The sequence below is a fragment of the Maylandia zebra genome, linkage group LG13 (assembly GCF_041146795.1).
Source record: "Maylandia zebra isolate NMK-2024a linkage group LG13, Mzebra_GT3a, whole genome shotgun sequence".
NCBI lineage: Eukaryota > Metazoa > Chordata > Actinopteri > Cichliformes > Cichlidae > Maylandia > Maylandia zebra.
Window position 1 is genome coordinate 3,898,400 of NC_135179.1, and position 119,031 is coordinate 4,017,430.

The 119,031-nt window shown below is 45.3% G+C and overlaps 4 protein-coding genes across 6 annotated transcripts; all 4 read left to right on the forward strand.

Moving 5' to 3' along the window:
- The first annotated feature begins 17,942 nt into the window (after positions 1-17,942).
- LOC112432442 (echinoderm microtubule-associated protein-like 6) lies at positions 17,943-61,077 on the forward strand. The gene is made up of 45 exons (XM_076891973.1): positions 17,943-17,989; positions 19,651-19,810; positions 25,957-26,055; positions 26,300-26,368; positions 28,433-28,618; positions 28,734-28,869; positions 30,576-30,649; positions 30,886-31,013; positions 31,346-31,483; positions 32,225-32,366; positions 32,440-32,554; positions 35,020-35,229; positions 35,313-35,480; positions 36,008-36,114; positions 38,219-38,337; positions 38,663-38,849; positions 40,898-41,003; positions 41,580-41,673; positions 41,757-41,857; positions 42,091-42,293; positions 42,370-42,481; positions 43,260-43,387; positions 44,610-44,751; positions 44,848-45,000; positions 45,612-45,743; positions 46,244-46,332; positions 46,500-46,676; positions 46,988-47,131; positions 47,261-47,265; positions 47,307-47,359; positions 47,753-47,879; positions 52,738-52,816; positions 52,892-53,021; positions 54,342-54,440; positions 55,776-55,949; positions 56,032-56,240; positions 56,329-56,486; positions 56,835-56,949; positions 57,038-57,226; positions 57,386-57,558; positions 57,628-57,790; positions 58,049-58,152; positions 58,253-58,406; positions 58,678-58,778; positions 59,358-61,077. The coding sequence occupies exons 1-45, from the start codon at positions 17,943-17,945 to the stop codon at positions 59,380-59,382; spliced, it is 5,724 nt and encodes a 1,907-aa protein (XP_076748088.1). The 3' UTR covers positions 59,383-61,077.
- Positions 61,078-73,422: 12,345 nt separating this feature from the next.
- LOC106676873 (inverted formin-2) lies at positions 73,423-85,870 on the forward strand. Of its 3 annotated transcripts, XM_024801001.2 has the most exons (15): positions 73,428-73,576; positions 74,867-75,004; positions 75,144-75,233; positions 75,502-75,778; positions 75,898-75,968; positions 82,916-83,023; positions 83,106-83,176; positions 83,293-83,413; positions 83,548-83,712; positions 83,949-84,039; positions 84,414-84,536; positions 84,608-84,952; positions 85,053-85,121; positions 85,367-85,423; positions 85,583-85,870. In XM_024801001.2, exons 1-14 carry the CDS (start codon positions 73,505-73,507, stop codon positions 85,420-85,422), a joined length of 1,797 nt encoding a protein of 598 aa, XP_024656769.1. In that variant the 5' UTR covers positions 73,428-73,504; the 3' UTR covers position 85,423; positions 85,583-85,870. The 3 variants fall into 3 exon arrangements, with proteins under 3 accessions (XP_076747528.1, XP_024656769.1, XP_024656770.1); XM_024801002.2 differs by lacking the exon at positions 85,053-85,121 and having other exon boundaries at positions 73,429-73,576; XM_076891413.1 differs by lacking the exons at positions 85,053-85,121; positions 85,367-85,423; positions 85,583-85,870 and having other exon boundaries at positions 73,423-73,576; positions 84,628-84,791.
- A 6,594-nt stretch (positions 85,871-92,464) lies between these two features.
- LOC143421854 (inverted formin-2-like) lies at positions 92,465-95,565 on the forward strand. The gene is made up of 10 exons (XM_076891974.1): positions 92,465-92,584; positions 92,667-92,737; positions 92,854-92,974; positions 93,109-93,273; positions 93,510-93,600; positions 93,975-94,097; positions 94,169-94,513; positions 94,614-94,682; positions 94,928-94,984; positions 95,144-95,565. The coding sequence occupies exons 1-9, from the start codon at positions 92,465-92,467 to the stop codon at positions 94,981-94,983; spliced, it is 1,161 nt and encodes a 386-aa protein (XP_076748089.1). The 3' UTR covers position 94,984; positions 95,144-95,565.
- Positions 95,566-95,814: 249 nt separating this feature from the next.
- Positions 95,815-112,700, forward strand: LOC105940681 (inverted formin-2). The gene is made up of 15 exons (XM_024800999.2): positions 95,815-95,895; positions 107,846-107,983; positions 108,123-108,212; positions 108,481-108,751; positions 108,871-108,941; positions 109,746-109,853; positions 109,936-110,006; positions 110,123-110,243; positions 110,378-110,542; positions 110,779-110,869; positions 111,244-111,366; positions 111,438-111,782; positions 111,883-111,951; positions 112,197-112,253; positions 112,413-112,700. The coding sequence occupies exons 2-14, from the start codon at positions 107,879-107,881 to the stop codon at positions 112,250-112,252; spliced, it is 1,686 nt and encodes a 561-aa protein (XP_024656767.2). The 5' UTR covers positions 95,815-95,895; positions 107,846-107,878; the 3' UTR covers position 112,253; positions 112,413-112,700.
- Positions 112,701-119,031: the final 6,331 nt, after the last annotated feature.

Genomic DNA, 119,031 nt, shown 5'->3' on the forward strand with positions numbered 1-119,031 from the left:
ACATGAAGATTTAAATCTAACTGTAATCACTAACCGAAAGGGGAGGCAAGTCGCCCCCCTCGTCCCCAGATTCTGGATTTTCAGAACATTGCTTGAAGCAGGAACTATCTGGATCACACAGGAAACACAGAGGCACTAAACAGGACTCTGTTTTCAATAACAAATATGATGGCATTAAAGTCTATAGAAAGGTATTGACCTTTCAGGTATAATTCTTTATTTAACTCCACAAAAAAGGCAAACCATAGTATAATTGACTCATGCATCATTCATATTCACACTTTCAAAATGAAAATAAATGTAAATAACGAGTTTTGAACTAGCAAAGGTGCTACAAGTGTAGTTAAACTTTTAGTTTAGATCACTACATCCTCCTACTTTTTCTCAGAAAAGGCTTACTCACTGGGGCTTTCGACTACTTCAACCACTAAAGACTAAATTTACTTGTGGTTTATTACTCACCACAAGTATTTCTATTTCTAACACACACAGCTGAGTGGAAATTTACTTCTCTCTAAAGGGTTGAGGGATAAAAGAAAAAACATCTCAATTGCTAAATATTCAAAAGCATAGACACCACTGCACAGAGGAACAGAGGGATAGATAAATATATCCTGCTGATGCTTAGTAATAGTCAGAGTTTAGTTGGGAATACGTCATGGCTTTGGTGTAAAACAAACAAACAAAAAAATACATTAATTCATCCAGCCTTGTCCTGTAGCCTTGTATGCTTTGGGTTTTCAGTACGGGAAAGTACCACAAATGTGCAAACATGTCTGCATGGGCTAGCAACTAACCCTGGAATGAACATAAATTCTCCATGTTCCCCAACAGTCCAGGACACAGCACCTTCTTCCTGTATTTACTTTTGTTGCTCCTGCTGCAGACGCATCTGACCAATAAGTAGACTGAACCATCTCACATGGTTTGTTGTTAGCTTTTTGGTTAGCTTGGTGTCACTTAGAATTTTATCTTTGTGAAAACAAATCAAACCACTGAAAAAAAGCTACAAGTTTACGGGTGTCAACTGACTTGGACCAGAGTAAAAAAAAAAATGTCTGTAAAAAGGCCAATAAATCATGTCATTGTTACTACATCAATATGTTGTATACAATTGATAATAGGGGTTGGGTCTATCCAGTAGACATACGATTTTACAAAAGGAAAGGTAAAATTTAAATCTTAAACTTTATAACAAAATGCATTTGTAATTCTAATGTTTAACTATGCAAAAAATTACCACACGCATAATTTGATTCTTGTATATTTTATATTCATGTTTCATGACACGTACAATACTCTTTTAATGACAAAGTTGTATTTTTACTCAGTTGTATATAGCATTTGTATTCTATTTTTATCCTATTGTGTATATATTCTTTTATTCTATTGTATATAGTCCATCCATCTTCATCCGCTTTATCCGGGGCCGGGTCGCAGGGGCAGCAGCCTAAGCAGAGAAACCCAGAACCTCCCTCTCCCCAGCCACCTCCTCCAGCTTATCCGGGAAGGCCAAGGCCAAGAGATATAATCTCTCCAGTGTGTCCTGGGTCTGCCCTGGGGCCTCCTCCCGGTGGGACACCTCGCCCAGGAGGCATCCTTGTCAGAACCACCTCAACTGGCTCATTTCCATGTGGAGGAGCAGCGGCTCTACTCTGAGCCCCTCCCGGGTGGCTAAACTTCTCACCCTATCTCTAAGGGAGAGGCCAGCCACCCTTTGGAGGTTGCTCATTTCCGCCGCTTGTATCCGCGATCTTGGTCTTTCGGTCACTACCCACAGCTCGTGGCCATAGGTGAGGGTAGAGACGTAGATCCACCGGTAAATTGAGAGCTTGTGTATAGTAATGACAATAATAGTAATAGAAAGTCACAGGATGGTTATTTGCCATTAAGGAGATGGGATGCAGTGGGGATAAAAGAAACCTGGAGTCTTTTGGTCTTCCTCAAAGGTTCTCTAAAACGGCGGCCAGAAGGCAACAACTCAAACTCACTGTGAGGTGGATGGTTCAAACAATTAAAAATAGAATGAGCCTTCCCAGGCCCATTTTTGTTGTAAATGGCCAAAAGTCCATCTTGCCAGCGCCCTGAAATTGTGCTACCAACCAATTCTTATTCTTCACCTCTAGGTTACCGACCCAGGCAGCTATACAAAAAGCCATCACAGATTCAATAAAACTTCTATAAAACAAAGACAACATCTCAGATGAGATATTAAAAGATCTAATTTTCCTTAAAAAGAACAGTCTTTGTTTAACTTTTTTAGTAGTGGCATCAGCATGAGATTCAAAACACAGTTTATGGTCAAGTACCACACCTAGATATTTGTAACTCTCCACAATTCCAATATCAGCATCTTTATTGATAGTAGGTGATGAGCAAGAGGACTTCTTAAAATCAATAACCATATCTTTAGTTTTTGACACATTTAGTGAAAGGAAGGACTCATCATACCAATCCACAAAATCATCTACAACCAGCCCATGGCCTGACTCGTCCCCCACATAAAGACTGACGATCAGTGTGTCATCAGCAAACTTCAGGATGTGTCTGTTAGAAAAATTACTGCATAACCGATAAACAATCGCACACAACAGAGAAGGTGAGTGGCCAAGTTTGCACAAACAGAGTTTTTTTTTTTTTTTTTTTTTTATTTAACCTTTATTTAACCAGGAATGTCCCGTTGAGATCAAAGACCTCTTTTTCAAGGGAGTCCTGGCCAAGAGGCAGCACATTTCAAGACAAATACATACGAACAAACAAAGTTAAAATTACACAAAACAATTACACATTATTGAGGCAGCCTGTAGGCCTTTGAGTTTAGTTTTAAAAACATTTAAAGACAACAATTCAGTTGTCTTTAAAGGGGAGGCAAGTCGCCCCCCTCGTCCCCAGATTCTGGACGTTCAAAACTGCTGTGGTGTATCGATGGGGATAGCTGCTTAAAGTCAAGATGTGCCTTAAAAATAACAACTAGCCCTCCACCGTGGCCAGAAACTCTCGGAACACTAAAAAAGGCACAGCCAGTAATTCAGAAAAGAATCCAAGAAGAAGAATCCAAGTTTCACTCAAACAAAGAAAATCCAACACATGGGAAGAGAAAAATTCCTTCTACATGAATGTCTTATTTTCACCGATCTGGCATTAATTAAACCCAACCTGAGAGGAACTGGGTCAGGAACTTCCAAGGCAGTGACAACTAGATCCACCGGTCGGAGGTTTGTTCGCTCCACTCCACGCCAACACAGACGTTGAAGAGGAGGGGATTCTCTTCTCAAGAGATCCCACAACAGGAACCAACCAGGAGTCCACCGGGTCCAAAGCACCCAGTGGCACCAGGAGTTGCAGACAGGATCAATGAATGGAGTGAAGCTCATGGGGAAAACAAGAAATCCGGATTCTCAGCTTGACGAGGTGACCTCCACGGTTACCCCGCCTCCTGCGTCGCTGTTAATCCAGTGGCAGTAGTAAGGAACGCCAGTGCTGTGGTGTTACTTCCAAATAGGGAGGCAGAGAACCTTGATTGTCATTTTCAAACCGAGCTAAAAGTTGGGTGAATAAACATATTTCCAATAATGTCTGGCGATCATAAGACAATGTTGGGCTGACATGTTGCACAAAATCAACTAAAAACAATAAAATAAAACAAATAAAAGAGTGATAGACGGCGTGTCAAATATACAGGCGCCATTTTGGATTATTAAGAAGTCATAAGCTTCCTGAGCTGGAAGAGTGACGTCTGCTCAAGGATACCTGTAAGAAAGAGATGAAGTTGAATTATTTACCTTTAAATTTGTACATAGTATTGTACAGCCTGAAACTACTGAAAATCACTAAACCACTCTACATTTTGAGTGTGACTGCATGAGTGTGTGTATGTCGGTCTACAACATACAATGATAAACAGAATGCAGATATTACTGACTTGACTGTGAATGCTTGTAAGTCGGGGGTTGGGGTGCGGAGCGAGTTACCACAACTTCCTTTCAAGACGAGCTCTGAAAACATCCTCCTGCGGATTTCAGTGACTAGTTCAGTAGATCAGCACTGAGCCCAGTAAGGTAAATGCATACAATTATTAATATAAAGTCTTAACAGTATGTCCTTAAACTTGTAAATGTGTATATTAGGGATGGGTACCGGTGTTCTGACATAAACGGTAGTAACCAGACCGAAAAGCAGCGCACATTTCGGTGCTTTATTTCGGTGCTTTTTTTCCCTGAGCTGTGATACACTTCTAGCCAATCATTTTACGTTTCCGAGGATAGTAGGCGGGTCCAGGTACGTGCGTTCTTTTAGAGCAGAGCTACAGATTAAAATGCCCAAGGCGAAGTGGTCAAAAGTCTGGCTGTACTTCACAGCAAAATATGCAAACTCAGCAGCCTGCAACAAGTGCTTTAAGCTGATACTGTGATACTGTCAAAGGAGGTAACACCTCGAATCCGATGAAACACCTGGCGACGCATAGCGTTTTTTTTAAAAGCCGAGAAATGCGCCGTATTTGATAGCTTGCTGCGAGACCTCACACCGAGCGCATCTACTGCGGGTGTGGTGCCTGTACTTATGTGCGATCTCATTTCCAAAGGACAACGATTTAAAAAAAAAAAAAAAACGATGATTGTACCGCATTTTCATCCAGGACATAATCTGCATGAAAACAAGCGCTCGCTCTTCCTGCTCAACAAATGACAAGGGCGGAGCCTTATACCACGTGATACAGAAGCCAGCTGGCAGGGAAAAAACAGAGAGCACGTGAGAGATGACGAAGCTGTAAAAGCCAAGAAAGTGACAGGAGAAAATCCGTCCTTGTCAACCACCCAAACATCAATGACGGGAACCTTATACAGCGCCTCCCCATACCTGTCGAACTCCCGCAGGCACAAAGAAATTACGGAGGCTATTACTTATCAATGGCTCCCATCAACACTGTGCAAAACGAGGGATTTAGGAAAATGATCAACACCCTAGACAAACGCTACACAGTGCCGTCCCTCAACTATTTTTTCCAGGTTCCACTACCTGCTCGCAATGTCGAGCAACGGTGGAGACAGAATTACAAGCAGTACAACATTTTGCGGCAACGACAAAATGTGAGACATTTATTGTTTTTATGTTTATTTATTGTTTATGTTCAGTCTCAACTGTTATGAAGTTGATGTGCAGTTAATAAGTGCAAGAAATATTTATATTGGAAAAGAAAATCGTGATCTCAATTCTAAGCCAAAGAATCGTGATCATTTTATGCAAAATCGTGCAGCCCTAAATACAGCTGTCTAAATTTTCTGTTAGGGACACTTTTATAGGGACACTTAGCTAATATAATCTTCTATTAATGAAGGCCAAAAAGGAATAAAAACTATAGAGAGGGTTTTCTGATATTCTGCTCCCTTAAGTCAAACTTTTAGAAGTTGCGAAATAAAATAATAGATTACCCACAAACTGAATATCGACAAGATTTACTGCAGTAGCTGAAAAATCCGCTGGAAAAGGCACAAATGAAATGATAGAATCAGAAGCAGAATACTTTGTTAATCCCAAAGGAAATTATAGGTTAGCTATGGAAGAAATATAGTATCATCAAAATTCAACTATTTTTAGACATTGAATTTATAACACTGAATTTTTATCCTCCAAATTTCCCTGCAAAAATTCACCTGCAAAAAACTCACCTGCAAAATTTCACCTGCAAAAGTAATGAACTTAAATGACACAAGCCAGAGCAATCAGCACTAGATCGAGTCGAGCGGCTCTCAGCCAATTAAATTACACTGTTTGATCACATGACACTGTTAGCCAGCAGTGTGTCTCCTAAAAGAGAGCTGGTTAAAGGTGAGTGATTAAGATTTTCTCCTAAATAGAGATCATTACATAACGCCTAGTCCTACTTAAAATCCCATTCATTTTTATTTTATTTTATTATCTACTCGAACTGAAGAGAACGTTTGACTAACTCAAAGACAATTTCCACGCCTCCCCTGCCTGACCTGTCTGCAGAGGCAGTTTTGAATTTAGGAGCGGAAAGATGGCAGCGGCAAACCCTGGCGGTTCTCCAGTAAGTATATTGGGTTTTTTTTATCTTCAAGTTTGTCTTTTGAAACATTAATTTTATTTAAATCCGTTGCTCACGTATAAAGTACACAGAAGGGGTCTTTGCGCAACTCGTCTGAGGCGTGTCTCACTAAGCGCTACATGCTAGCATCCTGCTAACCAAGCTAACCTAATGTTGAACAGGCACTATGCAAGGATCTAGAGATTTCAGACCTACCATTTATTAGCTCAAACATCAAAAGACATGAATGCTTTAAAAGTATCAACATCAGCTTTTCTCTAACAGCATGGTGGGAGTTTCTAAAAATAACGGAGTCTTCATTAATCCCATGCAAACGTACACCTATCTGGAATAATCCTGACATATTACAAAACAATAATATGATTAATTTCCCAGAATGGAGTTGTAAAGGAATTAAATACTTAGAACATATATTAGAGGGAACAGAATTTATTCCATTTGACAGACTAGTTGAACAATATGGGATCAACAAGACAAGGTTTTTAGAATATCAACAAATTAAATCCATAGTAAAAAAGAAATTTAACCTCAGTCAAGTTGAATTACAAACACCACTAAGTGCGGCACATTTTCTTACTCTTAAATCCCCCAAATTATTATCTAAAATATACAGAACATTTTCTAAATTAGATGAATCAATATCCCTTCCTACTGCAAAGTGGGAAGCAGATTTATCAGTCAACCTAGACCAAAACTTCTGGTCTCAGATTTGCTTAAAAACTTTTAAATTAATTAAAAATCCCAGTCTGCAATTAATACAATACAAAATTCTTCATAGAGTGCACTATACAGGTCATCGGATGTTCAAGATGGGCTTTACATCTTCCAACAACTGCTCACACTGTCAAGGCAATACACCAGACAATTACATCCACGCTCTTTGGTTCTGTCCACCAGTGCAAAAGTTTTGGCGCGAGATATGTGAAGACTTATCAAAATGTCTGAAATGTAACATTCCAACCTCCCCCTTAGTGTGTTTGTTGGGCAGCTTAGATAATGTCACTTCAGAAAAGAATATAGCCCATATGATCTTCACTGCCCTATGCATAGCCAAGAAAACAGTCCTCATGAACTGGAAAAATAAAAATAATCTTAATTCTAACCAATATAGAAATTATCTATTAGATTACATTAGTCTTGACACAGCCTCTGCCACCACATTAGATCAATTGCTCTGGGCCCCTTTTATCAGCTCCATCACCTAGTGGGGGTGGGGGGTCATAGTTTGGTCCCGCCTTCACTGTTGTGATTGGTGAGGGGGTAGGGACAGGCTTAGGGCGTCGGGGGGTTCCCCGGAGGCATCTTCCTTGGGGGGCTCAACCCGGGGTAGCGGTCACGTCCGGTTGAGGGCTCTGTTGGCTCTCAGGTGACTGTTTCCTCGCGGCTGCGTGCAGCGGGGCTAGGGGAGGGTCTGTGCTGACGGACGTGGGTTACTGACCTGGCAACCTGGCTGCCCCTGGGTGGGTCCGGGATGGGCGTGAGGTTCTGGGGGCGCTCCGTCTCTGGGCTGGGGCCCGGGCCGGGCCTCGGGGGCTCGGGTCCTGGTTGGTGTGTTGCCGGGGTTGTGGGCGGGTGGGTGCATGGGGGCCCGGCCCTGGAGCAGGGTGCCGCCGGTGCATCGAGCCGCCTGGGGGGCTCTTCAACTGGTGGGGGGGATGGTCACATCTTGCAGGAGCTTTCTTCTCTCAGGAACTCTCTGCAGGAGGGGGAGATACAGGAGAGGTGGAGGAAGATCTCAGCCTGGGCGTTTACCGTCTTATGTAGTCTGGAAGATGTGTGGTTGGTGGGGTGGGTGCAGTTTTCTCTGTGGTGGGGTTGGGTGGACTGTCCAGGGCTCTGTGGAGCCGGGGGGCGCTACTGCACTGGGCCCCGGTCTGATGGGCCTGGGCCCCCCTTCCCTGGCGGGTCGCGGAGGGTGGGAGTGCCTACTGGGGTCAGCGGGGGAGCTGGCCCCAGGGAGGGGTTACCTGCCCCTCCCTTCCGTCCCTCCCCATCTCCAGCTGCCTCCCTCTTCCCGCTCCTCCACAACCACCCACACATGCAGGGCCTTGGAGTGGGGGTATGTCACCAGGGTGCATCTGTCCCCTTCTGGCTGCCTCTGCCTCAATTTTATCCCACAACTTAGACATTCACATTATTCACACTCTCATTACACATACATATAGGATCTTGGGGGTGGGCACAATCACGGAGTCCAAATCACCATCAGGGTGTATACCTCACCCCTGACGTCGTTGCCCACCTCTCAATTTTAAATACACTTAGTCATTGAGGGTTAGCAGGAGGGACTATGCGCTTACCTGCTGCTCCTTGGCAGGTAGCTCCATGCCCTCCTGGGTTTTAATTGCACCTTAGAACACATATGCATCAACACTACAATGAGCGGGTGGAGGGAGGTTTGGAGTCTTCTCCCACCCCCATTCTCTGCGGCCTGCTGGAGCGGGAGGGCTAGTAGGAGGAGTTGGCCGTCCGACTGCGGTCTGGGGTGTGGGGCCTCCCTGCTGCTGCGGAGTCGGGGTGGTCTGCCTCTCCCCACCGCAGGGAAAAGGGTAACACCACCTGGGTCTGGGTGCAATTCCCCCCTCCAGGGGCAAGGGTACCTAGACCCGGTTACCGGATGGTGCACCATCCAGTAACTTCAAAGAAGAAGCCTCCAACACCCCTACCGGAACAGGATCCCGTGGAAGTTCCCGTCGAGCTAGAGGATGAAGAACCTGACACTGTGATTACAAGAGCTGTGTTCATGCCAGCCAATGTCAGTAGGCAGTGGTCAGAAGAGGAGCTGTCGTTTGTGAAGACGGACCCTTCAGTCAGGGTCAAAGATATATACCGTCAGTATGTGCAAGGCTGCAGGCATGGGCGCCCGGTCATACCAGGCATTTGTCCATAAAAGAAGGGAGTTGGTGTCCAAAAAGAAGAAGTAAATGAACGGTGTTACTTAATCCACCAATCAAGTGCATGTTGAAGTCATGTTCTGATGAAAATGTGTAAAAGATGTGTGATTTGTAGTATGTTCTTTTTTTTCATTTTACACAAAAGTGATGTTTTGTTACTGTTGTAAACATGTTTGAAAATTGTTATTTTACATCATGTTCTGTGAAGAATCCATTATTAGGGTTAGGGGTTATGGGGCAAAAGCCAGGAGAGGATGGGAAAAAAAGTGGAATAACTGGAAAACTAATTGGTGTAGAGGGCTGGTGTTGGTGTCTAGGCGGGGGTTTTGGTGGCTGGCGGACGCTGTGGTGAAGTGCGCGCGGCGATGGCCTTTTCGGTTCTGGAGATATGGCGAATCGGACCAAAAAGGATGGGACAGATAAGGGAAAAACAACAGAAATGAGGAGAGATTTCAGTGTCGGGAGAGAGCCTGTGATGCTGGGAGATTTTGTGACAGTGCATGGTTTACCTGCGTGTACTGAGTGTAAAGATTAAAGTTTGTAAAGATTAAATGCTGCTGTACCTGTGAGGCTGTCAGGTGATGCAGTGACAGCTTTCACCTGTTGTTTGTGACACGTGCGCTAAGCTCACAGGGGAACGTGTGTCTGTGCTGCAGTTAGGACAGACATGGCCAATTGGGACGAAGGATGCACCGTCGACAACCTGCTGGCCGAGATCAGGAAGGGCTGCAGGCTGAGGAAGACAAGCCCACGGGCAGAGCCGGACGGTGGGGTCGAAGGTGAGAGCCCGGCAGGACTTCTGCAGACTTTCTTGTCACTACTGCTCGTTTGATCAAGTTCTCCTTTTCAGGTCACCCCGGGGTCACGCAGATGTCACCGGCCCAAGATAAGCCAGATTTTCCCGAGAAGCCTCGGGAGGAGGTCCGGACTCCCACACATCCACCTGCTGGAACCAGACCAGAACCGGAGCCAGCAGAGCCAGACAGAGCTGCCTCAGAGCTCCAGGCCCTCTGTGAACGCCCCGCAGCTGAGGTCCAGGGTCCGGAGTCTGAAGTGGACACCAGACCGGCGCAGCAGGAAGTCCAGCACACAGCTAGTCAGCAGGATGTGACCCAGGTCAACAGGAGCAAAGATCCTAACCCGGAAGATTCTGCTCCCCGGAACGCATCAAACACCTTAGACACCAGCCCAGCAGGTAGAGTGAGGCGCTGTGCTCTCTGCTTCAGGCTTTGAGCACGCTCAGTGCTGCTGTTTGTTTCTGAAACATGGAAATTTTAATGCTTCCTGTCCCACAGCCCACCCACACAGATCAAGTTGTGTTCAGTGTTTGCAGCAGAGTGACGGAGACTCGGCCGCAGATTACAGTTGAGTGGAGTCGAGATTGCCATACCATGGTGATGTAGCCGGGTCAGTCTGGCTGTTGTGATGTAGCTCTGAGTCTATGAGGTCACTTCCTGTTCCTGAACATTAGTGTTTCCTGTGACATGGTGAGCTGAGGCTCAGGCTGTAAGGTCTCATCAAGACGATGATAGAACATCCTTTAGTGTTGATGATGAAATAAGCTTTATATCTAGAAACCGACCAATCGTATCCTCTCTTTGATCTCCAGAAGGCCACACAGGAAGAAAGCGTTTGAAGAAAAAGAAAAAATGCATCCTTCAGTGAGGTGAGCTCACCTGCAGCTGTGCATAAATCCACGTCAGCGGCGATTCACTGCTGTCCTTCACTCGAACAAACGGAGGAAGACGGCGGTTTGAAGTCTGAAAAGACTGATGGTCAGTAACTTTCAGAAGGACTGGTTTGTTCGGCGCTGCCAGCGACTCCCAGGTTTACAGACTTGCTCTGGACTGCTGGGTGTGGATCTCAGTCATGTGATCACAGCTTTGAGAGAAAAATACTGCATAAAAGCTGCCGACCTGTCAGGTGCTTCAAAACTAGTAAAGCACACCGCTCTGCTCGTTCCAGCTCAGCGTTTTTATTGTTGGACTCTCCCGGAGTAGCTTTGCATGAATCAAGTTCAGAGTAAGCCTTCTGTGTCTGAAACGAGCTGTTTTAGCTCCTCTCCCTGAAATCTAGATTTCCTGTGACTGGCTCCACCCACCTGGTAAAAAGACGTTTTGAAGATGACCTGTAACATCTTCCTCCTCCTTCTTCTGGGAGCTCACGTTGGGGTTCTCTAAAGCGAATCATCATTTAAAGTCCTGAATCCCGCCTCCACACGCTCTGCGCTTTAGCCTGACGAGAAGATTTGAATCTGTTCCTGTGATTCTTCCATAGTAGATGGATCTTTAGCTGATAACGAGCTGTGCCTTACTCCTGAGTTGAACTGAAAGGACTTGAAGTCATGAAATGTTTTATTTTCTCGGTGCATGACGTGAGCTCCAGCGTGTCGGTTCATCCGTGACAGCCGCCCGTCGCTGTCTGTGTCCACTCAAGTAAAACTTACAGGAAACCGACTCACTGTGCAACCAACGTGTAATTAACAATGATGAGATATTAAAAAACCGACTCGACTGCGTTTGTGCCTCTGAGACCTGCTTTTATGTTGGATGCTTTGAGGTCAGGTGGGATCCTTTCAGATGTTATTGGCTGTCATTTCCACCTGATTCGGTCTCGGCTGGTTTCCAGCACAGAAACATTTGTCTGTAAAATCCTTTCAGTTTGTTGTAAATATGCTGAATTTTGTGAATGTAAGAGTCTGTTGGTAGCAGCAGGAGAAGAGTCCAGATGGTTTATGGAAATATTTTTCCAGCAGACTCCCCAGTGTTCTCAATTATCTCTGCAAGGTCGAGCGGGGAAAACAAGCTTTTATTGTTTGATGCAGGACCGCGAGCACGCTCAGGAGGAGGAGTTCCTCTGGGCTATTTATAGAAGCTGCCCTGATTTCACCACCTGCTATAAATAAACTCACCTACATGCTTTTCATTCAGAGCTGTGCGTCAGGCTGTTTACGAGAATGGAAAGGAGCCTGTAGTAGCGACGAGGTCAAAGGTGACTGCTCCTCTGAGGGATGAACCAGGAGATCGTTGCAGCTTTGGACAGATTTGCATGAATATCAGCTTTGATAAAGCACATGTCTCAGTCTAACAGGACTGTCTTTCCCAAAATGTACTCTGTGTTTTCTTCAGTCAGACCTGAAACAAGTGCCTGAGAACATCACTTCATCAGGACAGTGTTGATGAAGTGAGCAGACGGCAGGTTTACGAGTGGCTCATGCAGGCATCTGAGCCTCGCCGGACGACATCAATGGCAAAGACGGCGCTGTACCAAAAATCACCCAGTGACTGCTTTGGTTACGAGCCTATTTCCATGGTAACCTGTAGTTTTTCTGTTGGTCTGCAAATGCTCACTAACCACTCACACAGTGGTGGTAAAACTCGAAAAAGGTTCGCCTTCAAAGTAAAACATGTTTTACATGGCACAACATTTATTTTGAAGGTGAACCATTTCCATTTCCTGTTTGCATGGAGACGCTGGGGTTTGAATGCCCGAGACTCTCAGAGCTGAAGAAGCTTCTTCAATGAGACGTGAAATGTGGCGTGAAGCATGACTGAGAGCCTGCACAGACGTGAAGCAGATCAGCTGACTGCAGCACCTGCTGTACTCTTAATGCACACACACGCTCTGTGGTTATTATTGAAAAATGTGAAAATCCGCTGATCAAAGCTGTGAACCAGAGCGATCTTATGACTTCATGCTGTTTGGCATGTTCAGATGATACTTGTGTCGACTGCTGACAGACTCCATCATTCGCTGCTGAATGCAAACGAGGTTAAAATCGTTCGGTCGTCTCCAGCTCATTACAGTCTCATCATGCTGGGAGTAGGAAATAAATAAACTTCCTGTTTCTCTCAGACTCGCTCCTCTCTCTGCAGAGCTGCCCCCCCCCCCCCCCCCCCTCCAATCATAAATCTGTGAGCCCTCCTCATCATGCACAAATGTCCTTTGATGGATGAACATTTGTCCACACAGAAAGAAGCTGTAATGGTGCCAGTTAAACTGGAATGAGCACACATCCTCCAATGAATACTGTAAATGCCATATGAATAATAAATTATCTGGCTGTGTGTGTGTGTGTGTGTGTGTGTGTGTGTGTGTGTGTGTGTGTGTGTGTGTGTGTTCAGTTTAAATTAATTCCTATGTGAACGTTTCCCAGATTGCCTCTCTTCAGTCAGATCTCCCCGCTGGCAGCAGCGGCCGCTCGGCGCTTCGTTGCTCTCAGATGAGGCTTTGATCAGCAGGAAGCAGACGCTGATGCTTTTATACTCTTTACACTAAAATCATCGTCGTCACTTATCCCTGTAAACGAAGGCCCAGCCTTCCTCCAACACCTCAGGCTGCATATTTAGAAAAATAAGAGCATTTTAGGGAAATATGCAGCTCTGCTCTCAGGTGGAAAACATGTCGTGTGATTAATTATAAACCCCTCGAATAGCCATAACAGTGACGTCATCATTCGTCAGAGTGATGCGTTATTACAACATATTTACAGTCAACACACGTATGAAACATGTGCCTCAAATTTAGAGTAACGATTTTGGTTTCTTTGGTCGACGTTGTCTGAAGAGATCGTAATGAAAATGTAACAACTTTCACAATCAGACCAAGGACGCCCCGTATGCTCCGAGCCTGTCGGACAGTTTGTTACTGCGTTTATAGAATAATTATGAAGCTGAGCATATGACCACAGCGCTCACGTGAAAATTATAAGGACTCCCGCTCTCATCGTGTCCTCGTCACACACAGGTGAGCCAATCAAACATCACAATACACACTAATGTAAATCCTTTACAGCTGTTGTCCAGCGGTCCCATTTAACTTCAATATTTAATATAAAATGAACTCATAATATTCTCATTAAAAAGAATAAATGAATATTCCGGCACAGGTGAGCCTCCATATCAGAGAGTTGGCTTTCATGAGGGATTCGTTTGTTTTTCTGCAGAACATCTCCGCCTTTCACCCACATCTGTAAACCTCTGGACAGGAAAGAGGCGACCCTGTTTGTTAGTGTAACAGTGAATGAATGACAGTGCGGTCAGGGCCGATGTTTGAGTCGGGGTGTGTGTGTGTCTCTGTGAGAGCAACAAACCAACCAACCCTGCTGTAACGTTTCCTCAGACACACCTTCACGGCCAGGCTTCCTGCAGACAGCAGCCACCCGGCTTCAGTGGGATAGACACAGCACACATATTTTATCCAAGTCAGATTTTTGTAATATTCCATGAAATATATAAAAGGTTTTTAATTTTCCGTAATATGTATGGAAAAGCTCAAATTATTGTAAAAAAGAGCTGTTGCTCACAGAGCCTTTAAAGCATGAATCTGCTCATTAACAGCATTAAATATTTGTGCAGAAAGAAACCATCCGATCGTTCACTCGCAGCTTTTTCTTGTGCCAAACATTTAGACACACGCTCTCTGCAGGTGAATCATTTATTAATCACATTATCGGGGCTGCACACTCAGGCTATGATTAGCAGCAAATCAGTGCAGCTGCTATAAATAACCACAAAGTGCTCGAGTGTGTGGGCTTGTGTTACTCATGTTGTGAGGCCATAAATCTGTTAATGAAGTCACACTGTGAGGACCGAGTCCTCTGAATGTAAGTCGTTAAGTCGATGGAGACGTGTGAGCGAGAGAGTGTGAAAAGAGATGAAGAACACAAGGATGAGATGATAGAAGGATGAGTTATTAGAGAAGAGGAGGAGCATCACTCTGCAGTAGGGCTGCCACGATTAGTCGACTATCAAAATCGTCAACGACTAATTTAATAGTCGACGCGTCGTTTGAAGCTTTGTAAGATCCCAAAAGACGCAGGAATAAGTAGCAGGATTTAAGAGTGTAATAACGGACTGAAACAGAAGATGGCAGCACTGCATGTACAACGATGCCAGCTGCCGTTAAACCCCCGAAGAAGAAGAAGCAGTGTCCCAGAATTCATAGCGCAGCCCAGCTCAGTTTCCAACAATGGCGGCAGCTAGTTAGTTTTAATATTACTCTTATTATTCTTTCTGGGTCACAAAATAAACGTTTGACATATTTTCAGGCGAGAATGTAGCTGTGGAAACCTCAAATATCTGCTCAGTTTATCAGGACACCGCATATTTTCAAAAGCGCTCCGACGTTTTCAGAAACGTCTGTTACCCACTAGCTCGATAGCTAGCCGGGGGCTAGGTCACTAGAGCCGTGAGAACACCGGACTCCCGGCAAATCGTTTTCAAACCCACCGCCGCTACTCAGGTTAAACATGATATATGAGTCACTTAGATAACTTGAAAATGTTATTGTTTGGCTTTTTTTAGTATTTTATTTGTTCCTGAGTAAATCGGTTTGGCTGAGATTAAAGTTATAGTTTTTACACAGCTGAATAAACGTCAAGCAGACAGCTGATCATCAGAAGTGTGAGATGCTCAAGAATTTACTCCGGTGTCCTGTTATATTTTAGATAGCAAGGAGTTTATTAAACTTCACCGAAACAATCTGCAAATTTCATTTAAATTTAATAAACGATCATCTTGTCTTTATTTTTAGTTAGCACAGACCTGAAACACTTAAAGCTGTAAGCTAGTGATAGTTATATAAGAGCAGATGCTGCTGGTGCAATCCGGTTGTTCAGTCTGATGTCACTAGCCGTGTCTGGGCCTAAACTCCGCTGCAGGTCCATATATCAAACGATCACTATGGCATCACTGAGAGTTGAAAAACTGTCTAAAGTCTTTCATCTCTAATAAAATGATCAGCGTTCTGCTCTACCAGGTGTAACAATTGAGTTTAACATCCAGGCATCCATGAAAACGGAATTTATGACATTTAACGGAGTTAGAAGTTAGCAGGGAGTTAGCTCGCTAGCTTCTATCTAAATACAATATAGCATGTCCTGACTGCGGGGCTTTGGAAACAAATTCAAACGTACAGCTCTGTTATCACTTCCAACATAAATGAAGACAGAAAACTAAACAGCAGTGATGTTTGTAGGGTTACTGAAGTTGGGCTAGCTGGTATATAATGATGTGCTACGTGACCGCTAGCGACACAGCTATGTTAGCATAATATAAACAAGCTAACTTTTTTTCCACTTGATAAAAGTTAATGTGAGTGTTCTCGGTGGTCAGGAACAAATGTAATCGCATGGCAGGATGCTGTAAAAGGACCAAACTTCAGCCAGGAGAACAACTGAGATAATCCATCCACAATACGAGGTTAGTCATTCATATACTGCTGCATGGGCTGGGCTGTAGTTACATCCTAAGGTTTTAAAAACTGAGCTTAAATAAATGATTAGCGGTAATAAAAGCCGAGGGAGGTCAACAGGGATCACTGACTGTTTTAGGAGCTTTTTGAGATCAAATAGAAGAAAATACAAAACATTAAACATGTTAACAACACAAAAGCCATATTAAACGCAGACTACTTTAGACCCGGAAGTAGGATTCGTCACGTCATCACTTAACGACCGGATAAGCTGTACATTTTACGTCCAATGGATGATGATCTGATTAGTCGACTATCAAAATAATTGTTTGTGGCAGCCCTACACTGCAGACACAGAAACAAGTCGTCACAAAGCCCAGTTTTAGTTTTAACGATGCTCATCTTTCATTAAGAGTCTGTAGACAAACCTGGAGACAGTCCTGTGAGCCTGTGTGTGTGGTTTTAGGTTCCAGGTCAGAGGTCAGCGTGTGTGTGCTGCTGTTTAACTCAGTCCCAGCGTGCTGCGTGCTAACCATGTTACTTTAACTAAAAACAAGCTGACTGTACCTGTAAGGAACATTAACCCTGGCTTCATTGTTTACATCTGAAGCTTGTGTCACTCTGTGGCTCTGATTGGAGGTTTCACATGACAGTGAAGGATATTCCCCCGTCTGTGAGTGCTGCACATTTATGTGGTGATTTTCTTATTTTTAGACCAGCCTGCTTTTCTCTAATACTTTGTAAATTAGTCATCCGGCCCATAACAGCCTTCTTTGACCTTCTGTTCAGACTCATGGGTGTGAAAGGATGTGAGAGAGAATTCATTTCTACTGAGTAGAAATGAATTCTACTCGCCTCTGTCAGTGCGCCCCAGGGCAGCTGTGGCTACAATGTAGCTTGCTATCGCCAGTGTGTGAATGTGTGTGTGAATGGGTGAATGACTGAATGTAGTGTAAAGCGTTTTGGGGTCCTTAAGGACTAGAAAAGCGCTATACAAATGCAGGCCATTTGACCATTTACCAGTATAAACTCTGTAGCTGTACACACACACACACACGCTCGGTTTTATCAAATGTCAGTGAGATAAAGAGTAGAGTATAAATACGACAAAAAACCAAAGAAGAAGACGTCTGGAAGTTGTCGGGTATCATCCAGTAGAGACGGGTGTTCAGGTGTGTGTGTGTGTGTGTGTGTGACCTTGGCTCCACAGTTGTCATGCTCAGACCTCAGCTTCCCTGCCCTTGGCAATACGGTTGTTATAGCAACCGCGGCAGCTTGCAGGCTCATTGGCTGGCAGGTTGAGAAGGAACGTCTGAGTGTGTGTGTGTGTGTGTGTGTGTGTGTGTGTGTGTGTGTGTGTGTGCGTGCGTGCGTGCGTGCGTGCGTGCGTGCGTGCGTGCGTGCGTGCGTGCGTGTGTGTGTGCGTGTGTGTGTGTGTGTGTGTGGAGAGAGATACCATCTCTGAGATCAATGGAGCTTCGTGGCCGACACACCTGTTCTATTTCTGCTTCTATTATTTCATACACGGCTGCTCCGTGTGTCACACACCTCTGCATGCACTGACCTTTCCGAACTACACACACAGACTCACACACACACAGGTCTCAGGTTAAGCTACAGGTACCACAGTGCAGTGAGCGTGCTGGTTGAACATCAGCCCCTGTGAGTAAATCTGTTCGTACTATTATTATTATTGCTGTTCCTCCAGATGCTCATGTTTATCCTCTGAACCAGCACACGGAGACACAATAACATCCTGATTTCATAAAAATGTAAACGCACCAGAAATGGGAGCAGTTTATTTTGACCCATCGACCCCGGGAGCTGAGGCTGGGTAAAAAGGAGCGTCAACAATTAAATGTTCAACTTTTACAAATATTGTCCTCATGTTCAGCTCTATCTTACCATCACAGTTCAAAATAAGCCTTCTTTTTATCAGACTGAAACAAGCCTCCCCTCAGAAATCCAGTTTTCCTCTTACTGACAGCAGGATAAGGACGGTGTTCCCACATTTATCCAGCCATGTTTTCCAGCTCCTGTGGGATCGCGTGCCATCTCCATCCCAGCAGGCTAAAACTGCCCAGCCCGCCTCACTGTGCTGATTGGCTGACAGCAGCAGCAAAATGGATCCATGAGTGTCACACACCGGATCTGAGAGGACGGACAGTTTTGTCCGTCCTCTCAAACAGGAGACAGAAAATAAACTGGTGTCTGTGAGGTCACAGTGAGGAGACTCGGCGAAGGTCACGAAACACGACCTTTACAACAATAACAGAGCATGAGACTGTGTGTGTGTGTGTGTGTGTGCTGATAATGATGCCATTAAAGCAGCAGGTGTATTTATAGCGCTGTCTGCAAAGGAGAACATTGACCCTCTGAACGGGAGACGAAGAACGATCCTCCCGCGCCGATCGGCGCATCGGGCGACAAGAGAACGCCATCGAACTCGGTCCATCGCGGCAGTTGCTGCTTCATCCCATGACAGCTTGGCCGAGCGTGAATCTTCAAGGAACGTACTCCTCCAAGTTATTTTGGGTCTTCCTCGCCGTCTCTTTCCATTCCTCGGGTTCCACAGAACCGCGACACGGGTGGGTCTCGGGTCCGGTAGCCGAAGGATGTGAGCGGCGAATCTGAAACGGCGCTTGGTGACTTGGACGTGGAGCGGCTTCCTCGTTAGTAACGCGATCCCGATATGTGATCTTGAGCAGCCGTCGAAGGCAACGCTGTTGGAAGATGTCGAAATCATTGTTGGGTCTGCGCCTCGCAGGCCTCGCTGGTTCAAAGACTCATCACCCGTGAAGAAAGAAAGACAAACAGCTCAACTTGCTAGCAAGGGGAGCCTGGTCAGATCCTCAGAGCAGCAGTGTGTGTGTGTGCATGTGGGTGTTTTTGTGTGACTTCCTGCTGATCGCAAAGGGTCACCTCCCCTCACCCTGCATATGACTCAACCCCTTTTTAACAGTCTCACCACACAGAAGCACAGGTGAGGCCATAAAGGGCAGGAAGTAAAACATCCTCCCTAAATAAGGACCAGAAGCTTACATGCAGTGTGCTGTTACCCTCGATGTGGGGAACAGAAAAATCTCTAAACATACAGGTTAAAACAAGGTTTACAGATTTAAGCACAACGACAGCATTTAACATTTCACTCTAACATTCATTAAAAAGTTTAATTCTACATGTTTATGATGATTCATCACTTCTACCACTGTGTGACACCAAATCCATCACGTAAAGCTGCGAGTGACGAATCGGTTCCAACATTAAATCTTTAAAATGATGTAAAAACGCTGCCACAGTCTCTGCTGTGATGTTCGTGCGTGTGTTGTAGTTTTAAAGCAGCTCTTTGTTTGCCTGAGTAAAGTTTTGAGTGCTCCTTTACTCCTGCGTATACCTTATAGCCATATGTTCTCTGATTGGTCGTCTGTGTTATTACCTGTCTCCTCCCCTCCGTCCTTTGTCTTTCTAACGTCTCCGCCTCTTTCCTCCCTTCAGCCTGGCGCTGCACCCGGAGCGCTCCCTGGTGGCGACGGGTCAGGTGGGCAAGGATCCGTATGTGTGTGTGTGGGACACCTTCACCGCCCAGACCGTGTCACTGCTGCGTGACGGACACACACACGGCATCGCCTGCCTCGCATTCAGCGCTGATGGACAGGTGACGCGCACACACACACACACACACACACACACACACACACACACACACACACACACACACACACAGTCTAAGACTATGATTTTTAAAGATAAGGCTGGAATCAAATGTAAATTTTCTGGAAACTCTTTAGTTTTCATGTGAATGAATGAGCTGCATTAATAATTAATAATCCACCTTAAATCTACAGCATGCAGTGTAATGTAATCTTCAACACTGAGACCCTGCAGCTGGTGGGATCATTTCTATGTGAAGGATTTTGACAAAGATTTGACATTTATGCTGAACACAAACACATCCAGCATAAAAAGCATGAACGATGAAAGTCCTGCATTATTCTTAATGAGCACCAGGGGGCGACAGCAACAAGATTTCTGCTCCTTTAGAAGTGCGACACTTTGCGTCACACTGAGTAAAACATTAGAAATAAGGACCATCCAGCCCGCGCTCGCTGCACTCTCAGGCTTCGTGACATCTTTGATACCGTCTGTGGTTTTGAGTAAATAAGCCCGTGTGGCCCAGTGGGAATCTGTGGTCCACATAAACGCCGTCATCGGTGCTGTCGACTGATATTATTGCTTAGTAACAGGACTTGAGGCCTGTTTTTTGGGTTTACTGGGACCCAGATTATGACTCTGCCCGTGGGGCCCTCATGATGCTTGATGTGACGATAAGCAGACCTCTGAGGCTGAATGTGTCCTGGCGGCTTTTGTCAGATGAGTTTTGAAATTTCCGCTTTAGAAACGTGACAAAGATTTAGTCGTCCATCAGGGCTGTGGGCAGTAAATTTTTCTGCAGAGATAATGAAGCATTATGAAGTTTATCGGGGTCAGTCAAAGCCCAATAATCAATCTGTGTGTGTGTGTGTGTGTGTGTGTCCTGCATCAACCCAAAGGTCATAGAAGAATGACTCGGTGAGAGGAAGGAGGGGCAGGAAAAGGGCAGAGTGAGCTGAGAGGATGATGATAAAAGTAATGACATCATCCATCACTTTGGTTCAGTAACTTACAGTCAAAGGTGGAAAATGAGTGCGGTGCAACCCACCTGTCCTAAACTCACACACAGCATCAACCTCACATCATTTTCTCTACAGCTGCATCGATTTACCGCAGGTCGCTCTGTCAGAGGCGAGCACGCCTGGTCTTCAGACTCTGGCACGATGCACTTTGATTCTTTGGAAGAAGAACGCAGACATCGCGCTAAAGTTCGTGTCAGACCCTTGTGTCCTCACAGGGCTCCTCTCTGTGTCAATCAGCACAGTTATTAATGCTTTGTGTGCGACCCCATCGTGCTGCTGAAACACCTCTGAGGACTCCACAAACATCTGCAGGTGCTCCGTAGTATCGCACACCGACGATGGTAGCAGCTGCGACGTGACGCCTCTGTGGACGGGACTTGTTTTTCCTGCACATCCCACCTGCCTGGTTGGATTTCTGGGAAGTCCAATTGGAAAGCTTCCTCGAACTCTTCATCGTGCTCCTCAAACCCTTTCTGAGAACAGAGCAGAGCTTATTATCAGATGGACATCCTCTGTAATGGCCAGCAGGGGGCGGCTGACTTCAGTGAGCGCTCTCCTGATCAGTTTATGGTCTCAGTCGCTGCTTTCGAGTCTTTTCAAGTCAACATCATATTAATTTAGGAAATTATCCTCCGGTTTGAGTGAGGCAGGACCAGAGAGCGGGACAGGGTTAAAGGTCAGCCCCAAGTCACGGCTGGTTTCAACACACTGAGAAACAATCAACCTCGTTACCGATGACTTTGTCAGTATTTTAAAGGAGCTCCTGAAAATCAAAACCTGATTCAAATTTGACCGACGGCTGATTAAAGATCGTCTTCTCGGGCGCGTCGGGTCGGAGAAACGTCGAGCGCTCGTTCTGTGACGTGTTTCTGTCATAACCAGCAGTTAATGTTGTAGTAGATCAGAATATGAACAGCCGTCCATCCTGTGGCTGATTGTACGTTTGCAGTCTGAATATTGAGGCACGTGTAGCCTTTAGCAGACATTGTGATTAACACCTCGGTGCACAAGCTCGATTCATGACGTGCTTTGGTCAACAGGAAGAGCAACAGTAGCAGGAGATGGTCTGCTTTAAGGCGTGGCTGATCAGTGCCGTCCTCAGTGTGATGCTTTTATTAAAACAGCGTTATTATTCCTTATACTGTGGAAGATGAGCTCTCTAAACACCGGTGGGTTTTTCCTCTCGTCTCCGTGACGTGCAGTTTTAATAAAGATGCCTTTCACTCATTGCAGTCGCATATCTCCTGCTCCAGTGCTGGATGTTCACAGCCAATCAGAAGAACATTGTCTTAGAGAGGGGAGGAGTTACAACTGCTGCACTGAGGCTCATGAGATAAAGAAGGATTACTTTGAACTGTGAATCATGCAAAGCTGCTGAAGGACATCAGCTGACTCTGAAACCTGAAAATGGGTCAAGATCAAGTCCAGGTTCAGATTTCTGGCTTTTGTAAATGTGAATATTAAAGCGCGTTGCTCCTGAAGCATTGGTTGCTTTCTGCGATCACATGTAGACTCGTACGTGTAGTGACGTTCGTGTCCTCGTGCTTCCCGGACTTTTTTTAGTCCGATCAGATTCCCAGGAGCTGTAATCCAGGAAGCAGACGCTCCATTTGTTCTGCCATTGACTGTCTCGTTCTGCTCCTGACCTAAATGTAGTACAGGATGTGCACGCACATCTCTCTGCATGTTTGATTTCACTCATCTGTGTGTGTGTGTGTGTGCGTGTGTGTGTGTGTGTGTGTGTGTGTGTGCAGCCTGAGCAAATAGTTCCCTCTCAGCCACCTGGAGTGCTGGAGTTGCTTTTATACGCCTCCTTTTCCCTCCCGCTGACTCCACCGTGACTCATTTAGCAAACAAACCTGGTGGAGTCGCTCTGAGTTTACCGGCAGCGCCGCGTCTGACGGCAGCGCCACAGACGCCAAACTCGGTGTCGTGTCAACACGTTAGAATAACTTCTAACGAATGCTTCCCCCAGTCCCTGCAGGTCCCTCCCGTCGTGTCAGCCTGCGGCTGGGAAAATGAAACGCGTCACAAACCAACATATGAAATAACCCTGGGTGTGAGTGGGCGGCGTGCGCGGTAAATAAACTGTTTCTCAGCAACTGATGCTGAAATAAGAAAATCAATAGAGCTGTAAAGAGCGAAATCATAAATAACAGCAGCTTAGAGTCAGACCCGCCTTCACTCACAGAGAACATGATGATGGTGCTGACGGGTTTATCAGCTCTGTTCACGTGCAGCTCAGCTTACAAAATACCCGAATACCTGAAGGTGGGCGTGGACCCGGAGCTGAGGACCATCTTCATCGACCATCTCAGACGTGCTCTCGCTGTCCTCTTTCTGCCGTTTGGTGGCGTTTCTGTGCGTTAGGGAGCGTCAACATGAAAACACCTTAACCATCATCCTCCAGCTCTCCTGTGCTCCACAGCTCCGTAGCCACCCGCCATCGTTATCTGTCGACGGCCCAACATCGCTTCACTAATGATGAGATTTCCATCCAAACGTCCTTCAGTCTGAAGACGGTTCGTCATCTTTGGAATTTAAACATATAGAAATGAAAGCAGTGTTGTCTGCAGGGCGGAGCCACACTGTGGGGGGGCCTAACTTTAACTTCCAGGTGTTTTACAGGAAGTGAGGCGTTCCTTTCAAAGCGATTGTGAAAGAAGAACTAATCATTTGATTTGGGTCGAGCATTAAAAGAGAGAGCGGTAAAGGTCGGCTGAATAATACAGCACCCATCGTGCACGTCAACATATTTATTATAAGATAAGGACTCGTGCACGCCACGATGTGGCTGACGAGTGTTTACGATGTACGATGAGACAATCTTCTTCTGCAAAATCACCTTTAAATTCAAACGACTTCTAATTCCTGACGGTGGGATTATTTCCTCCTGATTCTCGTGTATTTACAGGAAAACACTGTAAGTTAAATAAAATGAAATTCCATTAACCTCTTAAGCCCCAAACCTACCTGACCTTTTGCCCCCGTATCAGGGGCGTTGGGGCTTAAGCGGTTAATTAGGAATTCTGCTCTTAGTCCTGTTAATAAGTGTTAGCAGTGACCTGGCCTGGTCCTTGCTGTCAGCTCCTGACGGACTCAGTGAAGACACTAAAAACCTGTTTTTTACTTTGGTTTTGATTTGTGATTCTAACCGTGGAGCCTGGAAAAGCTGAAGTCTTTGTGAGCGTCACAGCAGGACGACTCTGGAAGGTCTGATGCTGAAAACACATCAAACGTTTGCTGGAAAACCAGATCTGAAGGTGTCGTTGAGGTCAGACGGTGATGAAACTGCCAATAAGCTGCACTGGTTCTGGTTTCTGTGGACGTGAGTGATATTAATGAAAACGCTGTCGCTGCTGCTGAGCTGTGAGGCGACTCTGTGAATGCTGAGCCAGCAGTTTCTGCCCCTGGCACTGACTTTGGATGACTGAACATCTCAGGCTAAATCAAAATAAACACACAATCAATAAAATAATCATAACTCCAGCTTAATAATAAATCAAGTGTGCAGGCTGTGGCTGATTTATTGAGGACTGCTGTGAAGCTGAATCCTTTATGATCTGCTGAGTCTTTGATCACTGAAGGAGCGCAGACGTCTGTTTGCGCAGCAGCTCGACGCTCCTTTCAGGTATTCTTCCCGTTAACCTTTCAATTCAATTCAATTCAATTTTATTCATATAGCGCCAAATCACAACAAAAGTCGCCTCAAGGCGCTTCATAGATACAGAGGAAACCCCAACAATCATATGACCCCCTGTGAGCAGCACTTTGGCGACAGTGGGAAGGAAAAACTCCCTTTTAACAGGAAGAAACCTCCGGCAGAACCAGGCTCAGGGAGGGGCGGGGCCATCTGCTGTGATTGGTTGGGGTGAGAGAAGGAAGACAGGATAAAGACATGCTGTGGAAGAGAGACAGAGATTAATAACAGATATGATTCAGTGCAGAGAGGTCTGTTAATACATAGTGAGTGAGGAAGGTGACTGGAAAGGAAAAACTCAATGCATCATGGGAATCCCCGGCAGCCTACGTCTATTGCAGCATAACTAAGGGAGGATTCAGGGTCACCTGGTCCAGCCCTAACTATATGCTTTAGCAAAAAGGAAAGTTTGAAGCCTAATCTTAAAAGTAGAGATCGTGTCTGTCTCCTGAATCCAAACTGGAAGCTGGTTCCACAGAAGAGGGGCCTGAAAACTGAAGGCTCTGCCTCCCATTCTACTTTTAAATACTCTAGGAACAACAAGTAGGCCTGCAGAGCGAGAGCGAAGTGCTCTAATAGGCTGATATGGTACTACAAGGTCATTAAGATAAGATGGGGCCTGATTATTTAAGACCTTGTATGTGAGGAGCAGGATTTTGAATTCTGGATTTAACAGGAAGCCAAAACAGGAGAAATCTGCTCTCTCTTTCTAGTCCCTGTCAGGACTCTTGCTGCAGCATTTTGGATCAGCTGAAGGCTTTTCAGGGAGTTTTTAGGACTTCCTGATAATAATGAATTACAGTCGTCCAGCCTGGAAGTAATAAATGCATGAACTAGTTTTTCAGCGTCACTCTGAGACAGGATATTTCTAATTTTAGAGATGTTGCGCAAATGGAAGAAAGCAGTCTGATATATTTGTTTAATATGTGCGTTGAAGGACATGTCCTGGTCAAACATGACTCCAAGGTTCCTCACAGTGTTACTGGAGGACAAGGTAATGCCATCCAGAGTAAGAATCTGCTTAGATACCATATTTCTAAGATTTTCAGGGCCGAGTACAATAACCTCAGTTTTATCTGAATTAAGAAGCAGAAAGTTAGCGGCCATCCAGGTCTTTATGCCTTTAAGACATTCCTGCAGTTTGACCTCAGCCTTTCCAAGCAAACCTTTGAAAACGCTTTAAAGGTTTGGTCGTTAGAAATAAACTTGAGTTCATCTGAAATGTTGCAGAGTTGCTATATTTACACTTACAAACACGTCACATGAGCGTCAGGCTAATCGAGCAGGGAGCCCCGCCCTCTGTCAGCTTGGATTAAGCTTTTGCACGTATGAAGCAGATGAGCTGTCAGATTTCTGCACGTTCAGCCTCTTTTTTAAATTGTTTGTAGACATTTTGGATGCGTAACCGTCCTCGTCTCTCCTCCGCAGCGGCTGGCCTCGGTCGGCCTGGACGCCAAGAACACGGTGTGTATCTGGGAGTGGAAGAGAGGGAAGATCCTGGCCACGGCCACGGGACACTCGGACAGGGTGAGAGCGTGCACCAATCAGCTTCCTCTGCAGTTAAGCCTCGCTGCTTGCCGCCGTCTGGCAAAGCCTCTGGGCGGTGCCGTCTGAGCGGGACAGAAAATCAGCGTGAAGCACCACACACCAATCAGATCTCAATAAAAAATCTTTTACAGAGTTTGAAAGTGTTTCCTTCTCATCGTACTTCCACTGTGCATGCACGCGTTTTCACATAAACCCGATAACGGACGTTTCTTCTGTTCTCCAGATCTTTGACATCTGCTGGGATCCGTTTCAGCAAAGCCGCCTGGTGAGCTGCGGCGTGAAGCACATCAAGGTAACGCAGAAATCGTCGTTTTGTGCTCGTCTCCAGAAATGTGGTATAACTTTAACCTTTCACATGCTCACTGTGGTGGTCTGAGCTGAATTTGTTGGGACATCTTGTGCTGACACAGTAAAACATGCTGTGCTTCATAAATTAGAGTCAGAAAGAAGGAAACGGGAGGGCTTGTTTTAGGGCGGGGCTACTGTGTGATTGACACTTCTGGTGCCCGTTGGTCTTTCAGTTAGCCCCTCCCCTCACTCTTTACATGTGCTTTTGAAACTAAGTCCATCGTTAATCTGTAACGTATTCCTCCTACCCAGAAATATGACTGGTCAGCACATTGACCTTCTCCACCTTCATGTAGCCGCTTAGTTTCACTCGAGGTAATAAAATAGTTCCTCTGAACGCCCGTCATTAAATATCTCTAACGAGCCGAGAAGGAAGCAGATATAAAAGCTGGAGACAACTCCCAGCTCAGCTTCTCTCATCCAATCAGAGTCCAGTCCAGATATCAAAAAGCACCTTTACATGGTTCACTGCTGTGGATTTAAATACAAGACAAATCCAGGACAATTTAGATTGTTTTTTCTTTTTTATTTGCTGTTTTGAACACAAACACGACCAAAGCGTGCTCGGTGAGTTGGTGGAGATCACTCTTCCCCAGCCTGCTGGAGCCTCCTTCCCAGTGCTCTCAGTATTCTCCTCAGTGGTATGCGCGGTAACCCTCTCGCAGGTGCGTCCTCGGCACTCTCTGTTTGGGTTCCTTGTTCCCTCCGCAGACCCCTTTCTCTCGCATCTCCGTCACTTTCTCTCGCATCTCCGTCACTTTCTCTCGCATCTCCGTCACTTTCTCTCGCATCTCCGTCACTTTCTCTCGCGTCTCCGTCACTTTCTCTCGCATCTCCGTCACTTTCTCTCGCGTCTCCGTCACTTTCTCTCGCGTCTCCGTCACTTTCTCTCGCGTCTCCGTCACTTTCTCTCGCGTCTCCGTCACTTTCTCTCGCGTCTCCGTCACTTTCTCTCGCGTCTCCGTCACTTTCTCTCGCATCTCCGTCACTTTCTCTCGCGTCTCCGTCACTTTCTCTCGCATCTCCGTCACTTTCTCTCGCGTCTCCGTCACTTTCTCTCGCATCTCCGTCACTTTCTCTCGCGTCTCCGTCACTTTCTCTCGCGTCTCCGTCACTTTCTCTCGCGTCTCCGTCACTTTCTCTCGGGTCTCCGTCACTTTCTCTCGCATCTCCGTCACTTTCTCTCGGGTCTCCGTCACTTTCTCTCGCATCTCCGTCACTTTCTCTCGGGTCTCCGTCACTTTCTCTCGCATCTCCGTCACTTTCTCTCGCATCTCCGTCACTTTCTCTCGGGTCTCCGTCACTTTCTCTCGCATCTCCGTCACTTTCTGTCGTGTCTCCATCGCTCTCCAGAAACTCTTCCATGAAGCGGTCTAAAACCGGAAAGCCATCCTCCATGAAATGTTCAATGATGCTCATCACATCTTCACGTAGCTTTTCCAACGCCTCTGGCCTGTAGATTCCATGAATGGTGGCCACTTCATGACTGGCTTTAGCGTCCTTAGCCCCGTTTTTCTTTTTAGGCTTGTGTTTCAGGTCGTGGTCCATGTTTGCTTCTGTGTTTGTGAAGAAGTAAGCTCAGGTGTGTTTAGTTTTAAACTCTGCAGAGGGAACTGCGATGTAGCCGTTGTCAAGGTGATCATTGGTTCTTATGCAGACAGGGAGGGCGGCAGATTTTCATAGCATAACTTTAACCTTTCACATGCTCACTGTGGTGGTCTGAGCTGAATTTGTTGGGACATCTTGTGCTGACACAGTAAAACATGCTGTGCTTCATAAATTAGAGTCAGAAAGAAGGAAAAGGGAGGGCTTGTTTTAGGGCGGGGCTACTGTGTGATTGACACTTCTGGTGCCCGTTGGTCTTTCAGTTAGCCCCTCCCCTCACTCTTTACATGTGCTTTTGAAACTAAGTCCATCGTTAATCTGCGTCTAGGACGCAGATCTGGCCTCGAACAGTAAGAAGGTGTCTCCCCGTCTCCTTCCTGACCGCCTCCGTTTGTGTTCGCAGTTCTGGTCCCTGTGCGGTAACGCTCTCACACCAAAGCGGGGGATTTTCGGGAAGACGGGCGACCTGCAGACCATCTTGTGTGTGGCCTCGGCTAAAGATGACATCACGTACTCCGGGGCGCTTAACGGAGACATTTACGTCTGGAAGGGACTCAACCTGATCCGAACGGTCCAGTCCGCCCACAGCGTGAGTCTCACCTCTGCTTCCCGTCGCAGCAGAAGGCCAGCGTGACACTCGTCTGCACGTCTGGCTGACGTGGGTCCATCGTTGCTTCATTGTGTGGATGCGTGTGTGTTCTCAGGCCGGTATCTTCAGCATGTATTCCTGCGAGGAGGGCTTCGCCACGGGCGGCAGAGACGGCTGCATCCGACTGTGGGACGTCGACTTCAAACCCATCACTAAGATCGACCTGCGAGAGGCCGAGCAGGGATACAAAGGTACGGTCACGGGGTCACCGCAGGTCATTACAGCAGCAAAGGTGACAGTGTTGCATCACACAGGTGCACACAGGGACGAGGTCTCAGCTTCTAACACAATTTAATAGAAAAGGTTTGTTTGAGGCTGCAAAGTTAAGGTACGGAGAGGGGCTCAGGTGGGAGGGAGGGGCTCAGGTGGGAGGGAGGGGCGGGTTTATCTCTATTCTAAACAATGAGGAGGAACGGTCCTTACATCCCGACGGTTCTTTGTCAGCTGAAGGTTTTAAAATGACCTGATTTTCTTTGAGGAGGTTTCTCATCTTTATTTTTCAGCTCAAATCCAGAGGTGGTGGCTGTTTGAACCCCTCGCCTCCCCCTCCTCTGAAATGTCGCTGCCCAGCAGGAGGTGCAGACGTACGCTCTTCCTTCAGGAGCAGCTCGAGGGCGAGCCATTAATCCCACCGCCTCCTTTTAAAATCTCCTCTCTGAAGATTTTGAGGAAGAAGTTAAAAAGGAAGAAAAGATGAAAGGAAGGAGGCAAAAGTTTTGTCAGTTTGAAACGAGTTCTCCTCTTTAACACATCTCTGCTGCAGACACGATGGAGCTTCTGATTAACCGTCAAAGTTCATCTCCTCAAAAACATCCTGAAACCAGTCGCTGTGACATCTGTGGACAGGAAATGTGGGAGCATCCTGCTCTAGGACAGCTTTGCATGATTCTCCTTGTTTCTTATAACGCTCAACGGTTTGAATCCGTCCGAGTTCTGACATTGACCGACGTGACCCAACAGATACAAACCTGCCATCTCATGGTGGATTAGTCTGAAAGGCTGCTAATATATCGGCGCCTAAAAATGTTGGAGTTCCACGCCCGATGAGACGACGAGCCCGTCCTCTTCGCCTCTCGCTGCTCTGTACGTGGACAGGAAGTCGGTTTGTTTCTGCTTCCTTCTCCTCTCCCGCGGTGCGCCGCGCTCTTCCTGCGTCTGAAGCTGAAGAAAAAATAATCGTTCCCAGTTATTTCCCACGTGCCTCACAAACTCCTCTGCTGTCGGCCTGTTTTGGCTGCTGAACCTCTGGAGTTTCTAACAACATTACAGGAAAACATCACATGCTGAGCGATGCCATCAGCCACAGCAGATGCTCTTAATTGGCGAGCGCTGAGCTGCTGAGCAGCCCTGCTAATTACATTTCCGATGGTGGAAAAAAGCAGTTTTAGCAGCAAAACTTTAAAAAAACACGAAGGTTGAAGCCGAGCTGAGTCAGCAGGTTGAACTACATTCACAAAGTCCAGATCTCCCTCTGATCAGACACCTCCTGCGCTCCTCCTGGGGGTGTTCTGAACTGAGATGAATGATGTGAGTGTCCACGTGTCTCTGCTGTAGTGCAGGTGTGCGTTTCAGTCGAACCGGATTCTTTTCCTAAAACTAACCGAATCATTTTTGGTGCTTTTAAAGTGAAAATAAAAAACGAAGCAGTCCAGAGGTTCATGGAGCTCCGTCCACCGTCACCTGGCTGCACCGCCACCTCTCCAGCGTTTATTTAGTGGATTTAACCACCAAGTTCATCAAGACCGAGGACCTGCTTCCTCTGCAGCGCTGTCGTCTTCCATTTTTATCCTCCTGTTTGCTTCTTTTCCTCTCCACTGGTTTTATTTTTGTCTTTCTCCTGATGTTTTGACAGTTTTGTGTCACCTTACCTTCTCCTTTCCTCTCCTCCCTCCTTCAGGTCTGTCTATTCGCAGCGTCTGCTGGCGAGCCGACCGGATCCTGGCAGGGACGCAGGACAGCGAGATCTTTGAGGTGAGGAAGAAGACGAAACCTCACGCTGTTCCCTCCCTGCGGCGACGCGTTTCAAAGAGTTTTATTTTTGTGAAGACCTCCTGCTGACACGCAGGCAACAAAATGTTCTCATTAATCAAAACTGTGAAGAGTTTCTAATGTCAGGCAGTTTTAGCAGCTCAGATCGGCACTGAAACGTGCGTGATGTGGTGCTTTAAAATGTGAAAACCTGCTCTTGAGTTGTTGTACCTGTGCAGGTGATGGTGCGGGACCGGGACAAGCCGCTGCTCATCATGCAGGGACACAGCGAGGGCGAGCTGTGGGCGCTCGACGTTCACCCCAAAAAGCCTCTGGCTGTCACCGGCAGCGACGACCGCTCCGTCAGGTCGGTGCTCTCTTTGGACTGTGAATCATGCAAAGCTACTGTGGCTGAGTGTGAAAATGGAAGCACAGAGCTGAGGCGAGCAGAGTGATACAGATCCTTACACTGAGTGCTGCTTTGGCTCTTCCTCACAAAATCACTTTGTTTTCATCTGTTATGAACAAAAACTGACAAATCTGAACCTGAAACAACCTGAAATCAGCTCATGGAGACATCATGTTGCATTTGTACCTTTCTTAAAAATATCAAAGATTATAAATTTAACTTGTTGATTACACCTCTGTGTGTGTGTGTGTGTGTGTGTGTGTGTGTGTGTGTGTGTGTGTGTGTGTCAGGTTGTGGAGTCTGGTGGATCACGCCCTCATCGCTCGCTGTAACATGGAGGAGGCGGTGCGCAGTGTGGCGTTCAGCGTGGACGGATCCCAGCTGGCTCTGGGCATGAAGGACGGATCCTTCACTGTGCTGAGAGTCAGGTGACACACACACACACACAGCTCTTAATTGGTTTCCTATGTGAATGACAGATTATGTGCGTCCAGTCTTGGTGCCTGTGTACAAATTAAAGCTGTTTCTGTAAAGTGTTGATGGTTTTCTTCCTCTCTCTGTCCTGTGGTGTCCCCCAAGGCTCTAGTTTTGGCCCATTACTGCTTTCTTTACATACGTTAAAATGTCTTAAAGACCTAAAGAATAAACATGAATTTAATTTTATGTTTGTGAAAGAATAAAACAGGTTGTTATGTTTGTGCTGCCTCCGTTGGCCACTCAGCGTCATGCATCCATCAGTCTGGGACACGAACATGTGATTACTCCAGTTTTGGAGTCACTGCATTGACTTCCTGTCAGTTTTAGGCTTGATTTGATTGTTTTAAAGATTTTAAATGTGCCGGCACGGCTGCACCGGTCTGATCCTAGTCGTGTTCACGCTCCTGTCAGAGCATCGCGGCCTGCTGATCAGGTGATCGTCCATATTAGGATTTAGACTTAAAGTTAGAGCGATGGAGCTTTTTCAGCTCTTACTCCGAATCTCTGGAATATCGAATACCGTCCCATTTCACCGCCCGACCCGTTTCTACTTTTAAGATTTCTGCTTATAATCAAACTCATTTCTACTCTCTGGCCTTTAACTTGAACAAGCCTTTACGTTAAATGTGCTGTACGAACACAGTCACGCTGTTTTTGTAACGTATGCGTGTGCTGGTCTCCGCTCCTCTCAGAGACATGACTGAGGTCGTTCACATCAAGGACAGGAAGGAGGTGATCCACGAGATGAAGTTCTCGCCGGACGGCGCCTACCTCGCTGTCGGCTCCAACGATGGACTGGTGGACATCTACGCTGTCGCCCAGAGATACAAGAAGGTCGTGTTGGAGAGACAGCGAAGAAGGTTGAGATGTTAGAAGCGAAGCTAACTCCGTCTCTGACTGTCTGCAGGTTGGAGAGTGCAGCCAGTCCTCCAGTTTCATCACTCACCTGGACTGGACGCTGGACAGCAAGATCCTGCAGACCAACGACGGAGCTGGAGACCGCTTCTTCTACCGGATGCCCCGTGAGTCTCTGGGGTCGTAGGTCAAACCTGAAGCTGGGCTGATTCTGCTCATTCTCACCATCTTTTTATTCTTGGCCTCCGCCTGAGTAGCTTTGCATGATTTAGAGCTCAGAATAATCCTTCTTCATCTTACACTGGGCCTACAAAACCTAAACCAACATTGAAAGCGTTAAAGTGACAAAGTGAAATAAAACCAGCAGAAATAAACTGAGTTTAAAGTGAACCCTGTGACGCCGACTCCATGCTCTCGTATCTTTGTGAATATGCTGTCGTGCTGTTTTTGCAGAATGCTGATGTTTAAAAAAAAGTTGGAGCCATGTCAGCATCCATTCTTTTTAATATCGCTGGTTTAGCTGACTCTGTGTTTTCATATTTAATCGGCCTCTGAGGACCGAGTGGGCGCTGGAGACGTCCGTCTGCTCTGCAGGTAGCGCTCGTCTGCAGAAGCTGGAGCTCTCCTGCTCATTCCCACCTCCTGAACACCACCAGGGCAGCTGTGGATGATTTACATCCATCTTCTTCCGCTTGTCTGGGGCCGGGTTGCGGGGGCAGCAGCCTAAGCAGAGAAGCCCAGACCTCGCTCTCCCCAGCCACCTCCTCATTTTAAAGAATCAATCGATCAAACTTGAGACGCTTCTCTGAATTACAGGATAACAATAATAATAATCTCAATTCTTAATCAGATATTAAAATATAAACACTAAAGTCACGTACGTGTATTTACAGTCTACATATTTTAAGAATAAAGACAATAATTGTTGTCAAAATCTATGTTTTTATAATATTTAAGAAATTAAATGATGTTGTTTAATATTGATGATCAGAGCGATGTGCTCTTCTAAGTGTGGGATCTAAACGCAGCTCATTGTCAGGATCCTGGACGCATCGTGATAAAAGAGACACGAGGACGAGCTTCAAGAAAGCTCTGAAAACAGTAATAAGAAGCTTTAACGTCTTTGTTCTCATGATGAAGATATTCGTCACTATTTTGGGTCCCACTAAAAAAACAAAGCCTGTTACATCCCTGTGAGGCCTCAGAGTTTAATGAGCTGCTGTATAAATAAACTCTGCTTATTTCAGCCTCTTTTATTTCACTTTAATGCGTCTCTGATGTTTTACTAACTTTGGACTCTCGAGCCTCATTATCGAGATCGGACCATCAAAAAATCTCTTTTTTCTCACAGTTTACTGGAGACTTCCTGTTAACGCAGTACTCTGAGGACAGTTTCACTACCTGCAGCGTGCTCATTACTGACAGCTCAGTGCAGGGCCGTGGCTCATGGGGGCCCGAGGGGGCTCCGCCTCCTGCAAGTCGTTTTATTTTGTTTGTTCCCGGTACGACACTCCGGGTATCCGCTGGGTGCAGAGGTCACGACCAACAGCATCACACGTGTGACCAGGTGACACAGCAGCCTGATGAAGGTCTTATCTTTAAGCGCAGGTCGACATGTTAGCGTTAGCGAGCATCAGTGCTTAGCGCCTAGCCTCACAGCCTTCAGTGGGAGCGTTTGGTTCTGCAAATACTTTCAATGATTTATTGAAATGTGCAAACACACGTGTAAATACATGTAAATACAGTGTATATGATAAAAACCTGCTGACGTCACCACTGACTGACGTGACCATGATGTTGATCCATCAGACCTGATGCTCTGGTCTTCTTGTCTCAGACCGCGGCCTTTCCTCCTGTTCACCGACACATTTGTGATGAGGCTTCAGTGAACAGCAGAGGATCAGCTGAAGGACCCGTGTTGGGTCTTTGCTGGACATGATGTTCATCTGCTGTAGACGGTTTTAGACCCTTGAAGGATTCGCTGCACACCTGCTGAGACACACCAAGTTTCCACCGTGTTGATGCAAAACTACAGTTTTATGTCAAGCTGTGGCTGCTGCTAACAAAGAGCCTAAAGACATTTAAAACGGGTTCTTTGCAGAGTCGAACAGATTCCTGACGTCTGTGCAGCTGTCAGTAAACTCTCAGACAGCAAAGCTGCACAGCCTGTATCGACACTGGCATCTCAGAATTGCACAAAATGCTTCAGTCAGACTAAAAACAAACATTTAATGATTCTGTCAGAAGTTAAAAGGCTTTTTTAGCTCGTTGCAGGTCTCCACAGAGGGAGGAGCACGCACCGGAGCGCAGGAGGCTGTCCTGGTTGAGTCCTGCTCCTTCAGCCTGTCTCCTGCACATATTCATGCCTGCGAAGGACAAGCTGCAACACTTAAATTCAAAACACGCAGAAACCCGCGGAGAGAAACGCCGCCGGCAGCGACGCAGATATGAATCTGCACCGTGAACACGTTTCTCTATCTGCTTCTGTCGGCGCGGCGGCGTCGATAAAATCTGTGGCGCTGCTGTGTATCACTTACGTCAGCACAGAGATCAGCCGCGGCGCCCTAAACTATGGAAATGAGTTTTATTCTTCGGTCGTCACTGCCGTCTTCTTCTTCTTGTCCTCCCGCAGTGGGGAAGCTGGTCAATAAGGAGGAGGTCAAAGGTCAGCGCTGGGCCTCCTGGAGTGGCGTGCTGGGCTCAGAGGTCAGCGGCATCTGGCCTAAATACTCAGCCCAGACCGAGATCAATGCCGTGGACGCCAACCCCTCCGCCGCCGTGCTCATCACCGGAGACGACCTCGGCCTCGTGAAGCTCTTCCGCTTCCCCTGCGTGAGGAAAGGTCTCCGTCTCCTCCGTCTCTCCGCTCCACGCCTTCTTTCCTCTGCTTCTTTCCTTTCATAACAAACCTGTGTTTCCTCCAAGGAGCCAAGTTTAAGAAGTACATCGGCCACTCGGCCCACGTCACCAACGTCCGCTGGTCACATGACCTGCAGTGGGTGCTGACCACAGGTGGGGCCGACCACGCCCTCTTCCAGTGGAGGTTTCTGCCGGAGTCGGTCATGAACGGAGGCCCGGACGTCAACATCCAAGGTACCCGTGAGTAACGGAGGAATCCAGCCCGCACACGCTCGCTGGAAACACCAGCCTGGGACAAACGTGAGCTTTTAGAGATTAGATCCAGCTCGGCCATCCAAGCTGCACTGGGGTCCCAGCAGGCCGTGGATAGGCTGTCGTAGTCCCACACAGACCTACAGGTAGTCAGTGGGTTCATATGTAAGAGCTTATTTATCTAAAGATTTAAATCACACGCACAGTCACCTCAAGGTGCTTTACACTGTAACACAGAGGAACACCAACAGTCACACGATCTGAAAAGATGCTTTTTAGCAGGAAGAGAAACATGCAGAAGAAGTGTGTGTTTTAAATATAATAATAATGATAATGATAAAGCATGTACAGATATCTATGCACTATGCAGGTAAAGCCAATACTTTTATATTTTATTTATGAGCATGTGAAAAACCAAAAAGTAAAATAAAAGAGATTAAAAAACATTAGAAGCAAAGTAGAAGCCTGTGATTGTGACTCTGGTGTCTTTGGTATTGTCTCCTCTTCAGACAGTCACGGAGACTCCAACAGCGAGGAGTCGGACAGCGACGTGTCTGACGTCCCGGAGCTCGACTCTGACATCGAGCAGGAGACGCAGATTCACTACGACAGACCGGTACGACCTGCGCGGCGGCGGCTGGTCGGGGGCCTCAGGTGCTCCACGCTGGCCCCGCCGAGCGGCTGTGAATGTTTCTGCTGCGGCGCCCGCTTCAGTGCGTCCGCCTCGCTCTCATTCCCATCAGCCTGCAGGGCTCAGTGTAGTTTCCATGGTGATCATGAAACACGCCTTATCTCCTCTGCCAGCCGCTGCCTGGCACACGTCCCTGTGACTGCTGTTTGCAGGGCGCCGCCAGCGTTGCAACAATATGCTGCTTGTAGATAGAGCTGAGTGTGTGTGTGTTTGTGTTTAGACTTGGTCTCTGGCTCAAAAGCTTAATTAGCTCGAGCCTGAAAAAGTGGATTATTAAAATTCCCACGCTGAGCCTGCCCGGCTTCCTTCCCTGTCCCCTTCCCTCACATAATCCCTGCTTCCTTCTCTCCTCCCTTTTCCTAAACACCTCCTCTTTCAGTTTTTCCTTCTCATCTCCACGTTTTTGCTCCTTCCCGCCCTCTGCTTCTGGTTTCAGCCCTCTTGGAGGCATGACTCTTCCATGTGTAGTTTCAGTCGATCTGGCACCGCCCACAGCTCGTAGCCATAGCTGAGGACGAGAGATCGACGCTTTGATTTCATGCTCGGCTCTCTCTCCGCCTCCATCCATCATTCACACCTGTCCATCTCCTGCTCCACCCGCCGCTCGCTGCTGAACACGGAGGGTCGAAGACCTTCTGCACAAACCGCACTTTCCCGACCAGGACCTCTTTGTTCCTCTTAGATGCTAATAGATATCTTGTTGCCAATAATAATCGTTTTTCTTGTTGATGGGCTGTTTACACTGGAAACATTCGTCTCTCACAGACTGTTGATAAATGGTCAGACTCTCAAACACCAGCGAACAGATGTGTCTGAGCCGAGGCTGCTGGCTCGCTCACCTGCTTTATTTCATACTGGCATGAACATAATAACTGAACATCAGCATTAAGTGCTGTTTATTAAGCAGTAAGTGCAGAGAGGTTTCAGTGCTCTCCTTTAGATTAAAATAAAAGTCAATAACTGAATTCAAGGAGCTGTTTGGCTTTGATTTATTGTCTCTGGAGGTGAAGTCGAAGCAACCGAATCGTCTCCGGTCACAGTTAAACGCTCAGCCGCCGTGACTCTGCAGCGTTTTGTAAATGAAAGCAAAGGGAAAGTGGAGCGCCGCCAGTCCCAAACCTCCAGGGAGCAAAGCCGGTCCCTGCGAAAGTCTCAAACACGCCGACTCGACCTCGGCACATAAAGAGCAGGTGCAGTCTGTGTGCTGAGGGTGGAGGCACTGCAGTCTGCAGCTCAGCAGGCCAGCGTGTGGACAGCAGATCTACCACTTCCTGTCCTCCAAAGCCTCCACACACAGCACTGACTGCAGCTTTGCAGCACTAACACATGCAGTCGTCACAAAGCTGAAAGCTTTTACCGCCGTCGCAGGTTGAACGCTCTGCTCAGCGATGTGCTTATTTACAGGGCTATTCTTGGTGCGCTCCCATCTCACTGACCCACATCTATCAGAGAAGTGTGGGCAGGTATCGGTCCTTATCTTTGGAGACTTGTTATTTCTTCTTCCTCTGAAGCTCGGACTGAGTTTGAGAAAAAAGGCGTTGGGGTTCGCAGCTCCATCCGCCTGCAATCAGCTGCAAAATCAATGAAATGTTTGGTAAATGTGCTGAAGGTGAGCTGGTTACTGCAGGCTGCACGTGTTGTTCCTGAGCATCGCAGCTCCTGCAGAAGCTTCTGATTCTTTGTCTCACCTGCACCTGCTGCCTCACTTTGTTTTGCTGCTGATTGAACAGATTTCATCCGGGATGTTTTTATCCGTCGCCGGTGTTCCTGGGTAAATAAAGATTAGGTTTCGGGATAATCAGCATGGCTGTATACGATTCTCTTCATAAGAAGTGAAAATCACCCTGAATCTGAAATCTGTTTATTGCATGTGTACGTTGAGGTGTTTTGAGCTTCTGATCCTCTGCAGCAGCAGCAGCAGTGTTGGGCGTTCATGCTCTCCAGAGGAAGAACCCTTTCAGTGTAAATGTCTGTTTCCTGTCTGGATTACCTCCACGTGAGCGTTGGAGCGTGTTTGCTGTCTGCGCAGGTGTATAAGGAGGACCTGCCTCAGCTGCGACAGCAGAGCAGAGAGAAGAAGCAGCAGGTTGGATCTCTGAAGAGGCAGAAAGGACCGGACCAAGGCCTGCGACTGCAGTTTGTTCACGGGTAACTCAGCCGGCCTGTGGTCGTTGTAACATGCAAGCTTTATGTCATTAAAGGTCACACGTGGGGCGTGTTTTTACTGCGGTTGAGTGATATTAGATATTATTATAACGGTGTTGTGTTAAAATCTCGTACACACCGCTGAGCATAATCATCGTTTATCCTCTACAAGACATTAAAATAAGAAACCACACAGACACGTTTCTGTGGGTGTAACAGAGAGACAACACTGCCACCATCAGGTCAAACTGCAAACAGCATCAGCCAAAGATGTGCATGATCACACGTGTGTGTCTGTGCAATACTAAAAAATGATTTCTCTGTGCAGTTACCGTGGCTACGACTGCAGGAACAACCTGTTTTACACGCAGGGCGGGGAGGTGTTGTACCACGTAGCAGCGGTGGGCGTGGTCTACAACCGTCAGCTGCATAGCCAGCGCTTCTACCTGGGCCACGACGATGACATCCTGAGCCTCAGCATCCACCCGCTGAAGGACTACGCCGCCACGGGACAGGTGAGGCAAACACGGGACCGACGGTCACGTGGTCGTCTGGACTGTGATGGATGATGCTGTGTTTAAGGCTACAATCGAATGTTGAACAGAAAGATACTTTAGCATTTAAAGCAGGGGTGTCGAACTCCAACCCTCGAGGGCCGGTGTCCTGCAGGTTTGAGATCTCATCCTGGGTCAACACACCTGAATCACATGATGAGTTCATTCCCAGGTCTCTGGAGAACTTCAGTGCATGTTGAGGAGGTCATTTAGCCATTTAAATCAGCTGTGTTGGATCAAGGACACATCTGAAACCTGCAGGACACCGGCCCTCGAGGCCTGGAGTTCAACACCTGTGGTGTAAACGGACCTGGAAGGTCTCTGGGCTGTGACTTAAAGACAGTTTAGTTTTATCCATAATTGGTATTTATTTGGATAAAGTTGAGTTTTGTTGATCATGCTCCACGTTTCCAAATCTGCACATTTGGAGTGCCGCAAGGATTGATTTTAGGGCCTCTGTTATTTAGCTTGTATATTACTGACCTCACACTGGGCTGTGAGGATGTTCAAATTCTCCTGTGTGCAGATGACAGTCGTCTGTGGCCACAAAGCTTTGTGTACACGGTCCCTGCGACCCTGACATGGATTGATATATGGATGGGTGGATGGATGGATGGATGGATGGATGCATGGATGGATGGATGGATGGATGGATGGATGGATGAATGGATGGATGGATGCATGATGGATGGATGCATGGATTGATAGATGGATGGATGAATGCATGAATGGATGCATGGATGAATGGATGGATGCATGGATGGATGGATGCATGGATGAATGGATGGATGGATGCATGAATGGATGGATGAGTGGATGGATGCATGGATGGATGGATGGATGAGTGGATGGATGCATGGGTGGATGAATGAATGGATGGATGCATGGATGAATGAATGGATGGATTGATGGATGGATGCATGGATGGATGCATGGATGGATGCATGGATGAGTGGATGGATGCATGGATGAATGAATGGATGGATTGATAGATGGATGCATGGATGGATGGATGAGTGGATGGATGCATGGATGGATGGATGGATGAGTGGATGGATGCATGGATGGATGATGGATGGATGGATGGATTGATAGATGGATGCATGGATGGATGGATGCATGGATGGATGGATGAGTGGATGGATGCGTGGATGGATGGATGGATGGATGGATGGATGGATGGATGGATGGATGGATTGATAGATGGATGCATGGATGGAAGCATGGGTGGATGGATGCATGGATGGATGGATGGATGGATGAGTGGATGGATATTTGGATGGATGAATGGATGGATGGATGGATTGATAGATGGATGCATGGATGGATGCATGGATGAGTGGATGGATGCATGGATGAATGAATGGATGGATTGATAGATGGATGCATGGATGGATGGATGAGTGGATGGATGCATGGATGGATGGATGGATGAGTGGATGGATGCATGGATGGATGATGGATGGATGGATGGATGGATTGATAGATGGATGCATGGATGGATGGATGCATGGATGGATGGATGAGTGGATGGATGCGTGGATGGATGGATGGATGGATGGATGGATTGATAGATGGATGCATGGATGGAAGCATGGGTGGATGGATGCATGGATGGATGGATGGATGGATGAGTGGATGGATGCATGGATGGATGAGTGGATGGATGCATGGATGGATGGATGCATGGATTGATAGATGGATGGGCTTGTCTGATTGTCTATTTTTTTATCATTTTAAGGTGGATATTGGATAAGCAGTACTTCTCCAGTTTTATGGACTGCATACTGCACCGTGTAGGTTTTTTTGGACACTCCGAGTTGCCGTGACTATTATTAATCGGCTTTGATCAGCTTATCTGTTGTTTCATGTTTTGCTATTTAAAACTTGTTGTTCTGCAGGTGTTGCAGGAGCTTTAGTTTCTTCAGACCGTCTGCACCTTCGTCTGCTCTGCCACAAACCTCTCGCTGTTTCTTCTTAACGTCGCATTTAATGTTGGTGCTGTGCAGGTGGGGAGGGACCCGGCCGTCCACGTGTGGGACATCCAGACTCTGAAGTGCCTCTCTCTGCTCAAAGGCTTTCATCAGAGAGGAGTGTGTGCGCTGGACTTCTCAGGTGTGTGTGTGTATATGAGCACGTACACACTGTGTATAAGGATGGATGGCAGCACCGTGATTGATAAAATCCTGCTTTAAAGACTTAAAGAACTGAGCGTCTTCACCATGTTGGTAAAACCAGGGGTGATGGACGAGGGCGGAGCAGCTGTCTGGTCCTTTGTGACTATCATGGAGACATAATTTACAAAATAAACAGGACAAATTAGAGTGAACGTCTCGCACTTCAGTCCACCTTTTATAGGCACAGTGCATTAGAGATCCACAGGACACGACACATTCCCACCTCACTGGAAACATCAAAACTTGATTAAAAGCATTAAAATAAAGGTAAATGACAATGTGACATTAAGAAAACGAGCCTGAGAGTTCACAGATACTAAAACGGTCAACATCGTATGAAACAAAGTCGTCTCTGGAGGCGTTCACGACATTTTTGTGTCTGCAAAAGATTTCGACGTCACTGCAAACTGTGGTCGACACGACTGAAAAACTGTGGGTGTGTTTTACACGCCAGCTTATTTTAAAGCTTTGATTGGACTCACAGTAAACAGCTGATCTGTGTTTCCTCTCACAGCTGATGGGAAGAGTCTGGTTTCGGTGGGAATCGATGATGGACATTCGATCGTCGTCTGGGACTGGAAGAGAGGAGAGAAGCTCGCCACTGCCCGGTACTCGCCTGTCTGCTGCTGACCTTAACGTTTACCTGCACAGAGCTGCAGCTGACGGTTACTGACTGTCCGTCTTCTCTCAGGGGTCACAAGGACAAGATCTTCGTGGTGAAGTGTAATCCCATGGTCACGGACAAACTGGTCACTGTGGGAATCAAACACATCAAGTTCTGGCAGCTTGCAGGTAAAACTGCAGCGTCGATGTTTCACTTTGTCGTTTAGCGTTTATCCCACAGCCGCTCGCCATAACTGGCACCAGTTTAAGCAGGTGAGCCGGCCCCGTACAGGCGTTACAGGTGTGAGGTTTTACCCTGGCAGTCTGTGGGGACTGACTGGAGCCCCTGCTGGACACTAGAGGAGCTGCTGCAGGGTGCTGTAGGTCACAGTGTGACGGAGCACTTCCCCTCTGTCCTCCAGGTGGCGGTTTGACCTTCAAGCGCGGCGCTTTTAGGAGCATCCGCCGGCCGGAGACCATGATGTCAGTGTGCTACGGCCGCACTGAGGCGCTGGTGTTCTCCGGAACCGCCACCGGAGACGTTTACATCTGGAAGGAGCCGCTGCTGCTGAAAACGGTGAAGGCCCACGACGGGCCGGTGTTCGCCACGTTCTCCCTGGACAAGGTGAGGAGGGCAGACCTGAACCCCACCCACGGCCTCTGTGAGGTATTTAAACTCAGTGACATCTGCTTGTCTGCAGGGCTTTGTGACGGGTGGGAAGGACGGCGTGGTGGAGCTGTGGGACGACATGTTTGATCGCTGCCTGAAAACCTACGCCATCAAGAGAGCAGCGCTGTCCCCGGGGTCGAAAGGTGCTTAGATTCAGTCACGATTACAGCTCCACCTTATCGTTTAAGGTGGACTGACTGTGCCCTGATCCCACCAATCAGAGTCTGAGATTCTGTTTGGACACGCAGCTCAAAGCACGCGAGAGCGGCGTGACGGCTGATGATGTCATCAGTTTTTAAAGACTCTGATGGCTGAGCTGATGTTTACAAAGATAAACAATAAGCAAACGTTTGATGCTGAAACGTGATCGTGGTGTAAACTCAGCCAGATGTTAAACATCTGCATGCTGTGTCACTACGAGCCTCAGCCAGTGGGTTTGCTGCCTGTACCAGGCTCACCTGTGGCGTCTCCTGACAGGTGAGACTCAAACCCACTGACCACTTCATGTTTTCAGTTTTTCTCCTAACAACACAGAGATGCTCTGTAACTCGGTGGAGTTTCATATGTAACCTGTGGAGCAGAACCTCTTCTGTCCAACGCTGCCATCATGTGGACGTGCAGCTGAAACTGCAAAAATATCCAGGTTTGGAAAAGAGAGCAGTTACTGGAAAGAGCCGCCTTTAGTCCAGGCTGCTCAGCCGATCACAGAGACGATTACAGAGAGACAGTAATTAAGCCAACCCGATCGCCCAGGACACAGGGAGATCTTTTTGATTTTGCTTTAATCATTTCGGCAGCTTCATCTTTATAAAAAGGAAACGAGGCAGACTAGAGAAACTCAGACCGAAAAACAACTACAGAGAGACTTTACAGCAGAAACAGAGACCAGAAAAGACGATACAGAGATGTGTGTGTGTGCAGGACTGTTGCTGGAGGACAACCCGTCCATCAGGGCCATCACCCTGGGTCACGGTCACATCCTGGTGGGAACCAAAAACGGAGAAGTTCTGGAGATTGACAAGACCGGACCCATGACCCTGCTGGTGCAGGTGGGAATACTGTGTGTGTGTGTGTGTGTGTGCACCTGTTTCCATGGTGAGGGGACGTCTGGTGCCTGTGGACCTGATTTCAATTCAATTCAGTTTTATTTATACAGCATGAAATCACAACAACAGTCGCCTCAAACTCTTTATATTGTAAGGCAGACCCTACAATAACACATACAGAGAAAAACCCAACAATCATGTGACCCCGTATGAGCAGCACTTTGGCGACAGTGGGAAGGAAAAACTCCCTTTTAACAGGAAGAAACCTCCGGCAGAACCAGGCTCAGGGAGGGGCGGGGCCATCTGCTGTGATTGGTTGGGGTGAGAGAAGGAAGACAGGATAAAGACATGCTGTGGAAGAGAGACAGAGGTTAATAACAGATATGATTCAATGCAGAGAGGTCTGTTAACACATAGTGAGTGAAGAAGAAACACCCAGTGCATCATGGGAATCCCCGGCAGCCTACGTCTATTGCAGCATAAACTAAGGGAGGATTCAGGGTCACCTAGTCCAGCCCTAACTATATGCTTTAGCAAAAAGGAAAGTTTGAAGCCTAATCTTGAAAGTAGAGATAGTGTCTGTCTCCTGAATCCAAACTGGAAGCTGGTTCCACAGAAGAGGGGCCTGAAAACTGAAGGCTCTGCCTCCCATTCTACTTTTAAATACTCTAGGAACAACAAGTAGGCCTGCAGATCGAGAGCGAAGTGCTCTAATAGGGTGATATGGTACTACAAGGTCATTAAGATAAGATGGGGCCTGATTATTTAAGACCTTGTATGTGAGGAGCAGGATTTTGAATTCTGGATTTAACAGGAAGCCAACAGGAGAAATCTGCTCTCTCTTTCTAGTCCCTGTCAGGACTCTTGCTGCAGCATTTTGGATCAGCTGAAGGCTTTTCAGGGAGTTTTTAGGACTTCCTGATAATAATGAATTACAGTCGTCCAGCCTGGAAGTAATAAATGCATGAACTAGTTTTTCAGCGTCACTCTGAGACAGGATATTTCTAATTTTAGAGATGTTGCACAAATGGAAGAAAGCAGTCTGATATATTTGTTTAATATGTGCGTTGAAGGACATGTCCTGGTCAAAAATGACTCCAAGGTTCCTCACAGCGTTACTGGAGGCCAAGGTAATGCCATCTCCTGTCATGTGTCTCCTGTTCCTGCTGCACGTTCACATCATCATGGTAATATTGTGTGTGTGTGTGTGTGTGTGTGTGTGTAGGGTCACATGGAGGGCGAGGTTTGGGGTTTGGCCCCCCACCCCCTCCTCCCCGTTTGCGCCACCGTCAGCGATGACAAAACGCTGCGGCTGTGGGAGACGTCAGCCAATCACCGCATGGTGGCCGTCCGCAAGCTGAAGAGAGGTCAGAGTAACGGGACGGGCGTCCGCTTTTACTAATGTCCCTGAACGCGTCACAGCTCCAGATTGCCAGTAATCGGATACTTGGTGCGTGTTGCAGGCGGTCGCTGCTGCGCCTTTTCTCCTGACGGGAAAGCGTTGGCGGTCGGTCTGAGCGACGGCGGCGTGCTGGTGGTGAACGCAGACACGCTGGAGGACCTGCTGAGCTTCCACCATCGGCGTGACGCCATTTCTGATATCCGCTTTTCCCCAGGTACACACACACACACACACACACACACACACACACAGTCATTTACTGCAGATGTTTCATTCTGTGCACTTTGAAATCAGCTGTTAAGCTAACACGTGTCTGCCTGGACTGTGAGACACCCTGGAGAACGCACCAGGCCACGGTGCTAACCGCTGATGTGTTTCCTCCTCCTTCGCTGGTGGCAGCGATGAGCTGAAACATCTGCAGCCGTTGGCTCTTATATCACATGCCGCCTGCTTTTTTATCAACGGTTCCCTTTGACGAACACATCAGGAGAAGCTTTACAGAACCCCCCCAGATGAACACAGCTCTTTGTTGAGGTGTTGCCAGGTCAGGCAGGTAGATATGGAGGGTGAAAATAACCAGCCACAGTTTCCTGTCCTGACTTCTGTCTTACAAAAAGAGGAGGATCAGTCAGAACACCACCTTCCTGCACACACGCTGCGAGGTTTTATAAAGACGGCTGTCGTGTTTGTAAATGTGTGAGCTTCGCTGTGCACATGAACTGTTGTAACTTAAAGGCAGAGCCATGAACGTGCTGATTTGCTGTGATCTGATCTTTTGTGGGTCATGTGACAGACTGTGTGTGTTCCGGGTGTTCGTGCTCTCAGACTCAGGTAAATACCTGGCGGTGGCGTCACACGACAGCTTCGTGGACATCTACAACGTGCTGAGCAGCAAGAGAGTCGGCATCTGTAAAGGAGCGTCCAGTTACATCACGCACATCGACTGGGACGCCCGAGGTAGCACACGGCTCTCTCTCTCTCTCCCATCCGAGTCGCTCTCACACCTGCACACACCTGACAACAGCAGTGCTTGTTAAATCATAATTTCACACTTTAGATGCTGCCCTCCGCCCAGCAGGGGGCGCTGTTTAACAGAGTAAAGGCCTCAGAGTAAACGCTGGGCCTCTGGAGACGAGCGTCCTCCGGTTTTTCCCGCTCGGTGAGCAGCCGGCGAGTGTTTGCGGACATGTTGGCGTCTTCTGTGCAAACTGTGCTGCTGTCTGCTACCAACCAAAACAACCACGCTCAGGTTATTGGTCCATATTTCCATAGCAACCAGAGGTTATCAGGGGTCACCGACCCGTCCCTAATGTGACTGAGGACTAAGTTAAAGGGTAAATGCTAATTTTGAATGATGCACAGAGAGTCTGCGAGCAGACGGCGAGATCTGCGAGCGCGTTCAGCCGCTGCGTTATTCTTAGTCCAGACGATGTTTCTCTGCTGTCTTTGTGCTGCAGGTAAACTGCTGCAGGTCAACACGGGAGCCAAAGAGCAGCTGTTCTTTGAAGCCCCGCGAGGAAAACGACAAACCATCAGAAACTGTGAGGTCAGTGTGCATGCTGAGCGAGAGGAGGAGGAGCTGGGGTTCATGATGTCACGCCTCCAACGTATTTCCAGCGGCGTGAACGAGTCCGTTTGTTTCGTACCGGAGACAGAAAAGCTTGACGTGTGGAAACGACCCGTGTGTGTCGTGTTGTGTGTGTGTTTGTGCAGCTGGAGCGGATCGAGTGGGCCGGCTGGACGTCGGTTCTGGGCTCCACCTGTGAGGGAATCTGGCCGACGCACAGCGACATCACCGACATCAACGCCACGTCGCTCACCAGAGACCACGCGCTGCTCGCCACCGGAGACGACTTTGGCTTCCTCAAACTGTTCAGCTATCCCGTCAGAGTACGACACACAACCTCAACGACACACACACACACACACACACACACACTGTACAGAGAAGACTGCATTCTTTCTAGTGGCCAGCAGGGGGCGACTCCTCTGGGTTCAACGCTGTCTGATTGTTCTGAAGTGCTCGCCTCGCGGTTTCTCAGCCACAGCCTCCCAGGTTTCAATGTGGCGATAGAAAAGTCAGTTTGGATAACTTGTGTGACTTCCTGTAAAGTTAGGACCAATCAGAGTGCCCCTCTGACCTCAGGTGTTTGAGTGTGTGTACCTTTCCTCTTAAGGACCTGCTTCCTTTCCTCCTGCAGGGTCAGTACGCTCGCTTTAAGCGTTACGTGGGCCACAGCGCACAGGTCACAAACGTCCGCTGGGCTCAGGATGACTCCACGCTCCTGACGGTGGGCGGGGCTGACACCGCCCTGATGATCTGGGTGAGGGAGCGAGGAGGCGTGGTCAGCGTGGAGGGGGACGGGCCTTTGTTTCGCGACTCCTCGCTGTCTACGAGCGGTCGGCTGTCGCGAAACAAAGGCCCGTCCCCCTCCACGCTGACACCGCCCTGATGATCTGGGTGAGGGAGCGAGGAGGCGTGGTCAGCGTGGAGGGGGACGGGCCTTTGTTTCGCAACAGCCGACCGCTCGTAGACAGCGAGGAGTCGGATGACGACATCGAGGAGGACGGAGGTTTGAAAATATTGTTTCGATAAACACGAATCCAAAGTTTACAGTTTCGTCTTTAATCGTAGCATCGGCAACATCATGAACAGAGAGCAGCGCTGGTGCTAAACTCAGCAGACGTCTCTGCACCAGCTCACAGTTCAAAAAACGAGGTTCAGATCTGCACCAAACACGATGGCGTCGCCCTTTATCCGTACTCCACCTCTCAGCTATCGTAGCTGTGACATCATAAAGCAGACACAGACAAACCTTCATGCATCCAAACAAACACGAACAAAGTCTCTGCCTGAAAGCTTCAATGCAAAAATGTCTGGATCCAGGTGTCACATGACCTCTCAGTGAAGCACCAACATAAACCCAGAAGCCGTCCCTCAGATCTGTAACTGTGTGTGTTTAAAGGCTACGACAGCGACGTCGCCCGCGAGAAGACGGTGGATTACACCACGAAGATGTACGCCGTCAGCATCAGAGCGATGAGAGGAACCAAACCTCACCAACAGCTGAAGGAGCTCTCTGCTGAGGAGAGGTACGCACACACACACATGCACACGCACACACGTGCACACACACATGCACACACACACCTGCACACATACACGTGCACACACACATGCACACGCACACACGTGCACACACGCACACACCTGCACACATACACGTGCACACACACATGCACACGCACACACGTGCACACACGCACACACATGCACACACACGTGCACACACACATGCACACGCACACACGTGCACACACGCACACACATGCACACACACATGCACACACACACCTGCACACATACACGTGCACACACACATGCACACATACACGTGCACACACACATGCACACACACACCTGCACACATACACGTGCACACACATGCACACGCACACACGTGCACACACATGCACACACGCACGTGCACACACACATGCACACAAACACCTGCACACATACACGTGCACACACACATGCACACACACACGTGCACACATACACGTGCACACACACACTTCTGTTTTTTACCATCATAATGAATCAGGATCTGTATTTTGGGACGGGTGCATTAAAAACATGTCGGAGTGTTGCTGGTAAAATATGACAAAGGCTCCCATATCTGAGCGCACACTAATGAAAAACATCACATTGCAAAAAACACTAGTGATACTTCCTAATACTGCAAACTAAATCATGTAGAATACTTTATGACATTTAAAAAAATCTGTAGCTTGTTTTGTCCAAATTTGTAACAATTATTTAATATATGAACAAAATAAATCTTTATGAAAATCAGAGACAGTTGAAGAGAACATGCTCTAAAATAAAACAAGGAACAAAACTTCACCGAAACTCAAAAGCTGAGACCGAGCAAGATGACAGGTAATAGTCAAAGACACTAACACAGTAAGACGGGACAAAGAGGGAGAAACACAGGACGTGATAAACTCGTACAAATGAAATCTTAACATCTTAATCTTTTGCTGACAGCAGCGAAAACATCCAACCAGAAAAATACAACAAGAGCTTCAAAGAAGTTCAAAATGGCTAAAGAACAGAAAATCGTAATCAAGAACTCTCCAGCCAGTCAGAGGTCACTCTGTGAGATTACATCTCTGTCCTGGGAGTGAGCTGGCAGAAGAAATCATGCAGTCGAAGCCCGAACAGCAAACCCATAATAAACACTGGGACCACACATTTTAACACAGCCTCTCAGCTTCAAGCTCCACAGACTTCTCCGGTTTCTTAAACGTGCAGGATGTCTTCGTGCTCTCTGTGATTTCCTTTAACGAGTTCTTGAGCTTTGTTTGACTTTCCAACATGTTCTATCCTCGCTGTCTGTTTCAGTGAAGGTGACGTTCCCTGTGTGCGCGCCCGTGTGCTGATGTGCTCGTGCATGCTCAGGCTTCTGCATGCTGAGTGGATCCTTCTGGCTGCGTTTGTAATATCGGTGTTCACAGTTCACTCAACAACAAAGGGCACCTTCAAGGAACAAATGTGTCTGCAGGGTCAGAAAGCTGCAGACCAAAGATCGATCTAAGCACCAACCAGGTTCCTTCTTCTGAAGACAAATGAGGTTTATTTGTTAAAATGTTACCATATTATAAATTATTGTGAAGAAGCTGAGCCTGGTGTCAAACGTAGATAACTGAGGGGCCTTTCATATGAACTTGTTTTGAGCAGCCACCTATCCCACACGGGGAGCTCTGGGCTTTAGGTTTTAAGTCATTGAGTGGGTGTAAAACTGATCTGGTTGCAGATTTTCACAGAGCTTAAATGTGTTTTTCAGCCCTGCAGATTTCTCCTGAACTCACAAAGTTATGACATCTCAAAAAAGCTGTAAAGATGGTTAAAAAGAGGACAAACCTGAGCCCACCCCCGTGGACCTGCAGGGTGCATGCATAAATATACTACAGTAATTGTAGAACATTAAATCAGCTGATTGCGAGGTGGTCATGTGGGAACTTTGACTGGGTTTATATGAAGTGAGGATTTTCCAGCCTGTAGAAATGGGGTTTTCCAGGCTGTGGAGTAGCAGCATCAAGTCTGTGCTCTGAGTTCATGCACAGAAGCTCCCGGTGTGCACGTCTTCTCTTCCAGCGCCTCAGTGACAGAATCTCTGACCAAATCTAGAACTTGCAGGTATTTGGAAGAAAATGGGCGGCTCCAAGTTTCAGAGTCCGGAGAATCTTTAATGATAAAGGGTGCCCGTGCTGACTGATAACTCTTGTTTTGTCCCTCTGTGGTACCCTTAGTTCCTGAGTGTTGCTGCTGCTCTCTGGCCTCGTAGAAACTCTTAATATCTCTGCTGTGTTTTAACTTGCATTCCCCTGGAGGCAGGGCATTGTCAAGTAAGTATGAGCCAACACTTACTGTGTGGATGGTCACACTTAAAACCTCAGCTGCAGCCACTTTGGATCATTTATTAAAGCCCAAAAGCAGAAATCTCTCATTTACAAATCCATTCAAACTCTTCCTCGATCAGACATAACACCACGACTCGTCGAGGCGTGGACTCAGCAGGTGTGAACAGGTCCTGTAGGTCCTGCTAGCTGTGGGGTGGAGCCTCCGTGGATCCGACTCGTTTGTCCGGCACATCTCACTGAGGCTCGACTGGACTGCGATCTTTTAAAAATTAGAGTTAACACCTCAAACTTGTCGCTGTGCTGCACAGACCGTTCCTGTTCGTGGAGGAAGGAGGCCGCGACCTTCCTCCATCGCTCTGTGGTCCAGTTCTCATTGTTGGTGCTTTCAATGGCGGACGGGGGTCAGCCTGGTCAGCCTGACAGCTTTCTATCAGAACCAGCATGAAGCTTTAGCCCGTCTGTTGGATCGGACCACACAGACCAGGCTTCAGTCCTCACACGCATCGGCCTCCACGGCCCCGTCGCTGCTTCACCGCTGTTCCTTCTTTGGACCATAAAAACTGACCCCTGCAGACCCACACAGAGCTGCCGTTTCGGAGACGCTCTGACCCAAACTGGCTCGTAGCCTCACACTCGCCCATTTTTCTGCTTCTAACATCAACTTTGAGGACAAAATGTTCACCCGCTCCCTGACAGACCCCGCCCACTAACAGGTGTCATTGGTGTTACCTGTCAGTGCTCATAATGTTATGTTGGATCGAGTTTTGGCCTAAATATGTTCGGAGCCTGACTGCAGGTAACGTGAGCCGACTGGACACACCTGTGTTTGTAAGACCACAGAGATCACAGAGTGTCAGGACAAAACCAGCCGCCATGTTCAGGGAGCGGTCTCTAGGCTTTTGGGACAACAATATTTCACCTGATGGAAGGACAGGATGTCACTTCCTGTTCCTGTGGGACTTCATCAGCAGAGAAAGATGTTCTATGGGGAGCTCGGCTGAGAATAGTCGGGTTTTCTTCAGAGTAACATCTATCAGATGTTTGGTATCGATGATACTGCAGCAGCCACCTGTGTCTCCCTTTGATAAACAGTAATCCAGGCTCTCTAAGTTCTCAGGTACAGGGCTGCACCTGCTGCTGTGAGGCCACAGGTGTACCTGTGCACGTTAGCCTGCTGACACGGTTAGCTGCACTAGCATGTTAGGCTGGCAGCCTGAGGATTAAACAGCAGCAGCAGCATGGTAGCGTTTTGTTAGCATGTACTTTTAGCCACAGTGTCTCTGAGGAGGAAAGCCTGTGTGCATGTGTGTGTGCATGTGTGTGTGCATGTGTGTGTTGAGTCTAAGTGTAGATAAGAGTGCGTGACTGTGTGTGTTTCTAAAGCTCTACCTTGGTTCTATCCCTCTGCTGTCCAGGGCATCCAGGTAACACCTGCCTGCCTGTACACGTCCTCTTCATCGTGTTCGCATCACACGCTGGCATTTCATGAAAACGTTTCAGTGCATTTTCGTCCTGTTCGGTCACTTTCATCTCTCCGTCATGCACCACTTCTCTTACGGCTTTGGCGCTTTGATGAACCGTTCGCAGCACTGAGCGATAACGTCTCGCTTCAGTTGCTAAAAACGAAAGTTTATTTGCCAACGAGGAGCCTGTGCAGACCCTGCGGACCCACGTCCAAACCAGTCGTGCTGGAGGACGATGCTGTGGTGGTGGACCTGCCCTCGTGGACTCTGACGGTTTGGTCAGAAACGTGCTCATGAGTAACCCGCTGGAGGTCACACAGAGGAGCAGACACCTGTGCAGCTCAGCTCCTGTAACGTCTGCTGGTATCTGCTCCTCCACATGTGCAGGGAGATACAGACGGTCCGTACCATCCTGGAGGAGCTGACGGGGGTGCACCACCACCTGCTAATCTATTTCCTTTTTGGGGTGGTCTCATTGTTGCCCCTCCAGTGCACCTGTTGTCACTTTGAGTTGCACCTGTGCAGGTGAAACAGGTTCATAAGTGGATACTGAAGTTTAACTGTTGTTACCGTGACGATCGACGATGCAGTGGACCTGGTTCACTCACCGCAAAATCCTGCAATTACTGCAACAGTTACTAGAGTTATTACTCTGATTAGTAGCAGAACCTTCCTCCTGTAGGTTTCAGGTGCTTCGGCAGGTCGACGCTCTCGGTTTAGTGAAAGGTTGCATTAAACTCCGCCTCTTCCCTCTAGTCGCCAACAGACAACAAAGAGCACAGTGACGCTGTAACGTTAACAAATCTGAGTGATTTAACTCTGTCAGAAGCAGAACGGCTGCTCTAACCCAAATGGCTGCTGGTCTGAGTTCACAGAAAGAGGGCGGAGCACCAGCACACCGCCGGATCAGCTGTTTAACCCCCCGATGTGTAGTTCATGTTGTCTCCATGTCTGTGCTCCACCCGTGTGTCTCTGATCTCGTCCTTTAACATGTAAATGAATGTTTTTCTGTCTTTGACTCATCGACCGATTCATTGACACGCTGATCGATCCTCCAGGCCGCCAGTGAGCCGAGCGGCGCCGCAGCCCGAGAAACTCCAGAAAAACAACGTGTCCAAGAAGAAGCGGCCGGTCGAGGTGAGTCTGTCCGTCCGTCCGTCGGCCCGTCTGTCCGTCTGTCCCTGCGTTCACCGTCCGCCTCTCCCTCTCCAGGACCTGATCTTGGACCACGTCTTTGGTTTTCGGGGCTTCGATTGTCGTAACAACCTGCACTACCTCAACGACGGCGCCGAGATCGTGTACCACACTGCCGCCACCGCCATCGTGCACAGCCTGAGCACCGGTAACACAAACAACACACCTGAGTGACGTGCCGTGGACGATGAGTCCTAACGTGAGGTTGTTTCAGCAGGACGGACGCACGAACAGTCGGCAGGCGTTGGTGTCCGAAAGATGTTAAAGTCTCTGTAAATGCATCTCTGCATGTGCCCCTTCTACCTGCTGCACAGAAACATGATGTCAGTGATGTAACATTTAATATTCAAAAGCTTTTATGTTTGTGAAAACGGTTTTACCAGGTAAATTATTGTTGTTGTTGTTAAACAGTTTCTGCTGAGCAGACTCAGCTTCATGCACACCTGTGGAAACGTGTTCAGGTTGTATCTACCTGCTCGCACACAGGAAGCAAAGATGTTGCGCTCCACCGGATCTCATCCACAAAAACACGCCTCTTACCTCACAGAGCCGTTCGGCTGCGATTGGTCGGTTCGTGTTTTATGCTGCAGCCACACTGAGGTGGATGGAAGCTGCAGCACAGAGTGATCGTGGCCGAGTTCGGTGGACTTGTGATGTCTTTGCTTCGCAGATGGAGACCGGCGGTCTTCAAACTTTGGTGCATTAAGACGGTGATGAAACGGCGATAACGTGTCTGCTGTCAGCTTGTGGCTAAATGGGCTCAAGTTGGCAATTTCATGCAGTCTGTTTGTGACAATCCGGCGATCAGCTGTGAGGAAACAGCCACAATTACACATTTGTTGCTGCACAGAGATGCACATTCAGAGTGCGGCCAAAACCTCACAGATCACGTGTCCATAAATCAGGACACGGATGCTGCAGGACGGCAGTTTAACTGCAGAATGACAGACGTGACAGACCAGGACCCGGCTCGGGTGAGCTGTGCAATCACCTTTGGATGGAAAGTGGTCGGCGTGCTGCACGCTTCAATGACCACTTACGCTCCTTTGATAACAGACAAAACTCAGCGCAGTCGTCACAGGTACACAAAGTCACAGATTTGTGCCTGGGTGTTGCCATCCTGTGTTTTTTGCTTTGGGTCCAAAAAAGCACCTTAAAATCAGCAAACTCTGATTGCTGTCAGTGTCGCCCGTCGCTGTCGTGTAGCAGCAGATTGCTGATCTCCGGCAGCGTGGGCGGAGCTTTGCACAAGAAAAGCACAGCTTCTGACGACATCACCAGAAAGAGCACCATCCATTAGAACGAAACCGTGTCGTTAGCTCACCTGCATGTGTGCGTTTGCAGCCCCACAAACACCACGAGTGTGTCCGTGACTCGTGCTGAATGAAGCGACGACTGAGCTTCAGCCAGAACTGGAGTTTATTTGGTGCCTTGCAGGTAAAACGTGTCTGTTTACGTGTCTTTGCAGGAACTCAGAGCTTCTACCTGGAGCACACGGACGACATCCTGTGTCTGACCGTCAACCAGCACCCCAAATTCAAGAACATCATCGCCACCGGGCAGATCGGTACGCTTCGGTGTTTGTGTGTGTGGCGTGTCGCTGTCGGAGCATGGCCGTGTTTTCCTCCACTAACTGTACTAAAGAGAAGTCCCGCTTTCTCTCCCTGCTTCCTGTTTAACCCGCCTGCTTTGCTTTATTTCTACTGACACAGTGGAAACTGACCGACTCACCGACAGGGAGCAAACGCTTATTGCAGCTGTGAGGCGCCACGTCGCGACAGTTTCTCCTCGAGGTCTGCGTTTAAAATACAGGAAGTGGGGTTAATTCAGCCAATCAGGAAACACAAGCAGAGCTTCACGTCCCAGAGTTTGTTGTTTTGGTATCGAACCGTAGAGCAGCCGAAGCGATCCGCAGTCAGGAACGTCGAAGCTCCGCGCAGACGCAGGATGAATGAAACGTTTTTTCTGCCTGGCTGTGACTCACTGCAGGTTTTCATGTTGTTGTCTTTGTGTGTGTGTTTTTGGCCGGCCTCATTTGTCACCATCGCTCTCACAACACCTCAGGTGACGGCGGTGAACTCCCAGGTAAACTACAAACGACCCGCACGCCTCCCATCACAGCAAACTGAAACCCAGAGCGCCCGACTCAACCAGACGTGTCGGTTTGGTTTTTACTGCTACGTCTCATAAAAACATGCAAAGAAACAATTTAAACAAAATATTTTTGCATTTTTAATCGTTTTTTTCAACAAAATGTTAACATTTATAAAAATAATATTTTTCTGATAAATGTTCAGAAATTTCATTAAATATTTAAAATATATTCATGTTATACAAAAGTTCTGTTTTTTTAATCAAAAACTTTAAAAGCTCTTCAAAATTCTACTTTTCCAGCAGTGCATCAGCATTAACACATTTTTCATATTGTCTCATATTCTTAATCATTGTTTTTTGCACACATTTAAATAAATATTTGTTCCTGGGTAACTTTGTATCAACAAACACAGGATAGTTTCACCACATTAAATGATTGAAGTGACTCATTTCTGACGGGCTGATGTTAGTTTGTTGGATTTTCCTCGATGATCGATCAATATGATGTTTCTGCTGCATGTTTGACGCTCGTCTCAAACTGAACTCATTCGATTTGTTTAACGAGTAGTTAAAGTACTCGAGTACCAAACGCAAACTCTTGTGCCGTCGTGCTTTCCTGACCCGAACGCTCGGATTAAATAAATGGGGCGCGAGCGCTTTAGCGTGTCGGTGAAACAGCGTCTGGTTTTCAGGGTGTCTGTCGGCTGCACCGACCCCTCTGTGTCGCTGTCGTAGTTTATCCCTCTGTGGTCGTGCTGACGCTGCCTGTGGCTGTAACGGCGATAAACACTCGCTCGTCTCCGCGCAGGAACGACCCCCTCGATCCACGTGTGGGACGCCATGGGCAAGCAGACGCTGTCCATCCTCCGCTGTCCGCACAGCAAAGGCGTCGGCTACGTGAACTTCAGCGCCACGGGAAAGCTGCTGCTGTCCGTCGGAGTGGACCCTGAACACACCATCACGGTGTGGCGCTGGCAGGAAGGTCAGAGACTTTCAGCGTGGTTTGATTCGCGTCCCTCTGTGGTGGCAGTAACCATGGTAACCAAGGCGTGTCTCCTCTGCAGGATCTCGAGCGTGCGGGAAAGCCGGACACCCGGACCGGATCTTCGTGGTGGAGTTTCGGCACGACTCGGACGCTCAATTCGTGTCGGTGGGAATCAAACACGTGAAGTTCTGGACGCTGGCCGGCGGCGCGCTGATGTACAAGAAGGGCGTGGTGGGGACGCTGGAGGACGGCAGGATGCAGACGATGCTGTCTGTCGCCTTCGGTGCGGTGAGTTCGCCGCTTCGCCCCGGGGCCCCTCAGGAGCGTCGTTCAGTCGAAGCACGTAAGCTGACCGTGTCTGTGTTCACGTTTGCAGAATAACTTGACGTTCACAGGGGCCATTAACGGGGACGTGTACGTGTGGCGAGATCACTACCTGCTGCGGGTGGTGGCGAAGGCTCACACCGGGCCGGTCTTCACCATGTACACCACCCTGAGAGACGGACTCATCGTCACCGGTGGAAAGGAGAGGCCGTGAGTCACACGCCGACCGCTTCACCTGTATCGAGAACCATCTTCATAATACAGATTTTATTAAAAGGATGTTTATATATGATGTCATGAAAACGGGACCAACCATGAGTTTGGAAGTTTTCTACTTCCTGAAAGCCGCCAATTCTCTGTGGACGGACGTCGCCACAGAAACAGAGATCAGCTGATCTCTGTGTGATGGCCTCATTCGTGGTCCTCTGTTTAAGCTGTTTCAGTCTGCAAGCTCCTTTGCAACCCAACCTCCTCTTTCGTGCTGTTTCTAGTTTTTCAGTTTTTGTTTTCTCCTTCGTGGAAAAAATGGAAAATAAAAACTGTGTGTTTGTGCGTCAGGACGAAGGAGGGCGGAGCAGTGAAGCTCTGGGATCAGGAGATGAAACGATGCCGAGCCTTCCAGCTGGAGACCGGGCAGCAGGTGGAGTGCGTGCGGTCGGTCTGCAGAGGCAAGGTGAGATCTCGACATCCTTTCCCCGCTCCTCCTCCTCCGCCATCACCCGTCCGTCTTCCTCATCGCCTCGGCCTCTCGTCTTCCTCAGGGTAAGATCCTGGTGGGGACGAAAGACGGCGAAATCATCGAGGTCGGGGAGAAGAACGCGACGTCCAACCTGCTGCTGGACAGTCACGCTCGGGGGGGAATCTGGGGTCTGGGCGCTCATCCAGCCAAAGATCTCTGCATCACGGCGAGCGACGACGCCACCATCCGCCTGTGGGACCTCGCCGACAAGGTGCATTCATACATATGTCAGTGATTGGAGTCCAGGCTCTTTAGGACGGTGGTGGTGGATGCTGGGGTGGAGGAGAGCTAGAAACAGCAGGCGCTGCTGCAGGTTTGCGTGATGTGGTGCAGCGAGGGCTGGTTAAAGAAATCTTCTCTCTCTGGTTAGAAACTGCTGAACAAAGTGTGCGTCGGCCACGCGGCTCGCTGCGTCAGCTACAGCGCAGACGGAGAGATGCTGGCGGTGGGGATGAAGAACGGCGAGTTCCTCCTCCTCCTCTCCAATTCGCTGAAGATGTGGGCGAAGAAGCGAGACCGCAGCGCCACCGTCCAGGACATCCGGTAAGAGAGCGAGCGCGGGAGCGAAGAATGAAAGCGCTGGATGTTTGTTTGACTGAACTCTGTGCGCAGCTTCAGTCCCGACCGGCGGCTGTTGGCGGTCGGCTCCGTGGAGAACACGGTGGACGTGTACGACGTGAGCGCAGGGCCGACGCTGAACCGGCTGGTTTACTGCAGCGACATCCCCGCCTTCGTCCTGCAGCTCGACTTCTCTGCTGACAGCTGCTACGTACAGGTACACCCACAGCTGGAGGTCTCTTCCTGTTAGACGGGGGCTCTTCCTTCCCACAGTCACCAGGTGCTGTGATACAACTGCTCTACATGTATATGTACACAAAAAACACACACACCCTACAAAACCCCCGGGCCATCCTCGGTCCAGCTACAGATCGCACACACACACACACACACACACACACACACACACACACACACACACACACACACACACACACTCGTTCTGCTGACGCGTGCATCACAATCTCACCTGCAGGTGTCCACGGGAGCTTATAAGCGGCAGGTGTTCGAGGTTCCTTCTGGAAAGCTGGTGAGCGACCCGATCGCCATCGACAGAATCACCTGGGCAACGTGGACCAGGTAACGCACAAACACGGCTCATGGTCGCCCGCTCGACCCCCGAGCTAACCCGACAACGAGCCGCGGCGCTGACTCGCCCTTTCTGTCGTCTCTTCTTCAGCATCCTGGGAGACGAAGTTTTGGGGATTTGGCCTCGAAACGCCGACAAAGCTGACGTGAGCTGCGCGTGTGTGTCTCACGGCGGCCTGAACATCGTCACCGGCGACGACTTTGGATTGGTCAAAGTGTTCGACTTCCCCTGCACAGAGAAGTTTGTGAGTTTGTGGCCACGTCTCATTTATTCAGTATTAGTTGTTCGGAGGTAGGAAAGGAAATAAATGAAGGAGTCGAGGAGTCGAGGGCTTCATGAGCACTAACGGAAAGAAACAAAGTCGCAAGTTTGAAGTTAAACTTTTGACCTTTTGATCTCTGAGGATATCAAACTTGTGTAGCTGAGGGTGTTTGTAGGCTCAGGTTCAGTTTATTCTTTGTATCCAGGACTAAGTTGATTAAACGGACGCACGTTTGCTTCGTTTCCGTCTGCAGGCCAAACACAAGCGCTACCTCGGCCACTCGCCTCATGTGACCAACATCCGCTTCTCCCACGACGACAAATACGTGATCAGCACAGGAGGAGACGACTGCAGGTAACCCGATCACCGATCAATAACACAACCATGCACTCAGGAGAGATTAAACTAATAAAACTGTTTTTATTCTCTCTGACTACAAAGACAAGATGCTGCGACGGGCGCATGAACCTTGGTTTTCACACGTGTGTCTTTATTGATGGTTTCGGAGTCAAACACCTTCTAAACAGATTCTTACAGCAGTTACAGTCTCACCTGTTTTCCACCTGTTTTTGCTGTGAGCCTGTAAATGTAATTCAAAGTGCTCACTGTTAAAATATCTTCTAAGATTAGGAAAGTTATGACTTGTATCCAACACTTCTGTTCGTGTTTAAGAGATTTCAGGTAAAGTTTAAATAGGGGCGGGCTTTACGTTTGCGTAATACCGATCTGCACCACAAGGTGGTGCAACAAGCCCATCGATGTTTTTTTAACCAGTTTAAACTTCGTGTTTAAAGCAGAAGAAACTGGGACTAAAAGGAAGTTAAAGCGCAGCGGTCGCAGGGGCAACGCTGCCCCCTGGTGGACAAAGTCTTTGTTACAGTTTGCAGAAGTTGACAACACAAAATTCCTTGAATGCCTGTTTGTGTGTTTCAGTGTGTTTGTGTGGAAATGTCTGTAAACACTCGGATCCACAGCGCCTTAAACAGACCACAAGTGGATCCAGAGGGAGTCGAACCCACAACCGGCCCGAGCCTCCAACGCCACGTGGGCCAGACTGCGACTAACCCTCCACGACGGACGGATGCATGGACGTGAACACAAATCCTCGGGAGAACCCGCGGACTCTATCAGCTGATGTTTACATGTTTGTCGTTTTCTTTTTTGGTCACATGGTGAAAAAAACATTAAAATTTGTGCAAACAGGTTCATAAAGTGAGGGAGCGCACAGCTGTAAACCAATCAAACGACAGACCCCTCCCTCACTTTGGTCAACCACACGCTCAGATTTGCACGTCAGTGCGCCCCCTGCAGGGCTCAGCGGGAACCTTCCTGATGGATCACATGACTCAGAGGATCCATCAGCTGGTATCTGACCAAAACCCACAGGATGACCTTGTTGGACGGTTTCTGCCACCTGCTGTTACCCATAAGGCCTTGCGTTGGGTCGTCGCAGTGGTTTGAACATTTAAGACATTCCAGTCGGCTCAAAGCTGCTGCTTCCACAAAACTGAGCAGAAATCAGAGTTTAAGGCAGCTCTAACTGAGCCGCGCTGAAGGTAATTAAAACGGCTTCAAACGAACGTACGGAGGCCCACAAGTGTCACACGAGAACTATTTCTCGGTAACCTGAAGATACTCGGTTACATTCAGGGGTTATTTTGGCAATAAGTCATTTACGATAAAATTCACACGCATCTGTCAAAGTTTCAAAGAAAACAGAAACTATAAAAAGAGACGTTAAAGTTAAATTAGGAGGAATAAACGCAAAGACACAAACGGCACAGCAAACGAAATTAAAATGTCATTAAATTAAAGAAAAAGAAAAGACTAAACTAAAAGATTTATTACATCGCTCTGTTTTCTTTTCTTTGAGGTGGATTCATTTTTATCTTCAAGTAAAACACAAAAGTCTTTGTTTATATAAAAACGAAACACCGACATGAAGCAAAATAAAAACTACGAGAAACAAAATGAAATCACCACGGGGGGGTCAAAGGTCATCCTGGTACATTGCTCTGGTTTCTGTTTGGTTTTGATGCAATCAGCATCTTATTACGTGTTGTTGAAATGAGCCGATTCGAGCGGGCGTTCTGGTCAAACTAAGATTTCTTTATGCAGAAAACAGAAACGTTAAACTGCTTTATAATAAAAAATAATCGAATGCAGTTTCATATTTACAGAAACTTTGTGAAGTTTGTCTGAAAAAACAAAAAGTCTCACGGTCACGTTTCATGTCAGCGCCTTCACTGCATCTGTGGTTGGACATCGTCACACTTAAGTGCCTTTCCGGATCTTTCTACCTGTGTTTGTTTCTTTTGGACGAGGTTCATATGCTTGATTTATTTGTTTTTAATCCATAATTGAACTCGTGTTTTCTTTTTTGTACTCTGTCTGGTGCTACACTGAGAATGTTCATCCAAAAATGGACGTTTAAAAAAAGAAGCTTTTTGCTTTGCTGCTGCTTTTTGTTTGAAAGACGTGAAACATCCAAAGCTTCGTGATCGTACCAACAAGCAGGAAAAGATATTTGGAGACATGTTCATGTTTCTCGGAGCGTGGACGAGTCTGTGTGTCGGATTATTAACGTGTAACTGTCGTGAAACGTGTCAAAGAGTCTGTGTGTGTAACCATGAACGAAAAAAAACCTGTGAGAAACCAACCGACTGCTGACTCGTTTATCCACACACACACACACACACACACAGTATTGACCCTCAAAGCTGAATATAGATGGATATGTAGCTCCTTAGCAGCTTATAAAGTTTTGCATATAAAAATATATTACGTAGTTTTTGCTCTGTCAAATTGTATCTCGCCCCTGCAGCGGTCTATCCTTCAAGCTCTCGCAGGTGTTGATAGCCCGGATCTTGTTCTTACTGTTCAGCTGACTCCTCAGGACTTGCCCCTCTGCAGGTACTTGGTGGTTGCAGCTTTCCTAGCGGCCTCTTCATGGATCCCATTCGCCTGTGGGATCCCCAGGTACTTGTAGCCAGTGTTGCCAACTTAGCGACTTTGTCGCTGTATTTAGCGAGTTTTCAGACTATGGGCTCAAAATGTGGTCATAAATATTTTGTACTTGTAAATCGGTTTTGTACTTGCAGATTTGTGTGTGTAAAAGGATTTGTGTGTGGACTTAACCAAAAAAACCCTGCAAGTTACAACTACGAATTTTGACCCTATTTTTCTTCCTTTCATCTGATTGGTGAATGTCATGTCAATCACAAATGTAACAATCCAATCAGAGAACAGATGGGTTTGGCTGTCGGAGGGGCGCTTTTTTTGAACTGCAGGTCTTTGAAGGGAATAAATGCCCTTTTATATGCCAACCCAGCGTTTTCCTTCATCACCACGAAGGAAAACAGTCTGTGGTCGTCTGAGTTTGGTGATTTTTGTGTCACAGGTCTACGTGTTTTATACAGGGACTTCCACAGCCTTTTCAACAGCGCTGCGGACCGCGGGGGAGCAGTGTTTTGGAAATGACAGTCTTCATTACAAAGATTTCTTCGTTATGAATTAGCATACATGTTTTTATTGAACATTTGAAGAACCAGCAAAAAAAACAGAAACTCTTGTAGTTCACATAAAGTCAGAGATAGAAAAGACAAGGAGCAGGTGCATCTAGTACAGGTACTGATGCAAAAACCCACAGAGCCCAGCAGCCAGCGTAACAAATTCTGGATCCTTTGCTTTTAGTTAGCAGTTAGCATTAGCAGCACATCCTGCGTCCGATGTGAAAGGACCTTTATGCTGCGCACTGTGACTCACAGCAATGGTCCCGGGTCAGCCCTGACGTTGTGTTAAACTAATCCTAAAGTAATAATGGTATTTCTAACCGCTGATATACCACAACTTTATCCTTTCAACAGCTACTGAAAGTAAGGGGACCTAACTATTGGATATTTATATAGAGATTACTCTTCAAGGACCTGCAGTTCAAAAAAGCGCCCCTCCGACAGCCAAACCCATCTGTCCTCTGATTGGATTGTTTAATTTGTGATTGACATGACATTGACCAATCAGCTTAAAGGAAGAAAAATAGGGTCAAAATTCGTACTTGTAACTTGCAGGGGGGTTTTTTGGGCTAAGTCCACACACAAATCTTTTTTACACATACAAATCTTTTTTACGCATGCACAAATCTTTTTTACAAGTACAAAACCGATTTACAAGTACAAAATATTTATGACCACATTTTGAGCCCATATCAGACCCCTTAGCGACTTTGTTTCTAAAAAAGTCGCTAAAAAGGACGTGAAAGCACGTATCGCTTTTACTCTCAACAAGCAGCGGGTGCTGTAACGCAGTCAGTTCTTCTTTTACTCTTATGCTGTTTTGTGGATCACAAGGTTTAAAACTACTTATAAACACACACACACACAAAGTAACTCCACCAGATTTGGAAAACATTAAATACCATCATTAAAAAGGGCTCTGGACAGTCAGACTATCCTTCGTATTTCACAAATAAAGATAGAAACATTACTAATATGAGCGATGTGGTAAATGATTTCAACAAATTCTTTGTAAGTGTTGGGCCAGACTTGGCTGAAACAATTCCTGATATGACAGATTCGGTAGAGAAAGAAACCAGATTCATTGATCGCAATCCTCATTCAATGTTCTTAACGGCAGTAGAAGAAAAGGAAATCATTGATATTGTTGGGAAATTACAAACAAAAAACTCTACAGACTCTGATGACATAGATATGGAAATAGTCAAGAAAGTGATAGAGGGCATTTCCAAACCCTTAACACATATCTGCAATTTGTCCATACAAACTGGTACATTACCGACACAAATGAAAATAGCTAAAGTAACACCATTGTTCAAAAATGGTGATGAACACCAATTTACAAATTATAGGCCTGTCTCTCTACTTTCTCAATTTTCAAAAATACTGGAAAAATTTTTTATTAATAGACTCGACAAATTTATAGACAAACACAAAATAATAACGGATAGTCAGTATGGTTTCAGATCAAATAGATCAACATCATTGGCATTAATAGAATTGATCGAAAATATCACTAACAATATAGATAAAAGACAATGTATAGCTAGTATATTCCTCAACCTAAAAAAAGCTTTTGATACAATTAATCATGAAATATTACTCGATAAATTGGAGTATTATGGCATTAGAGGAGTGGTGTTAGAGTGGGTAAAGAGTTATTTGAGAGACAGGAAGCAATTTGTGAAAATTGGGGAACATCAATCAGAGTGTGTGGACATTGTTTGTGGAGTTCCAAAGGGGTCAGTATTGGGACCAAAGCTGTTTATCCTCTATATCAACGACATATGTAGAACATCAGATATATTACAGTTTATTCTATTTGCAGATGATACAAATATTTTTTGTGCTGGAGAGAACTTACAGCAGCTTTTGGAAATTGTCACACAAGAAATGATTAAACTGAAAACATGGTTTGATAGAAATAAGTTATCATTAAAGAATACAATGTGATAATCACACATGAGAACGCTGTTTCCAGTTATACAAATATATTTTTATTTCACTATTAAAGAAACCAATTATGTGAATAAAAGCTCACCACAAGAACATCTCCCAACCCAGTCTTACAAAGTTGCAGTCACAATAAAAACTGGGTATGGAACATGAACTGTTGGTGAGCTAAAAAACAATCCTGGTGCTGATGCTTGTCATTGAACGTTTTGGACAGAGCTCTTGATTGAAATGCCTACCGTTGTGTGTAGGCATTTCGGTCCAGATGTTATGGAGTTCAGTTCAGCTAAGATGTATTTCTAAAGCACCGGATGGCAAAAATAGCCGCTTCTCGGCTGTTTATATTGTAAGGTAAAGACCATACAATATAAGAGAGAAAACCCCCCAACAATCAGATGATCCCCTGTGAGCAAACCCTTGATGACAGTGTCTGTGAAGGTTATCAGTCATCAAGGCCATTGGTGACGGTGGGAAAGAAAAACTCCCTTTTAACAGGAAGAAACTTTCGGCAGAACCAGGCTCAGTGAGGGGCGGCCATCTGCCTCGACCGGTTGGGGGGGGGGGGGGGGGCACAGCTGTTATAACCCCTGACGCAGCATAGCTTCTAATTCTGAAAGATACGTAGATACCTTAAACCTGCACTCTATGCAGGACACCAAGCGATGACACGACTTGCAGTACTATAGGAGTCTATGCAGAAACAGTTTTCTCTCTTGAATCTCTGTAATTCTTTTGCTACTGAGTGTCTGGGTGCAGTCACTCATTTTGGGCCAATTAAATCAAATGAACTTCCATTGTCTGAGTTATAGCCCTATTGAACCTGCGTTAACCAGGTTTAATAGGGAGGGCCAAAGTCCTAGTTGTGCTAAATTTCCTCGAATTCTCCTCGGAGATTTTCGAGTAGCTTCCTTTGTTCTTGAAAGTTCTTTTCCATTTGTCTCATCGCTTCCCGTCCATTCCACATCTTTTTGGTAAGGTCGCTAACCGTATTTTCTAAGGCCTTATTTTGTTGTTTGAGTATGTCAACTTGGACATCGTAGTTGTTTATCAGATTGTTATGTTCTTCCTGTGAAACTTTGCAAACCCAAGCTCAGACTCCCAACGCCATGTCTTGTTTTCAAGGCTTCCTGTACATTACACAGATTTTTCTTGACAAGCTCTCTTTTCAGTGCCTCACATTCATGGCACAACAACTCCTTTTCTCTGTTGGTCTTGTTAAAATCATGTTGGTTGTCCTTTTCCATGTCTCCCACTTTTATAACCGAGCCTGTCTTGCTGCTTTGCATCTCTCCGATTTCTGCCTCCATTTCCTGCATCACCTCTTTCTGTTGCAGGTCTCTTTTCCTCTTGTTTTTAGAGAACCCACGTCGTTTGAAGAGAACTTCAGCGTTTCTTTGGAGAATTTTGTTCTCAATTAGGAGCTCTCTTTTCACTGCCTCAAATTGATGGTACAAAAACTCCTTTTCTCTGTTGGTCACGTTAAAATCATGTTGGGAGTCTTTCTCAGTGGCTTTGGAGATCCGTGATTCTCCTTTCACACCCTCATCGTGTGGTTTCAGTTCTTTTTGAGAATCACCACTCCTTTTGGAAAGCTCCTGGAGGTCCTGTTCAAGAAGTTCGTTATGCCTCAATATGTCAATTTCATGTGCAAAGCATTGGAGTTCCAGGGTCTGTCTGAGCTGTTCACTGTCCGTTGTTTTGTTTTCCTCATTCATGATCCTTTTTCTTTCTTCACTCTCTTGTAACTCTTTAAAGGCTGTGTTTGCCTGATGGAGCTCAGTTTTAACAGCCTGTATTTCCTGTTGCATGTCATCTTTTTCCTTTTCAAAGTCCCTTTTCAGCTCACACATGCGTTTTACCGTCACATCATTTTCCTCTCTTAAAGACGGGTTGTCCTTTTCCATGTCTCCCACTTTTATAACCAAGCCTGTCTTGCTGCTTTGCAACTCTCTGATTTCTGCCTCCATTTCCTGCATCACCTCTTTCTGTTGCTGGATCTCTTTGGTTTTGGAGCTGTTTAAATCCTTTAGAATTTGGTTACAATATTCCAGCTCTTGAATTTTGAAGTGAATTGTTTCATTCTCTAGTTGCAGGTCTCTTTTCCTCTTGTTTTTAGAGAACCCACTTCGTTTGAAGAGAACTTCAATGTTTTTTTGGAGAATCTTGTTCTCATTTATGAGCTCTCTTTTTTGCTCCTTAAGGTCGGCGTTCTCGACTTTAAGGTCACGTATGGTAGAGTTTTGTTGTTTGAGAGTTTTATTCTCATTTTTCAGCTTTTTGATTTGCTGTTGAAGTTTTTCGTTCTCGGCTCTCATGTTGCATACAACAGGATTTGACAGACTCATATTTCAAATTGAAGTTGATGCTAAATCTCTGTACTAACTAAAAGATTTTTTAAAAAGACGGTCAACTGTGTCAGAAACGGAAGTTTCGAGTAGTTTAAGTGTTTTCCTGCCTAGTGAATTCTTCCACTCTCTTTGAAAGACTGACAAGAGTGAGAACCTCTCCCCTATTTATAGGTTTTCGGGTGCTGATGTCATAAAGAAGATCAGAGATCAAAGGGATTCTGGTGAAACGTCACTGTGTCTGGTCTGGGCAGTTCTGAATTGAATAATAACAAAATGACGGGGGGCGTGTCTGGTAGCCATGTGAAGACGTGTTGTACAGGGCTCCTCAATGGACTAACTTTTTTCATAATTCCATTGCTCCAAAGCTAACGAACTTTTAACAACAGTACGATAACACGCCCGTGTGCTGCTCTGAGGCACTTTTTACATCTTCAAGGCTACGGTGTACGAAATATGAGCAAAACTAGATCGGGGAAAGAGCAGGCCGCAAAAGCCTCGGACCATGCTGAGGACAGACCGGAGGCACCACCCCATGACATGAGTGAGATTATGAGAGCTATTGCTAGCTCTGAAAAGAGGATATTGGACCGTATCGATTCAAGCACGAAAGATTTAAATGATAAAATAGACACAATCAAAGAAGATCTGGAGAAGCAAGAGACCCGTTTGGAAAGTGTTGAGTTTGCTTTGAATGTTGTATATTGTATAGCTTTTTTTTTGTTATACGTAAAATTGTATTGTATTTATTAAAATTTTTACTTTTTAATTATTTTATTTGCATTTTTAATCACTAGGGTTTGAGAGTAACGAAATTTCTATTCTCTGTATGTCCTGTACATGTGGCAGAATTGACAAATAAAGTTGACTTGACTTGAATGCCTCTTCAGACCGGACAGTGGAGTTGGAAAACGAGGTTAGCAAGCTGAAATCGGACGTTGCTAAGTTGACCAGCAAGTTGGACGACATCGAGGGGCGACAACGCCGGTGCAATGCACGCATTGTAGGGGTGAAGGAGGGCTTTGAAAACACCGGGAAACCTACGGCAGCTATTGCTACAATGCTGAAAGACATACTGGGCCTCGACTTTACTCCGATGCTGGACCGCGCTCATCGAAGCTTGGGTCAACAGGGAAACTCCCCCAGGGCGATCGTGGTGAAGTTTCACTATTACCAAGAGAAGGAAGAGGTGTTCCGAAGGGCCGCCAAGTCGCAGCCGTTGCTGCTGCAGGACATGAAGATAAGCATTTTTCCTGATTTTACAGCAATGGTGGCAAAGAAACGAGCTGCTTTTATGGAGGCTAAACGTTTGCTCCGAGGCTGGCGTTAAGTTTGGACTTTTGTTTCCAGCTGTTCTCCGCATCACTTCACCGACGGGACAGGACAATCGTTTCACCGACCCAGCGGCTGCAATAGACTTTATCAAAAAAGACTTACGACGGCCGTGAGAGGTACAGCCGTGTGAGAAAAGATAAGTTGGACTCCACATGTGTGATTGCTTGAACTCAAGGGACATAGTTATACGTCGGTGCTGGGGAGATGTCAAGTAAATAATTGGGCCATAGTCATAAAAGGCCGGAAGGTAGAATGATTTTTGATTTAATTGATTATGAATACTCTGCCTTCCTTCTTCGTTCCGATTTTTGATATGTTCGAGATATTGCTGTTATTCTGGGGCATTTGATTAGAATAAACACGGGGAAAGTGGAAAATATAAGTTTTGGAGTTTTGTTTAGTTATTAAATGTTATATATTTGCCCAGTTGAGGGGCTGTTTGAGGGTTAACAGTACGTTTAGTCACTGTGCTATCCTAGCCTGGAGGGTTGCGATCTCAGGGATAATAGTAGATCAGCATGGGGTTTTGAGGCTCGTTTTATTTATTTATTTTTTTCCCTTTTTTTTTTTTCCTTCTCCCCCTCTTTCTTTTGGGGGGGGGGGTTCCAGAGGTTGGGACATATTTTTTCTGCACCTGCATTTTGGTACCTGAATGGCAAGCTCGCAAAGTCATCTGCCTCTTCGTTTTATAACATGGAATGTTAAAGGTATAAATAATCCGGTTAAACGCACAAGGGTTTTTACTCATTTAAAATCACTGAGATCCGATGTTGTATATCTGCAGGAAACACACCTCCGATCAAGTGAACAAATTAAACTAAAAAAAACATGGGTAAGCCAAATATTTAGCTCAAAATTTGAGGATAGATCACGGGGTGTGGCTATTCTAAGTAGGAAGGGGATTCCATTTATTCCACTATCAACTGTGGCGGATACCAGAGGGAGATATATTATTATACAGGGCAGGTTGTATGGGAAACAAGTCATTCTTGCTAATGTATATGGACCAAACTGGGACGACCCAAATTTTTAATGTACCTTTTTAAAACACCTGCCAGATTTAACAGAGTCCCATTTGATACTGGGTGGTGACTTTAACTGCGTACTTAATCCTCAACTTGACAGATCAAACCCAAAACCTGATAGCAAAATTTCAAAAGCGGGTAATGTTCTTAAATCCTTTATGCAATCTTATGCTTTTTTTGACCCCTGGAGGGACAAAAATCCTACATCTAAACAATTCTCATTTTTCTCACCAGTGCACCGGTCATACTCACGGATCGATTTTTTTTTGTTGTAGATAGTAGAATTCTTCCCAAGGTTTTAGATTGCCAATACAACTCTATTGTTATCTCAGACCACAGTCCAGTACAATTAGATGTAAATTTTTATGAACGCTTAAGTCAAAAACCGGCCTGGCGACTTGATCCTTTACTCCTAACTAAAGACTCATTTAAAAAAAAAAGGTCTCTGAGCAAATACAGTTTTTCTTAGAGACAAATCAAACCCAAGGGATGAAAATGACTGTTGTATGGGAGGCATTAAAGGCCTATCTTAGAGGCCAGATAATTTCATATGTATCAAGGTTCAAGGTTCTTTATTTGTCACATGCATAGTTATACAAGTATAACACACAGTGAAATGTAGCCTGACACGCTCCTCGACATGTGCAAAAATTGGGGGGGGGTGTAGAGGAAGAACATTATTTATTTATTTATTTATATATATATATATATATATATATATATTATACACACTGGGTGAATGTGCAGTAGTAGCAGCAAGCAGGTGAATTCTGTACATTAATATGAATAGACATCTGACTATTTTACAGGATAGACAATATAAACATATTTAAAATTAAAGGAATTGAAATGTACATTGTGCCTTGGTTTAGAGTGTCTGGAAGAGAGTCCTGTCTCAGTCAGTTATAGATGATGTGAGAGGGCGGGTGTGTGTGTTTAGGGCACGGATGGCTTGGGGATAGAAGCTCCTCTTGAGTCTCTCTGTCCTTGCCCGGAAGATGCGGAACCTTCTACCAGATTGCAGAAGTTGGAACAGTTTGTTGCCAGGATGGGACGGGTCCTTCAGTATCTGCGCTGCTCTAGTCCGGCATCTCCTGGTGTAGGTGTCCTGAAGCGGGGGGAGAGCAATCCTGCAGCAGCGTTCTGCTGTACGGATCACTCTCTGGAGAGCTTTTTGGTCCTTCACACAGCTGTTCCCGAACCACGATGTCATGTTCTGTGTGAGGATGCTCTCCACAGCGCCTCATTTCAAAAAAAGAAATACTTACAACAAATGAACAACCTAGCCAACAGTATAAAAGAGATTGACTGCTTATATGCAGAAAATCCAACACCAGACCTCTATAAGAGAAAATTATTACTAAATTCAGAATACAAAATTCGGTCCATTCAGCAAACAGAACGTTTATTTTTCAAATCAAGGCAAAAGTTCTATGAACATGGGGAAAGAGCCGGAAAACTTTTGGCACATCAAATTAAGCAATCCATATCAGCTAACACGATTTCTGAAATCTGTAAAACCTCTGGAGAAAAGACGTCTGATCCGAAAACCATTAATGACCAGTTTAAAATGTTCTATTCCAATCTTTATACCTCAGATCCGGTTGATGAAAAAAAGATTGCTGAAACGCTTGATAGATTACCGATTCCACAAATATCGGTAAATGACAGAACAGAAATTGATAGAGAGATAACCATTAGTGAAATTGTCGAAGTAATTAAATCAATGCAAAGTAATAAGGCACCATTTTCTGGTCCTGAAAAAAAAAAAAAAAAAAGGCGATCGAAATGACTGTTGGTGCCAATCTTTAGTCCATCTAAAGGCCTAATTATAATAACAATTGAATATTACCTCAAATGTTTTTTTTGGAAAATATTCAAGTTTTATGTTTTTTGGGGCAAAAAAAGCAGTGCGCTCATGTGACGAAACCGGGATATAAAGGGTTAAAATCCGCGAAATGTAATTAAAACTTGACATGAATATTTCAAGGAGAAGTAGGTCTAAAAGATTGACTAATTTAAAGTAGAAAAAAATATTGATATATAACATTTTTAGAGCACTTTTGGGGCGGGACAATTTTTGGTCCCGAGGTTCACGAAAGGATGGGATTTTGAGATTCTACCAAGGGTTAAAAGGGAAACACAATCATAAAGAACGAGGAAGCAGCAAGGATTCTGGGCGGAGCTTCCTGTGACTGACTGATCTAACCCTCGCTCACCTCTCAGTGGCGCCGAAGTGACTGCGTCCATTTGTGATGTCAGCAAGGTTTCTGTGTGCACTTCCTGTCAGGTCGAGGCGCTGCACTGTCTCTGAGCTCAGGTGGTCTGATGTGGGTGGGGCTCAGAAAGCACAGCAAATAAACTCTTTCCAGGTTAATGCCACCTGCCTGCTCACCTGGTTTCTTGCAAAAGACCTTTTAGATTAAAAGCCTCACATTGTTCCCGTGCAGGTGTTCAGGTTTTAGACTTTTCTGTTCTTATTGTTGATTAAAGTTCGCTGAGACTTTTACTGTTAGAATAAATGTTGTTCTAGCTCTTTGATGAGTCCTGTTTTTTGTTTGTTTGTTTGCTAAAGTACCGAACGGGACAGAAAAACAATCAGAATTGTCTGAGGGCCAGGAAAGATGCCCAACGGGTTTATTTCTTCAAGTGGAGAAAACGTGTCAATGTGATATTGGTCCACTTGATTGATCTTTATCATTATTATTATTATTTATTTATTTATTTTAAGTTATTAAAAATTGGACAGACAATTAGACAGAAAAGGGGGAAAGAAAAACAGAGGGGATCGGGGGACAGTAAGAGAAGACACTGAGAAAATCCATTGGGTCACCTGTTAACAGAAGAAAAAAGAAAACAAACAACAAGAGAACAACACAAAACAGAGGTCAAAGCAACAACCTATCTACGTGTAAGTAACAGTAAATACTAAATATTGAATGTTGAGCAGCACGCAAGATCAACAGCGCACGATATGCTTTAAGGTAGCAGCCAAGGAAGATATAGTTTGTGTCTGTGAGCACCCATGTGTACAACCCCCAGACCCAGGAGATGTTACCCTTTTCCCTGGGGTGGAGGCAAGCAGCCCGCAGCCACAGGGAGGCCAAGCGTCCTGATGGTGTACAGAGAACAGGGGTTGTGAAGACCCCATACCTCACTCCGCTTGCTCATATGTCGTGTTGCTGCGTGCTCTTCTAAGCGAGCAGCTCCTGTGCTCACCTGACGGTCACCTGCACCAAGGAGCTGCTGTGATTGACGGAGCAGCAGCTCTCCGAGAACCAACATGTTGGACTTTCAGTTCCAGGTTTTGAGCCACAAAGTACTCATTGCCATATGCAGTAATCTGATTGGTCAAATCTGAGCCTGTTTAGAAAAAATAACTCCCAGATGCATCCACCCATGATGGATGTTTCTTTTTCAATCACTATGTGCTAAAAGACCTCCCTGCACTGAATCATACTTGTTATCAATCTCTGGCTCTCTTTCACAGCATGTCTTTTGTACTGTCTTCCTTCTCTCACCCTAACCAGTCGCGGCAGATGGCCGCCCTCTCACTGAGCCTGGTTCTGCTGGAGGTTTCTTCCTGTTAAAAGGGAGTTTTTCCCTCCCACTGTCGCTAAAGTGCTTGCTCATAGGAGGTCATATGACTGCTGGGTTATTGTAAGGTCTACCTTACAATATAAAGCGCCTTGAGCTTGTATAAATAAAACTGAATTAGTGTACACCCCCCCAACATACACACACGCACGCACACAGCGCAGGTAAGCAGCTGAGTCACATGTGAGGTAGACTCTTCATCTGCAGCTCACAGACGGTCACACGCAGAGCCATGAACCGGAGACGTGCACGTGCTTATTTACTTTTTTTTCTTTTTCTTTTTTTTTTTTTTACAATAGATGACGTCATCATCCTCATCCCCGTGTCAGCGTTGCGGTGACGTCACGCAAAACCGGCGCTTCCCGTACTGAAGCGACGGCGCTCCAAATCATGTGACCTCTGCCCGGCGCACGCTGAGCTGATCGATCAGAAGAATCTGTGCTGATTACCGATGAGCGGGTCTTCCGAAAACCCTCACACTGCCGAGCGCGCGACCGGAAACCGACCCGCCTTCACAATAAGAGTAGGCCGAGGGCAGCCGTTCCGTCACGGTCACACCTGCAGTCAGGTGTGCTGTGACGAAGTTACTCGCGTGGTCACACTTTTTACTCGTACATGAGTTATCCTCCATCATCGCTCCTCAGCAGACCAACGCTGAGGGGGCCGTGCTTTTCCGTGCTCAAGTCTTACAGTATGTAAAAGGGACTCTGAGCTGCTCTCCGGTTTAAGTCTTGCTGGATCATGCAGGTCTGACTTGCCACTTACACAGCCATTCGACTCAGTCGTGTGAGGTGTGCACCGCTGGATTGGCTCAGCACACACCATCCCTATCGGTACAATCTGCAGAATCCTGCCTACCACGTGACTTTAGCCAGCAGGTGAACCACTGTTTCATTTTAATCAATGGCTAGTTTTGTGTGAACAAAAACAACATGAAAATTCAGTCTGACTCACCGAAATTACAACATAGTGCCTCTGAGTCTAACTACTGACCACTGCCAAGCCAAATGTATGATAACAGAGCTCCACAGCGCCCTCTGCTGTGGCAGTACCAGGTAATTTGACAGCCAGCCCCGGTGTGCCTGCCTCAGACTCGGTCGGTGCTGCAGTGGACTGTAATATTCTATTTTTTCTAATAAAACCTGTTCGAACCTCACTGGGCATGTTATCAGGTGCGGGCTTTAATTGTGAAGGTCTCGGCAGCTCTTCCGGTGCGGTGGTCGCTGTCGCGGTGCGTCAGGAGGAGATGTTGTAGAGCATCATCGGAGCCGAGCCGCCCCAGTCCGTGTGAGTCCGGATAACGGGACCCGCTCATGCTCTGCCCCCCCCCGCAGCACGCCAGCCCCAGATCCAAGAAGCGAAGAGCAGCGGGGAAGAGCCCGGAGGTAAGAGAGGGGGAGGGCAGGGCGTGGAGGAGGAGAGCCTGTCTGTCATCTGTCTGTAACTCCCCCACCCTTCACACACACACGTCTGTCGGAACCGGACAGGAGCAGCAGCTCTGGGCAGCAGCCGCCGAGAGGCGCTGAGGCCTGGAGAGATGCTGCTGAAGAGCCGCTCCTCTCCTCCAGCATCAGCTCAGTGTCTGTGGTTGTCTGTGTGTATGTGCATCTGAGTGTGTGTTGTCCACACCTGTCCACATCATGAGCAGTTTTCTTCACTGGTTCTATGCCGTGATGAAAAACAGGAAGATCCCCCCTCCCTTCCCCAGACTTTTTACCTATGGAACCCTTTGGAGTGAGCCGTCCAATCACCTCTGACCTCCTGAGAAGGGCAGAGCTTCACAGAGTGAGCTCCAGAGTGGATGTGAAGTCTCAGTGACTGATGGAGGAGCTGATCTACTCCATGTGTGCCCGTGTGTCAGCCTCTGATTGGACAGAGCGTCTGTGGCACTGCTGTCTGTGCTGCAGAGGAGCTTCATCTATCCTTCAGCTGTGTCTGCAAGAGCTCCTGCATACAAAACCCAGTGCTCAAACTCCAAACTCTCACTTCATCTGTTCGTGTGGTTCACACAAAAGTATTGACAGTACTGATGATACTGCAGTATATGTGCAGAAAAACACTAAAACTGAAGTTTTAATGTCAGTGACTCTCACCTGTGCGAGTGTGTGTGTGAGATCATGTGGTCATTTGACAGTTGGATATTTCCTGTTAGAAATAGGAAATATCTTTAACCCCTTCCCAGGAAACAGAATCATCTCTGAGCCGTTATTTCAAATTAGAAGTTTTATAAAGCGCTCGTGTTTTATTTTCTGCTGGTCAGTGCTTTAGTTCAACTTTTAACTCTAAAGATGAAATGAACAGTTGATTTGCTCATGCTCTGTGTTTTTAATAAATATCACATATTTGACTGCATGACCCCGTTTCTGTGCCGAACCTCTGTAATCAGAGCACTGTGAATAAAAATGTCTGTAGGAGTTCATTCAGTGCTTAATTGAAAGTTGAAGGTGTTTGAACCTCAGACTCAGGCTGGTGTGGACAACCTGCAGGTCCTTTTGGACCTGACTACACACCTGCAGGTGCCTCAGCTGTCAGGATTCAAACACACACAAATCAGTAAGAGCAGGATCGTCTGAAATTACTCATTTTGTCTGATTAAATATTTAAAATCTGTCACGGTGGCACAACAGGCCCGCACAAACCCACCTGTATCACCTGCCTCTGTCTTCATTTCCCAGGATGCTCTGGGGTTTCTCAGCAGGCCTGTGAAGATGAGTGTGACATCATGGTTCCTGGTAAGCAGTTCGGGGACTCGACACCGCCTCCCCCGAGAGATGATTTTTGTGGGCCGAGAGGACTGCGAGCTGATGCTTCAGGTGAGGCTGACCTGTGCAGGTGTTCGGGTTAGTAGAAATTGCCTCCCTCTAGGTTGGTCTGAAAAAGGAAGTTGTAATGGTGTCTTGTTTGAGTCGCAGTGAAAGTAAGCAAAAAGAGTTGTATGTGTGTGTGTCTCAGTCTCGCAGTGTGGACAAACAGCACGCTGTCATCAACTACAACCCGACCACTGATGAACACCTGGTGAAGGACCTGGGCAGCCTCAATGGGGTGAGCCATACACAACATATCAGTACATTATCATAGGTATCCACCAATCAGCAGCAAACACAGGTGGGGGGTGGTGATGCCTAAAGTCACAGGTTACAGTACAAAGATTTTTTTTTTTTTTTTTTTATTAACTTAAAAAAATTTAATTCCACTTTAATTTAAACAGGCAAGAACTGTAAAATCACAAAAGAGTGAAAACCTTCAGAGTGGACTTCAGCATCATAATCAGAAACTTTCACCTGGACGTTTGTTTGTTTGTTTCCTGCAGACATTTGTAAACGACCTTCGGATTCCTGATCAGACCTACATCACCCTCAAACTGTCCGACATCATCCGCTTCGGATACGATATCCTTCAGACGCACACACGCACTGTTTGTGTGCGTGTCTGTGCGCGCCTGTGTGTTTCTGTGTGTGTGTGTGTGTGTGTGTGTGTGTGTTGCAGTTACTCTCTGAGGATTGAGTGTATGTTGCTGTGTGAGGAGAGCAGCTGTGTGTTGGAGACTATGAGGCTCAGAGCTGAGCTGCTGGACCGCGCCTGCCAGAGTGTGTATATACATGACAAACACACAGCAGCTACACAACAAACACACTGGCTGCACACGCACGTTTGGCTGCTGTGGTGGTGATCTTGTTTCTGTTTGTGTGTGTTGTTTTGTGTGCAGGTGTGAAGGAGAGCGCTCGGCTGCCAGTCTTCTGTAAACTAATCCTGAGTGTCGGAAACTTTCTCAACTATGTGAGAATCTTTTTTTTACTCCTTGTAATCTGATTACTTTGTGTGGCATGCTCAGTGACGGTCCTAAAGCAGTTCTCTTCCCGAAGACTCAAACCACACAAACAAACTCTTCCATCTATATGACTGAGCGATATTTTTGTTTTATTAAAAATTTGAACATAACTCAACACAAACTCTTGTGAAGGACACAAAGTCAAAGACTTCCAAGCAGAGCGCATCGGCCAGCACAACACAGAGTTTGGGTCCTTTACGCTAAGCGAGACAGGTGGAGAACAAGCTAGCGGTCAGTGTGCCGCATCCTATGCGAAAGGGCCTTAAGTTCTTGGCTAGTTTAGCATCAACATGCTGTCTGTGCAGATGTTAGCAGTATAATGCAGCTGTTTATGTCCTGGATGCTGGTTCCACTGCACCATGATGCTTGTCCTTTCGTGCAAGAAAAATAAGTCATGTCCGTGTCTCTGCTGTGGAGTGGGCCTCTAGCAACTGCTGGACTTCACCTCAGCTAACTGGAGCCTCTGATGAAGTTTTTATGAAGTTATCTAAGCAGTAATATCACAGCTGTGAGGTTGATTGCACTAACAGTTCGTCCGAGGAGTGTTTTTGTTAGGTTTGTAGCTTGAACCTATTCGCTGGAACGTTAAGACAATATAATTACACTGCAAGCAAGACGCAAGTAGGCAAACTTCTTCATGGTACTCGTGCACGGGAGAGACTGGACAGAGCGCCGTCCCTTCGCTTGACCCCAGTAGCTCTCGTCCGTCCTCCCATACACTATCCTTTTATTGAGGTTACATGAATATGCATAGGTTCATTAACATACGACGTCTACATACAAACAAAGAGTACCTTGCCTGTGTGTGTGTGTGTGTGTGTGTGTGTGTGTGTGTGTGTGTGTGTGTGTGTGTGTGTGTGTGTGTGTGTGTGTGTGTGTGTGTGTGGACTGCTGATCAAAGGGTCAAACATCCTTGGTCAGGAAGAGGGTAGCCTCCCCCTCACCCTAGATGGTTCATCCTAGATAACACGGTGAGGAAGTCCTGCAGTTCATCTAAACAAAGAGCACTTAGACTAGAACAGACGCAACTACGTTAATCCTACCATAAAATAATAAGACACGGTATGACCTCTCATGCTCCCAAAGTGCTGTCTAATACACACAAAGTTTGCAGACTATCAAGGATCAAAACCTCTACCAATCTACAACTAATTACAAAACTCTAAGCATATATAAGTAAATATTTCTAAGCATAAATGACAATCAACAATACAAATCTAACATTTCCCCCCTTTTTGACCTTTATGCCTGAAAAGTTCCCAGGTATGAATACCTCATGTCTAACAGTTTCAATGCAAACATTTTTATACTCAGCATATGTCAAATCACCCTAAATTACTGAAAAGGTACACAGTTTAACAAATGTATTAGCAGTTATCCCATTCATTGAGCTCATCTCATGGCAAACTGCATCTTACGAGCAAACAAAGAAATTGTTAATTTAAACAACACAAATGCTTACAATTTACCTTCACAAAATGCTAACATATACACGTGGTTACCATAAACTCGCTCGCTCTATCACAAACAAACATCTTATTTTCTATCACAACATATACAAATTGCATACCTCATTGGCCGCATTAACTTGCAGGGGTTAAATGAAACGCTTCTTGTAGTGTCACTCTTTCCCATAGTCGAACACTCCGTTGCATACGTCTACATGTTTCTACCACCACCAGAGAGAGACGAAAAGCATGCTGCGCTCTACCGAGTGTGGCGTGTAACTGAAAATATTGTCACCCCAAACAACAGACTAAACATTGGTTCCACCCCGGAAACATTCTGTAACCCTTGTAAATGTATTTCCAGCCAACAACATACATTACATCACACACATATATGTGCAGGTTTTCTCAAATCAGTAAACTACAATTATTTTCATAAGTCGCCTCAGACGTGGATCATCCCATGTACTCAGGCAACATTAATGTAATCGGTGACTGCTCTTAAGCAAAGTCACTCCACTTATATATTACTATGGGCTCAAAAGTGGCCAGCTAATGAGCCCATATCAAACTATCCCAGAAACACTGTATCTCTTATTTGTGTTACTCATGTCACTTGTCCGTTTCAGCTGAATCTTCCACAGCATTCTCAAAGAAACTAACATTAGCAATACACATTGACTGTAGTCAGACAGAGGTCAGACACAGGTCAACAGGTTCCAGAGGTGCCATAAAAACACCATAAAGTCAACCCTAGCTGTGGAAAGAAGTAACACCAGTTCTCAACACAGGAAATTTCACACAGGTTATTCACATTATCAAAGTAACCTTCACATTTTCCCATCAACACAATGCAACAGCATCACCACTCATAACCTGTAAACACAGTTTTCCTCACACATAAACCCAGAAATCCTGTAGTAGGAAAAAACATCAACCAGTTGTCCTGGTATAAATCGCATCATCAATTCACATGAAGAACTGGCATGCTGTAAGAAAAGAAAATGCAAATATTAGCGCTTGCGCAGGCGTATGCATACTTTGTCACAGATATCTCTGTGAGCAACTCAAGCCTATGAATAACACACCTGATAAATGCACAGACACAGAAAATGGCATTTAAAAGGTTAAATCATCATGCAACCTCGAGTGTTGCTGTCATCTTTCTGCTCCTGTAAAAGGAAACACATGGGTTCATCTGCACCTTTGTCAGGTGGGGGTTAGCTTCACACAATCATGTTCAGTCAGTCAGTCAGATATTTTAAAATTCTTACTCATTCACTCAGTGGTTCCTTCTTTTGCTAATTGTGGAAATTATCATCGCATTCGTTTCCACGCTCAGCAAAACGACGTTATTTCAAAAAGAAAAATAATTTAGACTGGATTTCCTCGTTGAATCCTTTTTGGGGGGGACTCTCATTTCCTAATTGTCCCAAATAAGTGGCTTTCCCCTGAACCCATTTTAAATGTGGAGAAACTCACTTGCAACAATTTTCTTGACGACGTGTAACGCTTTTAATTCCCGACTTGCAGATCTGCTCAAAGAAAAGAAATTCACAAGCAAAAATCAGTACTTGTTCAAAAATGAAAAAAAAAATAAAAAAATAACAGAGATTATCAAACCAAACTCTCAGTGCACTGTGAAAGTATCAAAATAAAAAGGCCTTGTTAAGTCATGACACAAGCTCCTCATCTCAGGAGGGTAAATCATACCATTAGCATGGTTCATCATACCATCATACTAATCGGCAGGCTCAACTTCACAACAAAAGAAAAATCATCAGCTAGATTCACTCCAAATCAACCATCAGCTGCACAACACACAACATAACCCTAATGTCATATTAGCTATGAGTTTAATCACCCGGTCTGTGCTCTTCACTCATTTAAGCCACAGATCTATTTTATTCAATTTTTCCTTTTTCCCTTCATCATAAAACATGTGACATGCTGTCATGCACTTCACAAAACAGTCTGTTCTGACGTATTCAGAGTTGTGTATCTAAATACAGGATTCACTCGCACATCAAAGCAGGAAACTCAGTGTTTTAGAGTCTCCACTCAACACACAACAAACTCCAACACATCTCATTCACTCGTGCTAGAATTCAATCACCTTTCATTAATCTAAAACCGATCAACTAATTTGCATATCAGCTATTAACCCACTAAGTTGACAGGACGACAGAAAAGCATGTTCAAAATAGTATCACAAAAGACAATTTCCCTCATACAGTAAATTACTTATGCTGCCTCAATCAAGCAGGAAGCTTCTCCCAATTTACCATTTTAACACTAAATTTATTGTCTGATCACTGATTTATCAAACCAGGATTTTTTTTTTTTTTTTCCCACAAAAGTTAAATTGTTGTCCTGCAACTTGTAGAGTCAATTTTTTTCTTTAGGATAAATTCAGTATTTGATAACAAGTGTCTGCTAAATTGACACTATTGTAACACTGATGAAAGATAACAAGCTAATTTTCATTGCATGGGTTTGTGTTATTAGGCAGGTCTAATGCATGTCTGTGGAGCTGCATCTCCAGCAGAGCATGTTCTTAAAGCTGCCTTTCCTACACATTTCTCTGCTATTATTTAATCATTTCTTAACTAATGTGCTATGAGTCTTCATGAGTCATTTTGTGTTTGGAATTGTTAGTAGGGTTAATGCATGTTCTGCTTGTGTGTGTGTGATTTTGTATATGTTTCTATTTTCGCAATGTTTCAGACTCCGTCTCAATTTTCCAACTTAAGCAGTCAGTTTTCTTTTCCCCAGGTTTGCTAACCCAAATTTTGATTTCCCACATTAAATAACAGCATTCCTCTGTGTTCTCACCTAGTCTTCTCACTCTGTTGTCCTCTCACTCTTTTGTCCTCTCCCACTTCAACAGTCCAAACAGCCGGCAGTTCTCCTTCAGCTTTGTCCTGTGTTCCACTGTCTCTTCTTGCCATTTTACTCCACAGGTGGCAAATGTCAAACTCCAACTGTTCAGTTCTCCTCAAACGTTTTCTTCACATGCACAGTGAAGTCACAGCCTGTTGTAAACACAGTGCCATCCATCCGATCAGTCAGGATGATGGGTTTGCTCTTCTTCTCTGATACTGTTTGTCCACATTGCTGCTGCTTTGCTGGGACTCTTTGCTCAGGACTTGCTGCTGTCTCTTTATCATGTTATTGCTTTGGAGCTGCATTCCTTGTCTTCAGGGAGGGGTGAGAGCTTGCTTGCTTGTGAGGTTGAGAGACACATGGCGCTGTAAATAAGTCAGCCAGAAACTTGGCCTGCATGTTTCCAATGATGTTAAACTATAACTTTCTTCCGACTGCTGCATGTGGAAAATTGATTCAGGTCTGCTTTTCACCTGAAAGTGACAAACTAAGACATTTCATTATTATCATCACTGCTTAATCAACACACATCTCTCTCTGTGTGTGTTTTTGTGAACAGTCTTTTCTTAAAAGCAGAAAATGAAATTGTAGTTGTTTTTGGCTGATCAACACAAAACCTTTTTCCTATGATTTTTCTTTTTCACTCTTTTTTTTTTCGTTACAATAGCTGGTGACCTGCAGAATCACCGCTCTCACTCACAATCAAAGGCAATTACTTTTACACAGCGCACAAAAACACTGTGATGTCAGACACATTCACACTCACTTTTTCATCTGCATAAATAAACCATATGGCTGGAGATATGTGCCATGGTGATCCATAAGCATGATCACCAGTTTATTTAATTATTTTTAATCCAACAAAACAAATAAACAAAAACATGATGCTGATGCTACACACACACACACACACACGAGTCAAGGTGCAGAAAAACTGCTCATGGAAACGCTGCACACTCTCTGTTTCCCTCTCTTTGAGTAGTTCTCAGACAGCTCTTGATCTGATAATGTGTAGCTTGCTCATCAGCTCAAAAAACAAAAACAAAACTGCAACGCGACATCACACAGTAGTTGCATGCTCTGCCCACAGTGGCAAAGTCTTACACTTACATATTCAACACAGCTTCTCCATCATGTATTTTTAGATGTTTCATACAGGGTTGAGCATATTAGTTGTTTTCACAGATGTGCTCTATATCTCAACAATGGTTCATAATAAGACGACAGTCTTCCACACAGGTCAAGTGCCTCTATGCACTTCATGAGTTTAAATATTTACCTATATCACTTCTCCTCACATGTCATTGTACTGAATTTAAGCAACCACAAGTTTAATGTAGGTTACTTTTAACAACTATCCACCTCAATGGTTTGGCACACAGGCTGTTAACATTTTGTGTCAGGAAGGGGTGGGGGGAAAGCCACCCACCAGAGCACAGCTGCTGATGTGGGCTGGCCTTTTCCACACACTCTTCAAGGCTGGTGTGTTTTCTGAAAACTTCTAACATTTGAATCTCTTCCATTTATAAGCCTGCGATTAACCGCACGGCTCAGGTCCGCGTGAAACCCGCGCGACCGCATTCGCGTGCACCCACGCAGCTGTGGAGCCTTCGCTCTCTCTCTTTTATACATAAATACTTTGTGCTGCCAGGAGCAAAGTCCAGCACAAACGTCTTTCTCCCTCTAACTCACTCTTGGTTGCTTAGAAACCCATGATAACAACAACAGTCGGTGTTACAGACCACGTGTTCTGCTCCGCACACACTCACACAACAACAACAAAAACGACGACGACGACAACAATGACAACAACACAAAATAGGCCTACTCCGGACTCACACCGGACCGCTCGGGACCCTGACCCAGTTGTGGGACGCTCACCCACTCGCGCGACAAACCCCAATGAAGGGACGCTCGGGACACACACCCAGGGCGATTTCAAAACCGGACACTCACCGGACGCTTGGGACCCTTGGGCGATTTAACCAAAACTTCTTTTGTGTGTGTGTGTGTGTGGACTGCTGATCAAAGGGTCAAACATCCTTGGTCAGGAAGAGGGTAGCCTCCCCCTCACCCTAGATGGTTCATCCTAGATAACACGGTGAGGAAGTCCTGCAGTTCATCTAAACAAAGAGCACTTAGACTAGAACAGACGCAACTACGTTAATCCTACCATAAAATAATAAGACACGGTATGACCTCTCATGCTCCCAAAGTGCTGTCTAATACACACAAAGTTTGCAGACTATCAAGGATCAAAACCTCTACCAATCTACAACTAATTACAAAACTCTAAGCATATATAAGTAAATATTTCTAAGCATAAATGACAATCAACAATACAAATCTAACAGTTTTGTTTGTTTTTTTTGTTTTTATTTGTTTGCACATTCAGGCAGGTGTGACTCAGCACCAACTATTAGCTCAGCACAAATCTACCAACAGACTGTCTACCAAGACAGTTCATTTAGTTGCCAAATCATAAATCAGTCTGTTATTTAGCTGAAATAAAATGTAAAGGCTGGTAGTCTGATTTAGTCATGTGATGTATGGTCCATCAGGGAACTCACACGGGGAATGCTGAAGGCTTTAAGATCAGCACTCTGCTCAAACTGACCGAAACCAAAGCCAACAAGTCGAGAGTCACGCTGCTGCACCACATCCTGCAGGTAATGCTGGGAATACTACGAATACTGGGGAATACTGCAGTATTCTCATAATAATTCAGTTGCTGCTGTTTGTGACCCTTAGGAGGCTGAAGAGAATCACCCCGACCTGCTCAACCTGCCCGATGACCTGGAGATCTGTGCAAAGGCTGCTGGGTAAACACATATAGGAGTTCAGTCACGTACAGACTGCTGGGTGGAGTCTGTGACGTGGTAGCTCAGGTGTTTCGCCTGCAGCGGTGTTAAATGTTGCCCTCTGACTCCACCTGCAGGCTCAGCTTGGACTCTATTCAGTCTGAAACAAAGACTCTAAACAAACGGCTGAAAAACTCAGAGAGGAGCGTTTCCTCCTCATCTGACGACATGAAGGAGCAGTACCTGTCCACCATACAGGTGAGTCACTCAGGATGAGGCTGTCACCTTTACGGGCAGATAAATCCAGTCTGTACACTCACTGACACCGTTTTAGTGGGACAGACCTGCTGTTCCAGGTGAACTTACCTGTTGTTCTTATGTGGTGTTACCAGGAGAGCCTGCAGGCTGTTGAGCAGCTGCAACTCCTGCTGTCATCTGTGGAGGAGCAGAGGAAGCACCTGTCCGCCTACCTCTGTGAGGACAGCAGCAGCTTCTCCCTCGAAGAGCTCTTCAGCACCATCAAGGCATTCAGAGACCTCTTCCTTCGAACCCTCAAGGTCAGCGCCAATCGCAGTGCGGCTCAGTCTGCAGGACTCATACCCTGCCGCACGTTTGCATGTGTCATTTAAACTATGTCTCAGCCAGCCAATCGGCTCTGACTTGAACCGTGACAAAGTGTGGTAGCTGCCACACATTAGTCCTGTTTCCCTGTAAATGTTAAGCTCCGCCCTCTCTGGGGGGCCGGTTAGCCTGCTGAAGTTTGAACTGTGTGTTCCTTTTATTCTTCGATCAGGAGAACGAAGGTCACAGGGAGCAGGAGAAGAGGAGGAAGAGGTTGGAGGAAGGGAGGAAACTGAGAGAAGAAGCCCCCACCAGAAAGATCAGTAAGTCAGACACCATTATTTCACCTTAAATCCTCCCTCCTTAAATGGAGAGACAGGTGTCCCTCACCTGTCTCTCCAGGTGTGGCAGGTGAAGGACAGGTCAAGTGCAAGTGGAGAACAGGTGAGACATGTGAAGGGCCGGTGACGGACAGGTCGAGAATCAATAGCTGACATCAGCAACATTTTTCTGCAACAGTTTATCAGCAGCTGAATATTTAAAGGAAATGATGTGACAGCATCAGGACGAGAAGAAAGTTTGTAAAGATTAAATGCTGCTGTACCTGTGAGGCTGTCAGGTGATGCAGTGACAGCTTTCACCTGTTGTTTGTGACACGTGCGCTAAGCTCACAGGGGAACGTGTGTCTGTGCTGCAGTTAGGACAGACATGGCCAATTGGGACGAAGGATGCACCGTCGACAACCTGCTGGCCGAGATCAGGAAGGGCTGCAGGCTGAGGAAGACAAGCCCACGGGCAGAGCCGGACGGTGGGGTCGAAGGTGAGAGCCCGGCAGGACTTCTGCAGACTTTCTTGTCACTACTGCTCGTTTGATCAAGTTCTCCTTTTCAGGTCACCCCGGGGTCACGCAGATGTCACCGGCCCAAGATAAGCCAGATTTTCCCGAGAAGCCTCGGGAGGAGGTCCGGACTCCCACACATCCACCTGCTGGAACCAGACCAGAACCGGAGCCAGCAGAGCCAGACAGAGCTGCCTCAGAGCTCCAGGCCCTCTGTGAACGCCCCGCAGCTGAGGTCCAGGGTCCGGAGTCTGAAGTGGACACCAGACCGGCGCAGCAGGAAGTCCAGCACACAGCTAGTCAGCAGGATGTGACCCAGGTCAACAGGAGCAAAGATCCTAACCCGGAAGATTCTGCTCCCCGGAACGCATCAAACACCTTAGACACCAGCCCAGCAGGTAGAGTGAGGCGCTGTGCTCTCTGCTTCAGGCTTTGAGCACGCTCAGTGCTGCTGTTTGTTTCTGAAACATGGAAATTTTAATGCTTCCTGTCCCACAGCCCACCCACACAGATCAAGTTGTGTTCAGTGTTTGCAGCAGAGTGACGGAGACTCGGCCGCAGATTACAGTTGAGTGGAGTCGAGATTGCCATACCATGGTGATGTAGCCGGGTCAGTCTGGCTGTTGTGATGTAGCTCTGAGTCTATGAGGTCACTTCCTGTTCCTGAACATTAGTGTTTCCTGTGACATGGTGAGCTGAGGCTCAGGCTGTAAGGTCTCATCAAGACGATGATAGAACATCCTTTAGTGTTGATGATGAAATAAGCTTTATATCTAGAAACCGACCAATCGTATCCTCTCTTTGATCTCCAGAAGGCCACACAGGAAGAAAGCGTTTGAAGAAAAAGAAAAAATGCATCCTTCAGTGAGGTGAGCTCACCTGCAGCTGTGCATAAATCCACGTCAGCGGCGATTCACTGCTGTCCTTCACTCTAAAGCATTTCATTGGTCGAAATGTTTTTATGTTGTGGGATTTAAGGTCTTTTTTTAAATATCATTTATTATTTTATTCTTCTTCTATGGTTCCAGGTACATGGGTCAGGACTTGTTTCTGTGGCGACAGGACTGGACCTGCAGGAGAACAAAGTGTTTAAAACCCTCTGTAGAACCTGGGACCATTTCGTGGCCTTTGCGTTTTTTAATTCCACACCATTTCCACTGTGTTTAATGGAGTATAGCCAAATTTTCAAACATGTATTTTTTTTCCCATTTTATTTTAAAATTTCAGTCTGAGTTTTTTAAATGAGCTTAAATGGCTGAATAAAAGGCATACATCCACTATCGAACCTCGTGGCCGATTTCTGCCCCTTGAAACCCATTATAAATGCTATTTTTCACTGCAAATTAATTACGGTCAAAGGGATCGTCGATGTTTAAGTTTCATTTTCATTTTGGAGGAGGCCTTAGAGTTGTAATTTTTTTATTTGTCCACCGGGTGGCGCCCTTGCTTCACATTTGACCCCTGCTGGAAAACAGCGGGCTGCTTAAACAGACCTGCGGGGAATGAAGCGTCATTTCCGGCGTGCTGCAGCGGCTTCGCCCGCTGATCGTGCGGGAGCATTTTTGGGTCCCTAGGACCATGAGAGGGTGCTTTTTTTTTTTTTAGTCAACAGGAAATGACGTATTTGTTGTCACGTGGTATCGGACGTGTGGGCTGGAAAAAGCAGTCCCCGGTGATCGTGCCCCGGTGATCGTCGCGACTTACCCCGGCAACATGCACTTATTTCGGCCTAGAGGAGGAGCATTTGCCGCCTGGAGACCATTTTCTGGTCCTGAAAAAAAAAAAATAAAAGGCGATCGAAATGACTGTTTGTGCCAATCTTTAGTCCATCTAAAGGCCTAATTATAATAACAATCAAATATTACTTCAAATGTTTTTTTGGGAAAATATTTAGTTTTTTAGTTTTTTTTTTAGTTTTTTTGTAATTTAAAGGGTTAAAACAACGAAAATATAATTAAAACTTTATATGAATATTTCAGGGAGAAGTAGTTTTAAAAGACTGACCAATTTAAAGTGAAAAAAAAAATTAATATTTAATATTTTTATTGCACTTTTTGGGCGTGGTCGATAGTGTGCATTTTATGAAATGCGCTCCTGGAAAAAAAATAAAAGGCGATCGAAATGACTCTTGGTGCCAATCTTTAGTCCATCCAAAGGCCTAATTATAATAACAATTGAATATTACCTCAAATGTTTTTTTTGGAAAATATTCAAGTTTTTTGTTTTTTGGGGCAAAAAAAGCAGTGCGCTCATGTGACGAAACCGGGATATAAAGGGTTAAAATCCGCGAAATGTAATTAAAACTTGACATGAATATTTCAAGGAGAAGTAGGTCTAAAAGATTGGCTAATTTAAAGTGGAAAAAAATATTAATATATAAATTTTTTATAGCACTTTTTTGGGCGTGGTCGATTTGTGGCTCTAAGACCAATAGTGTATGCATTTTTCTAAGATCCCCCAGGGGTTTTAAACAACACAAATTCTTACAATTTACCTTCACAAAATGCTAACATATACACGTGGTTACCATAAACTCGCTCGCTCTATCACAAACAAACATCTTATTTTCTATCACAACATATACAAATTGCATACCTCATTGGCCGCATTAACTTGCAGGGGTTAAATGAAACGCTTCTTGTAGTGTCACTCTTTCCCATAGTCGAACACTCCGTTGCATACGTCTACATGTTTCTACCACCACCAGAGAGAGACGAAAAGCATGCTGCGCTCTACCGAGTGTGGCGTGTAACTGAAAATATTGTCACCCCAAACAACAGACTAAACATTGGTTCCACCCCGGAAACATTCTGTAACCCTTGTAAATGTATTTCCAGCCAACAACATACATTACATCACACACATATATGTGCAGGTTTTCTCAAATCAGTAAACTACAATTATTTTCATAAGTCGCCTCAGACGTGGATCATCCCATGTACTCAGGCAACATTAATGTAATCGGTGACTGCTCTTAAGCAAAGTCACTCCACTTATATATTACTATGGGCTCAAAAGTGGCCAGCTAATGAGCCCATATCAAACTATCCCAGAAACACTGTATCTCTTATTTGTGTTACTCATGTCACTTGTCCGTTTCAGCTGAATCTTCCACAGCATTCTCAAAGAAACTAACATTAGCAATACACATTGACTGTAGTCAGACAGAGGTCAGACACAGGTCAACAGGTTCCAGAGGTGCCATAAAAACACCATAAAGTCAACCCTAGCTGTGGAAAGAAGTAACACCAGTTCTCAACACAGGAAATTTCACACAGGTTATTCACATTATCAAAGTAACCTTCACATTTTCCCATCAACACAATGCAACAGCATCACCACTCATAACCTGTAAACACAGTTTTCCTCACACATAAACCCAGAAATCCTGTAGTAGGAAAAAACATCAACCAGTTGTCCTGGTATAAATCGCATCATCAATTCACATGAAGAACTGGCATGCTGTAAGAAAAGAAAATGCAAATATTAGCGCTTGCGCAGGCGTATGCATACTTTGTCACAGATATCTCTGTGAGCAACTCAAGCCTATGAATAACACACCTGATAAATGCACAGACACAGAAAATGGCATTTAAAAGGTTAAATCATCATGCAACCTCGAGTGTTGCTGTCATCTTTCTGCTCCTGTAAAAGGAAACACATGGGTTCATCTGCACCTTTGTCAGGTGGGGGTTAGCTTCACACAATCATGTTCAGTCAGTCAGTCAGATATTTTAAAATTCTTACTCATTCACTCAGTGGTTCCTTCTTTTGCTAATTGTGGAAATTATCATCGCATTCGTTTCCACGCTCAGCAAAACGACGTTATTTCAAAAAGAAAAATAATTTAGACTGGATTTCCTCGTTGAATCCTTTTTGGGGGGGACTCTCATTTCCTAATTGTCCCAAATAAGTGGCTTTCCCCTGAACCCATTTTAAATGTGGAGAAACTCACTTGCAACAATTTTCTTGACGACGTGTAACGCTTTTAATTCCCAACTTGCAGATCTGCTCAAAGAAAAGAAATTCACAAGCAAAAATCAGTACTTGTTCAAAAATGAAAAAAAAAATAAAAAATAACAGAGATTATCAAACCAAACTCTCAGTGCACTGTGAAAGTATCAAAATAAAAAGGCCTTGTTAAGTCATGACACAAGCTCCTCATCTCAGGAGGGTAAATCATACCATTAGCATGGTTTATCATACCATCATACTAATCGGCAGGCTCAACTTCACAACAAAAGAAAAATCATCAGCTAGATTCACTCCAAATCAACCATCAGCTGCACAACACACAACATAACCCTAATGTCATATTAGCTATGAGTTTAATCACCCGGTCTGTGCTCTTCACTCATTTAAGCCACAGATCTATTTTATTCAATTTTTCCTTTTTCCCTTCATCATAAAACATGTGACATGCTGTCATGCACTTCACAAAACAGTCTGTTCTGACGTATTCAGAGTTGTGTATCTAAATACAGGATTCACTCGCACATCAAAGCAGGAAACTCAGTGTTTTAGAGTCTCCACTCAACACACAACAAACTCCAACACATCTCATTCACTCGTGCTAGAATTCAATCACCTTTCATTAATCTAAAACCGATCAACTAATTTGCATATCAGCTATTAACCCACTAAGTTGACAGGACGACAGAAAAGCATGTTCAAAATAGTATCACAAAAGACAATTTCCCTCATACAGTAAATTACTTATGCTGCCTCAATCAAGCAGGAAGCTTCTCCCAATTTACCATTTTAACACTAAATTTATTGTCTGATCACTGATTTATCAAACCAGGATTTTTTTTTTTTTTTTTCCCACAAAAGTTAAATTGTTGTCCTGCAACTTGTAGAGTCAATTTTTTTCTTTAGGATAAATTCAGTATTTGATAACAAGTGTCTGCTAAATTGACACTATTGTAACACTGATGAAAGATAACAAGCTAATTTTCATTGCATGGGTTTGTGTTATTAGGCAGGTCTAATGCATGTCTGTGGAGCTGCATCTCCAGCAGAGCATGTTCTTAAAGCTGCCTTTCCTACACATTTCTCTGCTATTATTTAATCATTTCTTAACTAATGTGCTATGAGTCTTCATGAGTCATTTTGTGTTTGGAATTGTTAGTAGGGTTAATGCATGTTCTGCTTGTGTGTGTGTGATTTTGTATATGTTTCTATTTTCGCAATGTTTCAGACTCCGTCTCAATTTTCCAACTTAAGCAGTCAGTTTTCTTTTCCCCAGGTTTGCTAACCCAAATTTTGATTTCCCACATTAAATAACAGCATTCCTCTGTGTTCTCACCTAGTCTTCTCACTCTGTTGTCCTCTCACTCTTTTGTCCTCTCCCACTTCAACAGTCCAAACAGCCGGCAGTTCTCCTTCAGCTTTGTCCTGTGTTCCACTGTCTCTTCTTGCCATTTTACTCCACAGGTGGCAAATGTCAAACTCCAACTGTTCAGTTCTCCTCAAACGTTTTCTTCACATGCACAGTGAAGTCACAGCCTGTTGTAAACACAGTGCCATCCATCCGATCAGTCAGGATGATGGGTTTGCTCTTCTTCTCTGATACTGTTTGTCCACATTGCTGCTGCTTTGCTGGGACTCTTTGCTCAGGACTTGCTGCTGTCTCTTTATCATGTTATTGCTTTGGAGCTGCATTCCTTGTCTTCAGGGAGGGGTGAGAGCTTGCTTGCTTGTGAGGTTGAGAGACACATGGCGCTGTAAATAAGTCAGCCAGAAACTTGGCCTGCATGTTTCCAATGATGTTAAACTATAACTTTCTTCCGACTGCTGCATGTGGAAAATTGATTCAGGTCTGCTTTTCACCTGAAAGTGACAAACTAAGACATTTCATTATTATCATCACTGCTTAATCAACACACATCTCTCTCTGTGTGTGTTTTTGTGAACAGTCTTTTCTTAAAAGCAGAAAATGAAATTGTAGTTGTTTTTGGCTGATCAACACAAAACCTTTTTCCTATGATTTTTCTTTTTCACTCTTTTTTTTTTCGTTACAATAGCTGGTGACCTGCAGAATCACCGCTCTCACTCACAATCAAAGGCAATTACTTTTACACAGCGCACAAAAACACTGTGATGTCAGACACATTCACACTCACTTTTTCATCTGCATAAATAAACCATATGGCTGGAGATATGTGCCATGGTGATCCATAAGCATGATCACCAGTTTATTTAATTATTTTTAATCCAACAAAACAAATAAACAAAAACATGATGCTGATGCTACACACACACACACACACGAGTCAAGGTGCAGAAAAACTGCTCATGGAAACGCTGCACACTCTCTGTTTCCCTCTCTTTGAGTAGTTCTCAGACAGCTCTTGATCTGATAATGTGTAGCTTGCTCATCAGCTCAAAAAACAAAAACAAAACTGCAACGCGACATCACACAGTAGTTGCATGCTCTGCCCACAGTGGCAAAGTCTTACACTTACATATTCAACACAGCTTCTCCATCATGTATTTTTAGATGTTTCATACAGGGTTGAGCATATTAGTTGTTTTCACAGATGTGCTCTATATCTCAACAATGGTTCATAATAAGACGACAGTCTTCCACACAGGTCAAGTGCCTCTATGCACTTCATGAGTTTAAATATTTACCTATATCACTTCTCCTCACATGTCATTGTACTGAATTTAAGCAACCACAAGTTTAATGTAGGTTACTTTTAACAACTATCCACCTCAATGGTTTGGCACACAGGCTGTTAACATTTTGTGTCAGGAAGGGGTGGGGGGAAAGCCACCCACCAGAGCACAGCTGCTGATGTGGGCTGGCCTTTTCCACACACTCTTCAAGGCTGGTGTGTTTTCTGAAAACTTCTAACATTTGAATCTCTTCCATTTATAAGCCTGCGATTAACCGCACGGCTCAGGTCCGCGTGAAACCCGCGCGACCGCATTCGCGTGCACCCACGCAGCTGTGGAGCCTTCGCTCTCTCTCTTTTATACATAAATACTTTGTGCTGCCAGGAGCAAAGTCCAGCACAAACGTCTTTCTCCCTCTAACTCACTCTTGGTTGCTTAGAAACCCATGATAACAACAACAGTCGGTGTTACAGACCACGTGTTCTGCTCCGCACACACTCACACAACAACAACAAAAACGACGACGACGACAACAATGACAACAACACAAAATAGGCCTACTCCGGACTCACACCGGACCGCTCGGGACCCTGACCCAGTTGTGGGACGCACGCTCACCCACTCGCGCGACAAAACCCAATGAAGGGACGCTCGGGACACACACCCAGGGCGATTTCAAAACCGGACACTCACCGGACGCTTGGGACCCTTGGGCGATTTAACCAAAACTTCTTTTGTGTGTGTGTGTGTGTGGACTGCTGATCAAAGGGTCAAACATCCTTGGTCAGGAAGAGGGTAGCCTCCCCCTCACCCTAGATGGTTCATCCTAGATAACACGGTGAGGAAGTCCTGCAGTTCATCTAAACAAAGAGCACTTAGACTAGAACAGACGCAACTACGTTAATCCTACCATAAAATAATAAGACACGGTATGACCTCTCATGCTCCCAAAGTGCTGTCTAATACACACAAAGTTTGCAGACTATCAAGGATCAAAACCTCTACCAATCTACAACTAATTACAAAACTCTAAGCATATATAAGTAAATATTTCTAAGCATAAATGACAATCAACAATACAAATCTAACAGTTTTGTTTGTTTTTTTTGTTTTTATTTGTTTGCACATTCAGGCAGGTGTGACTCAGCACCAACTATTAGCTCAGCACAAATCTACCAACAGACTGTCTACCAAGACAGTTCATTTAGTTGCCAAATCATAAATCAGTCTGTTATTTAGCTGAAATAAAATGTAAAGGCTGGTAGTCTGATTTAGTCATGTGATGTATGGTCCATCAGGGAACTCACACGGGGAATGCTGAAGGCTTTAAGATCAGCACTCTGCTCAAACTGACCGAAACCAAAGCCAACAAGTCGAGAGTCACGCTGCTGCACCACATCCTGCAGGTAATGCTGGGAATACTACGAATACTGGGGAATACTGCAGTATTCTCATAATAATTCAGTTGCTGCTGTTTGTGACCCTTAGGAGGCTGAAGAGAATCACCCCGACCTGCTCAACCTGCCCGATGACCTGGAGATCTGTGCAAAGGCTGCTGGGTAAACACATATAGGAGTTCAGTCACGTACAGACTGCTGGGTGGAGTCTGTGACGTGGTAGCTCAGGTGTTTCGCCTGCAGCGGTGTTAAATGTTGCCCTCTGACTCCACCTGCAGGCTCAGCTTGGACTCTATTCAGTCTGAAACAAAGACTCTAAACAAACGGCTGAAAAACTCAGAGAGGAGCGTTTCCTCCTCATCTGACGACATGAAGGAGCAGTACCTGTCCACCATACAGGTGAGTCACTCAGGATGAGGCTGTCACCTTTACGGGCAGATAAATCCAGTCTGTACACTCACTGACACCGTTTTAGTGGGACAGACCTGCTGTTCCAGGTGAACTTACCTGTTGTTCTTATGTGGTGTTACCAGGAGAGCCTGCAGGCTGTTGAGCAGCTGCAACTCCTGCTGTCATCTGTGGAGGAGCAGAGGAAGCACCTGTCCGCCTACCTCTGTGAGGACAGCAGCAGCTTCTCCCTCGAAGAGCTCTTCAGCACCATCAAGGCATTCAGAGACCTCTTCCTTCGAACCCTCAAGGTCAGCGCCAATCGCAGTGCGGCTCAGTCTGCAGGACTCATACCCTGCCGCACGTTTGCATGTGTCATTTAAACTATGTCTCAGCCAGCCAATCGGCTCTGACTTGAACCGTGACAAAGTGTGGTAGCTGCCACACATTAGTCCTGTTTCCCTGTAAATGTTAAGCTCCGCCCTCTCTGGGGGGCCGGTTAGCCTGCTGAAGTTTGAACTGTGTGTTCCTTTTATTCTTCGATCAGGAGAACGAAGGTCACAGGGAGCAGGAGAAGAGGAGGAAGAGGTTGGAGGAAGGGAGGAAACTGAGAGAAGAAGCCCCCACCAGAAAGATCAGTAAGTCAGACACCATTATTTCACCTTAAATCCTCCCTCCTTAAATGGAGAGACAGGTGTCCCTCACCTGTCTCTCCAGGTGTGGCAGGTGAAGGACAGGTCAAGTGCAAGTGGAGAACAGGTGAGACATGTGAAGGGCCGGTGACGGACAGGTCGAGAATCAATAGCTGACATCAGCAACATTTTTCTGCAACAGTTTATCAGCAGCTGAATATTTAAAGGAAATGATGTGACAGCATCAGGACGAGAAGAAAGTTTGTAAAGATTAAATGCTGCTGTACCTGTGAGGCTGTCAGGTGATGCAGTGACAGCTTTCACCTGTTGTTTGTGACACGTGCGCTAAGCTCACAGGGGAACGTGTGTCTGTGCTGCAGTTAGGACAGACATGGCCAATTGGGACGAAGGATGCACCGTCGACAACCTGCTGGCCGAGATCAGGAAGGGCTGCAGGCTGAGGAAGACAAGCCCACGGGCAGAGCCGGACGGTGGGGTCGAAGGTGAGAGCCCGGCAGGACTTCTGCAGACTTTCTTGTCACTACTGCTCGTTTGATCAAGTTCTCCTTTTCAGGTCACCCCGGGGTCACGCAGATGTCACCGGCCCAAGATAAGCCAGATTTTCCCGAGAAGCCTCGGGAGGAGGTCCGGACTCCCACACATCCACCTGCTGGAACCAGACCAGAACCGGAGCCAGCAGAGCCAGACAGAGCTGCCTCAGAGCTCCAGGCCCTCTGTGAACGCCCCGCAGCTGAGGTCCAGGGTCCGGAGTCTGAAGTGGACACCAGACCGGCGCAGCAGGAAGTCCAGCACACAGCTAGTCAGCAGGATGTGACCCAGGTCAACAGGAGCAAAGATCCTAACCCGGAAGATTCTGCTCCCCGGAACGCATCAAACACCTTAGACACCAGCCCAGCAGGTAGAGTGAGGCGCTGTGCTCTCTGCTTCAGGCTTTGAGCACGCTCAGTGCTGCTGTTTGTTTCTGAAACATGGAAATTTTAATGCTTCCTGTCCCACAGCCCACCCACACAGATCAAGTTGTGTTCAGTGTTTGCAGCAGAGTGACGGAGACTCGGCCGCAGATTACAGTTGAGTGGAGTCGAGATTGCCATACCATGGTGATGTAGCCGGGTCAGTCTGGCTGTTGTGATGTAGCTCTGAGTCTATGAGGTCACTTCCTGTTCCTGAACATTAGTGTTTCCTGTGACATGGTGAGCTGAGGCTCAGGCTGTAAGGTCTCATCAAGACGATGATAGAACATCCTTTAGTGTTGATGATGAAATAAGCTTTATATCTAGAAACCGACCAATCGTATCCTCTCTTTGATCTCCAGAAGGCCACACAGGAAGAAAGCGTTTGAAGAAAAAGAAAAAATGCATCCTTCAGTGAGGTGAGCTCACCTGCAGCTGTGCATAAATCCACGTCAGCGGCGATTCACTGCTGTCCTTCACTCTAAAGCATTTCATTGGTCGAAATGTTTTTATGTTGTGGGATTTAAGGTCTTTTTTTAAATATCATTTATTATTTTATTCTTCTTCTATGGTTCCAGGTACATGGGTCAGGACTTGTTTCTGTGGCGACAGGACTGGACCTGCAGGAGAACAAAGTGTTTAAAACCCTCTGTAGAACCTGGGACCATTTCGTGGCCTTTGCGTTTTTTAATTCCACACCATTTCCACTGTGTTTAATGGAGTATAGCCAAATTTTCAAACATGTATTTTTTTTCCCATTTTATTTTAAAATTTCAGTCTGAGTTTTTTAAATGAGCTTAAATGGCTGAATAAAAGGCATACATCCACTATCGAACCTCGTGGCCGATTTCTGCCCCTTGAAACCCATTATAAACGCTATTTGTCACTGCAAATTAATTACGGTCAAAGGGATCGTCGATGTTTAAGTTTCATTTTCATTTTGGAGGAGGCCTTAGAGTTGTAATTTTTTTATTTGTCCACCGGGTGGCGCCCTTGCTTCACATTTGACCCCTGCTGGAAAACAGCGGGCTGCTTAAACAGACCTGCGGGAAAGGAAGCCTGATTCCCGGCGTGCAGCAGCGGCTTCGCCCGCTGATCGGGCGGGACCATTTTCGGTCCCTAGGACCGTGAGAGGGTGCTTTTTTTTTTTTTTTTTTTTTTTTTTTTTTTTTAGTCAACAGGAAATGACGTATTTGTTGTCACGTGTGTGCTGGAAAAAGGAGTCCCCGGTGATCGTACCCCGGGAAGATGCACTTTTTTCGGCCTAGAGGAGCAGCAGCCTGGAGAGCAGGAGCATGTGCAGAAGACCAACCGGAGAGTTGGTGAACAGGTTGGCAAACCATGAAAGCCATATGTGTGGTGCTTCAACAAACACTCGTCCAGAGTGATCAACATAACAGTGTGTCGGGTTGACTTTTATACAAACAAACCAAAAAAAACAAAAACATGTCATTGTGAAGCTTTGGCAAATACTAGATTGGTCAACTGATGTGCCGTAAGCATCTGTCAGGCTCTCTGACAGTTAGTTAGTGTTGCCTACAGTTAAAATATATAATTGTGGTGAAGAGTTAGTATGATTTTACATAAATGGAATCCACATTTAGGAGCCCTTCAGTAAATCCAGGCCAAGCTAAGAAGATGAGCAATGGGAGAAAGACCAAGGACAGAACACATGGAGATGACTGACCAGCGAGCTTTTAATGCTTAAATCTCGTCAAAGTAACTTTTTGTTGTGACTAAATTGTAAAGAGGGATGTGTGTGTATAGAAAGATGGCTGTTAGAGTAGCAGATGTTTAATTTTGTCTAAATTCACTATTAATTTACCTAATCAATTCAAATCAGAGGGAGAGGACAAAGAGATTGTACAAGATCAGGAAGAACAAGGTGAGCCAAAGAGTGAAGGGAGATGGAAAAAACAATAATTATTTTTCACAAAATAATTTTACATACAATTCATGAATATTTTGTGTGCTTTCCAGTAGCTTGCTTAAAAAAGGCAGTGGACATTGTAAACATAACATACTAACATGAACTAGAAAATTATTTGCGAGCAAAAATGCAATGTGAATGAGACTAAAAGTGAAGAAGTCACTTGGATGAATGACGTAGCGTTTCTCCCACTGAAAACACAACGTCCAGATGAACACAATCAACCTTATTGCATACTCTGAAGTAGTTAAGTTTCAGAGTAGGGTAGGTTTGAAGAGATTTGAAGATTTTGCCATTCATTTGAATGGGAAGAGAAATTTTAAAAAGTTTAAAAGTTACAACAAAGAAAAGCAATAGCAGCGTAGTCCTGAATGTAAACTGTCAATGTAAAATCAGCCCTCTTACCAGTTTGCTTCTTGTCCAGGTGTATCGAGTTGCAGTGTGATTTTCCTTCTGTCTTTAATGAGTAATGGTACTTTAAGTGCTTGATGATTTGGTGGACTGACTGTGCTGCATGTAGCTATGAGACTGAAGCAATGTTGTGCATGTTTCTCTGCTTGTCTGCATTGCCACAAATTGTTCTATTTGGTGATGTATCATAGAACTGTACTATATAGTGTATGTAAGTTTGTGTGTTTGCTAGTAACTACCATCAACCTAAGGTCTCAGCTAATTTATCTTTGCAGAGATGTTCATTTGATTGTAACAGCAGTAGGAAAGAGCAGTAACAAGAGTAGGACAGCTAAGCTAATTATGGCTAAACATTTGGAATTTAGTGAAAGCAAAAATGGACCTTGCAAAGATGGATAGGTTTATTTAGAAAGTCAGCTATTTACATTTAGTGTTCGTCCCAAGTAGGAGATTTTGAATTGAGTCTAAATTGACCGCAAATTTACTTAACTTGTTAAAATCAACCAGGCTGTTACTGAAGCAGTCGAGGAATTACCTTTGAGGTCTCAGTCATAGGTATTAATGCAAAATCTAACATTACACTAACCTTATATTTTTGTAAAAGGCAAAATGGACTTTTTTCCAGGGTGGGGGAGTGTTTCATGTCTGTAAGTTAAAATTGTTATTTTTGTTGTTTCCTGATTTCTAAGAATTGGGAGAACAATTACATGCTAACAAAATGATGCATTTTGGTTGCCCATGTTTGGTGTTGCTTTGGGCTTAGGGTAATCACTGACGATGACTTACACCTAAAAGAGCTCAAAATCAGAAAACGTTGCTCTAAAACATGTTGACATGGTAAATGAAAATGAACAATAATCCAAATTGATCATGCAAACTGAAAGACTACTTACTATGTTTCTCTTGTTACTTCATTAGCCTCAGTGTTCTCAGATCATTTTTTACATAAAAGCACCCAGTTGTCTTGCAAAGAATGTGTAGGATTAGTGAAATCACACACATTCGAAGATACTGGTAGTTATTGTTTCAAATGCCTATTTCATGACAACCAGGCTAAATTCATCTAAGGGAGTATGAAAGAGATTATCTGGATGCTGAAATGATTGGTAAAATACATTAGGCCAATAATAGTAGACCTGTGCTACATTTGTCCAGCTAGGCAACACATATTTCTGCATAAGAGGTACATGAGACACCCTTTAAATAAGCAAATTTCATGTTTAAAACATGGAAATGCAGCCAAAATGGACCATACAATGGCCTCAGTGAACACATCGGCACATAAGTAGAGATGAGGAAACTCAGTCACATTAGATATTAATATTACTATGAGTAAATTATATATATTATATATTCTGTTACCTGGTTTAAAGAATACAATGTGATAATCACACATGAGAACGCTGTTTCCAGTTATACAAATATATTTTATTTCACTATTAAAGAAACCAATTATGTGAATAAAAGCTCACCACAAGAACATCTCCCAACCCAGTCTTACAAAGTTGCAGTCACAATAAAAACTGGGTATGGAACATGAACTGTTGGTGAGCTAAAAAAACAATCCTGGTGCTGATGCTTGTCACTGAACGTTTTGGACAGAGCTCTTGATTGAAATGCCTACCGTTGTGTGTAGGCATTTCGGTCCAGATGTTATGGAGTTCAGTTCAGCTAAGATGTATTTCTAAAGCACCGGATGGCAAAAATAGCCGCTTCTCGGCTGTTTATATTGTAAGGTAAAGACCATACAATATAAGAGAGAAAACCCCCCAACAATCAGATGATCCCCTGTGAGCAAACCCTTGATGACAGTGTCTGTGAAGGTTATCAGTCATCAAGGCCATTGGTGACGGTGGGAAAGAAAAACTCCCTTTTAACAGGAAGAAACTTTCGGCAGAACCAGGCTCAGTGAGGGGCGGCCATCTGCCTCGACCGGTTGGGGGGGGGGGGCACAGCTGTTATAACCCCTGACGCAGCATAGCTTCTAATTCTGAAAGATACGTAGATACCTTAAACCTGCACTCTATGCAGGACACCAAGCGATGACACGACTTGCAGTACTATAGGAGTCTATGCAGAAACAGTTTTCTCTCTTGAATCTCTGTAATTCTTTTGCTACTGAGTGTCTGGGTGCAGTCACTCATTTTAGGCCAATTAAATCAAATGAACTTCCATTGTCTGAGTTATAGCCCTATTGAACCTGCGTTAACCAGGTTTAATAGGGAGGGCCAAAGTCCTAGTTGTGCTAAATTTCCTCGAATTCTCCTCGGAGATTTTCGAGTAGCTTCCTTTGTTCTTGAAAGTTCTTTTCCATTTGTCTCATCGCTTCCCGTCCATTCCACATCTTTTTGGTAAGGTCGCTAACCGTATTTTCTAAGGCCTTATTTTGTTGTTTGAGTATGTCAACTTGGACATCGTAGTTGTTTATCAGATTGTTATGTGCTTCCTGTGAAACTTTGCAAACCCAAGCTCAGACTCCCAACGCCATGTCTTGTTTTCAAGGCTTCCTGTACATTACACAGATTTTTCTTGACAAGCTCTCTTTTCAGTGCCTCACATTCATGGCACAACAACTCCTTTTCTCTGTTGGTCTTGTTAAAATCATGTTGGTTGTCCTTTTCCATGTCTCCCACTTTTATAACCGAGCCTGTCTTGCTGCTTTGCATCTCTCCGATTTCTGCCTCCATTTCCTGCATCACCTCTTTCTGTTGCAGGTCTCTTTTCCTCTTGTTTTTAGAGAACCCACGTCGTTTGAAGAGAACTTCAGCGTTTCTTTGGAGAATTTTGTTCTCAATTAGGAGCTCTCTTTTCACTGCCTCAAATTGATGGTACAAAAACTCCTTTTCTCTGTTGGTCACGTTAAAATCATGTTGGGAGTCTTTCTCAGTGGCTTTGGAGATCCGTGATTCTCCTTTCACACCCTCATCGTGTGGTTTCAGTTCTTTTTGAGAATCACCACTCCTTTTGGAAAGCTCCTGGAGGTCCTGTTCAAGAAGTTCGTTATGCCTCAATATGTCAATTTCATGTGCAAAGAATTGGAGTTCCAGGGTCTGTCTGAGCTGTTCACTGTCCGTTGTTTTGTTTTCCTCATTCATGATCCTTTTTCTTTCTTCACTCTCTTGTAACTCTTTAAAGGCTGTGTTTGCCTGATGGAGCTCAGTTTTAACAGCCTGTATTTCCTGTTGCATGTCATCTTTTTCCTTTTCAAAGTCCCTTTTCAGCTCACACATGCGTTTTACCGTCACATCATTTTCCTCTCTTAAAGACGGGTTGTCCTTTTCCATGTCTCCCACTTTTATAACCAAGCCTGTCTTGCTGCTTTGCAACTCTCTGATTTCTGCCTCCATTTCCTGCATCACCTCTTTCTGTTGCTGGATCTCTTTGGTTTTGGAGCTGTTTAAATCCTTTAGAATTTGGTTACAATATTCCAGCTCTTGAATTTTGAAGTGAATTGTTTCATTCTCTAGTTGCAGGTCTCTTTTCCTCTTGTTTTTAGAGAACCCACTTCGTTTGAAGAGAACTTCAATGTTTTTTTGGAGAATCTTGTTCTCATTTATGAGCTCTCTTTTTTGCTCCTTAAGGTCGGCGTTCTCGACTTTAAGGTCACGTATGGTAGAGTTTTGTTGTTTGAGAGTTTTATTCTCATTTTTCAGCTCTTTGATTTGCTGTTGAAGTTTTTCGTTCTCGGCTCTCATGTTGCATACAACAGGATTTGACAGACTCATATTTCAAATTGAAGTTGATGCTAAATCTCTGTACTAACTAAAAGATTTTTTAAAAAGACGGTCAACTGTGTCAGAAACGGAAGTTTCGAGTAGTTTAAGTGTTTTCCTGCCTAGTGAATTCTTCCACTCTCTTTGAAAGACTGACAAGAGTGAGAACCTCTCCCCTATTTATAGGTTTTCGGGTGCTGATGTCATAAAGAAGATCAGAGATCAAAGGGATTCTGGTGAAACGTCACTGTGTCTGGTCTGGGCAGTTCTGAATTGAATAATAACAAAATGACGGGGGGCGTGTCTGGTAGCCATGTGAAGACGTGTTGTACAGGGCTCCTCAATGGACTAACTTTTTTCATAATTCCATTGCTCCAAAACTAACGAACTTTTAACAACAGTACGATAACACGCCCGTGTGCTGCTCTGAGGCACTTTTTACATCTTCAAGGCTACGGTGTACGAAATATGAGCAAAACTAGATCGGGGAAAGAGCAGGCCGCAAAAGCCTCGGACCATGCTGAGGACAGACCGGAGGCACCACCCCATGACATGAGTGAGATTATGAGAGCTATTGCTAGCTCTGAAAAGAGGATATTGGACCGTATCGATTCAAGCACGAAAGATTTAAATGATAAAATAGACACAATCAAAGAAGATCTGGAGAAGCAAGAGACCCGTTTGGAAAGTGTTGAGTTTGCTTTGAATGTTGTATATTGTATAGCTTTTTTTTTGTTATACGTAAAATTGTATTGTATTTATTAAAATTTTTACTTTTTAATTATTTTATTTGCATTTTTTAATCACTAGGGTTTGAGAGTAACGAAATTTCTATTCTCTGTATGTCCTGTACATGTGGCAGAATTGACAAATAAAGTTGACTTGACTTGAATACTTCTTCAGACCGGACAGTGGAGTTGGAAAACGAGGTTAGCAAGCTGAAATCGGACGTTGCTAAGTTGACCAGCAAGTTGGACGACATCGAGGGGCGACAACGCCGGTGCAATGCACGCATTGTAGGGGTGAAGGAGGGCTTTGAAAACACCGGGAAACCTACGGCAGCTATTGCTACAATGCTGAAAGACATACTGGGCCTCGACTTTACTCCGATGCTGGACCGCGCTCATCGAAGCTTGGGTCAACAGGGAAACTCCCCCAGGGCAATCGTGGTGAAGTTTCACTATTACCAAGACAAGGAAGAGGTGTTCCGAAGGGCCGCCAAGTCGCAGCCGTTGCTGCTGCAGGACATGAAGATAAGCATTTTTCCTGATTTTACAGCAATGGTGGCAAAGAAACGAGCTGCTTTTATGGAGGCTAAACGTTTGCTCCGAGGCTGGCGTTAAGTTTGGACTTTTGTTTCCAGCTGTTCTCCGCATCACTTCACCGACGGGACAGGACAATCGTTTCACCGACCCAGCGGCTGCAATAGACTTTATCAAAAAAGACTTACGACGGCCGTGAGAGGTACAGCCGTGTGAGAAAAGATAAGTTGGACTCCACATGTGTGATTGCTTGAACTCAAGGGACATAGTTATACGTCGGTGCTGGGGAGATGTCAAGTAAATAATTGGGCCATAGTCATAAAAGGCCGGAAGGTAGAATGATTTTTGATTTAATTGATTATGAATACTCTGCCTTCCTTCTTCGTTCCGATTTTTGATATGTTCGAGATATTGCTGTTATTCTGGGGCATTTGATTAGAATAAACACGGGGAAAGTGGAAAATATAAGTTTTGGAGTTTTGTTTAGTTATTAAATGTTATATATTTGCCCAGTTGAGGGGCTGTTTGAGGGTTAACAGTAAGTTTAGTCACTGTGCTATCCTAGCCTGGAGGGTTGCGATCTCAGGGATAATAGTAGATCAGCATGGGGTTTTGAGGCTCGTTTTATTTATTTATTTTTTTCCCTTTTTTTTTTTTTCCTTCTCCCCCTCTTTCTTTTGGGGGGGGGGGGTTCCAGAGGTTGGGACATATTTTTTCTGCACCTGCATTTTGGTACCTGAATGGCAAGCTCGCAAAGTCATCTGCCTCTTCGTTTTATAACATGGAATGTTAAAGGTATAAATAATCCGGTTAAACGCACAAGGGTTTTTACTCATTTAAAATCATTGAGATCCGATGTTGTATATCTGCAGGAAACACACCTCCGATCAAGTGAACAAATTAAACTAAAAAAAACATGGGTAAGCCAAATATTTAGCTCAAAATTTGAGGATAGATCACGGGGTGTGGCTATTCTAATTAGGAAGGGGATTCCATTTATTCCACTATCAACTGTGGCGGATACCAGAGGGAGATATATTATTATACAGGGCAGGTTGTATGGGAAACAAGTCATTCTTGCTAATGTATATGGACCAAACTGGGACGACCCAAATTTTTATTGTACCTTTTTAAAACACCTGCCAGATTTAACAGAGTCCCATTTGATACTGGGTGGTGACTTTAACTGCGTACTTAATCCTCAACTTGACAGATCAAACCCAAAACCTGATAGCAAAATTTCAAAAGCGGGTAATGTTCTTAAATCCTTTATGCAATCTTATGCTTTTTTTGACCCCTGGAGGGACAAAAATCCTACATCTAAACAATTCTCATTTTTCTCACCAGTGCACCGGTCATACTCACGGATCGATTTTTTTTTTGTTGTAGATAGTAGAATTCTTCCCAAGGTTTTAGATTGCCAATACAACTCTATTGTTATCTCAGACCACAGTCCAGTACAATTAGATGTAAATTTTTATGAACGCTTAAGTCAAAAACCGGCCTGGCGACTTGATCCTTTACTCCTAACTAAAGACTCATTTAAAAAAAAAAAGGTCTCTGAGCAAATACAGTTTTTCTTAGAGACAAATCAAACCCAAGGGATGAAAATGACTGTTGTATGGGAGGCATTAAAGGCCTATCTTAGAGGCCAGATAATTTCATATGTATCATTTCAAAAAAAGAAATACTTACAACAAATGAACAACCTAGCCAACAGTATAAAAGAGATTGACTGCTTATATGCAGAAAATCCAACACCAGACCTCTATAAGAGAAAATTATTACTAAATTCAGAATACAAAATTCGGTCCATTCAGCAAACAGAACGTTTATTTTTCAAATCAAGGCAAAAGTTCTATGAACATGGGGAAAGAGCCGGAAAACTTTTGGCACATCAAATTAAGCAATCCATATCAGCTAACACGATTTCTGAAATCTGTAAAACCTCTGGAGAAAAGACGTCTGATCCGAAAACCATTAATGACCAGTTTAAAATGTTCTATTCCAATCTTTATACCTCAGATCCGGTTGATGAAAAAAAGATTGCTGAAACGCTTGATAGATTACCGATTCCACAAATATCGGTAAATGACAGAACAGAAATTGATAGAGAGATAACCATTAGTGAAATTGTCGAAGTAATTAAATCAATGCAAAGTAATAAGGCACCGGGACCTGATGGTTTCCCTATTGAACTATATAAAATGTTTATAGACAAACTAGCACCAATACTCAAAGATGTATACCAGGAAATATTCTATGGCAAATACACTTAGCCCTAACCTTAACCAGGCATCTTAATATCAGATAAGTGGTGTATACCTCTCCTCTCTCCTCCTCTAGTCACCTAAAGGGAACAAACCCTGATCGGGACACAGAATCCTAACCTCAACCAGAGGTAAATTAGGGATAAAAATCCTCTTTCCCCTTTTGATTTTTAATTCCCTACTCCATGATGCACAGTTATAAGGTCTAGATAGACCAACTTGAAAAGCATCTTACCTAACCTCAACCAGGGGTCCATTATAATAGGAACAGGGGTATTTGTCTCTCCTCCTCCCTCTCTCCCCTCCCCTTTTCCTCCCCTCTCCCAAAAAGCTATTTTGACTCAAACTCCCCCTAAGGGAATGGCTAGACAGATAATAAAACTCACGGCATTCATTAGACCTTCCTCCCCCACGGAGGAACTCAGGGAGGCAGTAAACCTGAACACGCAGACATGGCTACAGAATAGCCTCTCCATACTGCAGCAACATTACGCTAAAATCGTGTTAGAATATCAATATACAATATGGGACGACACAGCTTTTCAGGTGGCAGCAAATTGGATGATAAAACGCTATAAAGCTAGATTAGCTGCAGACACTCTGGGAGCTACCAGATCCTTATTGATCGATCAATTGGAGGGCTCAGACATCTCTGTTTCCTCGCCGCTTGTAGATTCTGTGGAAGAGGAAACACCGGAGGAACTAGACCTAGAGAATGAGGAGGAATTCCCACCTCTGAGCCAAGTCAATAGACTAAACCAAACCTCCCTGTATCCTGAGGTTCAGATCATGAGGAACCCCACCGCCCGGGATTCACAATCGACTCCCTTATTAGATGACCATGTACCACTACCACAATTTAATATCACCGGGAGTACTTTGCCAAACCGGGTTATCTCCCCTGTTCTCCCTGATAGCAACCAGCGGTCCACTGAGTTTACTCTTGATCCAAAACCAACAGATGAAAGGCCTCCTGCGCCATCGCGTCCTCCTCACGAGCCTTTTTGTCCCCTCTCGACTTCACATCCAGAGTTAATTTTAGGGGAGGGGGAGAGACCTGGGGGACTTGAGGTTAGGCCTGTGGCCCCTCAGACTGATGAGGATTTGTTCCAATCCACAACAAATTGGGAAAAATCTACAAATAGAGCAAATAGAAGTGAGATACAAATTAGATCCGATCCACAGAAAAATGTGATCACAACTAAGTCCCATTCACTTCATCTGTCTAAAATTGTATACTCTAATGTCTCGGTGTTACAGAACAGCCCAGAGATACAAACCTGCAGCAAGGGGTCTCAAACGACCAGCAAAACCTTTTCTTCTGCTGCCAGGGCCTCAGCTAATGACGCAGGGACGCCCCCTGGGAGAGCACAAAGCATGGACTTGAACTCCATTGGTGAAAGGAGTGTGAGCGGCCGAACGAACTTGGTGGTAAACAACTCCAACATGATGATGGGGGGGTCTGTAAACCACAGTGTGACTAAACACAAAGGCATGAAGACCCCATCTGACCACAAAAATGACCACCTGGCCGCTCCTCCAACCAAACTTGGCTCCTCCCAGGGCTTCGCTCCTGTAACAACAGAAAACAGACAAGAGAGACAGGCAGTCACGGAGGATCAACAGGTCGAAAGCATTAACCAGTGTCACCCGACGTATCATAAAGCCCGCAAGGGCAGAAAAATCATAGATTGGGTATTTCGTGCGACTCGACCAGTTTGGTTCTTAGGGGACTCCAACCTAAATCGTGTACCAGCTTACAATAGTGATAATATACAAATTGATAGTTACCCAGGGGTTTCATTTTACCATTTTCTCCAGATTCTGGAAAAGACACCAATCCATCCAGATGTCAAATTAGTAGTTTTATCCATCGGAATCAATAACAGGGACCAAGATGCAGATAAAACTTCCAACAAACAATTAAGAATGCTCTACAAAAGGGCACAATCTGTTTTTCCAAATGCCGACGTATTCTTTCCCTTAATTAATTTCTCACCTCTGCTTCCAAAAGAACAGCAACAGAATCTAACCAGCATCAACAACTTTGCGATTAAACGATTTCAGGTACTGAACCCACTCCCGGGTGATCAGTTTAATACTGTGGGGGATAATATCCACTGGACACCAGAAACAGCCCAAAACATATTGGTGAACTGGTGTAAACAAATTAATCTGGATTTTCAGTAGCTTGTTACCCTAGGCAGGGAGGGACACCGTCTATTGATCTATCATGGAACTCGAATTGTAATGTATTAAATCTATCTGAATTGTTCTGCCCCACAGAAAAGCAAGTGCACTTACTGGAACCCCACGCACACACACACACACACACACACACGCACAAACGCACACACATGTACGCACGCGCACACACGTGCACACACACACACATGTACACACGCACGCACTCACACACACACGTGCACGCACACACACACACTCACACACACACACGTGCACACACACACACGTGCACACACACACATCTGTCGGAACCGGACAGGAGGAGCAGCTCTGGGCAGCAGCCGCCGAGAGGCGCTGAGGCCTGGAGAGATGCTGCTGAAGAGCCGCTCCTCTCCTCCAGCATCAGCTCAGTGTCTGTGGTTGTCTGTGTGTATGTGCATCTGAGTGTGTGTTGTCCACACTTGTCCACATCATGAGCAGTTTTCTTCACTGGTTCTATGCCGTGATGAAAAACAGGAAGATCCCCCCTCCCTTCCCCAGACTTTTTACCTATGGAACCCTTTGGAGTGAGCCGTCCAATCACCTCTGACCTCCTGAGAAGGGCAGAGCTTCACAGAGTGAGCTCCAGAGTGGATGTGAAGTCTCAGTGACTGATGGAGGAGCTGATCTACTCCATGTGTGCCCGTGTGTCAGCCTCTGATTGGACAGAGCGTCTGTGGCACTGCTGTCTGTGCTGCAGAGGAGCTTCATCTATCCTTCAGCTGTGTCTGCAAGAGCTCCTGCATACAAAACCCAGTGCTCAAACTCCAAACTCTCACTTCATCTGTTCGTGTGGTTCACACAAAAGTATTGACAGTACTGATGATACTGCAGTATATGTGCAGAAAAACACTAAAACTGAAGTTTTAATGTCAGTGACTCTCACCTGTGCGAGTGTGTGTGTGAGATCATGTGGTCATTTGACAGTTGGATATTTCCTGTTAGAAATAGGAAATATCTTTAACCCCTTCCCAGGAAACAGAATCATCTCTGAGCCGTTATTTCAAATTAGAAGTTTTATAAAGCGCTCGTGTTTTATTTTCTGCTGGTCAGTGCTTTAGTTCAACTTTTAACTCTAAAGATGAAATGAACAGTTGATTTGCTCATGCTCTGTGTTTTTAATAAATATCACATATTTGACTGCATGACCCCGTTTCTGTGCCGAACCTCTGTAATCAGAGCACTGTGAATAAAAATGTCTGTAGGAGTTCATTCAGTGCTTAATTGAAAGTTGAAGGTGTTTGAACCTCAGACTCAGGCTGGTGTGGACAACCTGCAGGTCCTTTTGGACCTGACTACACACCTGCAGGTGCCTCAGCTGTCAGGATTCAAACACACACAAATCAGTAAGAGCAGGATCGTCTGAAATTACTCATTTTGTCTGATTAAATATTTAAAATCTGTCACGGTGGCACAACAGGCCCGCACAAACCCACCTGTATCACCTGCCTCTGTCTTCATTTCCCAGGATGCTCTGGGGTTTCTCAGCAGGCCTGTGAAGATGAGTGTGACATCATGGTTCCTGGTAAGCAGTTCGGGGACTCGACACCGCCTCCCCCGAGAGATGATTTTTGTGGGCCGAGAGGACTGCGAGCTGATGCTTCAGGTGAGGCTGACCTGTGCAGGTGTTCGGGTTAGTAGAAATTGCCTCCCTCTAGGTTGGTCTGAAAAAGGAAGTTGTAATGGTGTCTTGTTTGAGTCGCAGTGAAAGTAAGCAAAAAGAGTTGTATGTGTGTGTGTCTCAGTCTCGCAGTGTGGACAAACAGCACGCTGTCATCAACTACAACCCGACCACTGATGAACACCTGGTGAAGGACCTGGGCAGCCTCAATGGGGTGAGCCATACACAACATATCAGTACATTATCATAGGTATCCACCAATCAGCAGCAAACACAGGTGGGGGGTGGTGATGCCTAAAGTCACAGGTTACAGTACAAAGATTTTTTTTTTTTTTTTTTTATTAACTTAAAAAAATTTAATTCCACTTTAATTTAAACAGGCAAGAACTGTAAAATCACAAAAGAGTGAAAACCTTCAGAGTGGACTTCAGCATCATAATCAGAAACTTTCACCTGGACGTTTGTTTGTTTGTTTCCTGCAGACATTTGTAAACGACCTTCGGATTCCTGATCAGACCTACATCACCCTCAAACTGTCCGACATCATCCGCTTCGGATACGATATCCTTCAGACGCACACACGCACTGTTTGTGTGCGTGTCTGTGCGCGCCTGTGTGTTTCTGTGTGTGTGTGTGTGTGTGTGTGTTGCAGTTACTCTCTGAGGATTGAGTGTATGTTGCTGTGTGAGGAGAGCAGCTGTGTGTTGGAGACTATGAGGCTCAGAGCTGAGCTGCTGGACCGCGCCTGCCAGAGTGTGTATATACATGACAAACACACAGCAGCTACACAACAAACACACTGGCTGCACACGCACGTTTGGCTGCTGTGGTGGTGATCTTGTTTCTGTTTGTGTGTGTTGTTTTGTGTGCAGGTGTGAAGGAGAGCGCTCGGCTGCCAGTCTTCTGTAAACTAATCCTGAGTGTCGGAAACTTTCTCAACTATGTGAGAATCTTTTTTTTACTCCTTGTAATCTGATTACTTTGTGTGGCATGCTCAGTGACGGTCCTAAAGCAGTTCTCTTCCCGAAGACTCAAACCACACAAACAAACTCTTCCATCTATATGACTGAGCGATATTTTTGTTTTATTAAAAATTTGAACATAACTCAACACAAACTCTTGTGAAGGACACAAAGTCAAAGACTTCCAAGCAGAGCGCATCGGCCAGCACAACACAGAGTTTGGGTCCTTTACGCTAAGCGAGACAGGTGGAGAACAAGCTAGCGGTCAGTGTGCCGCATCCTATGCGAAAGGGCCTTAAGTTCTTGGCTAGTTTAGCATCAACATGCTGTCTGTGCAGATGTTAGCAGTATAATGCAGCTGTTTATGTCCTGGATGCTGGTTCCACTGCACCATGATGCTTGTCCTTTCGTGCAAGAAAAATAAGTCATGTCCGTGTCTCTGCTGTGGAGTGGGCCTCTAGCAACTGCTGGACTTCACCTCAGCTAACTGGAGCCTCTGATGAAGTTTTTATGAAGTTATCTAAGCAGTAATATCACAGCTGTGAGGTTGATTGCACTAACAGTTCGTCCGAGGAGTGTTTTGTTTGTTTTTTTTGTTTTTATTTGTTTGCACATTCAGGCAGGTGTGACTCAGCACCAACTATTAGCTCAGCACAAATCTACCAACAGACTGTCTACCAAGACAGTTCATTTAGTTGCCAAATCATAAATCAGTCTGTTATTTAGCTGAAATAAAATGTAAAGGCTGGTAGTCTGATTTAGTCATGTGATGTATGGTCCATCAGGGAACTCACACGGGGAATGCTGAAGGCTTTAAGATCAGCACTCTGCTCAAACTGACCGAAACCAAAGCCAACAAGTCGAGAGTCACGCTGCTGCACCACATCCTGCAGGTAATGCTGGGAATACTACGAATACTGGGGAATACTGCAGTATTCTCATAATAATTCAGTTGCTGCTGTTTGTGACCCTTAGGAGGCTGAAGAGAATCACCCCGACCTGCTCAACCTGCCCGATGACCTGGAGATCTGTGCAAAGGCTGCTGGGTAAACACATATAGGAGTTCAGTCACGTACAGACTGCTGGGTGGAGTCTGTGACGTGGTAGCTCAGGTGTTTCGCCTGCAGCGGTGTTAAATGTTGCCCTCTGACTCCACCTGCAGGCTCAGCTTGGACTCTATTCAGTCTGAAACAAAGACTCTAAACAAACGGCTGAAAAACTCAGAGAGGAGCGTTTCCTCCTCATCTGACGACATGAAGGAGCAGTACCTGTCCACCATACAGGTGAGTCACTCAGGATGAGGCTGTCACCTTTACGGGCAGATAAATCCAGTCTGTACACTCACTGACACCGTTTTAGTGGGACAGACCTGCTGTTCCAGGTGAACTTACCTGTTGTTCTTATGTGGTGTTACCAGGAGAGCCTGCAGGCTGTTGAGCAGCTGCAACTCCTGCTGTCATCTGTGGAGGAGCAGAGGAAGCACCTGTCCGCCTACCTCTGTGAGGACAGCAGCAGCTTCTCCCTCGAAGAGCTCTTCAGCACCATCAAGGCATTCAGAGACCTCTTCCTTCGAACCCTCAAGGTCAGCGCCAATCGCAGTGCGGCTCAGTCTGCAGGACTCATACCCTGCCGCACGTTTGCATGTGTCATTTAAACTATGTCTCAGCCAGCCAATCGGCTCTGACTTGAACCGTGACAAAGTGTGGTAGCTGCCACACATTAGTCCTGTTTCCCTGTAAATGTTAAGCTCCGCCCTCTCTGGGGGGCCGGTTAGCCTGCTGAAGTTTGAACTGTGTGTTCCTTTTATTCTTCGATCAGGAGAACGAAGGTCACAGGGAGCAGGAGAAGAGGAGGAAGAGGTTGGAGGAAGGGAGGAAACTGAGAGAAGAAGCCCCCACCAGAAAGATCAGTAAGTCAGACACCATTATTTCACCTTAAATCCTCCCTCCTTAAATGGAGAGACAGGTGTCCCTCACCTGTCTCTCCAGGTGTGGCAGGTGAAGGACAGGTCAAGTGCAAGTGGAGAACAGGTGAGACATGTGAAGGGCCGGTGACGGACAGGTCGAGAATCAATAGCTGACATCAGCAACATTTTTCTGCAACAGTTTATCAGCAGCTGAATATTTAAAGGAAATGATGTGACAGCATCAGGACGAGAAGAAAGTTTGTAAAGATTAAATGCTGCTGTACCTGTGAGGCTGTCAGGTGATGCAGTGACAGCTTTCACCTGTTGTTTGTGACACGTGCGCTAAGCTCACAGGGGAACGTGTGTCTGTGCTGCAGTTAGGACAGACATGGCCAATTGGGACGAAGGATGCACCGTCGACAACCTGCTGGCCGAGATCAGGAAGGGCTGCAGGCTGAGGAAGACAAGCCCACGGGCAGAGCCGGACGGTGGGGTCGAAGGTGAGAGCCCGGCAGGACTTCTGCAGACTTTCTTGTCACTACTGCTCGTTTGATCAAGTTCTCCTTTTCAGGTCACCCCGGGGTCACGCAGATGTCACCGGCCCAAGATAAGCCAGATTTTCCCGAGAAGCCTCGGGAGGAGGTCCGGACTCCCACACATCCACCTGCTGGAACCAGACCAGAACCGGAGCCAGCAGAGCCAGACAGAGCTGCCTCAGAGCTCCAGGCCCTCTGTGAACGCCCCGCAGCTGAGGTCCAGGGTCCGGAGTCTGAAGTGGACACCAGACCGGCGCAGCAGGAAGTCCAGCACACAGCTAGTCAGCAGGATGTGACCCAGGTCAACAGGAGCAAAGATCCTAACCCGGAAGATTCTGCTCCCCGGAACGCATCAAACACCTTAGACACCAGCCCAGCAGGTAGAGTGAGGCGCTGTGCTCTCTGCTTCAGGCTTTGAGCACGCTCAGTGCTGCTGTTTGTTTCTGAAACATGGAAATTTTAATGCTTCCTGTCCCACAGCCCACCCACACAGATCAAGTTGTGTTCAGTGTTTGCAGCAGAGTGACGGAGACTCGGCCGCAGATTACAGTTGAGTGGAGTCGAGATTGCCATACCATGGTGATGTAGCCGGGTCAGTCTGGCTGTTGTGATGTAGCTCTGAGTCTATGAGGTCACTTCCTGTTCCTGAACATTAGTGTTTCCTGTGACATGGTGAGCTGAGGCTCAGGCTGTAAGGTCTCATCAAGACGATGATAGAACATCCTTTAGTGTTGATGATGAAATAAGCTTTATATCTAGAAACCGACCAATCGTATCCTCTCTTTGATCTCCAGAAGGCCACACAGGAAGAAAGCGTTTGAAGAAAAAGAAAAAATGCATCCTTCAGTGAGGTGAGCTCACCTGCAGCTGTGCATAAATCCACGTCAGCGGCGATTCACTGCTGTCCTTCACTCTAAAGCATTTCATTGGTCGAAATGTTTTTATGTTGTGGGATTTAAGGTCTTTTTTTAAATATCATTTATTATTTTATTCTTCTTCTATGGTTCCAGGTACATGGGTCAGGACTTGTTTCTGTGGCGACAGGACTGGACCTGCAGGAGAACAAAGTGTTTAAAACCCTCTGTAGAACCTGGGACCATTTCGTGGCCTTTGCGTTTTTTAATTCCACACCATTTCCACTGTGTTTAATGGAGTATAGCCAAATTTTCAAACATGTATTTTTTTTCCCATTTTATTTTAAAATTTCAGTCTGAGTTTTTTAAATGAGCTTAAATGGCTGAATAAAAGGCATACATCCACTATCGAACCTCGTGGCCGATTTCTGCCCCTTGAAACCCATTATAAATGCTATTTTTCACTGCAAATTAATTACGGTCAAAGGGATCGTCGATGTTTAAGTTTCATTTTCATTTTGGAGGAGGCCTTAGAGTTGTAATTTTTTTATTTGTCCACCGGGTGGCGCCCTTGCTTCACATTTGACCCCTGCTGGAAAACAGCGGGCTGCTTAAACAGACCTGCGGGGAATGAAGCGTCATTTCCGGCGTGCTGCAGCGGCTTCGCCCGCTGATCGTGCGGGAGCATTTTTGGGTCCCTAGGACCATGAGAGGGTGCTTTTTTTTTTTTTAGTCAACAGGAAATGACGTATTTGTTGTCACGTGGTATCGGACGTGTGGGCTGGAAAAAGCAGTCCCCGGTGATCGTGCCCCGGTGATCGTCGCGACTTACCCCGGCAACATGCACTTATTTCGGCCTAGAGGAGGAGCATTTGCCGCCTGGAGACCATTTTCTGGTCCTGAAAAAAAATAAATAAAAGGCGATCGAAATGACTGTTTGTGCCAATCTTTAGTCCATCTAAAGGCCTAATTATAATAACAATCAAATATTACTTCAAATGTTTTTTTGGGAAAATATTTAGTTTTTTAGTTTTTTTTTTAGTTTTTTTGTAATTTAAAGGGTTAAAACAACGAAAATATAATTAAAACTTTATATGAATATTTCAGGGAGAAGTAGTTTTAAAAGACTGACCAATTTAAAGTGAAAAAAAAAATTAATATTTAATATTTTTATTGCACTTTTTGGGCGTGGTCGATAGTGTGCATTTTATGAAATGCGCTCCTGGAAAAAAAATAAAAGGCGATCGAAATGACTCTTGGTGCCAATCTTTAGTCCATCCAAAGGCCTAATTATAATAACAATTGAATATTACCTCAAATGTTTTTTTTGGAAAATATTCAAGTTTTTTGTTTTTTGGGGCAAAAAAAGCAGTGCGCTCATGTGACGAAACCGGGATATAAAGGGTTAAAATCCGCGAAATGTAATTAAAACTTGACATGAATATTTCAAGGAGAAGTAGGTCTAAAAGATTGGCTAATTTAAAGTGGAAAAAAATATTAATATATAAATTTTTTATAGCACTTTTTTGGGCGTGGTCGATTTGTGGCTCTAAGACCAATAGTGTATGCATTTTTCTAAGATCCCCCAGGGGTTTTAAACAACACAAATTCTTACAATTTACCTTCACAAAATGCTAACATATACACGTGGTTACCATAAACTCGCTCGCTCTATCACAAACAAACATCTTATTTTCTATCACAACATATACAAATTGCATACCTCATTGGCCGCATTAACTTGCAGGGGTTAAATGAAACGCTTCTTGTAGTGTCACTCTTTCCCATAGTCGAACACTCCGTTGCATACGTCTACATGTTTCTACCACCACCAGAGAGAGACGAAAAGCATGCTGCGCTCTACCGAGTGTGGCGTGTAACTGAAAATATTGTCACCCCAAACAACAGACTAAACATTGGTTCCACCCCGGAAACATTCTGTAACCCTTGTAAATGTATTTCCAGCCAACAACATACATTACATCACACACATATATGTGCAGGTTTTCTCAAATCAGTAAACTACAATTATTTTCATAAGTCGCCTCAGACGTGGATCATCCCATGTACTCAGGCAACATTAATGTAATCGGTGACTGCTCTTAAGCAAAGTCACTCCACTTATATATTACTATGGGCTCAAAAGTGGCCAGCTAATGAGCCCATATCAAACTATCCCAGAAACACTGTATCTCTTATTTGTGTTACTCATGTCACTTGTCCGTTTCAGCTGAATCTTCCACAGCATTCTCAAAGAAACTAACATTAGCAATACACATTGACTGTAGTCAGACAGAGGTCAGACACAGGTCAACAGGTTCCAGAGGTGCCATAAAAACACCATAAAGTCAACCCTAGCTGTGGAAAGAAGTAACACCAGTTCTCAACACAGGAAATTTCACACAGGTTATTCACATTATCAAAGTAACCTTCACATTTTCCCATCAACACAATGCAACAGCATCACCACTCATAACCTGTAAACACAGTTTTCCTCACACATAAACCCAGAAATCCTGTAGTAGGAAAAAACATCAACCAGTTGTCCTGGTATAAATCGCATCATCAATTCACATGAAGAACTGGCATGCTGTAAGAAAAGAAAATGCAAATATTAGCGCTTGCGCAGGCGTATGCATACTTTGTCACAGATATCTCTGTGAGCAACTCAAGCCTATGAATAACACACCTGATAAATGCACAGACACAGAAAATGGCATTTAAAAGGTTAAATCATCATGCAACCTCGAGTGTTGCTGTCATCTTTCTGCTCCTGTAAAAGGAAACACATGGGTTCATCTGCACCTTTGTCAGGTGGGGGTTAGCTTCACACAATCATGTTCAGTCAGTCAGTCAGATATTTTAAAATTCTTACTCATTCACTCAGTGGTTCCTTCTTTTGCTAATTGTGGAAATTATCATCGCATTCGTTTCCACGCTCAGCAAAACGACGTTATTTCAAAAAGAAAAATAATTTAGACTGGATTTCCTCGTTGAATCCTTTTTGGGGGGGACTCTCATTTCCTAATTGTCCCAAATAAGTGGCTTCCTCCTGAACCCATTTTAAATGTGGAGAAACTCACTTGCAACAATTTTCTTGACGACGTGTAACGCTTTTAATTCCCGACTTGCAGATCTGCTCAAAGAAAAGAAATTCACAAGCAAAAATCAGTACTTGTTCAAAAATGAAAAAAAAAATAAAAAATAACAGAGATTATCAAACCAAACTCTCAGTGCACTGTGAAAGTATCAAAATAAAAAGGCCTTGTTAAGTCATGACACAAGCTCCTCATCTCAGGAGGGTAAATCATACCATTAGCATGGTTCATCATACCATCATACTAATCGGCAGGCTCAACTTCACAACAAAAGAAAAATCATCAGCTAGATTCACTCCAAATCAACCATCAGCTGCACAACACACAACATAACCCTAATGTCATATTAGCTATGAGTTTAATCACCCGGTCTGTGCTCTTCACTCATTTAAGCCACAGATCTATTTTATTCAATTTTTCCTTTTTCCCTTCATCATAAAACATGTGACATGCTGTCATGCACTTCACAAAACAGTCTGTTCTGACGTATTCAGAGTTGTGTATCTAAATACAGGATTCACTCGCACATCAAAGCAGGAAACTCAGTGTTTTAGAGTCTCCACTCAACACACAACAAACTCCAACACATCTCATTCACTCGTGCTAGAATTCAATCACCTTTCATTAATCTAAAACCGATCAACTAATTTGCATATCAGCTATTAACCCACTAAGTTGACAGGACGACAGAAAAGCATGTTCAAAATAGTATCACAAAAGACAATTTCCCTCATACAGTAAATTACTTATGCTGCCTCAATCAAGCAGGAAGCTTCTCCCAATTTACCATTTTAACACTAAATTTATTGTCTGATCACTGATTTATCAAACCAGGATTTTTTTTTTTTTTTTCCCACAAAAGTTAAATTGTTGTCCTGCAACTTGTAGAGTCAATTTTTTTCTTTAGGATAAATTCAGTATTTGATAACAAGTGTCTGCTAAATTGACACTATTGTAACACTGATGAAAGATAACAAGCTAATTTTCATTGCATGGGTTTGTGTTATTAGGCAGGTCTAATGCATGTCTGTGGAGCTGCATCTCCAGCAGAGCATGTTCTTAAAGCTGCCTTTCCTACACATTTCTCTGCTATTATTTAATCATTTCTTAACTAATGTGCTATGAGTCTTCATGAGTCATTTTGTGTTTGGAATTGTTAGTAGGGTTAATGCATGTTCTGCTTGTGTGTGTGTGATTTTGTATATGTTTCTATTTTCGCAATGTTTCAGACTCCGTCTCAATTTTCCAACTTAAGCAGTCAGTTTTCTTTTCCCCAGGTTTGCTAACCCAAATTTTGATTTCCCACATTAAATAACAGCATTCCTCTGTGTTCTCACCTAGTCTTCTCACTCTGTTGTCCTCTCACTCTTTTGTCCTCTCCCACTTCAACAGTCCAAACAGCCGGCAGTTCTCCTTCAGCTTTGTCCTGTGTTCCACTGTCTCTTCTTGCCATTTTACTCCACAGGTGGCAAATGTCAAACTCCAACTGTTCAGTTCTCCTCAAACGTTTTCTTCACATGCACAGTGAAGTCACAGCCTGTTGTAAACACAGTGCCATCCATCCGATCAGTCAGGATGATGGGTTTGCTCTTCTTCTCTGATACTGTTTGTCCACATTGCTGCTGCTTTGCTGGGACTCTTTGCTCAGGACTTGCTGCTGTCTCTTTATCATGTTATTGCTTTGGAGCTGCATTCCTTGTCTTCAGGGAGGGGTGAGAGCTTGCTTGCTTGTGAGGTTGAGAGACACATGGCGCTGTAAATAAGTCAGCCAGAAACTTGGCCTGCATGTTTCCAATGATGTTAAACTATAACTTTCTTCCGACTGCTGCATGTGGAAAATTGATTCAGGTCTGCTTTTCACCTGAAAGTGACAAACTAAGACATTTCATTATTATCATCACTGCTTAATCAACACACATCTCTCTCTGTGTGTGTTTTTGTGAACAGTCTTTTCTTAAAAGCAGAAAATGAAATTGTAGTTGTTTTTGGCTGATCAACACAAAACCTTTTTCCTATGATTTTTCTTTTTCACTCTTTTTTTTTTCGTTACAATAGCTGGTGACCTGCAGAATCACCGCTCTCACTCACAATCAAAGGCAATTACTTTTACACAGCGCACAAAAACACTGTGATGTCAGACACATTCACACTCACTTTTTCATCTGCATAAATAAACCATATGGCTGGAGATATGTGCCATGGTGATCCATAAGCATGATCACCAGTTTATTTAATTATTTTTAATCCAACAAAACAAATAAACAAAAACATGATGCTGATGCTACACACACACACACACACACGAGTCAAGGTGCAGAAAAACTGCTCATGGAAACGCTGCACACTCTCTGTTTCCCTCTCTTTGAGTAGTTCTCAGACAGCTCTTGATCTGATAATGTGTAGCTTGCTCATCAGCTCAAAAAACAAAAACAAAACTGCAACGCGACATCACACAGTAGTTGCATGCTCTGCCCACAGTGGCAAAGTCTTACACTTACATATTCAACACAGCTTCTCCATCATGTATTTTTAGATGTTTCATACAGGGTTGAGCATATTAGTTGTTTTCACAGATGTGCTCTATATCTCAACAATGGTTCATAATAAGACGACAGTCTTCCACACAGGTCAAGTGCCTCTATGCACTTCATGAGTTTAAATATTTACCTATATCACTTCTCCTCACATGTCATTGTACTGAATTTAAGCAACCACAAGTTTAATGTAGGTTACTTTTAACAACTATCCACCTCAATGGTTTGGCACACAGGCTGTTAACATTTTGTGTCAGGAAGGGGTGGGGGGAAAGCCACCCACCAGAGCACAGCTGCTGATGTGGGCTGGCCTTTTCCACACACTCTTCAAGGCTGGTGTGTTTTCTGAAAACTTCTAACATTTGAATCTCTTCCATTTATAAGCCTGCGATTAACCGCACGGCTCAGGTCCGCGTGAAACCCGCGCGACCGCATTCGCGTGCACCCACGCAGCTGTGGAGCCTTCGCTCTCTCTCTTTTATACATAAATACTTTGTGCTGCCAGGAGCAAAGTCCAGCACAAACGTCTTTCTCCCTCTAACTCACTCTTGGTTGCTTAGAAACCCATGATAACAACAACAGTCGGTGTTACAGACCACGTGTTCTGCTCCGCACACACTCACACAACAACAACAAAAACGACGACGACGACAACAATGACAACAACACAAAATAGGCCTACTCCGGACTCACACCGGACCGCTCGGGACCCTGACCCAGTTGTGGGACGCACGCTCACCCACTCGCGCGACAAAACCCAATGAAGGGACGCTCGGGACACACACCCAGGGCGATTTCAAAACCGGACACTCACCGGACGCTTGGGACCCTTGGGCGATTTAACCAAAACTTCTTTTGTGTGTGTGTGTGTGTGTGGACTGCTGATCAAAGGGTCAAACATCCTTGGTCAGGAAGAGGGTAGCCTCCCCCTCACCCTAGATGGTTCATCCTAGATAACACGGTGAGGAAGTCCTGCAGTTCATCTAAACAAAGAGCACTTAGACTAGAACAGACGCAACTACGTTAATCCTACCATAAAATAATAAGACACGGTATGACCTCTCATGCTCCCAAAGTGCTGTCTAATACACACAAAGTTTGCAGACTATCAAGGATCAAAACCTCTACCAATCTACAACTAAT

What these genes read in the sequence shown, in the direction of transcription:
- LOC112432442 (XM_076891973.1), top strand. Translation starts at nt 17,943, where the DNA reads ATGGGAGCAGTTTATTTTGACCCATCGACCCCGGGAGCTGAGGCTGG. An exon ending in TTCACTGTGCTGAGAGTCAG is followed by an intron (nt 31,484 to 32,224) that starts GTGACACACACA and finishes CGCTCCTCTCAG; the next exon opens with AGACATGACTGAGGTCGTTC. An exon ending in CCCGGACGTCAACATCCAAG is followed by an intron (nt 35,481 to 36,007) that starts GTACCCGTGAGT and finishes TCTCCTCTTCAG; the next exon opens with ACAGTCACGGAGACTCCAAC.
- LOC106676873 (XM_024801001.2), top strand. Translation starts at nt 73,505, where the DNA reads ATGCTCTGCCCCCCCCCGCAGCACGCCAGCCCCAGATCCAAGAAGCGA. An exon ending in AGTACCTGTCCACCATACAG is followed by an intron (nt 83,414 to 83,547) that starts GTGAGTCACTCA and finishes TGGTGTTACCAG; the next exon opens with GAGAGCCTGCAGGCTGTTGA. An exon ending in TCTTCCTTCGAACCCTCAAG is followed by an intron (nt 83,713 to 83,948) that starts GTCAGCGCCAAT and finishes TTCTTCGATCAG; the next exon opens with GAGAACGAAGGTCACAGGGA.
- LOC143421854 (XM_076891974.1), top strand. Translation starts at nt 92,465, where the DNA reads ATGGTCCATCAGGGAACTCACACGGGGAATGCTGAAGGCTTTAAGATC. An exon ending in AGCCCCCACCAGAAAGATCA is followed by an intron (nt 93,601 to 93,974) that starts GTAAGTCAGACA and finishes TCTGTGCTGCAG; the next exon opens with TTAGGACAGACATGGCCAAT. An exon ending in AGACTCGGCCGCAGATTACA is followed by an intron (nt 94,683 to 94,927) that starts GTTGAGTGGAGT and finishes TTTGATCTCCAG; the next exon opens with AAGGCCACACAGGAAGAAAG.
- LOC105940681 (XM_024800999.2), top strand. Translation starts at nt 107,879, where the DNA reads ATGAGTGTGACATCATGGTTCCTGGTAAGCAGTTCGGGGACTCGACAC. An exon ending in ACTGCGAGCTGATGCTTCAG is followed by an intron (nt 107,984 to 108,122) that starts GTGAGGCTGACC and finishes TGTGTGTCTCAG; the next exon opens with TCTCGCAGTGTGGACAAACA. An exon ending in GCCGGACGGTGGGGTCGAAG is followed by an intron (nt 111,367 to 111,437) that starts GTGAGAGCCCGG and finishes TCTCCTTTTCAG; the next exon opens with GTCACCCCGGGGTCACGCAG.